This window comes from Mobula hypostoma, chromosome 10, assembly GCF_963921235.1.
Source record: "Mobula hypostoma chromosome 10, sMobHyp1.1, whole genome shotgun sequence".
In the NCBI taxonomy this organism is placed as follows: Eukaryota; Metazoa; Chordata; class Chondrichthyes; order Myliobatiformes; family Myliobatidae; genus Mobula; species Mobula hypostoma.
The window spans coordinates 51,563,387-51,688,163 of NC_086106.1; the positions used below are offsets into that span (position 1 = coordinate 51,563,387).

At 44.1% G+C, this 124,777-nt stretch overlaps 1 protein-coding gene across 1 annotated transcript; it reads right to left on the reverse strand.

The window, feature by feature from the left end:
• Positions 1-43,416: 43,416 nt before the first annotated feature.
• LOC134352535 (sodium- and chloride-dependent neutral and basic amino acid transporter B(0+)-like) lies at positions 43,417-116,868 on the reverse strand. The gene is made up of 14 exons (XM_063059797.1): positions 116,755-116,868; positions 99,170-99,320; positions 98,164-98,295; positions 92,831-92,996; positions 88,795-88,842; positions 80,623-80,755; positions 73,023-73,163; positions 72,166-72,394; positions 68,873-68,998; positions 50,726-50,844; positions 48,079-48,178; positions 47,013-47,122; positions 46,747-46,917; positions 43,417-43,888 (listed from the first exon to the last, which is right to left on the reverse strand). The coding sequence occupies exons 1-14, from the start codon at positions 116,866-116,868 to the stop codon at positions 43,742-43,744; spliced, it is 1,887 nt and encodes a 628-aa protein (XP_062915867.1). The 3' UTR covers positions 43,417-43,741.
• Between the last annotated feature and the right edge of the window lie 7,909 nt (positions 116,869-124,777).

The following is a 124,777-nucleotide window of genomic DNA, read 5'->3' on the forward strand; positions in this document are numbered from 1 at the left end:
GGGCGGTCTTGGTCTGCCAAATTTCAAACATTACTACTGGGCAGCTAACTCCAGGGCTCTTACATACTGGAAATGTGGAGGTGCTGAGACCCAAGAGAAACCTTTATGGCTATAGCTGGAAGCCTCTGTTGTTAAATATTCTTCACTTCCTGCTCTTCTGCTTTCCACTTATGCCTCAACAGACAAGCTAATCCAACAAAACTTTACCTTAGAGAATTCTTTACGAATATTAAACCAGATAAAAGTGGCTCACCAAACTCCCAGTGTTTCCATACACGCTCCCATTTGTCAAAATCATTCATTCAAGCCTGGACAATTAGACGGGGTGTTTGCAGTCTGGAAAGAGAGGGGTATCAAAACTTTCTTAGATCTGTATATCAATGGCCAATTTGCATCATTCACACAATTAAGCACTAAGTTCAACCTTCCAAATTCACATCTTTTTCACTGTCTCCAAGTCAGACACTACGTTAATGAAAAGTGCCCACACTTCGAGCCGACTTCCACCACCCATCCCTTTCTTGAAAACCTCTTGCTCCCTCCAGGCTCCAAACAGTTAATATCAAAATTTGTGAGTTGCTTTACTCCTTTGGTTTCTACAGATTTTATTAGGGAAGCCTGGGCCAGGGACTTGAACTCGGAGATATCAGCGGAACTTTGGGAGGAGGCAATGTCCCGGGTTCACTGTTGTTCTATTAATTCACGCTGCAGATTAATCCAGTACAAGGTGATGCATAGATTGCATTATTCAAAAACAAAACTGAATCGCATCTTCCCATTTGTGTCTTCTGAATGTGATAAGTGCCACTCTGCTGAGGGCTCACTAGCACATCTTTTCTGCTTTTGCCCTACATTATACAACTTTTGGACTGCAATTTTTGAGTGGCTCTCAAAAGTCTGTTCTAGAGACATTCAGCCCAATCACGACCTTGCCATCTTTGGATGCTCTGCAGAGACTCTTGAGTTGCCGCACGACATGCAGACTGCTCTGCGTCTAGGAACGGTGATGGCTATTCTTTTGACCAGGAAGTCTACTACTCCACCCACCTTTGCACACTGGCTGAAGGAGATGTTGTCTATTATACAAACGGAAAGATTGCGTCTGCACAAACCCAATACACAGAATAATACATTTGAGAGAATATGGGGACCCTTATTGGCTCAGTGTCATATTACCTCACATACATTGTGACCTTGACCTGTCTAGTCTCATGAGTGGGCGTAGTGCCTAACCAAATTTCTTTATTCATTTTACTTTACATTGCTTCCCTGATGTCACTATTGTGTTAACTCTTTATCTGAAAGTTTATTTAGGTAATCTTGTAAATTGTCTGGTAGCCTTTTTGTTTTGTGTTTATTTTTGGTCTTGATTTGTTTTGTCCGTGCTCCACTTGGAGCTGTATTTCTTTTGTATTGTTTTGAACGTCTTTAATTTATTTTGTCTTTGTAAAACTGAAAATTGTCAATAAAGTAAATTAAAAAAAACATGACAGGAAGGAACCAGTATTTTCTGTTACAACTGTGGAGAGGGTGGACACTTTAAGCAGGAGTGTGAAGGACAGGAAAACCTTTGGAAAGTAACCCAATGGTTGCTTAAGCAAAAAAGGAATTCAGGAAACTTCGAAGTGACCAGTAGGGAATGGCCTGTCATTTCAGAGAGACCTCGTTCCAATCAGTGTGTCAAGGAAAACACTAAAGTCTAAAGCCCTATTCCTGAAGGCTTGGTGGGACCAGCTCAGTTGTATCAATATGGATTGAAGGTATTTATGCTAAAGCCATACTTGACACAGGTTCTTAAGTTACCTTACTTTACAGATCCTTTTACAACCAGCATTTGTTACATTTATCATAGATGACACTCAGTGCTCTAGAAAGTTGGGGGCTTAGTACTGATGATTACTCATATGATGGTTACTTATTGTTGAAACTGTAGTTTTCAGAAGCAGATGTTTAAACGGCTGAGACTCTTGATAGATTAGTGTTGGTCTGCCTAGATCTGGTCAAAGAAGGTGAAGCTTCCAATCTTGTGGGAACAAATGTTTCCACTGTGAGAAGGCTTATGGGAGCTTGCAAGGAGAGAAAAGGAGAGAATTATTTGAAAACCTTGTCCACTCACCAGGAACTTGAGAGCTTTCTGAGAAGGTGCGAGTTTCTCCTAAGCAGGATGATGAGCATAATCAAGGAACTGTGTGGTACACCCAGTTCAAATGCACCATGTTACATCCTGGGGAGGTAACTAGACGGGAAGCCCCATGTTCCCTGGAATGCCTAATGCTAGTGGATGATTCGGAAGATCACAAGGAAGAGTCATGCTTACCTGTTGGAGTGTTAGTGAGACCTGAACTGCAGAAACCCTCAGCTGTACACATAAACAGGATGACAGTTACTGTCAGGAATACCTCGGAGAGAGACATTACCTTCAGACGTGGAATGAGGATTGCACAGCTTTTCCCTGAGATGGTCGTTTCTAGTTTTCCGGTGAGAAAACCGGGGAAGAGACAATCTCCTGGATCAAGAAGGTTAACAGCGAAGTCATTTAACTTTAGTGACTCCACGGTTCCTGAGGAATTGAAAAAGAGACTTAATGGAGAAGATGTTGAAGTTTGAAGTTGTCTTTTCTACTGACGAGTTTGATGTGGGTTGCTCCTAGAGTACTCACCACACCAACCGAGTGACAGAGGACACCCCTTTCAGAGAAAGGTCTCGACGGTTAGCACCAGTGGAGGAGGAAAATGTTGGGCAGCATCTGCTGAATCTGAAGGAAGCTGGAATTATCACTGAGTCAAGGAGCCCTTATGCATCACCCATAGTGGTGGTGAGGAAGAAGAATGGGCAGGTATGAATGTGTGTTGATTATCGGACACTGAACAGATGGAATTCATGTGCCTGCTTAGATTCTTTCAGTTTGAAAGAATACTCCAGGGCAAATCAGGAACACTGGCTAGTTTCCAACATGGCATGGAGAAGACTGTTGGGGACATGAACCTGCTTGAGATACTGGTGTACTTAAATGATTACCTAGTGTTCGGGCCTACACTGGAGGAGCATGAGATGAGGTTATTGAAGGTGCTAGACTGCCTGAAAGGTGCAGGGTTAAAACTATCAGTGGGCAGATGCAGTTCTGTAAGACATCAGTCAACTACATTGGGCACATAGTCTCCCTGGATGGAGTAGCTATGGATTTGTCCAAAATAGAGGTGGTGACCTCATGGTCAAGGCCCAGGAATGTGAGTGGCCTTCATTCATTCCTTAAATTCTGTGGGTACTACCAGAGATTTGAGAAGGACTACTCCAGAGTGAGCCACTCTTTGAATCAGCTTCTTTGTGGCTACCCTTCCTTGGGGAAGAAAAGGAGAAGAAGGTAAAATTTATCTTAGCCCTTCAGAGTTTTTCAGGGGAAGATGTGATGCAAAGTGTGAAGAGGCATTTCAGTTGCTGAAAGAGTTGCTGACTAAAGCACCTGTGCTGGCCTTTGCAACGCACTCTCCCCTCCCCCATTGCCATATGTACTCCATACTGACTGCAGCTGTGAGGGATTAGGCAGAGTTCTATATGAAGACAAAGGTAAAGGGTTGAGACCTGTTGCTTTTGTTTGTCGGAGTCCATCACCATCTGAATGAAACTACCCGACACGTAAATTGGAGTTTCTGACATTGAAGTGGGCCATGGTAGATAAATTAAGTGACTATCTATATGGTGCCAAGTTTAGATTAGATTATGAGGACACTCAGACCTCATTTATTGTCCTTTAGAAATGCATGCATTAAAAATGATACAATGACCTTCCAGTATGATATCACAGAAACACAAGATAGACCAAGACTAAAACTGACAAAAACCACATAACTATAACATATAGTTACAACAGTGCAAAACAATACCGTAATTTGATAAAGAGCAGACCATGGGCATGGTAAAAAAAAGTCTCAAAGTCCTGATAGCCCCATCATCTCACGCAGATGGTAGAAGGGAGAAACTCTCCCTACTATGAACCTCCAGCACCGCTGCAGCACCCTGGAAGCACCCGACCACAGTTCGACTTTGAGTCCGTCTGAAAACTTTGAGCCTCTGACCAGCGCCTCCGACACTGAGCACCGAGCACCATCTCTGCCGAGCACTTTGACCCCGGCCCCGGCCACCGAGCAACAAGCAAAGCCAAGGATTCAGGGCCTTCCCCTCCGGAGATTTCGGATCACACAGTAGCAGTGGCAGCGAAACAGGCATTTCAGAAGTTTCACCAGATGTCCCTCCGTGCTCTCACATCTGCCTCCATCAAATCAGAATTGTGCACGGCATCCTATTTGACAAATAACAGACATCACTACCGGAGTGACCGCTGCGCACTGCGTCGCGCCGCCATCTTCTCCTCTCCTCTCCCTCTTTGAGCTGAGGACCGACAACAATGCACTGACTTATATTCTGACCTCAGTGAAGTTGGATACCACAGGTCATCGCTAGTTGGCGGCGATACCTGCTTATGATTTCAGCCTGAAGTATTGGCCGGGGAGTCAGAACATTGACGTGTTATCATGATGTTTGCATGAGGTGCTGGAACTGGATGGAGAGTGGGAGGACGTTCATGCCTCTCCATTCAAAGGCATTGGTGTTTCCATACTAGGCTGTGATGCGGCCGGTCAAAATAGTCTTCACTACACGTCTAAGGAAATTTGTCAGCAACATCACATGCACGTAGGTACAGGCAACACACAGAATATAAACAATACAAAACTCAGACAAAACAGTGAAGAGAAAGATTGTGCAAACCAAACGTGAGTGCGAAACACAATAAGAAATAAGTCCATGGCAGTATAAGAGGTGGTTGATTGTGTTCCATTCCTGAGATAGGGTTAGGGTTGTGCAGGTAGATTCAAGAACCCAATGACTTTAGGAAAATAGCTGTCACTGAGCCTGGTAATGTGGACTTCGTACCTCTATACCTCATACCTGATGATAGAAGCGAGAAGTGTTCATAACCTAGATGGTGAGGATCCTTGATGATGGAAATCATCCTCTGAAGGGATTGTTGCATATAGATGTTGTCAGTGGTGGAGAAGATGGTGTCTGTGTTGGAACAGCTGTGTCTACTGCTCACTGTCTCTTCTTGCATTCTTGTGCATTGGAATGGCCATACTAGGCCATGGTGCAACCAATCAGGACACTTTCTACAATGCATCTACTGAAGTTTGTTGGAGCATTTGGTGACATACCAAATGTCTTTCATCTTCTAAGAAAATAAAAGTATTGTGGTAACTTCACTGTGATTCCATCTATGCACTGGACCCAAGACAGAACTTCATCGTACACAGTAATGGTCAGGAATTTGAGCTGCTAACTCTCTGCACAGCTAATGGTCCAATGCAAACTGGCATGTGGTCTCCCAGCTTCTTTCTAAAGTCAATGATTAGTTTCCTAATTCTGTTGATGTTGAGAGAAAGGTCATTGTTGCTGTTAACGTACCTGATGGATCTTCAGTGGTGCAAATATGTACAAATTCAGCATTCATCTCAATGGGGGATGATTGGCTGATAAAGGATGGGAGATATTTGTATACCAAGGGGATACATTCTGTGGATTATCCGAATGACCTCCAAGCCAAAGGCCCTTTCCCTGATTTCCAAAGAACAGAAGGTTTCCCAATCCAGCTTCCGTTCATTTACATTAAAACCTGGATAAGAAACAGGTGTTATTTCAAAATGTTACAGTGATATGCCCGTCTCATTGGGGAGCAGAGGGTGGGCAGGGGTTATGGTAAGGGCGTGGTCCCATTCTTTATCTATTTTGTTCTCAAGGCTCAGCAACACTCAACACTTCAAGCCGTGCCTGGCTCTGTGGGGACTGATGCGTTGGGTGGAGCTCTGGACGGGTCCTGAGCTGTGGAATGCTGCGAAGCGCATTAACCCCACTGTTTAATTGTCAGGAACTGTTTCCTGACCTGAAGCATCTGAAGCTGTGTCCAGACCGCACACTCTGAGTCAGCGTCAGTTTACCACGTGACACGGAATCAATGCTCAGACCAAGGAGTGGAGGAATTTCCACAGGAATAACAATGTTTTCTTTTTCAAATTCTTTCCATGACCTTGCTTTTCTGGTGAACTGAACTCAAACATCAGATCTCAATACATTTCATCTACCCAGCAGTTTGCTGCTTTGAATTGAGGCAGGTTCAGTGGCAGAGTAAAGAATTAATGACGGTCACCGACCTCTGGTACATTGCAAACTCGCCTTTGTACACACTGGGCAGCTCACTGAATGAGAATCTGCCTTTAGGTTCAAAGGTTACGATCACATGGAAACTGTGGAAGGGAATTTTTAAGCCAGGGTCTTGCACTCACCGTTTCCACTGCAGGAGTTGTGAAGATTTGGTGCTTTTTTATCCCCTCTGTATTCCTTCATCGGGTGGGGATGCTGCTGGATCATCACTATCCAAGTTTCCCTGAAGAGAGGTATTTGCTGGTCACTTGGTCATCTCCAAAGTGACCACATTTTTTCACCTGGAGTCAGTCAGGGCCCTGAACAGCATGCAGAGCAAAATGAAAAGTGAGAGAAAAAGGAAGCTGGAAATCTGAAATAAAAACAGAAAATGCTAGAAGCAGTAGTTTGGTCAGGCTGTGTCTGTGGAGAAAGAAAGAGTGTTAATATTTTAGGATGAAAACCCTTCTGCAGAATATGTAAAATGAGAACTTAAAGATACTTTCATTTGAAGAAGGTGTGGTATGAGAGGAGAGAACCAAGGGAATGCCCGAGATTGGCTTGGGCCTGAGGCTGTTGCTCAAGTGCCTACTGAGACGGGGAGCAGTGTGGAGAAGTTGCCAGTCAGATTAAAAAGATAAAGGCATCGAGGCCAAGGGTGGTGTTCAACTCACTTCTCCATGTCAGCCATGATCCCCTACTTGAGACTGTCCCGATTGCCTGGATTTGACCCATCTTCCTCTCTTCTCGCTGCTGCTATCGGGCAGGTGGTGCATGAGTCTTGGGCCCACGCCGCCATGTTCAGGAGAAGTTGCAACCCTGCAGACATCAGGATCCTGGACCAGCTTCACTCGCCTCAGCACTGAACTGGCTCCGTGGCTGTGGCCTGCAACCATTGAACTCCTGGACTGGCCTAACTCATCTCAGCACCGAACTGGCTCCGTGGCTGTGGTCTCAGTTTCGGTTAATATTCTGTATTTTACTGTTTTTTTTTTAATTGTTTACACAATTTGTTCTTTTTCTTGCACATTGGATGTTTGTTGGTCTTTGTTGTCTGGGGATTGTTGTGGATTCTATTGTGTTTCTTTGTGCTGGGCTGTCTGCAAGAAGATGAATCTCAAGGTTGTATGTAGTATGCATACCTTTTGAACACAACTTTTCTTTGAACTTTGAAACAGTTAAAAACAATTGAAACAATAAATGAGGGAAGCGTGAGAGAAAACAATGTCAGATCTGGAATGTTACTTCAAGGCTCTGGGGTCCTGCTGGGCTTTTGCTGCTGGTTTTGCAGCCACAGATAATTATACTTCTTTTTCCATGTGTGCTTTAATGCCAGAACTTATGGAGTTTGACCTTGCTTTTAGATCTTTGGAATTTGCCTTGTAATACAGCCACTGGAACCCAATGGGACCCTCAGTGTGAGGTGGTTGTTCACAATCCCTGCCCTAGACTCTAGGGAGACCTTTCAGATAACTGATAACTTTCAGATAACTAATAAGCCTTGTGACTTATTCCCAATAATACAAGCTGCAAATAATAATACTTGGTTCTTAAAACAAGTTCCATTGAATGGCCATGCAGACCAGGTGAAAGTTATCTGCCCTGCCTGCACTTCCTGGAGAAGTTGCAGAGTTTATCCACAGGACAAACTTGGCCCAGAGATGGATTACCTCCCTCTGTGTGCTTACAGGGATTGCAGTTAAAGAGGATGCTGTGTGAAACTTTGACATGAGTTGTTTCAGTGCTCTTGTTGGCATTATGCTGGCGTTGAAGACGATCCAGAGGACGTTCATGAGAATGATCCTGGGAATGAAAGGGATGATGCATGAGGAGTACTTGATGGCTCTGGGCCTGTTATTTTAGAGATGCAGTGCTGAATAGGTCATTTTAACCCTTTGAGCGACACTGCCCTGCAGCCCCCAGTTTAATCCTAGCTTAATCATGGAGGAATTTACGATGACCTGCTAACCTGTACGCCTTAATCATGGAGCAATTTTCAATGACCTGCTAACTTGTATGCCTTAATCATGGAGCAATTTACAGTGACCTGCTAACCTGTATGCCTTTGGACTGTGGGAGGAAACCCACGCATTCCACAGGGAGGACATACAAAGGACGCCAGGACTGAACTCTGAACTCCGACGCCCCGAGCTGTAATAGCGTCGTGCTAACCACTACGCTATCGTGGTACCCAAAAGTGGAGTTTAGAAGAATGAGGGGGAATCTCATTGAAACCTATCAAATATTAAAAGGCCTCAATGGAGAGGATGCTTCCAATAGTGGGACAGTCTAGGACCAGGGAGTACAGCCTCAGAATATAAGGACATTCCTATAGAACAGAGATGAGGAGGAATTTCTTTAGCCAGAGAGTAGTGAATCTGTGGAGTTTGTTGCCACAGAGGGTCATAGTAGCCAAGTCATTGGGTATATTTAAAGCAGAGTTTGATAGATTCTTGATTGAAGCTTCGAAGGTTATGGGGAGATAGCAAGACAATGTGGTTGAGTGGGATAATAAATCAGCCATGAGAAAATGGCAGAGCAGAATTGGGTGGAATGACCTGACTCTGCTCCTGCGTCTCATGGTTGCAGGAAGAGGGAGGACATAGGTTGGACATTGGGCAGTAGTTTGCAGACGTGGCTGTTTGGAACAAGTGCTGATTGCCAATTCCAAGAGGAGGAAAAACTACTAACAAATTTTAGCTCACTTTGTGGCACAGGAGGGGAAATTGGAAATCAATGAACGTTAAAAACTGGGCCTGTTATTGAACAATCCAGTCTCACACCTGGACCCTTTAAACACACCAGGCATTCATTTCTTCTCCGGTATTTATCTGATTCCCTTTTGAAGGCCAGAAGAGTGTGGGTTATCCAAGGCTCTCCAGTCTCACCACACGTCCCAAAGATGTGAGGGTTGGTAGGTTAACTGGGTGCTGTAAATTGCACCCAGTATTTGGGTGAATGGGACAATTTGGGAGGAGTTGATGAAAAAGGTGGGAGGACAAAAAACGGATTTAGTTTAGGATTTGTGTAAATTTGTAGCTGATGATCAGCATGGATATGGTGAGCCAAAGGACATTTTCCTTGCTGTGTGAATCTATGACTCTGATTATTAGTTACATGTTTAAATCCAGCAGCCAGTTTAGCAGTTATACAACTATAACTGGGGCGGGGCGGTGGGGGGGAGGCTGTTCAATTTTCTATTCAGCCATAATGGGAAATCTAGCATTTCATTTCTCCTTCAATAATTCATTGATATGTTTACAGTTCTCTACAAGGGTATTAATTTCGCAATCAGACATTATATATTAAAGGAACTTATAATATTCCTAAATCCTGGGTTGATGTCTGCAGGTCACAGAGTTCCTCAATATGGTTTCCCTGCACTGATTGGTGGGGAAATTGAATCCACATGTTCAAAGTTCAAAGTAAATTTTATTATCAAAGTACGCATATATCACCATATACAACTGTAAGGTTCATTTTATTAGATTAGATTAGATTAGATTCAACTTTATTGTCATTGTCCCGAGTACAGATACAAAGCCAATGAAATGCATTTAGCATCTGACCACAAATGCAAAGAATAGTGTTATTTACAAAATAACTGTGAATTTAAAAAGTGCTACAGCTCACAAATATAAAAGTACTGAGACATTACAATATGGATGCAATACTGCTTAGCGCTGTGATGTGAGGTTCAGCAGGGTCACAGCCTCAGGGAAGAAGCTCTTCCTGTGCCTGCTGGTGTGGGAGTGGAGGCTCCTGTAGCGCCTACTGGATGGGAGGAGAGTAAAAAGTCCATGGTTAGGGTGAGATGCATCCCTGATAATGCTTTTCGCCCTGCCCAGACAGCATTTATGGTAGATGTTCTCAATGGTGGGCAATTAGGTGCCGATAATCCGCTGGGCAGTTTTCACCACATGCTGGAGTGCTTTGCGGTCCGATACGGTACAACTGCCCTACCACACTGAGATGCAGTTGGTGAGTATGCTCTCAGTTGTACAGCGGTAAAAGTCCATCAGTATCCTGGGACAGAGGAGAGCTTTCTTGATACTCGGCAGGAAAAAAAGGGGCTGTTGCGCCTTTTTGATGTGGGCTCACTGAATAAATCTTTAGAATAATGTCCATAAAAGTTTCATGTAGGTGTGCTCTATGTTTGGGAGGGATTTTCCCATATATTGTATGTTGAAAACAATCTGATGTTCTTTAGTCTTAGATCAGTATTTTAAGAAACCTTCTTTTTCAGTCATTTTAAGTTTATTTTTGTTGACTGATTCATAAAATTAATTCCTCAAGTGGACTACCTTCCCTGAAATCTTTGAATTTCCTGGAAACAATCCTATGATGATGTAAAAATGATGCAAGTTGTTAATAAGAGATGTTTTAATTACCTTAGCAAAGAGAAGAATTAATCAGCTACTCATCATTATACATTACCATGGTTACCACATTTTAACAAATGTTCAAGCTCAGTCCTGGTGAAGTAATCCAACAACTCTCTTTGATTTATTATCCTACACAAAATGCTGGAGGAACTCCGCAAGTCCAGCAGAATCTGTGGAAGCAAATAAACTCATGATTTTTCTGGCTGAGACCCCAAAGTGTTGAGTGTTTATTGCCCTCCATAGATTCTGCCCGACTTGTGGATTTCCTCCAGCATTTTGTGTGTGTTGTTTAAGAATTCCAGCATCAGCAGAAATTCCTGTGTTTACGATGTAGCAACCTTATGGTTAGCATTAGATTAGAAACTTCATAAACCATTAAAGGAGCATGTAGCACATTAAAATAGATTATAGGGATAGCTGGGTTTAAAACCTTCATGGAGAAACAGGTAGCTAGTCTAGCAGAAAAGTTAAAATGACTGCTGGTAACAAACTGTTAAATAGTTAATGCATTACTTACACACACTGCCAGAGAACAGAATGAGCACTGTCAGGTGGAATAGGATTATGTGACCTATTGAGAGACAGTACAACCACATGCACCAGTGGACAAAAATTATTTTTGTAGACCATTGGAGAGAGGACACACCCTGTTGATCAGTGAGTGAACACAGCTTGCCAATCAAAGTTCAAAGTGAAATTTATTATCAGAGTACATACATGTCATTTGTGGGCACGTGGCCAAGTGGTTAAGGCATTGGACTAGCGACCTGAAGGTCGTGAGTTCGAGCCCCAGCCGAGGCAATGTGTTGTGTCCTTGAGCAAGGAACTTAATCACACATTGCTCTGCGACGACACTGGTGCCAAGCTGTATGGGTCCTAATGCCCTTCCCTTGGACCACATTGGTGTCATGGAGAGGGGAGACTTGCAGCATGGGCAACTGCTGGTCTTCCATACAACCTTGCCCAGGCCTGCACCCTGGAGAGTGAAGATATTCCAGGCGCAGATCTATGGTCTCGCAAGACTAACGGATGCCTTTACTTTGCTTTACATGTCATCACATACAACCCTAAGATTCTTTTCTGCAGGCATTCTTAGCAAATCTATAGAACAGTAACTGTAAACTGTAAACATCAGGAGCTGTTAACTGTAAACAAATAGCACAAATGCTGATATAAATAAATAGCAGTAAATAACAAGCATGAAATGACAATAAATGAGTGTAGTTATCCCTTTTTGTTCAAGAGCCTGACGGTTGAGGGGTAGTAACTGTTCTTGAACCTGGTGGTGTGAGTCCTGAGGCACCTGTATCTTCTACCTGATGGCAGCAGCAAGAAAAGAGCCTGGCCTGGGTGCTGAGGATCTTTGATGATGGATGATGCTTTTCTACAGCAATGTTTCATGTAGATATGCTCAATGGTTTGGAGGGTTTTACCCATGATATACTGGGCTGAATCCACTACCTTTTGTAGGATTTTCTGCTCAAAGGCATTGGTGTTCCCATACCAGGCTTAATGAAGCCAGTCAGCACACTTTCCACCACACATCTATAGAAGTTTGCTGAGGTTTTCAAGCACATGCCAAACCTCCGCAGACTCCTGAGGAAGTAGCTGTCGTGTTTTCTTCACAATTATATTTATATGGTGGGTCTAGGACAGGTTCTCTGAACTACTGACACCCAGAAATTTAAAGTTACTGACCCTCTCCACCTCTGATGATTACTGGCTCATGTACCTCTGGTTTCCCTCTCCTGAAGTTCACAATCAGTTCTTTGGTCTTCTTGACATTGAGTGAGATGTTGTTATTACACCAATCAGTGTTGTCGCTGAGGGAAACTCCTCAGTCCATGAAAACACTTTCAGAGACTAACCAATAAACCATCTCTTACTAGAATTACTTGAATTCTCCCATGCTTAACCCATGCTTGCACTAGAACTGCAGGAATCTAATGACTTGACCCTGGCTGACCAGCTGGGTGGTTGCAGTAGGTCCATTTTTATGTACATCTTGAAGCCTTCACAACAAAGTACAAAGCCCCAAAGAACTGTCCCATGAAAGAGTCTTGTTCCACAGTAGCACAGGGAGGAGAAATGAACCTTTGCTTCTTGATAAGGCCACTAATTCAAATCTCGTTTAGCCACCGGACAGGAAAAGCTCTCGGACAGACAGATGGGGAGGTATTGTGCTGGCTGGTGCAAGCTGTGAGATGGCATGTTTGGTACCAGAAGCTCCTACATTTAGATGGAAAATCACAACACCACCAAACATCATGGGAACTGCTGGCAGTTCCCTACCAGAGCCAAGGTTTGGCTTCTTGTGCTGACTGCTCTTTAGTGGTTCTCTAATAGTGAAAATACTGCAGATGCTGGAAATCTGAAATTTAAAAAGTCAGAAACATTCAACAGATCAGGCAACATCTGTGCGCAGAGAAACAAGGTTATCGTTTCAAGTAAGAGAGAAATTCAATCTGAAATATTAACTCTACTTCTCTTTCCATTGACCTGCTGACCTGCCAGATCTGTTGTCATTTTTGTTCGCACCATCCTTTGGCCCCATGAACTTGCTGTAGTTCCCCAAAGGCAACACCAAGCAATCTGCCTGTTAGAATGGGCAAGGCCAGGCCCTGTACAGTAAAGAGCAAGTTCATTCATTTCAGCAGGTGTGAGGGACCCAATTATCAATCATTCATCTTTTTGAATGAATTTGGATGGTTTAAGTTGTGATTGTGAGCAATTTTGGACCCTGTATATAAAGAAGAAAGGGAGGGGGTCCAGAGGAGAGTCAAAAGAATGATGCCAGGAATGAAATGCTTAACTATGCTGCACGCTTGATGGATTTGATCCTGAACTTGATGAAGTTGAGAAAGATGAGGGAGGATCTCAGTAAAAGCTACTGGATACCGGAAGGCCTGGATAAAGTGGATATAGAGAGGATGTTTTCATTAGTAGGAGAGTATAGGATGTAATAGCACAACTTCTACATAATGAAAACTGAGATGAGGAGAAGTTTATCCAGCCAGATGATGGTGAATCAGTGGAACATTGCCTTAGAGGGCTGTCAAGGCAGAGATTGACAGGTCATGATTGGTAAAGGAGTTAAGAGTAATGGGAAGAAGGCAGGTGTCACCCTTCAGATGAGTGAGGGGCACCAGGTAGTGGCAGGTCTTGATGCACCTGAACGTTAGTTACTTGAATTGTTCCATGACTACTTTTATTATTAAGCTGTTCCCGTGTTTTTCGATTATGCTCATTATGTGAATACAGTTTCCTTATGCTTCTTGATCTTAAGTGATTAGTTTCTGATTTCAACCCACACGGGTTTCCTGTGTTTTCTGTTCAATTGAAGGAAGGCTATTCTGGATCAGAGCTCATTGCTGAGTCCTGGATTCAAATTCTGTATGAACTACTGTTCTGTGTGGTCAGCTCCCAAATAAGTCAGCTCTTAGTTTGATCATTCCCTGTATTATTCTCCAAATAAACCTTCATCGTAATTTCTACTATTGAGTCCTGAGTTTGTTCTGCACCTGGATCTGCTTAGCTGAAGATTGCTACAGCAGGATTCAGCCAGCAGGGATCCAGCGGAGATTGAACAACTTCACACAGCGTTGGCCTGCTGAGGACAGGCAGTTAGATGGCATGAGCAGTTTCTCCAGGAGATACTTGCATCATTATAGTAGAACCCTGAGACCGGTAAGTGGAATTCATGTTCCTCAGGGTTGACTCCAGTCTCGAGCATTCGCCTGTGTGTCCTGCTACTTGTTCCCAGAACTACCATTGAGAGTCAATTAACCTGACAGTCCCAGGGTGTCACAACAGAGACCCTGAGCCTTGCTGTGGGTTCTAAACCAATGTCCCCTAGTCTTTGAATTACAACCCATAAAGTTCCCCTCGGATAGGAGTAAGGTGGTGTATATAATTTTGCTCCTCTCAGACTGGGCCCTTTCATGGGCAATGACTTTATGTGAGAAAGATGCTCCCACATGTTCTGATAGAAATTTATTTCAGAATGATGAGGAGGGTATTCTTTCATCCAGGCAGGGGCTCAGACACAGCCAGCAGACTCACCCAGCTGTGTCAAGGAGTGCGATCCGTGGCTGACTAATCCACTGATTTCCCTACCCCAGTGGCAGAGAGCAGGTGGAACAATGAGGCTTTGTTTAGACAGGGACTAAATGGCCAGCTTAAAGGCATCCTTGTGACCAGGGACCAGGTGGAACATTTGGAGGAGCTTATGGAATTGCCATAAGAATCAACAACCATATTTCTGAAAGAAGGCGGGAGAGACATGGCAAATTCACCTGGAGGGCCAGTTCTCAGAACTACCCAATGCCCACCCCGTTCCTCAATCTGATACCTACACAGGTCCCCACAGTCATCCCTAAAAGAACCCACTCAACTTGGAAAAACCCATGTCTCCCCAGCGGAGTGAGAGAGACATGTGAGACAGAGATGTTGCTATACGGTGCATGGCCAGCCACTTCCAAGTCACCTGCCTGAAGTTGTCGGGAAAACTCCCAGAACTATCTAGTGAGGGAGAGCTCTCTCCCATTTTGCCGAGTCCCGGAGTGGTTTTACCAGCCCTACTATCTCGGGGGACACATCAACATTCTGTGAGAGTCTTGGCAGACTCTGGTTCAGCATGCAAGTTGTTTTTGGACATTGGACCGTTAGAGAGAATCCAGATTTCTAAGGTACACCTTGACCAGCCTATCCCTGCTGCAGCCCTGGAGGATAGACTGTTAGAACCTGGATAAATCTTTTATCTTTCCATTGCTCCCAAGTTGACTACTGGAAAACACGAGGAGATGATTCGTTTCCTTTTTATTTGTTCTCCAGACAGCCCTCTAATCCTTGGTTATCTGTGGTTACATGTTCATAGTGCTGGGATTAACTAGCCTTCTGGCACCATTCACGGATGGTCGACCCAATGCCGAGATAAGTGCCTTCCTCAGGTTCTGAGTTGCCTTCCCGAGGTTCTGAGATGCGCTCTTCAGTTTCTGAGGTGCCTGCTGTGAACCATGTCAAGTCATCAGTCGAGTTTGGAGTGCCTTCAGAGTATTTGGAATTGTTGGAGGTGTTCAGCAAGAGGAGAGCCACAGTGCTAACCCCATGAAGAGACTACAATTGCACCATTAATTTACTCTGGTATGTGTCCTCCCCAGGAAGGCTCTATGCCTTATTAGCTCCCAAGAGATAAACTATGGAGAATTACATTAAGGAGGCTTTGACAACAGGGGTTATCCCAACATCTACTTCTTCTGCCAAAGTGTGGTTCTTTTTCAAATCCAGGAAGGACAGCAGACTGAGGCCATGTATCAATTACAGATATCTAAATAGAATTACTATTAAGGACCGCTGCCCACTTCTTCAAATGAACACGGCATTTGAGTTATTACAAGGGCCACTATCATCACTAAACTAGACCTCTAGAATGCCTACAGATCCGGATCCAGAGGGACAGGACTAGTAGGCGGCATTCAACACTCCCACTGGACATTAGTGGTACCTGGTGATACCATTTGGTTTAGTTAACACTCCAGCAGTCTTTCAGAACTTCATCAATGATGCACTGCAGGAGTTGCTTAACAACTTTGTCTTTGTTTATTTGGACAATATTCTTATTTTTTCTCGGTCACGTGTTCACCGTCTACAGATTGTTCTTCAATGCCTTCTAGAGAACCAACTTCTTGTTATATTTGAAAAGAGTGAATTGCACATCTCCAAAGTTCCTTTTCTGGGTTTTGTCATTTGCAACAGGAATTTACAGATAGACCCTGAGAAGACCCAAGCAGTATAAAATTGGCCACAACCTACATCATTCAATCAGCTCCAATGCATTTTAGAGTTCCCCATTTCTATTGGCACTTCATTCACAATTTCAGTGCAATTGCATCTCCACATACCAACCTCACGAAAAGATCAACTGGGCCTTTCTGTTGGACTCCAGAGACAGAAGCTGCTTTCAGTGATCTCAAGAACAGATTTACCATGACACCTGTACTTGTTTCCCTTGATCCAGACCTATCTTTTGTAGTGGAGGTTGACACCTCATTGCTATCTCAATGAGCCATTTTGGACCAGAAGCTACATCCATAAGCCTTCTTCTCCAGGTGTCTCACTTCCTCCGACATGTACTAAGACAGCAGCAACAGGGAATTGCTTGCTGTCAAATTGGCATTTGAAGAATGGAGGCATTGACTGGATGGAGCCAAGCACCTCTTTTCGGTTTGGACCCATCATAAGAACTTAGTTTATATCCAGGATGCCAAAAGACTGAACTCTCAGCAGGCATGCCAGTCATTGTTCTTCAATAGGTTCAATTTTATCATTACATGCATCTGGGGTTATCCGAACATCTGGTTAATCAGACACTGTTTCTAGGGAGTTTCAAACACCAGATAAGGAGGAAGTCCCAGAGACCATTCTCTCCAATTCAAGGTTGGTGGCTTTCATTAGATGAGGGATCCGTTCCATGGTGCAGTGGGCCCAGGAACAACATAAACATAAGGCTGATCCTGGCAGTGTCACCTGGTTGTATCTTTGTCCATGAGGTAGTCCACACTAAGGTATTGAATTGGGGGCATGCCTCCAACAAGGTCAGTCACCTGGGAGTTTCACCTACTCTGGTGTTTATGAAGATTTCAATGGATTTTATCACTGGCCTTCCTCTGTCATGATGAAATATTGTCATTATGGTTGTGGTGGACCAGTTCTTGAACGCTTTTCATTTTGTCCCTCTCCTAAACTACCTATGCCAGCAGAGACAGCTGAGCTGATGAAATATATCTTCTGGATTTATGGATTCTGGCAGGATATTGTCTCGGACTGTGGCCTGAAATTCACTTCCAAATTCCGGAGGGTCTTTATCTGGGGGAATTCAATATGCAAGGGGATTTGGAAAATCAGGTTAAAAGAGAGATAATTTTTTGAATGCCTAGAAGATGGCTTTTTAGAGCAGCTTGTGATTAAACCTACTAGGGGAAAGGCCATCTTAGATTGGGTGTTGTGTAATAACCCAGATCTTGTTAGGGAGCTTAATATAGAGGAACCATTAGGAGACAATGATCATAATCTGATTGAACTCATACTGCAATTTGAGAGGGAGAACCATAAGTCACATGTATCAGTATCACAATGGAATAAAGGAAATTACAGAGGCAAGAGAGAGGAGCTTGCCCAAGTGGATTGGAGGAGGATGCTGGTGGGGATGACGGCAGAACAGAGATGGCTGAAATTTCTGTGAATAGTTTACAAGGTGCAGGATAGATATGCCCCACAGAGAAGTTCTCAAATGGCAAGGGTAGTTAAGGATTGCATAAAAGCCAAGGAAAGAGCATACAAGGTAGCGAAAGCGAGTGGCAAGTTGAATGATTGGGAAGCTTTTAAAATCCAACAAAAGGCAACTAAAAAAGCTATAAGAAGGGAAAGGATGAAATATGAGGGCAAACTAGCAGGATACAAAAGTTTTCTCTGCTCTATAAAGAGTAAAGGGGAGGTGAGAGTTGATATTGGATCACTGGAAAATAATGCTCGTGAGGTAGTAATGGAGGAACAAAGAAACGGCAGATGAATTTAATGAGTACTTTGCATCCGTCTTCACTGTGGAAGACACTAGCAGTGTGCCAGAGATCTGTGAGTGTCAGGGAGCAGGAGTGAGTGCCATTGCTATTACAAAGGAAAAAGTGCTAGGCAAACTGAAAGGTCTTAAGGTGGATAAGTCACCTGGACCAGATGGACTACGTCCCAGAGTCCTGAGAGAGGTTGCTGAAGAGATAACAGATGCATTGGTCATGATCAGTTGATTCTGGCATGGGCCTGGAGAACTGGAAGATTGCAAATGTCACTCCACTCTTTAAGAAGGGAGGAAGGCAAAAGAAAGGAAATTATAGGCCAGTTAGCCTAACCTCAGTGGTTGGGGAAGTGTTGGAGTCACAAGGTTTCAGGATACTTGGAGAGGAATGATAAAATAAGTCAATGTCAGCATTGTTTCTTCTCTGACAGTTCTGTCAGAGTTCTTTGACGAAGTGACAAGCAGAATGGACAAAGGAGAGGCAGTGGATGTCTTTAATTGGATTTTCAGAAGGTGTTTGATAAGGTACCACACATGAGGCCGCTTAACAAGATAAAATCCTATGGCATTCCAGGAAGGATACTGGCATGGATAGCAAAATGGCTGACAGGCAGAAGGCAGCGAGTAGGAATAAAAGGGGCATTTTCTAGTTGGCTGCCAGTGGCTAGTGGTGTTCCTCAGGGGTCAGTATTGGAACCGCTACTTTTCACATTGTTTGTCAATGATTTGGATAATGGAATTGATGGCTTTGTGGCAAAGTTTGTGGATGATACAAAGATAGGTGGAAGGGTAGGTAGTGCTGAGAAGCAATGAGATTGCAGCAGGACTTAGACAAATTGGAAGAATGGGCAAAAAAGCGGCAGATGGAATACAGTGTTGGGAAATGTATGATAATACGTTTTGGTAAAAGGAACAATAATGTAGACTATTATCTAAATGGGGAGAAAATTCAAACATCAGAGATGCAGAGGGACTTAGGAGTCCTCGTGCAAGGCTCCCCGAAGGTTAATTTACAGGTTGATTCTGTGGTAAAGAAGGCAAATGCAATATTGGCATTTATTTCAAGGAGAATAGAATATAAAAGCAAGGAGATAATGCTGAAGCTTTATAAAACACTAGTCAGGCAGCACTTGGGGTATTGTCAACAGTTTTGGGCCCCATATCTCAGAAAGAATGTATTGTCATTGGAAAGAGTCCCAAAGAGGTTCATGAGGGTGATTCCGGGAATGGAGGGGTTAACATATGAGGAGCATTTGGCAGCTTTGGGCCTGCACTCACTGGAATTTAGAAGAAAGCAGGGGGATCTTATTGAAATCTAACAAGCGTTGAAAGGACTAGATAAGGTGGGTGTGGAGAGGATGTTTCCTCTGGTGGGGGTATCCAGAACTAGAGGGCACAGACTCAAAATTGAGGGATGAGGGATAACAGAGGAAAGGACCAATTTTTTTAGCCATAAAGTAGTGAGTCTGTGGAATGCTCTGCCACAGACTGCGGTAGAGGCTAAGTCCATGAGTATATTTAAAGCAGAAGTTGATAGTTTTCTGATTACTCAAGGCACCAAAGGTTATGGTGAAAAGGCAGGTATGTAGGGTTGGGTGGGATCTGGGATCAACCATTTTTGAATGGCAGAGCACACTCGATGGGCTGATGGCCTCATTCTGCTGCTATGTCTTATGGTCTTCTATTCAGGACAACTGTTAGTTTATCCTCAGGATCCCACCCGCGAACTATTGGCAGACAGAAAGAGTGAATCAGGATTTGGAGAGATCCCTAAGGTGTCTGGTGTCAGGAAATCCAACTACATGGGCAGGACTTGCGTACAATCACCTTTTGCCCTCCTCCGCTGGGATGTTCCCTTCCGAATATCAATTTGGCTACTGTCTACCACTATTCGCAGAGCAGCAGCCTGGGGTGGGTATCACTGCTGCTGACAAATTGGTTAAAAGATGTAGGCAGACATGGTCTAAGGCAAGGTCGACTTTAATGCTCAACTCTTAACAGCAGCAACAACAGGCCAACTGTCAAAGGTGACCAGGGCCTTTGATCTGTTGGGCCAGCAGGTTTAGCTTTCCTCCTGGGATCTTCCCATATGGGTGGAATCTCAGACATTGTCTCCTAAATATATTGGCCCTTGTAAGGTTCTCCAAAAACTCGATCCAGTGACATATCGTTTACAATTGGGGGTGAGGTGTGGCCCATCACGAACCCTTTGGAGCAGTGAGGGGCACCAGGTAGCAGCAAGGTCTTGCCACACCTGAAGGTCAGTTATTGGAGTCGTTTTATGGCTACTTTTATCATTAAGCTGTCACTGTGTTTCCTGTAACTTTCATTATGTAAATACAGTTTCCTTATGCTTCTCGTTCTTATGTGATTAGTTTCCAATTTCAACCCGCACAGATTTCTTGCGTTTTAAATTCTGTTTAAGGTATTCTGGATCAGTGCTCATTGCAGGGTCCTGGTTTCGAGTTCTGTGTGAACTACCGTTCCGTGTACTCAAGTCCCAAATGTGAGCTCTTAGTTTGATTAGTCCCTGTGTTATTCTCCAAATAAATCTTCATCGTTATTTTCTACTATCAAGTCTTGAGTTTGCTCCACACTAGGTTCCACTGTCTGAAGATCGTTACAGCAGGAGAATGGGATTGAAAGAAATCAGCCATGATTGAATGGTGGAGCAAACATTCTGGGCCAAATGGCTTAACACTGCTCTTATACATTATGGTCTAAACATTTCAAAAGTGTTTTTATATGAAATTAGCATAGAAACTACTCAGTATTTCTTTGGTATTGAGACACAATGTGGGTCACCTTAATGCAGAAGATGCAAGATGCATAAAGTGTGACTACAGAGCCGCATTGTGGGGCTTCCCCGTGTGTCACCAACAGAGATGTTGCTCTTTTCTTACTAATGCATCAAAAATGCTCACTATTGTTAACATACAGCAAGTCCCCAGGCAGCTCTGAAACAGAATTGTCACTGGGCCTAGCTACAGATGCAAGTACAGGGGAACGTTGTTACTAATATTGCCATCGAGTGAAAGGACAGGGAGAGTGTTGCTGGACAGTCTAATAAAGAGTTATTCCTGCAGGATGGATGCTCCTTCTGTAGAGTCACAGGGATTTTTGGAGGTTAATGTTGTGAGGGTTCTGGCCAAGATTGCCAGAGAGATCTTTATGAAGGTGATGAGTGCAATCTCTGAATGCTTGTGCCTTGGATAAGATTGCAAACTGGACAAATCCCTGACTGCTGTGGGCTGAGGGAGAAGTAGGTGCAGTCTCGTCTGGTACAGAGTTTGAGTGACCTGCTGTGGCTTGCAACCCACGACCGAGCAGCAAACCAAAGCACGGACAGGGATGAGCACGGTCTGGCATGTTCCTGAGGAGGGGAAGCTGAGAGTGACCAACTTCCATGGTCAGGTAGTCCAGACACCTATGATCTGGTCTTTGTGTGAGTCCCATTCCAGTGAGTACAAAAGATGAGACTTGGACGCTGGCCTTTTAATTAGCTCAGTTACAGGGAAGATAGGGTTAGTCATTTCGAGTTAGACAGTAGATCTAACATGTTTCAGATCACTGAGCTTGAAAATCTCAGCTCCAAAGAATTTTACGGTTGACCTCATACTTCGGGAGTTTCACACGGGAGAGAGAACAAAATTCCCCGATGAGGGAGAGGACCTCCCTGATGATGGCACCCAGGAATGTGGGTAACTAAATCCAGTCCATAATCACCTGCTTCCTACATCACTGTCCTGAGAAGGTATTACAAGCTTTTATTTTTACATACAGCACTGTATATAAAGTTTTAAGATGATTTAGTACTTTCATTGATTTTAAGTCATTATGAGGTTCATGAATACTGAGAGAAGGTTTGAAAGCCAGTCTGGGGCATGGACAGGACAACTCTCAAAGATTATCATTAATGGGGCTTGTTCTGTTTTCCTGTTAAATGTGGTTGTTGAGTGGCTCACCGAGCTGGCTTGTTAGCTTGCAGACGTTTCGATACCCAGCCAGGCAACATCATCAGTGCAACTTCCAATGAAATGTTGGTGATCTACATTGTCTGTCTTTTATGTGTCCTGTGATTAGTTCATTTGTGTGTGTGTGTGTGTGTGTGTGTGTGTGTGTTGGGGGGGGGGGTGGATTCTGTATATATGCCATTTCTATTGGTTACCGATTATGTAATTGGCAATTGGTCATTAAAATCCAGTTAAGCGATAATAATTGTCCAGACCGTGTTAGTTGACCGTTATGTAGGATTAACTTTATCCTCACTGATTGACGTGTGTAATCAGTTGTGAATTGACTCTTGGCTCTGGACTGATGATTTGTCGCTGAAGTGGGATGTAAACTGGGTTCATTTCAACTTGTGTGTTGATAGAATTCTGCGTGGAGAACAAAGCCTCTAGAAATTCTCGGTCTTGTTGTTGATGGGCCTGGCCTAGAATAGTGACGTTGGTCCAGTTGAATTGATATGCTTCGCTGTCACAATGTATCAATATAAGTGAAAGTTGATCGTGATGGTTTCAGCCAGTTGGTGTTCATGTACCCTTGTTGATAGCTTCCTACCAGTCTGTCCAATATAATGCCTGTCGCAGTTGGTGCATGGAATTTTGCATATAGTGTTCATTCTGTTAAACGTTTGTTTAAATGTTTCAGTTCAGAACACTGAGAAATACTTTCTGTTTGGGTTAGTCGACATGATGAGGGTGGCTGGTTCTGGTGAAAGTACCATTATAGGCTCAGCAGGTGTGTCAGCAAAGGGTTCAGATGGTTCGTAATGTGGAGCAGGTTCCAGATAGTTGTTGCAGGTTATAGCTCCAGCATTGGAGTTATTGGTGCTCGGCAGTCAGGTGACCATTGGGGTGTTCTAGCTTGGGGATTGGAGTTATTGGTGCTCGGCAGTCAGGTGACCATTGGGGTGTTCTAGCTTGGGGATTGGGGTTATTGGTGCTCGGCAGTCAGGTGACCATTGGGGTGTTCTAGCTTGGGGATTGGAGTTATTGGTGCTCGGCAGTCAGGTGACCATTGGGGTGTTCTAGCTTGGGGATTGGAGTTATTGGTGCTCGGCAGTCAGGTGACCATTGGGGTGTTCTAGCTTGGGGATTGGAGTTATTGGTGCTCGGCAGTCAGGTGACCATTGGGGTGTTCTAGCTTGGGGATTGGAGTTATTGGTGCTCGGCAGTCAGGTGACCATTGGGGTGTTCTAACTCGGGCATTGGAGTTATTGGTGCTTGGCAGTCAGGTGACCATTGGGGTGGCCTAGCTCAGGCATCGAAGTTATTGGTGCTTACTAGTCAGATGACCGTTGGGGTGTTCTAGCTTGGGCATTGGAGTTGTTGGTGCTCAGTAGTCAGGTGCCCACTGGGGTTTGGGTGATTAATGGGCAGGCTGTGGCATGGTCAGACCTGAAGGGAGGGAGCTACCTCGCAAGGGATAGGTCAGTGGGTGGAGTTAAGACCTTGGGGTGTGGTCAGCATTGAGAGGATCTAGCTTGTTTTGGATTATCCATTGTTGGGCACAGTATTGCTGAGAGAGAACCCTTTTATCTCATGACTGCAGAACATACACCTATAGGGAGGATGTGATTAAGCTGGAAAGGGTGCAGAAAAGATTCATGAGAATGGACCCGAGTTACCAGGAGAGACAAGACAGGCTGTGACTATTTTCCTTGGAGTGAAGGAGGATGAGGGGTGAACATACAGAAGTTCATAAAATCATGAGAGGTGTATGTCGATAAGATGATGTATGAGTCCTTTCACCAGGGAAGGAGAGTCTAAGATTAGACCATAGATTTAAAATGAAATGCAATAGATTTAAAGGGGACCTCAGGGACCAACATTCACCAATGAATGTGGTGGCTTTGGAATGAGCTACCAAAGGCAGCTACAATGATGGTTGCGATAAGAACATTTAAAAGACGGTTGGACAGGGACATGGACAGGAACATTTAGAGGGACATGGGCCAGATTTAACTATATTAGCTAAACAGCTTAATGTGAGGTGGATTCCATAACTCTATGACTCCAAACAGAAAACATAATTTTATTTTGGATGCTTGAAGAGAGAGGCATGTGCTAGTAATGGCTGGCATGAGAAACAGGGAATGTACCCTGTACCAGGGGCTGGCTGGTGGTGTGGTGGCATCAGCACTGGACTTCCGGGCAGAGGGTCCTGAGTTCAAACCCAGCCTGGGCGGCAGCAGCAGTATCTGTGCAGAAGAAAGGCCTGGCAATCTACTTCCAGCTGGACCCGACTTCACGACTCAACAACAACAGCAACACCCTGTAGCAGAATATAGACTATACATCTGTAGTGGCTGAAGCAAGTGTGGCTGACTGGCCTGATAGCAGACTGTATTATTTACTACAGTAGCAATCTATCTGAGAAAACTAATGTACAAGTTGTGAGAACAGAGTTGCAAAGTGACAAAGCGACATGCATCCATTCCCCTGTGGTTCTGCATTGTCCACAGATCTGTAATGTTTACTGCCAGCTGCAAATCAAAACTATTGGAAAGAAGTTCTCAGAAAGAGAACCCTGGTTGTTTCAACAATCTGAAGTGCCATGTTGAAGCAGTGTGCATGGGTAAAGAACAGGTACTGGGAGGTTTTCAAAGCTCCAAAAACTGCACTCCATTTCAGTGACTGCTAGTCCCTTTAACTTTCTATCTGAAACTCTACTGACATTAAATGTGTATCCTGTATTAATTACTGAAAGTGTGTTTGACCACCCAAAGTGTAATTCTGAACTGGCCACTTTAAATTGCCATTATTGTGTAGCTGGGTGGTAGAATCTGGGGGACGTGACAGAAACATGAGAGAATAAAATAGGGTGAGTGCAGGATTTATGTTGGTCATCATGGACTTGATGGGCCGAAGGTCCTACTTCTGTGCTGTGTAACCCTATGACTGTGAGCTGAATTTCAAGTATTGATGTATTGATGGAAAGAAGGTTTCAGTGATCAACTGAGTGCCTGTGACTGGATAGACAGTATTGTAATAGATATTAATCTAAGTGTTTACTTGTCTTTCATTTTAAGGTCTGGGAATCACTATGGTCCTTCTCATTTCTGTTGGCACCATTTCCTATTGCTGCATCATTGCCTTCAGCCTGTTCTACCTGTTTGCCTCCTTCCGATCCTCCTTGCCAGAGACAGACTGCTTTAGTTGGTGAGGTGCAGATGAAACCCTCAGCAGAACTCCCAGTGGTAGGGTGCCACAGAGGCGTCGTGGTTAGCACGACACCATTGCAGCATCGTTAGAGCTCAGAGTTCAATTGCGACAGCATCTGTAAGAAATTTGTACGTTCTTGCCGTGAGTGGTTTGCTGTCCTCTAGGTGCTCCGATTTCCTTCCACGTTCCAGTTTCAGGCTTCCGATTAAGAACCTCAGTGACCACTGACTGGTGACTAGCGAAACAAAGAAAACAACAAAATACTTTTTTAATCAATCTTTTTCTAATAAACAATCATCACAAACAATTGCCGGTAACTTCCCTTTGGGCTTGGAGGCAATCTGTGTGGTAGAACCAAGGTGAGACGAGGCCTATTGCTGAGAGTGAGGAAGCACGGGGCCGAATCAGGAAGGTCGGGTACAGGTTGAATCGAGGCTGCAGAGTATCAAAATGGCAGTTTGGACGACAGTTTAAGCACTGGGCCAAACTGGAAAGGTTGGTAGACCACAGTTTGTGCAGTTTCAGAGCTGTGTGTTAAACATGGCTATATACGGCACTGGGACCTCATAGGGGACTGTATTGGTTCCCTTCCCGACTACTCTGTATACTCCCAACTTCAGATACAACACTGAGTCATGTCATCCGCAGGAATTCTCTGATGATTCCTCAAAGAGAGTGTATAAAGGGAGGATGGATAATGAATGGATAATGGGTAATTTGTGGATAATGAAGTAGGTTTTCAAAGCTTGCAGAGAGATTTAGGCCAGTTAGAAGAGTGGGCTGAAAGATGGCAGATGGAGTTTAATGCTGATAAATGTGAGGTGCTACATTTTGCTAGGACTAATCAAAATAGGACATACATATTAAATGGTAGGGCATTGAAGAATGCAGTAGAACAGAGGGATCTAGGAATAATGGTGCATAGTTCCCTGAAGGTGGAATCTCATGTGGATAGGGTGGTGAAGAAAGCTTTTGGTATGCTGGCCTTTATAAATCAGAGCATTGAGTATGGGAGTTGGGATGTAATGTTGAAATTGTACAAGGCATTGGTGAGGCCAAATTTGGAGTATTGTGTACAATTTTGGTCACCGAACTATTGGAAAGATGTCTACAAAATAGAGAGAATACAGAGAAGATTTAGTAGAATGTTACCTGGGTTTCATCACCTAAGTTACAGAGAAAGGTTGAACAAGCTGGGTCTTTATTCTTTGGAACGTAGAAGGTTGAGGGGGGGACTTGATAGAGGTATTTATAATTATGAGGGGGATAGATAGAGTTGATGTGGATGGGCTTTTTCCATTGAGCGTAGGGGAGATTCAAACAAGAGGACATGAGTTGAGAGTTAAAGGACAAAAGTTTGGGGTAACACGGGGGGGAACTTCTTTACTCAGAGTGGTAGCTGTGTGGAACGAGCTTCCAGCAGAAGTGGTTGAGGCAGGTTTGATGTTGTTATTTAAAGTTAAATTGGATAGCTATATGGACAGGAAAGGAATGAAGGGTTATGGGCTGAGTGCAGGTCAGTGAGACTAGGTGAGAGTAAGAGTTCGACATGGACTAGAGGGGCTGAGATGGCCTGTTTCCGTGCTGTAATTGTTATATGGTTATATGGTTGTATGATGGGAAGATGAATATAGGGCCCTGGTAGAGGACTTTGTCGAATAGTGCAAGCTGAATCATCTGCAGCTCAGCATCAGTAAGACAAAGGAGACAATGACGGGACTTCAGGAAGGCTAAGCTTGCACTGCTTCCTGTTACTGTGATGGTGAGGATGTAGATGTGGTGTCGACTTACAAGTACCTAGGGGTGCACCTGAATGACAGACCTGAGTGGAGCACCAACACAGAGGTTGTGTACAAGAAGGGCCAGAGTTGCCTCTAATCCCTGAGGAGACTTGAGGTCCTTTGGAGTATGTAGGCCTCTCCTTCACATGTTCTACCGGTCTGTTGTGTCAGTACAATCTTCTATGTGGAGGTTTACTGGGGCAATGGCATCAACACAGGTGATGCAACCAGGCTCAAAAAACTGATTAGAAAGACTGGCTCTGTTATAGTAGTCAAAATGGACACACTGGAGGCTGTGGTAGAACAAAAGATGCTGTGGAAAATCCTGGCAAATCTGGACAAGGGTTCTCACACTCCGCACGTCACCTTAGCTAAACAAAGGAGCACTTTTAGTAATAGACTAAGACAACTGCACTGCTCCAAAGAGAGCTGTATGAGGTAATTCTTACCCTCGGCCATTGGGCTCTATAATGAGTCAATCTATAGCCGGGGAAGTGATGACCCCCTCTTGTTAGACTGATGTAACTTGTTTTTTATTCTTTCTACTTCTCTTCTAATATTTGTATATCTGTGCTCTTCTAATGTTACTGTGACTCTGTAATTTCCTTTGGGTCAATAAAATATAGAAACAGAGAAAACCTACAGCACAATACAGGCCTTTCAGCCCACAATGCTGTGCCGAACATGTCCTTACCTTAGAGCTACCGAGGCATACACATAGCCCTCTATTTCTTTAAGCTCCATGTATCCATCCAGGAGTCTCTTAAAAGACCCTATTGTTTCCGCCTCCACCACTGTCGTCCACTGCCCATTCCGCACACTCACCACTCTTTGCGTAAAAAAACTTACCCCTGACCTCTCCTCTGTACCTACTTCCAAGCACCTTAAAACTATACCCTCTCATGCTAGCCATTTCAGACCTGGGAAAAAGCCTCTGACTATCCACATCATCAATGCCTCTCATTATCTTGTACTCCATGAGGTCACCTCTCATCCTTCGTCGCTCCAAGGAGAAAAGGCTGAGTTCACTCAACCCATTCTCATAAGGCATGCTCCCCAATCCGGGTGACATCCTTGTAAATCTCCTCTGCATCCTTTCAATAGTTTCCACGTCCTTCCTGCAGTGAGGCAACCAGAATTGAGCACAGTACTCCAAGTGAGGTCTGACCAGGGTCCTATATAGCTGCAACATTACCTCTCAGCTCTTAAACTCAATCCCATGGTTGATGAAGGTCAATGCACCGTATGCCTTCTTTACCACAGAGTCAACCTACATGGCAGCTTTGAGTGTCCTATGGACTCGGACCCCAAGATTCCTCTGATCCTCCAGACTGCCAAGAGTCTTACCATTAATGCTATATTCTGCCATCATATTTGACCTACCAAAATGAACCACCTCACACTTACCTAGGTTGAACTCTATCTGTCACATCTCAGCCCAGTTTTGCATCCTATCAATGTCTTGCTGTAACCTCTGACAGCCCTCCACACTATCCACAACACCCTCAACCTTTGAGTCATCAGCAAATTTACTAACGCATCCCTCCACTTCCTCATCCATGTCATTTATAAAAATCACAAGGAGTAGGGGTCCCAGAACAGATCCCTGAGGCACACCATTGGTCACCAGCCTCCATGCAGAATATGACCCGTCTACAACCACTCTTTGCCTTCTGTGGGCAAGTCAGTTCTGGATCCACAAAGCAACGTCCCCTTGGATCCCATGCCTCTTTACTTTCTCGATAAGCCTTACATGGGGTACCTTATCAAATGCCTTGCTAAAATCCATATACACTACATCTATGGCTCTACCCACATCAATGTGTTTAGTTACATCCTCAAAGAATTCAATCAGGCTTGTAAGGCCCGACCTACCTTTGACAAAGCCATGCTGACTATTCTTAATCACATGATGCCTCTCCAAATGTTCATAAATCCTGCCTCTCAGGATCTTCTCCACCAACTTACCAACCACTGAAGTAAGACTCACTGGTCTATAATTTCCTGGGCTACCCCTACTCCCTTTCTTGAAGAAGAGAACAACATCTACAACCCTCCAATCCTCTGGAATCTCTCCCGTCCTCAGTGATGATGCAAAAAATTATTGCCAGGGGCTCAGCAATCTCCTCCCTCGCTTCCCACAGTAGCCTGGGGTACATCCCATCTAGTCCCGGTGAATTATCCAATTTGATCCATGTTACGAACCCACAAGTTTTGTTTACTGTGGACTGTCACTTTAAGAGCACCTATGATGTTGAGGCGGGACGATGATGTTGTTCACTGACTGACTTGCAGCTTGTTTAACTTTAAAACAAGGACACAGACAGGCACAATCGAGAGAGAGAGAGAGAGAGAAGATGACCAGCTGCTGAAACTTCAGCTGGTCACTGTGATTCTTTGAAACTCTTTTAAGCCCAAAAGATTGGGTTAAATATCAGCACATGGTGCACAACGAATATGGTTCTGTCACTTCGTATAATCTAAAGGAGTGGATTTTGTTTGGGATATCCTGTGGAGACCACTTATGTGTTAACCCTTGCCTGGTTATGTTGTGTGGTTATCCCTTGAAGACGATAACCCTGTGATAGATCACTGTTGGTGATAACTCGTATGTGGATTTGGAAGGATACGACGGACAAGATCTTTGACGACGATACTTTCGTTTACCTGTGAAATTCGATGTAACCACCTTTTCTTTACATTTCACCCTGGATTAGAAATATCTCTCTCCTTCCGTGGATAAACTGAACTTTCCTATTTTACCATCTCAAGACTCTAAGCTTTGTTTCCCCAAGCTTAACTTAGTTTGGGAGCTATATTACACACAAATACACATGTAACACTGTTAACGTTTGTTTATCTTGGTTAAATTATGATATTATAAGTAGGTACTAATAAAGATAGTGGTTTTAACATTAAAACCCGACTCAGTGTGAAATCTCTTGCTGCTGATTTATTTCTAAAACGTTACAGTTCGTAACAATCAAAAGCTCCAGCACATCCTCTTCCTTAATATCTACATGCTCAAGCTTTTCAGTCCGCTGCAAGTCATCCCTATAATTACCAAGATCCTTTTCCGTAGTGAATACTGAAGCAAAGTATTCATTAAGTACCTCTGCCATCTCCTCCGGTTCCATACACACTTTTCTACTGTCACACTTGATTGGTCCTATTCTCTCACATCTTAACCTCTTGCTCTTCACATACTTGTAGAATGCCTTGGAGTTTTCCTTAATCCTGTCTGCCAAGACCTTCTCATGGCCTCTTCTGGCTCTCCTAATTTCATTCATAAAGTCCTTCCTGCTAGCCTTATGACCTTCTAGATCTCTATCATTACCTAGTTTTTTGAAACTTTCATAAGCTCTTCTTTTCTTCTTGACTAGATTTACAACAGCCTTTGTACACCACGGTTCCTGTACCCTCCCACCTTTTCCCTGTCTCATTGGAACGTATCTATGCAAAACCCCACACAAATATCCCTTGAACATTTGCCACATTTCTTCCGAACCTTTCCCTGAGAATATGTTTCCATTTTATGCCTTCAAGTTCCTGCTTGATAGCCTTATATTTCCCCTTCCTCCAATTAAACGTTTCCTTAACTTGTCTGTTTCTATCCCTCTCCAATGCTATGGCAAAGGACATAGAATTGTGATCACTATCTCCAAAATGCTGTCCCACTGAGAGACCTGACACCTGACCAGGTTCATTTCCCAATACCAGATCAAGTACAGCCTCTCCTCTTGTAGGCATATCTACATATTGTGTCAAGAAACCTTCTTGAACACACCAAACAAACTCCACCCCATCTAAACCCCTCACTCTAGGGAGATACCAATCAATATTTGGGAAACTAAAATCTCCCACCACAACAACCCTGTTATTATCACTCCTTTCAGAATCTGTCTCTCTATCTTCTCCTCAATGTCCCTGTTACTATTGGGCGGTCTATAAAAAAACACCCAGTAGAGTTATTGACCCCTTCCTATTTCATACTTCCACCCACAGAGACTCCGTAGACAACCCCTCCATGACTTCCTCCTTTTCTGCGGCCGTGACCCTATCTCTGATCAACAGTGCCACGCCCCCACCTCTTTTGCCTCCCTCCCTGTCCTTTCTGAAACATCTAAAGCCTGGTACTTGATGTAGCCATTCCTGCCCCTGCACCATCCAAGTCTCTGTAATGGCCACAACATCATAGCTCCAAATGCTGATCCACACTCTAAGCTCATCCACTTTGTTCATAATACTCCTCGCATTAAAATAGACACATCTCAAATTATCGGTCTGAGCGTGTCCCTTCTCTATCACCTGCCTATCCTCCCTTTCGCTCTGTCTCCAAGTTTTCTCTATTTGTGAGCCAATATTTCTCTATTTCCTTCGTCACTTCAGTTCGGTTCCCACCCCCCAGCAATTCTAGTTTAAACTCTCCCCAATAGCCTTTGCAAACCTTTCTGTCAGGATATTGGTCTCCCTCAGATTCAAGTGCAACCCATCCTTTTTGTACAGGTCACACCTGCCCCAGGATAGGTCTCAGTGATCCAGAAATCTGAATTCCTGCCCCTTGCTCCAATCCCTCAGCCATGCATTTATCTTTCACCTCATTCTATTCCTTTACTCACTGTCACGGGGCACAGGCAGTAATCCCGAGATTACTACCTTTGGGGTCCTGCTTCTCAACTTCCTTCCTAACTTCCTGTAGTCTGTTTTCAGGACCTCCTCCCTTTTCCCACCTATGTTGTTGGTACCAATATGTACCACAACTTCTGGCTGTTGTCATTCCCACTTCAAGATATTGTGTACGTGATCAGAAACATCCCGACCCTGGTACCTGAGAGGCAAACTACCATCCGCAGTTCTTTCCTGCGTCCACAGAATCATCTGTCTAACCCCCTAACTACAGAGTCCCCTATCACTGATGGCATCTTCTTCGTTTACCTACCCTTCTGAGCTATCTCATCTGTCTATAGGCTATCTATTTATCTGTTTACAGGCTGAATCGAGGTCCCAGAATGTATTGAAGCTACAGAACCGGATATTTGAACGATAATTTAGGTGCCATGTCAGATTGAAAAGGTTAGGGTGTTGGGGCCCAAGGCGAGGGATGGGCTGGTAGCTCACTACTCCACTCTGTGCTCAACTAAAGATGTGGGGACAGACCCTTAGTGAACTTTAATTTAGTATGATATGTGCTTGCTTTTATTGTTTGCATGTTTGTTTTTTTTTCTCTCTGCACATTGGGTGCTTGATTCTCTTTTTTAAATGGGTTCTTTTGGGTTACTTTGTTTCGTGGCTGCCTGTTATGAGACAAATCTCAAGGTTGATTAATGTATACTTTGATAATAAATGTACTTTGAACTTTGAACTTCAAACTATGAAATTAAGAATGCAGTGGTTAGTAGGTTAGTTGGTTATTATAATTTGTCATGTGTTTAGGTTAGGGTTAAATAGGTGGCTTGCTGGGTAGTAGAGCTTGTTAGACCGAAGAATCTTTAAATAAAATAAATACAAAAATAGGTACTGAGCTGATTTTATTTTATTGGTAAACTGTGTTCGCAGGCTGTTCTTTTTACATTCAGTCCATTTCATTGGCTTTTCACTCACCTCTGGAACATTTGGACAGCAAAGATACATACACCTGGATGTTCTTTATCAACCACAGCTTGGCATTCAATACCATCATCCCCTCAAACAATAACCAATTGGATCCTTGATTTCCTCTCTTGCAGACAGACCCCAGTCAGTTTGGATTGATAACAACATCTCCTTCATAGGTTTACCACAAGACTGTGTGTTTAGCTCCCTGCTTTACTTGCTTTATACTTAAGACAATGAAGCTAAGCACAGCTCCAACGCCATACTTAAGTTCGATAACAAAACCACGGTCATTGGCCAAATCAAAGGTGGTGATGAATTAGCATATAGGAGGGAGGTTGAAAATCTGGCTGAGTGGTGTCACAACAACAACTCTCACTCAATGACAGCAAGACCAAGGAGCTGATTATTAACTTCAGGAGGAGGAAATGGGAGGACCATGAGCCAGTCCTCATTGAGTGATCAGAGGAGGTGAGGATTGGCAATTCCTCAGTGCTGTCATTTCAGAGGTTCTGTCCTGTGTCCGGCACATAAGTGCAATTATGAAAAAATGACAGCAGTGTCTCTACATCCCTCGAGGTTTGTGAAGATACAGCATGACATCTAAAACCTTGACAAACCTCTATAGGAAGGCAACATCTATTATCAAGGACCCCACCTCCCTGGTCATGCTCTCTTTTTGCTGCTGCCATCAGGAAGAAGGTACAGAGGCCTCAAGACCCACACCACCAGGTTCAGGAGCAGTTATTACCTCTCAACCAACAGGCTCTTAAACCAGGAGGAATAACTTCACTCAACTTCACTCATCCTATCACTGAGTTAGTCCCACAACCTATGGACTCTCATTCAAGGACTCTTCACCTCATATTCTCAATATTTATTGCTTATTTATTTGAGATTATTATTTCTTTTCTTCTGTCTTTTCACAGTTTGTTGTCTTTTACACATTGATGTTTATCTGTCCTGTTGGGTGTGGTCTTCCAATTATTCTATAATGTTTTTTGGATTTAATGAGTATGACCACAAGAAAATGAATTTCAGGGTTGTATATGGTGACGTATATGTACTTTGATAAAAAAAAAGTAGTTTGAACTTTGATAAAGTTGTGTAAAATTGTGCAGGTTATAGATAAGGTAAATGCAAGCAGGCTTTTTCCATTAAGGTTGGGTGAGACTAGAACTAAAGGTCAGAGGTGAAGGGTGAAAGATGAAATGTTTAAGAGAAATATGAGGGGAGTGTCTTCACCCTGAGTGTGGTGAGGGTGTGGGACTGCCAGCAGAATTGGAGGATGCACATTTGATTTCAACATTTAAATGAAATTTGGATAGGCACATGTGTGGGAAGGGTCTGAAGGCTATGATTCCGGTGCAGTTCAATGAGACTAGGCAGATTAATAGCTTGGCATGGACTAGATGGGCCAAAGGGCCTCTTTCTGTGCTGTAGTGTTCTCTGTTCTCTGTTCTCTGATCTATGATACCTGAAGGCATCTTCAGCTGTCTGGAAACTTAGTTTGCTTGGGACATGAGCAGCTCTTGTGAAATTTAGTAACATTAATATATGCAGAGTGTCCCCTACTTTAATCTTTAAATAGAAAATAGGAAGTAGGTATTTACAAATTTAAGCAATTAAGAGCCTTGGGAAAACACTAGGAAATTAAATAACTCTCTGATAGAACCTTAATATTTTATTCTAATTTGAGAAGATGAGCCAAGGATTCGGAAAGAGAAGGCTGAAGAGGTTATGGGAGCATTAGTAATGATCTTTCAAGAGTCAATGGATTCTGCCATGGTTCTGGAGGACTGGAAAATTGCAGATGTAACTGCACTCTTCAAGGAGAGAGAGAGGCAGAAGAAAGGAAATTATAGGCCAGTTAATATGACGACACTGGTTGGTAAGATGTTGGAGTTGACTGTTAAGGATATGGTTTCAGGGTACTTGGAGGCAGTTGATAAAATAGGCTGAAGTCATGGATAGAGCATTGGCTAATTGGCAAGAGCTAAAGACTGGGAATAAAGAGAGCCATTTTACGTTGGCTGCTGGTGATTTGTAGTGTCCTGCAGGGGTCTCTGCTGGAATTGCTCATTCTAATGTTATATGTCAATGATTTGGATGATGGAATTGATGGCTTTGTGGCCAAGTTTTCAGATGATATGAAGACAGGTGGAGGAGCAGGTAGTGTGGAGGAGCAGGTAGTACTGAGGATGCAGAAAGCAGAGAAAATTCAATGATCGGAGGCACAAAGAGACTTTGGAGGCCTTCTGCAGATTTCCCCAAAGGTTAATTTGCAGGTTGAGTCAGTGGTGAGGAAGGAAAATTCAACGTTAGCATTTATTTTAAGAGGACAAGAATATAAAAGCAAGGATGCAATGTTGAGGCCTTATAAGGCAGTGGTGAGGCCTCACCTGGAGTATTGTGAGCAGTTTTCGAAGTTCAAAGTACACTTATTATCAAAGTATGTTTACATTATACAACCTTGAGATCCGTCTCCTTACAGGCAGCTACAAAGTAAGAAACCCAAAAGAATCCATAAGACCATAAGATATAGGAGAAGTAGGCCATTCAGCCCATCAAGTCTGCTCTGCCATTCAATTGTGGGCTGATCCAATTCTTCCAGTCATCCCCACTACCCTGCCTTCTTCCCATACCCTTTGATACCCTGGCTAATCAAGAACCTACCTTTCTCCGCCTTAAATACACCCAAAGACTTGGCCTCCACAGCCACATATGGCAACAAATTCCACAAATTTACCACCCTCTGACTAAAGTAATTTCTCTGTATCTCAATTCTAAAAGGACATTCTTCAATCCTGAAGTCATGCCCTCTTGTCCTGGAATCCCCGCCCATGGGAAATAACTTTGCCATATCTAATCTGTTCAGGCCTTTTAACATTCAGAATGTTTCTATGAGATTCCCCTCATTCTCCTGAACCCCAGGGAATACAGCCCAAGAGATGCCAGACATTCCTCATACGGTAACCCTTTCATTCCTGGAATCATTCTCGTGAATCTTCTCTGAACCTTCTCCAATGTCAGTATATCCTTTCTAAAATAAGGAGCCCAAAACTGCACACAATACTCCAAGTGTGGTCTCACGAATGCCTTACAGAGTCTCAACATCACATTCTTGGTCTTATATTCTATACCTCTAGAAATGAATGCCAACATTGCATTCGACTTCTTCACAACCGACTCAACCTGGAGGTTAACCTTTAGGGTATCCTGCACAAGGACTCCCAAGTCCCTTTGCATTTCTGCATCTTGAATTCTCTCCCCATCTAAATAATAGTCTGCCCATTTATTTCTTCCAGTAAAGTGCATGACCATACACTTTCCAAAATAGTATTTCATTTGCCACTTCTTTGCCCATTCCCCTAAACTATCTAAATCTCTCTGCAGGTTGATTGTTTCCTCAACACTAACCGCTCCTCCACCTATTTTTGTATCATTGGCAAACTTAACCGCAAATCCATTAATGCCGTAATCCAAATCATTGACATACATCATAAAAAGCAGTGGTTCCAACACCGACCCCTGTGGGACTCCACTGGTAACTGGCAGCCAGTCAGAATAGGATTCCTTTATTCCCACTCTCTGTTTTCTGCCGAGCAACCAATGCTCCACACATGCTAGTTACTTCCCTGTAATTCCATGGGCTCTTATCTTGCTAAGCAGCCTCATGTGCAGCACCTTGTCAAAGGCTTTCTGAAAATCCAAGTACACCACGCCTACTGCATCTCCTTTGTCTACCCTGCTTGTACTTTCCTCAAAGAATTGAAGTAGGTTTGTCAGGCAGAATTTTCCTTTCATGAAACTATGTTGGCTTTGGCCTGTCTTGTCATGTGCCTCCAGGTACTCCGTAATCTCATCCTTAACAATTGATTCCAATAACTTCCCAACCACTGATGTCAGGCTCACAGGTCTATAGTTTCCTTTCTGCTGCCTCCCACCCTTCTTAAATAGCTGAGTAACGTTTGCAATTTTCCATTCATCCAGTACAATGCCAGAATCCATCGATACTTGAAAGATCATTGTTAATGCCTCCGCAATCTCTCCAGATATTTCCTTCAGACCCTGAGGGTGCATTCCATCAGGTCCAGGAGATTTATCCACCCTCAGACTATTAAGCTTCCTGGGCACCTTCTTAGTCGCAATTGATTAGTTCATTACAAAATTTCTTGGGGCCAGAAGATGAGTGAGCCAGTGAAAGGTCAGATTCAGGCATGCTGTCATAACATATGCTTTATAAAGTTCAATCTGATAACTGTCCCATGAAAAAGATGAGCATAATTATCACACCATTCAGAAGAGAAACAATGTAAGTGGATTTGAATTAGAAGCCAAACATTTACTATGAAAGCACGAATTTTTCCCTTTATACCTTATGCCTCCTTGGGGCACCATAAAAAATATAGGTGATATTAACTTCAGTTTAACGTTCAGATTAAAAATCTCAACATTGTCAACACCAGTGGAGAAAATCTGGATTGTGTCGAAATCAGTATGTTGTAACGTTGATTTCAGCAGACATGTGGCACTAACCACACAGTGCGTGGCTTTAACACACGTCTATTTAGATGACCTGTGAGAAAGATGTCACAGATTCGAGCCACCCCCATTTCTCACAAAGATGCTCATTCTTTGGAGCAGGCGGCACAAGTCAGACCAAGTGGAGCAGGAACCTAGAAGCTTGCCTACAAACTGCTGTCACAGAGAGTATCCGAGCAGTGTTATCTTACTCTGCTTTTGTATCTGTGCACCCACACAAAAGTATCAAGCAACACACATCAAAGTTGCTGGTGAACGCAGCAGGCCAGGCAGCATCTCTAGGAAGAGGTACAGTCGACGTTTCAGGCCAAGAGGGTCTCGGCCTGAAACGTCGACTGTACCTCTTCCTAGAGATGCTGCCTGGCCTGCTGCATTCACCAGCAACTTTGATGTGTGTTGCTTGAATTTCCAGCATCTGCAGAATTCCTCATGTTTGCGTTTTTAAAAAGTATCAAGCTTTTCCTTAAGTGTCTCATGAACTTTTGCTTTAACCACTTCATGTGACAGGTTTCCCCGATCACCATTCTCTATTGTCCTCTCAGCTTTTGTATAGTGTCATAGAGTTGTCCAGCATAGATACAGACCATTTGTCCCACTGCATCTATGCTTACTATCATGCAAATCTATACTAACACCACTTACCTTAAGCTCCCTGATCAAATCTGGTTCATTATACAACATGCAATACAGAATTGCCTTTTCCCTCGTGGAACCAAAAAGCTGCTCTGAAAAGCTATTTTGTAGGTATTCTATAAATCCCCCATGACCATCGTAACATTTCCCTTCTCGATCTCCCATGGTAATTTTTCTTCCATGTCTTATCGACAGGCCTCCGAACAGTAACCAATTCCCCCCAGCGTTGTATATCAGATTCCCATATATTCCTGCATATAACTCCTATAATTTATTAGGTCAATTGCCCATTGAATGAACTATCCATCCATTATTTGAATTAGCATTGTTTGGAAACAGAAGACAATTTTGTGAGGTCTGGATACTTGACATTTCCAGACAAGTGTGCAAAGAAGTTTAAGTCTAAAGACTCCTGAGAGATACTTATGACAGCCTCTCACTGACACTCATTCTGATGTTCTCATGGAGGACAAAGGTATAATGGAAGTTCCCTACAATTCACTAGCAGCTGAGTATGTTGAGTGACCCATTCGTTGCACAGAGAGGTATGGCTGAAAGTGAGCTTCAGGTTACTTATGTGCTTTTAATCAATTGAGCTAACTTAAATGTACTAATTTTTTTTTACTTATTTATTATTATTTTAAATAATTCAAAATAATTGTGTGCGTTGCTTAGCCAGCTGCCTGTAGACATTTCTGTGGGTGGAGCACCAAGTGGTGCCATTTGCAATTGTGCAGCGTGAAGTTGTACAAGGCTTCACTGATTCAAGTCAGTGCCTGCAGTCACCTGAAATCTCTCATTGTGAGCCTAGGAGCAGTAAGTTTGAGTGGTTTGTTGTTGATATTGCTTTAAGCCAACTAAAATTGTGTGGTTATTTCAATCAATAGGTATAGAATTTTGGCTGTTCTGAAAAGCCAGCAACCTTGAGAATATTTTTCAAAATTGGATAAAAAACCTATTTCAGATGTATATGTATTCTAAACACCATCATATCTAAAGTAAATGATGCAGTCTGATGATAAGAAATATAGCTGATATCCTTCGACAAATTACTATTAACATAAATCTGAGAACAGAGGCATATTCCTGAGAAACACTAATGAAATTGATAATCCTTGTGAGTTATCACCAACATTCACTTGCTTTGAGAAGTACGACTGACTTCCAATGTAGTATTCAATCCCTTTATAGCCTGTCCCGAGTTACTCCTCAGACTAGGAGTACTGTACTATCAGAAACACATATTGGAATGTTGCAGTGAAATAAATCTCCTGAGCATGGCGAGGGATTGTTATGTTGTCCTGTTTACCACTAAAATGTTTGCAGTGCTGAATCCAATTAAATAGTGAAATAAAAGGATTAGAAATTAAGCAGTAAACTTTGCGGGAATGATTACAACAAAGGATATTATTTTTACTGAGGCATAAAGTAAATATTATCTATAATGAATGTTGGATTGTCCAAGACTGTACCATTCCAGTCGGTTTAACTAGTAACATGATCAATAACATGTAAAAGCTAAATTAATCAGCTTGAGAGGGTGAATGATACTGTTGTTCTGTGCAATTGCTTCTGCCTCTGTTGGACCCTGTGCAGACAATGAACCGGACCTGAGCTGGAGTTTTGTGATGAGTCTATGATTCCCAAGATGGGCCAATGCTGACTGATTTCCTGCTGGTTCTGGCGCATCATTCTGAGGGTCAGCCTGTCCAGTTGATATTGGGAAACTGTTAGAACTAAGTTTATCTGAGCTTTAGTAGTCGAGCTGTAGCATACAGACCAGGCTGATGTATGTGTACTGGAATGCCATCATTAACTCTTACAAGAGAGACTCAACAGCCTCGAGACTAATTTCCTCTGCACCTCACTGACCTCAAATAATAAACACTGACAATGAGACCTGGAAAACAGAGACCATATCTTAATATCTTCACCAACTTCATTTGTGCCAGCACAGCTCCTGATTGGTCGAGAAAAAGAGTATTTGAAGATCCTGAACTCAGACTCATCACAAAACACCAAGTCTACCGCACAGCAGCGATTCCTGCCATCCTACAGTATATATCTAGATTTTAGATTTAATCTACATGGACACATCAGTGCATTGAAAAATACCACCTATGCTGCCTCTACAACAGCCTCCAATATCACTGGAAGATTAATTGTAACCTCTTACAGGTCACCACCTCCAGCACTGAGCGTGTTGGCCAGATTACAATGATTCGAGCTTTAAAATTTCAGATTCACACTTATTTATCTTGTGTACATCAAAACATACAGTAAAACATGTTGAGGGTATGCTGGAGGCAGTCCACAAGTGTCACCACACATTCCAGTGCCAACATGGCATGCCCACAATGCTCAGCAGGACCAAATGGAACACAACAAGCAAGAAAACAACAGCAAAACGCAGGTAGTCCTTTAACCCCCAAGCCAAGCCTCCAGCAGACTCTGACTTGCAGACGTCAGGCTCCGACTTCCCCAGCGGACTTGTTTGCACGCCCAACACCAAAGACACAAACAGGCCCTGTATTGCAAGCTCTTTCAAGGATGGAAAGAAATAATGAAGACAATGCTCAAAGCCTCTTAAAAAGTTACAACATTCCTGCCGAGTCCTGGCACTTCTTGGCTCAAGACCAATTAAGGTCAAGAAGAAGTATTCAAGAGAGTATTGAGAATCTACACATAATCTGCTCTACGTCAGGATCACACAGGTGTAAATGATGGAAGAGGTGCTCCACCCACCCATTCTGCCCCATCTATAGTTGAGTCCATGGGTCTTTCATTGGCACCTTCGTCCCCTGAGAAGCCGAACTACTAGAGTCAGAAGACAGTCGTTCTCGATCCTGAGGGTCCGCCTATTAAAGGTACATGATTTCAGGTGATGCAATACCATGTAGACAGATGGGTCTGGGAACTGGTACAGTAAATGTAACCAACTCACAGACCCCTCGATTTTGACAGGCTTCTTGATATGGGTGATCATGGTCTTTAATCTGAGAAGTTCTAATAAACTCTTGCAAACTTTTCTCTGTCTGTCCCTTGACTTAACTCATGATTGTCATGAGCGGTTGACCAGGACTTGTTCTTCCATCAATTTTCCCATGATAGGGATGTCATAAAGTGGGATCAGGGCGTTTTAAAGGGTACCTGAGGGGTACGTGTTTTACACAGAGTGACGGATATCTGGATCTCTGCCAGAGGAGGTGATGGAATCAGATAACAGTTTAAGAAATATTTAGACAGACATTTAAATAGGCAAAGTGTATAAGGATATGGACCTAATGTGTGCAAATAGGATAGAGTGATAGACAAAAAGTTGGCAAAAACAAGGTGAATTAAAAGGCTTTTCATCTCAGTGACTCTATGAAGATACGTTTATGGTTGTTATGTTAGATGAGTATATATGTAAATTCGAGATGTGATCACAAGATGGTTATATTATATCTTTTTATAACTATCTCCTACACAAATGGAGCAGATTAGAGGCCCTGTCTTCAAATTCAGTTGCTTGCTTATTTGGTCTTTCTACAACTGTAACTCGGTGACCCTTGTTGTATTGCATACATCATGTTCAAAATTATAAGATCAGCTGTTACTACTCAAGGCAAGTTAAACTCTTAAGAGCTATTAAATACAAGACAATTCAGACATTAAATGATAAAAATGGAGGCAGCAGTTCAAAGTGAGAGGGAAAGAATTAAAAGAGATCTGAGGGGCAACTTCTTCACACAGATAGTGGTGAGCTGCCAGAGGACGTGATACAGGGAAGTAGGATTACAACGTTTAAAAGGTAAATGGAAAGGTAAGGTAGAGGGATATGGACCAAATACAGACAATTTGAACTAGATAAGATAAGCACCCTGGTTAGCATGGATGAGTAGGGCTAAATGACCTGTTTCTATGCTGTATGACTCTATGACTCCAGAGTTCTGAGAATAGTGAAAGGGGCCATCGTTTGGAACAAAGGTTATGGTGGCAAAGAGGAGTTTGATGATTACAACCACAATCTTGAGGACCGGCACCTCACCCTTCATCTGGGTATGTTGTAATTTACTATGCTAAATGTTTAACTCTACCACTTGAGTGAAAATAATGCCTTTCTCAGCCTTTCAGTCATCCTTCTCTGATACTTCGGGAGAGAACATTTCGGGAGTGCAGTGTTATGTGTTTTACTGGGGCTGCACGAGGACATACTCGATCAAAACTTTTCCATGGATGGCTTCCAGACTGTTCGGGCTGACCGGAAGTGCACTGAGAGCGGTAAGCGCACAGGAGTTGGGGGCTTACTGTTCTGATTAACAATGGATGGTGCAATCCGGGTCATATTATGATCCAGGAATGTGTTTGTAGAACGGATATTGAACTTGTTGCTGTTGGACTCTGGCCATATTCCACCGAGATACAACACTGGGCATCATGGGAGGTTGTTCCTGCCTGTGGCCATCGAACTTTGCAGCTCCACCCGTGGAGGGTCAGACACCCTGAGCCAATAGGCCGGTCCTGGACTTATTTCCATCTGGCATAGTTTGCATATTGTTGTTTAATTGTTTGTGGTTTTTGTATTGCTATATTTGCGCTCTATTCTTGGTTGGTGCGGCTGTAACGAAACCTAATTTTTCTCGGGATCAATAAAGTATATCTATCTATCTATCTATCTGTATTTGCTCAGATTCTTCATTTTTCCCTTTTCTCTCTCTGTGGAGTGGAGAATATGTCCAACCTGGACATGGCTCCCTGCTCTGCATTTTGTAAGTTCTGCAATCTTTTGTCTATGTTGTCTTTCTCAGCTCACATTCACCCATTGACCAGATAACCTTGTTTACAGCTTATCCCCATTAGTCACCTCACTTTTACCCTACCAGAGACATCCTCCCTCTCCCTCTCACTCCCACTTTTTCTTTTTAAATACTTCCATTTCTGATGAAGAGTCTTCTATCTGTAACCTTAACTCTGCTCTCTTTCCGAACTACTGAGAGTACCAGCACTTCTCTTTTTATCTCACAGTTTCAGCATCTGCAGTTTTAAAATAGTTTTCACCAAACTGACCTGTTGAATGAACTGTTCTTGAATATGTTTCAAAGTTTTAACTTGAGAAAGGTCAAAGTTTCTCATAACTGGATGGGAATGAAGCTAAAGAGAGAACGTGTTCAGTAAAATGTTCTAGTTTGTTTGATGTGAAACTTTAAGATTTGGGCATCCATGTACAATTGAGTCTGATCACTGCTTATCATAGTAACCATTTAAAAAAGGAACTACATCCTATCCTTACTCATTAGTAGCTTTTCACCATATTCTTGCTCAATTAAAATAATTTATTTAAGATAATTCTATATAAATAAATTAGTAGCAATACAGAAGTCAAAAATCTTTCAATGCAAGTCAACAACTTGAAAGATTAAAGACAAATACCTATGAATGAGTCATCGTTTTGTAATTAATGACACCCCTTAGGTAGTTTTGTAGATTTTGGAGAGGAAAAAAAAAATTCACCAGTGAAATGAAAGGTTCGGGACATGGTGGGGTGGGATGAGGTGCTACAGGGTAGGGTTATGTTGAAGGAGAGGCATGGGTACTTATGGTGGAACATGTTTAGGAATTCTGCTGTGATGCTTGTGGAGGCCTGGATTTATCTCAGCAGGTTATGTGATATGGGGATAATGGCTTCAGTCAATTCCATGAGATGGTGAGATTACATCCCCTGCTCCCTTGCCTTAGACCCCCAAATATTCACCCCCTTCCACTGAAAAAAATCCAGTCCATTTGTAGCACATCCATCAAGGATTCCTGGTGAGGCTGCCAGTTGCCTGGTTTGAAAGGAATGGATCTCCTTGGACCTGAAAGTGAATTTTTTCCTTTGTAGAGGGTCAAAGCCACCCATTATCTAGGTTTGAGCAGAAGAGCATGAGAAATACGTGAATGGAGTTGTAATAAGCTAGGATCTGTTTGGTTTTCATATCGTTGCCCTCTGTGTTCTTTCAAGTATGGACCCCAGTCAGAAGTTGGTTTGAGACAGGTTAATACTCTCTGTGGAAAAAAAATAAAATGATCAAGGAGTTGTTAATTCAGAAGTGAATTTGAACATAGTGTAAGAACTATATTGTATCTGTCACACCTTTTACATGTTAGATAAACAGAGAGATAGAATTGCTATTACTGTTTGGGTACTTTTTTCTCCACTCTACAGAAGTTCTTTCCCGAGAGTGATAGTTTAAAATGTTTATTTATCTCAGGGAGTGAATAGGGGAGATACTGAAAGAAGAAGCACTTGAAATGCCAAGACACAGAAGGCTGTGGACCATGTGCTAATAATGGAATCAATGTAGATAAATAATCAGTGGTCAACATGGACATGATGGGCCAAAGGGTTTGTTTCTAAGCTATGACTCTTATATCTCAATGACTATCCACACAACTAAAATAGCCTGGGATCCATGCATGCTCCCTCTGTGAGCAGATGGGTATCTCCTGGGTGCTCCAGTTTTCTCCCGCACCCCAGGAGTGTGTGGATTGGTAGGTTAATAGGGCATTATAAATTGCCTCCAGTGTGTGAGTGAATGGAAGAATCTTGGGGCAATAAATTGGAAAGGTGGAGGAGGGAAGGTTACAGGAGAATTATTGGAGGAATGGCAATGCTCACAGAACTAGCAGAGATTCAGTGTACTGAATGGCCTCATTCTCTGTCATAAGAAAATATGAGAGTCATTCATGCCAGCTCTTGCTTGACACTTTCCCTCCAACTTTTATGTTGGTTACCTCCCCTTTTCTGTCCATATGAAGGGTCTTGACGTAAATTGGTGACTTTCCTTCCATAGATGCTGCCTAACCAACAGAGTTCCTCCAGCCCCTTTTGTGTTGCTTCAAATTCCAGCCTCTGCAATTTCGTGTCTCTCCATTTTAGTACATCTGTTCAGAAACCCCTCCAAACTTTGATCTTTTTTCTGGAAGTATGGTATCCAGAACCAAACAATACTCTGGTTATGGTCTTCCACAAGTTAATTGTGACTTTCTTGCTCGTATAATATCTGGGATAAGGAATCAGAAACATACAGTAAACAAGGGGGAAAAGGACCAGGTAAATGAAAGGCATGCGATCGCAAACTGTACAGTCATGAGCAAGATAATCTTTACTAGCTGAGATGTTAACTTGATGAACTTGCAACTGCGACTAGACACACTACTTGTTTCCTAGTGCAGAACAAAAGGTACGTATAAAATGACAATGGGACCCTTTTCATGGAATAATGTTTGGGGCAGTTCATACTCTGCCATATTCCTCCCCATCCACATTCCGTTTCACCTTTGGAGACACAAAGATCTGCAGATGCTGGAATCTGGAGAAACTATCTGCTGGAGGAACTTGAAGGTCAGGCAGCATCTGTGGGGGAGTGAGGAACTGTCAGCATTTCAGTCTGAAACGTCTATTTTTCTTTCGCTGCTTCTGAGCTCTTCCAGCAGATTGCTTGTTGCTGCATCACCTCCCTCCATCTGTCTAACTGATCAGCAGGTGCTGGTAATGGAGGAGAGTGCTACGTGTTCTGGGATGTTGATAGGGGGCTGTAGAGTAACCACATCCCTGACAGTATCCAACCTTTGCCACCACATTCCCAGGTCAAAGGAGCCTACTCTGCTTTGCATTCCTTTCTATGACTGGGCTGTTGCAGCACAATTCATTTCCACCTGCTCGGAGAACATCCCTACACCCACCATATGGTCAGGTTTGCTGCCACTTTCTCTGCTTTGACTCACTGTTGGGATTTTGCTTTTTTGCTCCACCCAGCCTTACACTTTTTCCTCCACCTCTTCCCAAAAGACTGTTTGGGATTATGAATTCAGGAGTTATCACATTATCAGTTGTTCTCAGTTACCCCAGCCTGACATTGTGGAACTGGTGAACTTTCTGAACAGCTCCACTGTTGAAGGATTGTTGGGGAAGGCATTCTGGGTTTGAACAACAGTAAGAAAGTGTGGGGGATATATTTCAGAATCAGGATGAATGGGAGGTAAACTAGGAAATGACATTCCTACTCTCCACCTTTTCCTTTCAGATGGAACAATGTGTGTGATTGGGCAAAGAACACTTTGAAATTCAGAACTCTTCAGAAAAAAATAGCTTTTGACCCAAATATCTCCCAATATCCATGCACCTCAGCATTTGATCAGAACACACCACCCCCTTTATACTGATGGATTCCAGTACTTTTCTCTCTATTAACTAAGGCACAAGAATCCACAGAGGGAAGTTGTCAGGCAAATGTTACTTGTGACAAGTTTATCCATCATCAATGCCCTTCTACATCAATCCTTATGCATTCCAATACGTGTGTACACTACAGTGTCAAATATAATTGGTTTCTACAGTGTCTCTGCTCATTATTGCTTTCTGTTACATCTGTTATCAGCTTGTTTCTCCTAGGAGTACAAAATAAAGCAAAATATAGTTGTGCAAGTGACGCACTTGTGGAAAGTGGCTCAGATCATTGAGCAGGAGAGAAAGAGCTCGTGGAGCAGCCAGCTCAGTGCGCTGGCGACCATGGTTCCTGGGCACTGACTGTGTAGAGTCTGTCCACTCTCTGTGGCTACAGTAACTTCCCCAAGCTGCTCCAGCTTTCTCCCACATCCCTAAAGTGTGGAGGCTGAGAGGTTAATTGGCCACTGTAAGTTGTCCCTAATGTGTAGACAAGTGGAAGAATTGAAGGAAGAGTTGTGATGAAAAGGGTTTAATGTAGTATTAAATTAAATGGATACTTGATAATCAGCAGGGACTCAGTGGAGTGAAGGGCCTGTTTCTATCTTTTGCTCTATGAATCTATAACTTTGTTGGTAGGAACTCGTGTATGCACAGCATCACTGGAAATAACGTGCTTTGGAAGTGGCTTGCTTACCTGGTAAATATTGCCACCTTCAGCAGCAGTGATCTCTAAGATGGCGATTATAGGAATCCACATCAGACAGAATGCGATCATCAGCCATCCAAGTATTGTTGCCCATTTCGGATAATCAATTGATGCATATTTCAGAGAAGTGAATGAGTTTATTGACCAGACCAGGACTACCTGCATAAAAAAGTTGCACAAGACAAAGTCAGGATAGAATGAGGTGGAGTATTTGCAGCTTGACTAATTAGTCACAGGATGTAAAATCTTCTTACTGTCAGGATGACTGGTGTAATCAAAGCCCAACACACTTTCCACCATATCCAGAAGAAGAAACTTTTCTTCCCATTCATCATCTCAATGTCACCGATGAATCTGTTCACACCTGCCAATCAATGAAAGCAGAGGAGCACAGTTAACTAATATGGTGTGCTCTGGGGAACCTGGTTTACTTAGGAAACTTGTACTGAAGCCATCTCATTGACCTTGGCTATCTTAGGGTTCTACATGAATAACAGATACCAATCAGAGACATGAGTGAGATTCAGTTTAAAGTGTTGCACATGTGCCTTGATATACAAGGTCATGGAATTTCTTCCTGCACTTCTCCTGTTGTGTGGTGAACAAAGTCACCAAAGAGACACTGAAGCTAGTGGATATAGAAGTGATTATTCAGCAAACAATCAGCAGATTTCATAAGTAGACACTCCTGGAAGAAGAGGCCTCCTTGACTCAATATTACATGACATTTTACATGCTAAAGATCAAAGATAACAACAGGACCATTCTATAATTACAATGTACCTACAGTGCTTCCTTTGAATTACATACAATTTTCACTTTTTTCTTCTTCACACCCACACTCTAAACACCCAAAATGGATGTTAATCCCCACTGACTCTAGGATGCATTCGTGCATATGCAGACATCTGAGGTCTAAGTGAAGTGCTTTTTTTTTGTTTGCCATTGACACAAAGCTGCAGTTCTGAGAAGCCCACTGTTCTGCGCTGCATTTTTAAAAGCAGTCTGCAATCCACATTTCAATCTGAAGAGTGGCTGCTGTTGAAATTAGCATTTGCTATATACCCCAACTCCAGAATACACCCTAACGTCTCCAATGTCAGATGATGCACTCTTAAAGAAATAGGTCAATATTTGTCTGGCATTGAGAAAGTGTGTATATCTGTGTTACAGGGTTCTCAAGCTTAAAATGCTCTGGGAAAAAAAAATTGTACCAAAGGCACGTCCATGAATAGCCATGAGATAATCACACAATATAATTAATTCCTAGTGATGCAAGTTAGTGATTCCTGCAGGCGAATTAGTTTTTGCTGCACTTACCATAGATCCAGCATATACCAATTAGTTCCAACAAAGCCATCAAAAGTAAGCCCCATCCAAAGCAGAAAGTATCTATTAAATTTAACCAGTAAATCCCAGCCTAAAATAGAATAAACAGAATTCACTTTAATAGAGCATCGTATAAATTGCTACCTTCTTTCTAACCAAGTTCAACATAGACAAACATCTTGGTGGAGCTTTCTCCACAAGAGAGCAATGACTCAGAGAGCAAAAGGAAAGGATAGACTGGAGGAAATTTTAACCAGGTGGGGAAATAACGTCTTTAGAATAGACTGCTGATTTTATGTAGATTCTGAAAATTGGGTGGGATATAGGAACGACATTCAACAGTAGATCTGAGTGAATGAAGTTAAAGTAGGTAAGTGACACTTTTCTTAACCTGTTCTGTCATTATTGTAACTCCCATATACCCCTCTCCTACTAGGTACAATGTTATCTTCTATTACTTAGCAATAGCAGGGAACTTGCAGTTTGGCTCATCTCCCTCTGCTTCCTTCCCATCATCCCATTCAAAATCCTGTTGCCACAAAATCTTCGCAACAGGATTTTTTAGGAAAGAAACATAACTGAAGTTGTCTTCATTTTTATCATCCAATAAACAGCAGATTCTAGTTGAAACTGAGCTAAACAGTTACACTGAAAGGGAGATCAAGCAGCTGTAAATCAAGGTAAATGGACTTGCTGTGTTGTCCAGAAGACATTTCATGACTCATCCAAGAGGCTTCTTCAGTTCTAATTCATGGTGCCTAGTTTTCCAGTTTATAAACTTTGTGAGTTGTTTAAAGGTATAGCAATCACATGAGGGTTGTTCAGAGTCGTAGAGGTAATGAGAGGGTCATTAGTCTTATCTTTCCATCAATGGAGGTGTGAACTGTTGTGGAGATGTCTTGATTTACTACTGCTTGATATACAATGACCAGGATGACTGAGAATCTTCAGAGACACTAAAAAGGGTGAATTTTAGAGCATTAAAGATGGGTGGACTCAATTTCAAGTCATAAACACGAGGAAATCTGCATATTTCAAGCAACACACATAAAAGTTGCCTGTGAACACAGCAGGCCAGGCAGCATCTCTAGGAAGAGGTACAGTCGACGTTTCGGGCCGAGACCCTTCATCAGGATGAACTGAAAGAAGAGTTAGTAAGAGATTTGAAAGTGGGAGGGGGAGGGGGAGGGGGAGATCTGAAATGACAGGAGAAGACAGGAGGAGGAGGGATGGAGCCAAGAGCTGGACAGGTGATTGGCAAAAGGGATATGAGGGGATCATAGGCCTAGGGAGAAAGAAAAGGAGGAGGGGGGAAGCCCAGAGGATGGGCAATGGGTACAGTGAGAGGGAAAGAGGGAGAAAAAGGAGGGAGACAAAAAGAATGTGTGTATATAAATAAACAAATAACGGATGGGGTATGAGGGGGAGGTGGGGCATTAGCAGAAGTTTGAGAAGTCAATGCTAATGCCATCAGGTTGGAGGCTACCCAGACGGAATATAAGGAGCGTAGGACCTATGCTCTGTCCGCCAGAGAAAGCAGGATCTCCCAGTGGCCACACATTTTAATTCCACATCCCATTGCCATTCTGACATGTCCATCTACGGCCTCCTCTACTGTACAGATGAAGCCACATTCAGGTTGGAGGAAGAACACCTTATATTCTGTCTGGGTAGCCTCCAACCTGATGGCATGAACATTGACTTCTCTAACATCCGCTAATGCCCCACCTCCCCTTCACACCCCATCCCTTATTTATTTATTTTATATATTTTTTATTCCCCCTTTTTTTCTCTCTCTCTCTCTCTTTTCTCCCTCTGTCCCTCTCACTATAACTCCTTGCCTGCTCTCCACCCTCTGGGCTCCCCTCCCCGCTTCTGTCTCTCCCCAGGCCTCCTGTCCCCTGATCCTTTCTCTTCTCCAGCTCTAAAATCCACCCCTCCCCTCCTGTCTTCTCCTATCATTTCGGATCTCACCCTCACCCTCCCACTTTCAAATCTCTTACTAGCTCTTCTTTCAGTTAGTGCTGACGAAGGGACTCGGCCTGAAACATCGACTGTACCTCTTCCTAGAGATGCTGCCTCAATTTCAAGTCAACCATTAGATAGATATTAATAGAATTCATGCCAACATCAGAAGGAAAAGGAAACTTGGTCACATAGAGTGGGTGGTACTATCCAATGTGATGAAATGGGATTAGTGAATAATAGAATTGTGCAACACAGAGACAGGCCTCTCACTTTGTTATATCCACACTGCCCGTTGTAGCTACCAACACGAGTTCCATTCGCTCCACATGGGCTCTGTAGAATATCCAAAGTATTGAGCAAAATGGAAAGTTTTTGTAGATTATTTCAGGGGAGATGATCATGTGGGTGCTCCAATTTAACAGTGTGCTACTGTCAAACTATACAAGCTAGAAAAAGGGTGATCACTATTACTTTCTTTAAGGAAAGCATTTCCACACTAGTCATCTATAAACAGAAGGAATGAGAGAAGTGAGTCTGGTGAATTCTGCATCCAGTTAAATAGGCAATATTAACTATGTGGACAATAACTATCAATATGATATTGTTACTTATGTACACTTTAGAACACAATGTAACAATAAATCTCAAAATCTAATAAAATACTTCTCACCTGTGTCTCGAAAAAAACACCACTAAGGTATAAGACCAAACAAACAGCGGCTGTTAGATAAAGACGTTTTTCTCGGAGCAGGAAAGGAAACTCATCTTGTAGGCATGTTATAATGACTTCTGGTGGAAACAAAATATCAGGTGATACAATTTATTAGCATTTAATGGGTGTGAAGTAATTTTATTATTCTGCATATTTTTTTCTGTGTTGCTTTAAATCATGTGCATCTGGTTTTAATGGAGTCTGAATATGTTTGAAAACTTTTAAATCACAGCCATGGATTTGACTGTTGGCAAAGATCTGTCATTTTTTGAAAAGTAGCTGAGGTTAAATTGATACTGAGGCTTCTCTGTTCCTGGCTAAACACCTCCAGGAACAGTGATGAATGACCTCCAATAACCATAATCATTTTCCTTTGGACAAGGTGTGACTCTAGTCAACAAGGACTTTTCTTCTTCCCTTTCAATAATTTCAGCTTTGCCTAGGCTGTCAAGAAAGGGTTCCCGAAGCAGAGTTTCAACATGAAACATCAACCATTTCCTTCCTCCTTCTTGACTCATTTTCTGCTCCAAATTTCAGCATCTTCAATCTCTTGTGTATCTATGATCTTATTGAATATTGTGCATGTTTTTGATTCGGAGCAAGAAGGCTGCGAGTGAACGGCTGATTTTTGGAGCCAAGGCAGTTTTTACCACTTGGGGTAAAAGAGAGGCAAGACTGCGCAGGCGCGTGATGTCAGCCAAAAGAGCGCAAAAGGTTTAAAAAGACCACCATATCCAGCAGGCAGCAGAGTGAGAGGCAGCAGAAAGGGAGTAGAAATAGCCCAGGAAATTATAGAACAGTGACTCTTACAGCGGGACATTGATAGGATGCAAAACTGGGCTGAGAAGTGGCAGATGGAGTTCAACCCAGATAAGTGTGAAGTGGTTCATTTTGGTAGGTCAAATATGATGGCAGAATATAGCATTAATGGTAAGACTCTTGGCAGTGTGGAGGATCAGAGGGGTCTTGGGGTCTGAGTCCATAGGATGCTGAAAGCAGCTGTGCAGGTTGACTCTGTGGTTAATAAGGCATATGGTGTATTGGCCTTCATCAATCATGGAATTGAATTTAAGAGCCGAGAGGTAATGTTGCAGCTAAAAAGGACCCTGGTCAGACCTCACTTGGAGTACTGTGCTCACTTCTGGTCGCCTCACTACAGCAATATGTGGAAGCCATAGAAAGGGTGCAGCGGAAATTTACAGTGATGTTGTCTGGATTGGGGAGCATGCCTTATGAGAATAGGTTGTGTGAACTCGGCCTTTTGTCCTTGGAGCAACAGAGGATGAGAGGTGACCTGATAGAGGTGTATAAGATGATGAGAGGCATTGATCATGTGGATAGTCAGAGGCTTTTTCCCGGGGTTGAAATGGTTGGCACAAGAGGACACAGGTTTAAAGTGATGGGGCGCAGGTACAGAGGAGTTGTCAAGGGTAAGTTTTTTACTCAGAGTGGTGAGTGCGTGGAATGGGCTGCCGGCAACGGTGGTGGAGGTGGATACGATAGAGTCTTTTAAGAGACCTTTGGATAGGTACATGGAGCTTAGAAAAATAGAGGGCTATACGTAAGTCTAGTAATTTCTAAGGTAGGGACATGTTCGGCACAACTTTGTGGGCCGAAGGGCCTGTATTGTGCTGTAGGTTTTCTATTTTTCTATGTATTTCTAGGAGCAGATGTACCAGCTTTCAGCTTGATTTTCAATCATGCATAATATTGCTCCCAGTCTGTGCTTACTAACCTCATGTAACATGAGTTGCTACACCCATAATAAGGGAACTTCTTTGAGATTTCTCCTGCTATTCAACATGCTTGGATGATCTTCTCAAATGAGAATAAAACGTTAAGGTTCTATCAGATAGGAAATCATTAGAAAGATGTGACAAAGGTTTGGAAGGTGTTGAATCATTGTGGGTAGAGCTAAGGAACTGCAAGGGTGAAAAAACCCTAAAGGGAGTTATATATAGACCCCCAAACAGTGGTAAGGGCATGGTCTGCAAATTACAATGGGAGGTAGAAAATGCATATCTAAAGCGCAATGTTACCATAATCATGGGGGATTTCAATATCCAAGTAGATTGGCAAGGTCAGGTTGGTGTTGGATCCCAAGAAGGGGAATTTCTAGAATTTCTGCAAGATGGCTTTTTAGAGCAGCTTGTGATTGAGCCCACTAGGGAATCAGATACTCTGGATTGGTTGTTGGCTAATGAACCAGAATTGATTAGACAGCTTAAGGTGGAAGAATCCTTGGGGAAAAGTGATCATAATATGATTGAATTCACCTTGAAACTTGAGGAGAAACTGAAGTCAGATGCATCAGAGTTACAGTGGAGTAAAGGGAATTACAGAGACAAGAGAGAAGAGATGGCCAGAATTGATTGGAAAAGGACACTGGCAGGGATGACAGCAGAGTGGCAATGGCTGTAATTTCTGGAAGCAATTCAGAAGGCACAGGACATATACATACCAAAGAGGAAGAAGTATTCTAAAGGAAAGCTGACAGACGTGTGGGAAGTTAGAGACTGGGAAGTTTTGAAAAACCGACAAAGGGCAACTGAAAAAGTCATTAAGAAGGTAAAGATGGAATACGAAAGTAAGGTAGCCAATAATTTTAAAGAGGATGCTAAAAGTGTAAAAGAGAGGTGAGAGTAGATATCAGTCCGCTGGAAAGCGATGCTGGAGAGGTAGTAATGGGGGACAAGCAAATGGTGGATGAACTGAATAAGTAATTTTCATTGCTTTTCACTGTGGAAGAGACTAGTAGCATGGTGGAAGTTCATAAGTGTCAGGGGTCAGAAATGGGTGAAGTTCCCATTATTAGGGAGAAGGTTCTTGGGAAACTGAAAGGTCTGAAGGTAGATAAGTCACCTGGACCAGATGGTGTACACTCCAGGGTTATGAAAAAGGTGGGTGAAGAGACTGTGGAGGCATTAGTAATGATCTATCAAGAACAATTAGATTCTGGAATGTTTCTGGAAGACTGGAAAATTATAAATGTCACTCTACTGAAGTCAGTTAGTCTAACTTCAATGGATGGGAAGATGTTGGAATTGATTGTTAAGGATGTGGTTTCAGGTACTTCGAAGTGCATGATAAAATAGAACATAGTCAGCATGGTTTCCTCAAGGGAAAATCTTGCCTGTGTCATAAGGTGGTGGCTGGGAACGGACCCAAGTGCAAGACACAGATACTGAAGTACTAGGGACAGGACTAGGATACAGGGCGATGGCAAGGACATGGACAGGAAAACCAGGAACCCGAAACAGGACTGACCAAGAGAGCTAGGAGCCCGGGCTTGGACTCCGAGCCAGAGACTGGACAAGGATCCAGTACCTGGGTCTTGCCTCTGGCTTGGACCCCAGAACTAGGCAAGGACGAGGGTTGGCAGGCAGGCAGGATGAGGCAGAAATCTACAAGCTTGAAGCTTGAGGCTAGAGGCTAGAGACTTGGCTTGGCTTGGCAAGAGGCTAGAGGCTAGAGGCTGGAGTCTACAGGCTCGAGGCTAGGCAAGAGACGAGGCAAGGCTTGGCAGGAGGCTGGTGACTTGAGACTAGAGGCGCGGCTGGAGGCTTGAGACTAGAGGCGAGGCTGGAGGCTGTAGATGAGGCGAGGCTAGAGGCTGGAGACGTGAGGCGAGGCTGGAGACTTGAGGCGAGGCTGGAGACTGGAGGCGAGGCGAGGCTGGAGGCGAGGCGAGGCTGGAGACGAGGTGAGGTGAGGTTGGAGACTTGAGGCGAGGTGAGGCTGGAGACTTGAAGCGAGGCGAGGCTGGAGGCGAGGCGAGGCTGGAGGCTGGAGACTTGAGGCGAGGCGAGGCTGGAGGCGAGGTGAGGCTGGAGGCTGGAGACTTGAGGCGAGGCGAGGTTGGAGACGAGGCGAGGCTGGAGACTTGAGGCGAGGCTGGAGATGAGGCGAGGCGAGGCTGGAGACTTGAGGCGAGGCTGGAGATGAGGCGAGGTGAGGCTGGAGGCTGGAGACTTGAGGCGAGGCGAGGTTGGAGACGAGGCGAGGCTGGAGACTTGAGGCGAGGCTGGAGACTTGAGGCGAGGCTGGAGGCGAGGCGAGGCTGGAGGCTGGAGACTTGAGGCGAGGCGAGGCTGGAGGCTGGAGACTTGAGGCGAGGCGAGTTTGGAGACGAGGCGAGGCTGGAGACGAGGCGAGGCGAGGTGAGGCTGGAGACTTAAGGCGAGGCGAGGCTGGAGGCTGGAGACTTGAGGCGAGGCTGAAGGCTGGAGACTTGAGGCGAGGCTGGAGACGAGGCGAGGCGAGGTGAGGCTGGAGACTTAAGGCGAGGCGAGGCTGGAGGCTGGAGACTTGAGGCGAGGCTGAAGGCTGGAGACTTGAGGCGAGGCTGGAGACGAGGCGAGGCTGAGGCTGGAGACTTGAGACTTGAGGCGAGGCTTGGCTCCTCCTGGGCAGGGCGCAGATCACCTGGGCAGGGTGCGGACCACCACCCAACAGAGGCAACAGACAGGAAGGGACAGAACCAACCCCAGGTAACGGCAAGATGGCCTGGTTTACCTGGGCAGAGTCAAGGGACAGGAAAGGAGCTAGGTACAGGGTGGCTCCAGGACCAGACAGCAAGACAAGGCAAGGCAAGACGAGAACTTCAGGTGAGGCGAGAGTTACCGGCAAGACAAGGCAGGGCTTCAGGCGAGGAAACAGAAGGCAGGGGAAGGGATACAAGGAGTAAGGACGAGAACAATCCAGCAGCCACGCTTGGGTCTCTGGAGGTATTTATGCAGCCAGCCCCAACGAGCATCAGCTGCCTCAATTAGCTCAACAAGGACAGAAACAGGGTAGATAGGAAAACCTGGACCAAGGGTCGATGGACCGGACCGTGAACCGGAATATGAACTTCTCGGACCGGACTATGACAGCCTGACAAATCTGTTGGAATTCTTTGAAGAAATAGCAAGCAGGATAGACAAAGGAGAATTAGTGGATGCTATGCACTTGGATTTTCAGAATACTTTTAGCAAGGTGCCACACATGAAACTACATAACAAGTTAAGAGTCCATGATATTACAGGAAAGAGTCTGGCATGGATAAAACAGTAGCTGATTGGCAGGAGAGGCAAAGAATGGGGATAAAGGGAGCCTTTTCTGGTTGACTGCTGCTGTCTAGTGGTGTTCCACAGGAGTCTATGTTAGGACCGCTTATTTTTATGTTATATATCAACGACTTGGATGATGGAACCGATAGCCTTGTTGTAAAGTTCGCAGAAGATACAAAGATAGGTGGAGGGGCAAGTAGTTTTGAGGAAGTAGAGAATCTACAGGAGGATTTAGACAGATTAGGAGAATAGGTAAAGAACTGACACACGGAATACAGTGTGGGAGTTGTATGGTCATGCACTTTGATAGAAGAAATAAAAGGGGAGATTATTTTCTAAATGGAGAGAAAATTCAGAAATCTGGGGCACAAAGGGACTTGGGCGTCCTCAGAGGATTCACGAAAGGTTAATTTACAGGTGGAGTTGGAGGTGAGGAAGGCAAATGCGATGTTAGCATTTACTTCAGGAGCACTTGAGGATAAAAGCAAAGATATAATGTTGAGGCTTGATAAAGAACTGGTGAGGCCTCATTTGGAGTATTCTGAGCAGTTTTGGGCCCCTTATCTAAGAAAGGATGTGCTGAACCTGGAATGGGTTCAGGATGATTGCAGAATTGAACAGCTTGTTGTATGAAGAGCATTTGATAGTTCTGGCCCGTATTCACTGGAATTCACAAGAATGAGGAGTGACCAAATTCAAACTTATTGAATGTTGAAAGGCCTTGATAGAGTGCATATGGAGAGGATGGGAGAGTCTACGGCCAGACAGACAGCCTCAGAATAGAGGGGTGTTCTTTTAAAATGGAGATGATAAGGAACTTCTTTAGCCAGAGAGTGGTGAATTTGTGTAATTCGTTGTCACGGGTGGCTGTGAAGGCTGTCATTGGGTATATTTCAGGCAGAGGTTGATAGATTCCTGATTAGTCAGGGCATGAAGGGATACAGGGAGAAGGCAGGAGACTGGGGCTGAGAGAGAAAATGGATCGGCCATGATGAAATAACAGAGCAGACTCCACAGGCCAAATGGTCTAATTCTGCTTCTATGTCTTATGGTTTTATGGTCTTCTGTAAGTTAATTTCCTGGTGTTTTCCTGAGGCCTTTAAAAGTGGAAATTTGTGGATACCTACTTCCTATTTTGTATTTAAAGATTAAAGTAGGGGATAATCTGCATAGATTAATGTCACAAAAATTCACAAGAGCTGCTCATCTCCCAAACAAACGAAGTTTCCAGACAGCTGAAGATGCCTTCAGGAATCATAGAATCAGAGAACACTACAGCACAGAAAGTGGCCCTTTGGCCCCTCTAATCCATGCCAAGCTATCAATCTGCCTAGTTTCATCAACCTGCACCGGAACCATAACCTTCCGACCATTCCCACACATGTACATATCCAAATTTCATTTAAATATTGAAATTGCACATGAATCCACCAATTCTGCTGGGAGTCCCACACCCTCACCACACTCAGAGTGAAGAAGAGCCACCTCATGCTTCCCTTAAATATTTCACCTTTTACCCTTAACCCATGACCTATAGTTCCAGACTTACCCTCCCCAACCTCAGTGGAAAAAGCCTGCTTGCATTTACCCAATCTATACCCCTCATAATTTTGCATAACTCTATAAGAGTTTAAAGTTCAAAGTAAATATTTTATTGACGTACATATATGTCACTATGTACAACCCTGAAATCCGTGCTCTTGCAGGCATACGCAGTAAATTAAAGAAACATAATAGAATCAGTGAAAGACTACACCAACAGGTTGGACAAACAACCAATATGCAAAAGACACCGAACTATACAAATACAAAAGAAAAAAATAAACAAAAATAAATAAATAAACAATAACTATTGAGAACATGAGATTCAGAGTACTTGAAATCGAGTGGTTAGGTTGTGTAACAGTTCAGTGATGGGGTGAATGAAGTTATCTCCACTCCATCAAGAGATTAATGTTTGGGGGTAATAACTGCGACTGAATGTGGTAGTGTGGGTCTTGAGGCTCCTGTATCTTTTTTCTGATGACAGCTGTGAGAAGAGAGCAGGGCCATGGTGGGTGAATCCTTGAGTATGTACATTGCTTTTCTGCGACAGTGCTTCATGCAGATGGGCATAATGGTGAGGGGGGCTTTACCCATGATGGACTGGGCCATATCCACTTGTTTTTATTGGATTTTCTGTTCACGGGCATTGATACTTCCATTCCAGGGTCTCCTCTGCAATGGAAGTTTTAGATATCATACTGAATCTTTGTAAACTCCTAAGGAAGTAGAGGGGCTGCCATGCTTTCTTTGTTACTGCACTTAATGAGCTGGGCCCAGGACAGGTCCCCTGAAATGATAACACCGAAGGCTGACCCTCTCCACCTCTAACTCCCTGATGAGGACTGGCTCATGGACCTCCAGTTTCTTCCTCTTGAAGTCAATAATCAGCTCCTTGGTCTTGCCCACACTGAGTGAGAGGTTGTCGTTTTGGCACCACTCAGCCAGATTTCCAGTCTCCCTTTTATATGTTGATTCACCCCCACCTTTGATTTCACCAATGACAGTGGTGTTGTCAGCAAACTTAAATATGCCATTGAGCTGTGCTCACAGTCATAAGTGTAAAGCGAGTAGAGCAGGGGGCTAAGCACACAGCCTTGTGGTGCACCGTGTTGATGGAGATCGTGGAGGAGATGTTGTTGCCAATCCAAACAGACTGGAGTCTGCAACTGAGGAAATGGAGGATCCAGTTGTACAAGGAGGTATCAAGGGCAAGGTTTTGAAACTTTTTGATTAGGTTTGAGGGATGATAGTATTGAATATCAAGCTGTAGTCAATAAAGGATATCCTGATGTATGTACCTTTGCTGTTCAAGTATTCCAGTGTTGAGTGACTAGCCCATGAAATGTATAATTTGCTATGGACCTGATGTGCTAGTAGGCAAATTGGACCAGATCTAAGTTACTTCTCAGGTTGGGGATTATATGTTTCATCACCAACCTCTCAAATCTTTGAGGCAGGTTACCACATTCTTCTTAGACACCGGTATAGTTCAAGCCTGCTTGAAGCAGGCAGGTATATCAGACTGTTGAAGCAAAAGGTTAAAGATATTGGTGAACCCTCCAGCCAATTGATCTGTATGGGTCTTTTGTACTTGACCAGGTACCTTATATGGGTCAGATGCTTTCTGTGGGTACACCCTCCCGAAGGATATTCTCACATCAGCCTCAGAGACAAAAATCACAGGGTCATTGGGGGATCTGGAAGTTTGTGAAAGTGCCTTCATGTTTTGATGGTCAAAGTCAGCACAGAAGGCATTGAGTTCATCTGGGAGCAAAGCCTTTGATGTCACCGATGATGCTTGGTTTCTTTTGTAAGAGGTAATAGCATTCAAGCCCTGCCACAGCTGTCGGGCATCCTTCAGTTATTCAAGTTTGGTCTGGAATTGCCAATTCGCACATCTGATGACTTTTCAGAGATTGTACCCTTAACCTCTTGTATCTAACTTGGTTGCCAGACATAAATGTCACTGATCTGACCATTTGCAGATTGCAAATCTCATGGTTTAGCAAGGGCTTCTGGTTGGGGAAGACTCTGGATGATTCTATGGGGACACACTCGTCTACAACTGTTTTCACAAAGTCCATAAGAACTGTGATGTATTCATTCAGATCCTCTGATGACTCCTCGAACATGCCCAGTCCACCGACTCAAAGGAATCCTGTATCCATTCCTCTGCATCCCGTAGCTACCTCTTTGTTGTCCTTATCTCTGAAGCCTTACTCTTTAGCCTCTGCCTGTATGTGGGTGGAAGGACAGTCAAGTGATCAGATTTTGTGAAATGCGGTCTGGGCATGAAACGGTAGGAATTCTTTATTGTTTAGTAGCAGTAGTATAATTTGTTGGGATCCCTAGTGCTGCATGTTAACTGCTGATGATGATTGGACAGAGATTTCTTCAAACAAGCCGGATTGGAGTCCCTGACTATGATCTGAAATGTGCTGGGATGGCCTGTTTCTTGTTTGGCAGCATTCAGTAACTCGAGTGCTTGATTAACATCAGCTTTTGGCAGTACGTAAGCTGCAGTCAGGATCACAGAGGAGAAATCTCTTGATAAGTAGAACAGTCGGGATTTAAACATTAGATGTTCCAGGTCTGGGGAACAAGAGTATGACAAACCGTCCCGTCTAGGCACCACAAAGAGTTTAGCATGAAATACAGACCGCCACCTCTTCCCTTCTCTGATAAGCAGTTCAGCCCATTCTATGTATCAAGAAGCCTTCAATTCTTACTGATTCATCTGCTGTGTCCGGAATGAGCCAAGTCTCCATGAAACACAGAACACAGCAATTCCCCTTTTCTCTCCGATACAGCAACCTTGTTCTTAGGTCCTATGTTTTGTTCTCCAGCAATTGCATGTTTGCCAACAAAATTCTGGGTAGAGGCAGTCCTATTCCTCTGCGTCTCACCCTGGTCTGGAGTCCTTCTGGCTTCTCTCTCTTCTGGCCATGGTGATGTACCTTCATCTGCTTAAAGGTGCTGTACCTGCATGCTCAAGAGTTAAGTCCGCTGAGTCCTTCAGAAGACTATGCAATCATTAATTCATTAAGACAATTCAGAAATAAATAGCTTAAAGAAAAAATACAGGCCATAGACAGTGGTGAGAATAATTCAAAGTAGGATGTTGAGAAGTTTTGTAAGCAGCCTATAACACATTCCTATGGTTCTCTGATACCATCTTCCACCCTACCCCCCTACCCTTTCCCTCATTCTCCCCACATTTTTCTAGGCTCTAGGACATAAATCATAAACTATTCAACCTTTCCTGATAACTCAGGTCTTCAAGTCTTGGCGACATCCTTGTAAATTTTTCTTACACTCTTTTAATCTTATTGAGATCTTTCCTATAGGTAGATGACAGAAACAGCGCACAGTACTCCAGATTCGGCTTCACAACTTCAATGTAATATCCCAACTCCTGTACTCACTACTTTGATTTATGAAGGCCAATGTGCCAAAAGCTTTTCTTTTTGACCCTAGCTACCTGTGATGCCACTTTCAAGGAATCATGAATTTATGTTCCCACTCCCCCTGTTCTACTGCACTCCTCAGTACCCTACCACTCACTGTGTAAGTCCTGCCTTGGTTTGTCCTCACAAAGTGCAACATCTGACACTTGTCTGCAATAATTTCCTTCTGCTATTTTTCAGTCTATTTTTCCAGCTGATCCAGATCCTGATGCAAGCTTTGATAGTCTTCCCCACTATCCACTACACCCCCAATCTTGGTGTTCGCCACTTTATCATTCAGGTCATTGATATAAATGACAAAAAGCAACCACCTATTGATCCCTGCAGCACACAGGCCTCCATTCCCAGAAGCAACTGTCTACTTTCACCCTCCAGCTTCTCCCACGAAGCAAATGTCTAATTTATTTTACTACCTCATCTTGAATGCCAAGTGACTGAACCTTCTTGACCAACCTCCCATGCAGAACCTTGTCAAATACCTTGCTAAAGTTCAGGTAGAAAACATCCACTGATTTGCCTTCATTAACTTTCCTGGTAACTTTCTGAAAAAAATAGCTGATCTCTTAGAATCCCTTCCAATAACTTGCCCACTACTAATGTCAGTCTCACTAGCCTATCATTTCCTGACTTATTCTTAGAGCTTTTCCTAAACAATGGAACAACCTTAGCTATCCTCCTACCCTCCTGTAGTTAAGCATGTTTTAAATATCTGTGCTAGGGCCCCTGTAATTTCTGCAATAGCCTCCTACATGGTCCGAGGGAACACAATATCAGGTCCTGGGGATTTATCGACCCTAATTTTTCTCAAGACAATGAACACCTCCTCCTCTCTGATCCGTATATGGCCCATGACCTCACTGCTGCTTTGCCTCGCTTCTATAGATGTGTCTCTCTGCCGAGTAAAGACAGATGCATAAAAACCTGTTCAAGATCTCCCCCCTTTCTTTCAGTTCCATGCACAGAAGACTACTCTGATCTTCCAGAAGACCAATTATGCCCCTTGCTACTGTTTTGTTCTTAATATTGTAAATCTGTAGAAGTCCTTGGGATGCTCCTTCACCTTGTCTGCAACAGCAACCTCATGCCTTTTTTTAGCTCTCCTGATTTCTTTCTTAAGAGTTCTCTTGCATTCCTTATAATCCTCAAGTATCTTATTTGCCACTCTCGCCTGTAGCTGCTATACACCTCCTTTTTCTTAACCAGGTCCTCAATATCTATTGAAAACCAAGGTTCCCTAAAATTGTTATCCTTGATTTTTATTTTGAAACATATAAACTCGGTTCTCCCGAAATTTCACTTTTGTAGACTTCCCACTCACCAAGTACACCTTTGCCAGAAAACAGCCTGTCCCAATTCACACTTGCCAGATCCCTTCTGGTAGCATCAAAATTGGACTTTTTCCCAATTTAGAATCTCAACCTGAGGCCAGACCAACTTTTTGCATAGTTATTTTGAAACTAATGACATTATGATCACTAGGTGCAAAGTGTACCCCTACACAGACATCTGACACTTGCCCTGTCTCATTCCCTGACAGATCTGGTATCACACTCTCTCTCAATTACACTTCTATGAATTGATTAAGGAAACTTTCCTGAACATACTTGACAAACTCTATCCCACCCAGCCCTTCTACAGTATGGGAGTCCCAATCAATATTGTTGTTCCTTTTCACGCCTTCCGGCGTATTGGGCCGCATTTTTGCTATTTCCATTGCATTTGACTGATTTTTTATGAGGCCGAGTTGCTAGTTTGACACTCAACCCAGCACAGTTGCAAAGCGTGCAAGGAGCTGGCTGGATTCAAACCCGGGCCTATTTGCCTCAAAGTCTGATGCTGATGCCACTACACCACTGGCAACTAAGTCAATATGTGGAAAGTTAAAATCCCCTCCTATCACAACCTTATGATCCTTTGTTCCTCTAGTTCCTGTGGACTGTTGGATGGTCTATAATACAATCCCATTAACGTGGTCATCGATTTCTTATTCCTCAGTTCCACCCATACCGCCTCAATAGATGAGATCTCCACTCTATCCTGCCTGAGCACAGCTGTGATATTTTCCCTAACTAGTAATGACCCCTTCCACCTTAACCCTTCCTGCTCTATCACATCTAGAGAAATACTGAGCAGCCAGTCCTGCCCCTCCTGCAAAAAGGTCTCACTAATGGCTACAATGTCATAATCCTACATGCTGACCCATGCCCTGAGCTCATCACATATCCTGCAATACTCCTTGCATTGAAATATACATAATTCTGAACATTAGTCCCACTATGCTCAATCTTTCAATTCCTGACTTTGCACGTAGGCTTAACAATAGCTTTCCCTGCATCCACTCCACTATCTGCTCTGATGTCTGGTTCTCATCCCCTGCTGCTCCAGTTTAACACCCCCACCATACAGCACAGAAAATAGCAAACCTTCCCACAAGGATATAAGTACCCCTCCTGTTCAGATGCAAGCTGTCCCAACTGTACAGGCTTCAGCGTCCCTGGTAGAGAGCCCAATGATCCAAAAATATGTGGCCTTTTCTCATGCACCATCTCCTTAGCTACAAGTTAAAATGTATAATCTTCCTCACAAGCATGTGGCACAGGTAACAATCCTGAGATCATAGCCCTGGAGGTCCTATCCTTTAAGTTATATCAGTTATCTCTTGAGAATAGATAGTCTGAGAAGCAGTTTAAATTTTGTTTTGCCATTCTTAGTAATTTCACAAACTTAGCCCAAACTAATTTTGAACAAATAATGATAGTCATTTAAAAGATTTTATTGCAGACAAGATTTTAAATGTTATTGACAGTTTTAAAAAGGACACAGCTATTGGCCTGGATTGTGAGTCTCTGCATAAGGTTCACAATATGGGCATCAAGGTATTAAATGGAATGCATTCTTCTTGGGTTCAATATGGCACTGTTATACACAATGTAAAAACAGTTGCCTGCAGGGTCTCCCAAACACTTGATTGCATGTAGGGGCTGCAGAGAAGTTGGCTGTTCACAAGCTGGGGTAAGACTTGTATTCAGTGTGGGCAGCACAGTGGCACAGCAGGTAGTAGAAACATAAAAACACAGAAAATCTACAGCACAATACAGGCTCTTCAGCCCACAAAGTTGTGCCGAACATGTCCTTACTTTAGAAATTACCTAGGGTTACCCATAGCCCTTATTTTACTAAACTCCGTGTACCTATCCAGGAGTCTCTTAAAAGACCCTATCATATCTGCCTCCTCCACTGTCGCTGGAAGCCCATTCTATGCTCTCACCACTCTTTATGTAAAAAACTTACCCCTGACATCTCCTCTGTACCTACTTCCAGGCACCTTAAAACTGTGCCCTCTTGTGCTAGACATTTCAGCCTGGGGAAAAAGCCTCTATCAATGCCTGTCATCATCTTATACACCTCTATCAGGTCACCTCTCATCCTCTGTCTCTCCAAGGAGAAAAGGCCGAGTTCACTCAAACTATTCTCATAAGGTATGCTACCCAATCCAGGCAACATCCTTGTAAATCTCCTCTGCACCCTTTCTATGATTTCTACATCTTTCCTGTAATGAGGCGACCAGAACGGAGCACAGTATTTCAAGTGGGGTCTGACCAGGGTCCTATATAGCTACAACATTACCTCTCAGCTCTTAAACTCAATCCCACGGTTGATTAAGGCCAATGCACTGTATGCCTTCTTAACCACAGAGTCAACCTGCGCAGCAGCTTTGAGTGTCCTATGGACTCGGACCCCAAGATCCCGCTGATCCTCCACACTGCCAAGAGTCTTACCATTATTACTATATTCTGCCATCATATTTGACCTACCAAAATGAACCGGCTCACACTTACCTGGGTTGAACTCTATCTGCCACTTTTCAGCCCAGTTTTGCATCCTATCGATGTCCCGCTGTAACCTCTGACAACCCTCCACACTATCAACAACCTCCATGCAGAATATGACCTGTCTACAACCACACTTTGCCTTCTGTGGGCAAGCCAGTTCTGGATCCACAAAGCGACATCCCCTTGGATCTCATGCCTCATTACGTTCTCAATAAACCTTGCATGGGGTACCTTGTCAAATGCCTTGCTGAAATCCATATACACTACATCTACTGCTCTTCCTTCATCAATGTGTTTACAGTAGTCACATCCTCAAAAATTTCAATCAGGCTCGTAAGGCATGACCTGCCTTTGACAAAGCCATGCTAACTATTCCTAATCATATTATGACTCTCCAAATATTCATAAATCCTGTCTCTCAGGATCTTCTCCATCAACTTACCAACCACTGAAGTAAGACTCACTGGTCTATAGTTTCCTGAGCTATCTCTACTCTCTTTCTTGAATAAGGGAACAACATCGGCAACCCTCCAGTACTCTGGAACCTCTCCCGTCCCCATTGATGATGCAAAGACCATCATCAGGAGCTCAGCAATCTCTTCCCTTGCCTCCCACAGTAGGCTGGGGTACATCTCGTCTGCTCCCGGTGACTTATCCAACTTGATGCTTTCCAAAAGCTCCAGCACATCCTCTTCCTTAATATCTACATGCTCAAGTTTTTCAGTCTGCTGTAAGTCATCCTTACAATTGCCAAGAACCTTTTCCGTAGTGAATACTGAAGGAAAGTATTCATTAAGTACCTCTGCCATCTCCTCAGGTTCCATACACGCTTTTCCACTGTCACACTTGATTGGTCCTATTCTCTCACGTCTTATCCTCTTGCTCTTCACATGCTTGTAGAATGCCTTGGGATTTTCCTGAATCCTGCTCACCAAGGCCTTCTCATGGCCCCTTCAGGCTCTCCTAATTTCATTCTTAACGTCCTTCCTGCTAGCCTTATAATCTTGTAGATCTCTATCATAAACCTAGTTTTTTGAACCTTTCATAAGCTTGTTTTTCCTTCTTGACTAGATTTATAACAGCCTTTGTACACCATGGTTCCTGTACCCTACCATCCTTTCCCTGTCTCATTGGAATGTACCTACACAGAACGCCACGCAAATATCCCCAGAACATTTGCCACATTTCTTCCGTATGTTTCCCTGAGAATATTTGTTTCCAATTTATGTTTCCAAGTTCCTGCCTGATAGCCTCATATTTCCCCTTACTCCAGTTAAACACTTTTCTAACTTTTCAGTTCCTATCCCCCTCCAGTGCTACGGTAAAGGAGATAGAATTGTGATCACTATCTCCAAAATGCTCTTCCACTGAGAGATCTGATACCTGATCAGGTTCATTTCACAATACCAGATCAAGTACAGCCTCTCCTCTTGTAGGCTTACCTACATATTGTGTCGAGAAACCTTCCTGAACACACCTAACAAACTCCATCTAAACCCTGCAGAGGCTCTGTAGACAACCCCTCCATGACTTCCTCCTTTTCTGCAGCCGTGACACTATCTCTGATCAACAGTGCCATGCCCTCGTCTCTTTTGCCTCCCTCCCTGTGCTTTCTGAAATATCTGAAGCCTGGGACTTGAAGTAACCATTCCTGCCCCTGAGCCATCCAAGTCTCTGTAGTGCTGCTGTCTGATAGTTCCAGGGACCTGGGTTCAAACCTGACCTCTTGTGGTGTCTGATTGGAGTTTGCATTTGTTCGTTCCCCTACTCCTCCCCACTCACATCTCAAAAGTCTGCTACTAGAAAGGATCACGGGTTGGTGTAAGTTGCCCTTTGTGCCGTTGGGTGGGAGTTAGGCGAAAGTTGATGAGTAGTGAGGGAGAGTAGGTTGCAGGGAAAATGGGACTGATAGTAATGCTGTGATGGGCTGAATGTGCTCCTTCACTGTTGAAAAGAAATCACGAGGTAAACATATGCAACCACAATGTATCTTGAAGGACTGGCAGAACTTCACTTTGCCATCATAATCAAAGTTTTGAGTATAGGAGTTGGGATGTTATGGCAAGGTTGTATAAGACATTGGTGAGGCCAAATTTGGTATATTTTGTGCCATTCTGGTCACCTAACTACAGGAAGGATATCAGTAAGATTGAAAGAGTGCAGAGAAGATTTACTAGGATGTTGCCGGGTCTTCAGGAGTTGAGTTACAGGGAAAGATTGAACAGGTTACGACTTTATTCCTTGGACCGTAGAAGAATGCTGGGAGATTTGATAGAGGTTTACCAAATAATGAGGGGTATACACAGAGTAAATGTGAGTATTGTTAATCAGTTATTTGATAATTTGATTCTTCATTGTATATATTGACATGTTGACTTGATTACCTTAATGTTTTTTTTGTTGATCTTTAATAATAATTAATAAAAAAGATTTTAAAAATGAAAATTTTAAATGCGAGTAGGCTCTTTTCACTTAGATTAGGAGAGATAAATAGGAGAGGACATGGCTTTAGGGTGAAAGGGGAAAGGTTGAGGGGGAACATTGGGGGAACTTCTTCACTCAGAGAGTGATGGGAGTGTGGAACCGGCTGCCACCTGACATGGTAAATGCGGGCTCACTCTTAAGTTTTAAGAACAAATTGAATAGATACATGGATGGGAGAGGTCTGGAGGGTTATGGACTGGGTGCAGGTCAATGGGACTAGCGGCATAAAGTTTTGGCACGGACTAGTAGGTCCAAATGGCCTGTTTTCTGTGCTGTAGTGTTCTATGGTTCTATGGTTCTAAGCCATACGATTAACCTAAGATGACAGAGGCTGGCATAGTGACACAGCTATTAAAGACGTGGCCTCATAGCTCCAGGGATTTAGTTGTATCCTGACCCCTGCTGATGTCAGTATGGAATGTGCACATTCTTCCTATGGAATTCCTCTCACATCCCAAATACATGTGGATATGCAGGCCAACCGGCCATTGATAAAGGGTAGTGATCTGGAGGAGTTTCTGGTAACGTTGACAAATAGAAAGTGGTGTTTACATAGTTTTAATGTTAATGAGTGTTTGAAGATTAGCACAAACCCAGTCGATTAAAGTGCCTGTTCTGCGCTGTGTGTACCCGATATTCTCTCAGCCTAACTGAACGGTGACAGAGGACTCCTTGTGTGATAAATGGCAAACACTGCATGCAACTGCCAAAGCTAAGCAATCCAATTACCAGTCAATTCCATCATGACTCTGTAGTCCTGCCACATCCCATTGCGAAAGGAGAGAGGTGGTGCAGGAGGGTCTTGGAGGGGAATGTGTATAATTAAAATATCTCTGTTCGTAGTGACCATAAGGTCCAGAATGTGAGTTTGAAGGATGAAGCTGAACCAAATGTTGACCAATCACAACCAATTCAGCCAGAAGTACCAAGGATGATGCCTCTTCAGATCCTCACAAACAGCAAATTCCAGCCTTGAGTCAAATGGATACAATCTGTGTAATATCAAGGAACAACTAAAACCACTGGTTATGGCAAAGGCCAAAGGCTCATGAAATGTGAGGTTATTGTGATATGCAAAAGAATTCTTTCTACTTCTAGGTAAGCTCTTTCTCTTACAAACCTGATATCTACCCAGTAATGTGTAATTTTTCTTCCAGCTACATCTTGTCCACAAAAATCTAGGACGAATCCAGTCTGGCTGAACTATACCCAGTCAGTCTGTTCTGAAAGTTTTCAACGCCAATGATGGGCTTAGACTGGATTTCCTTTGAGTATGAAGAAGCTTAGTGATAGGGGTGGCTGCCCTTGACTTCAAGGCAACAGTTGATTGGGAGTGGCATCAGGAGTCTTAATAAAAGTCAATGGAGATCAAGTGAAAGATCTTTCAAATGTTAGAGCCATATTATGCACAAAGGAATTGGGTTGAGGCTGTTAGAGGTCTGTCACCCTTGGTACAACAATGTGCTAACAGCTTATTGAACAATATAATAAACAAAGAAAGAGAGGTAATTCAGAGTTTGGTTTGAGATCCACCTGCAGCTAGGGATAGATGTAATTGGGTTGAAACATTATAATGTTTTTCCAAAATACATTCATAATTATTTCAATAGCAGTATGCAGTAAGGAAATTAATATAAATGCATTCAGAATTACTTATCTAATCAATTAGCAGCTTTGCTTTTGATAATATGGGATGGAAATGAAGTTAAAAATTGTTACACTCACCTACTAGTACAGACTGACTGGAAAACCCCAGTGCAATAATTGTGCAGAAAAATATAACAGACCAAAGAGGAGAAATTGGCAAATGACGAAGAGCTTCTGGGCAGACAACAAAAGCCAATCCAAAACCTGGAGTGTGGAAGAAAAGTAGTCTGGCTTCAATAATGAGACTAAAGTTGGTCATAACAGATTTGTGTTAAGCAACACTCAATCCAGTGATAACAATTTGGTTTTGCAGTTGAAGTAACTGAACAGCACTGACTGGCCTATTCCCAACCTGCCCCCATTTCCTTTTGCTACAAGGAACAGTTGGAATCAGCCTCACTATAGGTAGCCTGCTTCACCATTTGCCAATACCATGTGTGGCTCAGCAAGTTACCAAAATAGCAACTAAAATGAAGCACATGAACACTCCCAGTATTTTATTAGTTCAAGTTTAGTCCACTGAAAATCTGGTCCGCAGACTTCATTTGAAACCATTTGACTGGATTGTTATAGACAGTAAAGCACACCCTCAAGCAAGTCTCTAGGGGCAAGGGCATAGACCAGATCAGGAGTCTGACTCTGTAACTGACCAGATATGGCAGTTTGACAAGTTGACTGCTACCTGGTTCATTCTCCCACTTTGCAGTAAACCCTCCCAGTGTACAGTTCCACTGCCCCATCAAATAGTAACACTGTGAAATAACTCTTCTTTTGGTCCACAGTGAGCATGTCCCAGCAGAAGATCTGAACTCACCTCAAGGCACCATGCCTCAGGCAAAATAATATAAAAAGAGAAGCAGCAGAAGCCCCAGTCAACCTCTTAGCTACACAAGTCTGCCCTGCTATGGCTGATCCCTCACTACATTCATTTGGTCTACCCGTCTCCATACCCCCAATCCCTTATTGATCTTAGCATTAGTTCCCCAACGACTAGGCACCAACTTTAAGTAACTTACAGTCCCCAGCCTTTCTCCTCCTCATCTTAAGCCTACACACCTTATTCAAAGTCAATGCCTTTAGTCCCAGACTTCACAGCCAGAGGAAAGAGCTTTCTGTCCTATCAAATACTCTCAAAGGATTGCCAGTCGAATTCCCTAAATTTAAATGCCAAAATGTCAGCCTTACTCAGCCAATCCCATTATCCTTGCAATCAGTCCAAGATGACTGTGAAATGTAGATTCTAGGGACCTAAAACTGGATACAGCGTTCCAATGCTCTCTACATTTGTAAGACGTCATCAACCATGTATCATTTTTCTTGCCATATTTTCTTGTACCTGCAGAACCAATCCAAGTTTCCCCATACACCAACAATTATATTTCTCACTTTTTAAAAAGTTGTTTTGCTACTCTTCGTTCCAAAGTGAATGAAATCATATCTTCATATATTGTTCATCTTTCTGCTCACACGTTCATCCTGTCCATAGATTATTCCTTCTTCGCTATTCCCCTTAGCACTACGTCAGCGTTAAACTAGAATATGTTATATTTTGTCTTCAATACAAATGGCAGAGTGCTGAGGACCAATTTTGGCCCCGGTGACTGTCATCCTGCAGAGTGACTAAGTTACACATTCTTCTCTTTGTTTGATGACCATTCCCATTGCTACACTCATGATAATATATCACTTATATGATGGCACTGAGCCTCAATGTCCTTTCGGATTGTGGTTCAGACTTAGTTTATTAACTTTGTAGGGATGGTTTTTGGGAACAGTGCAGGTTGGGTGAGGGTGTTCAGGTTCAGGTATAGGGACAGAAATGGACAGAGTGAGGTCAGAGGTGGAGAACGTTGAGTTAGGTGAAGGAGTGTGTGTTGGTGTTCAGGACAGAATGCTCTGAACTCAGAGGCCAGTGAAACCTGAGGACAGAGGGTTAAGGTCTGCGGGCATTGAGAAAGAAAGGCTGCTATTCCACAAGGTCAGCTATTCCCAGGATTTGGAAGCTTAAGGAGGTCATTTGGCAGTTCCTGAGGCCAGAAACCTGTAATTGGCAAGTTCTGGGGTTAAAACCCATATGTCTGCGAATCTGGAGATCGAGACACAGAGGTCAGTGAGCCTGGAGGTCAACATTTTGTGATCAGCAAGCCCTGGTGTTGATATCCAGAGGTCGGTGAGTTTGGAAGTTGAAGCCTCAAGGTCAAAGACCAAAGTTGGTGAACCTGGTGGTTGAGGCTTGAAGATCAAAGACTCTGGATGTCATATTTGGAGGTCGGAGGCCTGATGGTTGCGAATCTGGGACAGGGACTGGATGTTGGAGGCCAGATGTCTGAGATTCTGCTAAAACAGGTAGAGGTCAGAGGCAGGGAGGCAACCTATCCTGGAGTTGGAGATCTGTCTGTGTGTGAATGGGTGGATGGAAGGGTGGAAAATGCACTGGTTTTGCCGTTGATGTTTTGTTTTGTTGTTGTTTGTGTTGTTCAGCAGAACATTGTGGGCTACGTTGGCGTCAGAATGTGTAGTGACACTTGTGGGCAGCTCCCAACACATTGTTAATGCAAGCAACGACTTTCACTATATATTCCAATGTACGTGTGATTTATAAATAAATCTGAATATGAACCCATAATCTTGTGAGTCTTTAATTCATATATGCATCTTTTTGTGTGTTCCCTGAATCTGAGTGTTTTTCTCCCTTTGATTCTGTTAGCTCTATCCTAAAATGGTTTTCTCAAACAAGACCTTCCCTTCACACAACTGTTTTGACTCAAACTCTATTAGTTTCTAAATTCCCTGTTACCACCGAGCCAAAGAGGGATGTAATACTCACAGAGTACTACACTTGATCTTAGATAAAACGCCGAGTACTAAGTGCCTTTTTATTCAAAACCATAAAGATTAACAGATCCTTCAACTCAATGAGTCCATATAATCCATAAAGCAAGCATTAATATTAATCCTGCCATAACCGATGTTATCAACTCCATATTCCTATCAGCTTCCTCCAAATTGAACTAGTCAAATTGTACACCATGGAGAACTTACAGCACCCAGTTAACCAGCCAACTTCTCCTCTTAATTATGAGGGAGAAAATGAAAGGAAATGCACATGGTGACAGGGGAGACGTGCTAACTCCACACAGACAGCGCTGGAGGTCAGTGATGAACCCTGTGAGGCAGCAGCTCCACAAGCTGTATCATTGGGGAAGGATGTTCTCTATATCCAACATGGCGAATGTCTAACTCTAAATTTACCAATAGTAATAGACAACTTCGCAATTAGGCTCTTAGAACTTGACAGATGCTAAAATGGTCATAAACCTTACAGATAGAACACAAACTGTAAATTGATAAGTTCTTCTGTTTACTAGTACCTGAATGAGTCACTTCAGAAACCGGCATATTCGTATCATATGACAAATGTCCAAGAATAGCAAATATGGCGAATCCAGCAAACATGCTTGTGAGGCCATCGATAATACAAATACTGATGGCATCTGTGCAACAGTCATTGTGGAACTTGTTGTAGGACGACAGAGCAATCAGCCCACCCAAGGTCACTGACAGGGAATAGAAAGTTTGTGTTGCAGCATCTTTCCAAACCTGTTGGGAGTGAAGCAGAATCAATTAGTGGTGGGTAATTTTCCTCATATTTTGCCAACGTTTACCTCACCTGCCATCTAAATGGCAGATAATATTGCAGCTGGTTTCAGAGCTTTAAGTCAAGATTATTACCTCACATCTTGGTCATGTAAGCATCATCGTTGCTTCATGTACAAAGCTGCCATGAGCATCATTGTCAAACACAGAACATTGCAAAGACCATGCACCCATTCTGTAGGTGTAATCTACCTCAGCCGTTTCCTGGATCTCATGTAGCAGACTTTGCTGTTAAATGCCCTCAAGCTCTGACTAGAAACTTGTGTGTGTGTGTGTGTGTGTGTGTGTGTGTGTGTGTGTGTGTGTGTGTATGTGTGTGTGTGTGTGTGTGTGTGTGTGTGTGTGTGTGAATTTCCAGCCTATTAAATCATGGTTTCCTTTATCATGGGAGATAATCAAATCACATATCTGGATTCCCGAAGCAAACTGAAGGACTGAACTCAGTTTTTTGACTGCTAAAGCGCAATTTGAGATTTGGTTCACAATTTTCAGATGACCTATGAGGTTTGAGTTCAGAGAAAAATGGAGAAATTAATAATCTTGTATTACTTGAGTTAGCAAGTATGTTTACCTCAGCATCAGCGAGCTTGGAGAAGTCTGACTGGTTTCCCATGTAGAATTCGATCCCTTTGTTAGCGCCAGTCAAGGTCACCCCTCGGATCAAAAGTAAAATCAGACCGAAGTAAGGGAATGTCACGGTGAAGTAAACCACCTGGCCACAGAGAAGGATTGTTGAATTGTCAATGGTTACAATATTAATCTAATTGAATAGTAAACTATTAGGACTATGTTCAAAGCAGAAATATGTAGAGGACAAAGATCTACTCTAAATAGAGAAAAGCTAATATGTATTGATAATCAAAGTAATAAGAAATTCCAGCCAGTGTAATGGGCCAAATACACTCAGTGGCCACTTATTAGGGACCTCCTATACCTAATAAAGTGGCCATGAAGTATAAGTCCACAATTTCTGCTGCTGTAGCCCTTCCACTTCAAGGTTTGACATGCTGTGCATTCAGAAGTGCCCTTCTGCATACCACTGTTGTAACAGGTGATTATTTGAGTTGCTGTCTGCTTGAAACAGTCTGGCCACTTTCTTCTGACCTCTCTCATTAACAAGGCATTTTTCACCCACAGAACTGCCACTTACTCTATGTTTTTGTTTTTGCACCATTTTCTGGAACTTTTCTGAGACTGTTGCATGTGAAAATCCCACAAGATCAACAGTTTCTGAGATACTCAAACCACCCCATTTGGCACGAACAATCATTCCATGGTCAGAGTAAGTTAGATCACATTTCTTCCCCATTATGATGTTTGGTCTGAACAACACTGAACCTCTTGAACATGTCTGCATGCTTTTATGCAACTGCTATATGACTGGCTGATTAGATGTTAGCATTAATGAGCAGGTGTACAGGCATACCTAATAAAGTGACCACTGAGTGTATAGTGCATGTAATTGAATAAAATTAATGTCTGTATTTATACAGTGTCTGTCCCAGCTGCTTCATAGGCAACACTGAGGATGCGGCAGGTGATATGTACACAGAAAGCTCCCACAAATAGCGCAATGGTAGTAACAGGGTAATCTATGTTAGAAATGACAGTGAAAGGTAAACATTGGCCAAGGCAGCAAAACAATAGAATGTCATTGTCTGACCAACAGAGTGAATGAAGCAATGATTTAACTTTTAAGACAAGAAATGGCACTTCAAACCTGCAAACATCCCACACCATTGCATAGAAGTTCAGCCTAAATGTTAATGCTGAAGAAGGTGACTGAGCCATAACTTACATATTTAAGGAAAAAATCTGTTTTTCATATGTAAAGAAACCCTCAGTCAAGTAAGAAATTGAAAATCAAGCCTATTGTTAATCAGGAGAGCAACCTTTCCTCAATATCAAGAAGGTGAATGAGCTGGTCATTAACTTAGGAAGTGGAGCAGAGTACATGGCTTTGTCTCAATCAATGATGCTGAAATGGAGATGGTTGAGAGCTTTAAATTACTTGGTATAAATGTCACCACAATTTGCCCTGGTTCAGCCACAATGGCCAACAAAACACAGTAGTGTGTCTACTTCTTCAGAAGATTAAGGATACTCGGCATTTCACCTATGACTCTTATAAATTTCTTCAGATGTATCACAGGAAGCATGCTATTCGGATGCAACCACTCTGTACAAGACAGCAAGAACTTGCAGAGAGTTGTGGACATGGATCATTCCATCACACAAACCAGCTACACCATTACCTCCACGTACATTTCCCATTGACCTGGGAATTATTAAGGACCCCTACCACGCTGGTCACTCTCCCTTCTCCTTCTGTCTTGTTGGACAGAAGATGCGAAAGCTGAGCGTGTGTATCACTAGACTCAAGGACAGCTCCCGCCCCACTGACCAGACTTCTCACACACTGAAATATGAACTCTTGATCTATCAATCTACCTCATCATGTCCTTACATGTTATTTTTCTACCTGCACTGTACTCTGTAACTGCATGACTAGATTCTGCATTTTGCTTTTCCTTTTACTACCTCAGTATTTTTATGTATGACATGATTTGTCTGAGTGGCTGAAAAACAAAATCTTTCAATGTATCTCAGTAAAAGTTGCAATAATCAACCAATAATAATCATCTGTTGTGCCAAACAAAATCTTAGGACAAGTGAAAATTCTGCATAGTCATGCTTGGAAAGTCAGAAACTGCCTTTACCCTTGGCAATGACCTACATTGAGAACAATGAGGGCAAATAGTTTCTTGAGTGGAAGCTCCTGTATAGAAGGCAATTCAGAAAAGGTTGACAGAAGTTCCGATAGGTCAATTGGACATTTGTAGCAGATGACATCAGAGTGTGGCAATTCATTGTAAGCTTGTCTCTGTAGATCTATTCATTACTTCTTTCACAGTCATTGTACTCTTTTACATATAAATTCTGAGACCAGCACTGCAGTTTCTCTGTAACTGTAATACTGAATTCTGCACTCTGTTACTGCCTTTCCTTTCGACCACCTCAATGTGATGAAATTATCTGTATGGATGCTATGCTAAGCAAAGATTTGCACTGTATCTCATTATGTCTGACAACAACGAACTAATTTACCAAACTTCCTTGTTTGTTGTCAACGGCTGTTTTTTTTCCTCTCCTTGCTATTATCAACATCTAAGAATGTCAATAGAAATAAGCACAGTGGGAAGGAAGTTACTACCTCACTGTCCACACTAAGTATGAAATCAAATAATGCATCTATGTGGAACTATGATCCTACAATTTGTTTTTAATGGAACTGATTTGCAGAAATGATATGCACTAGTAGTGTGCAATTTATAATGGTGAATATTGGCACTCAAAGAAACAACTTTGGCACTCAAAGACACGTCTTGGGTGTGTCCCAGCAGCTGGTTCTGTTGCATTAAGACCTCAGCTACATGGATTCAATCCTGACCTCCAATCCTGTGGAGTTGTCACATTCTCCATGTGGGTTTCCCTGGGTGCTTCAGATTGCCCCCAACATCCCAGGTTTAATTAGACATTTTAAATTACCCCTTTGTGTAGGCTGGTTATGATAGAGATCAAATAGGAATTGATAGATATATTAGAGAGAATAAGTTACACAGGGCAGGGAAATAAGGAGAAGGGGAATAGGACTTATGGGATTGTTCCCCTGGGAGCTAGAATGGATCCAATGGGCCAAATATCCTCCCTCTATGCTCCTAAATGATAAAGTGTGGCAAACGTTTGAAAAGGCAAAGAGTATGCTGGTCTCAGTTAGCAAGAGGATTTGAGTAAAAGTTTTTTTGTTACAGTTATACAATATAAAGTCATGGTTAGACCACCTGGAATACTGTGCACAATTTTGGTCTCACTACCAAAGAGAAAATGAATTTATTGTAGATGGAGTGCAGCCAATGTTTATCAGACAGATCCCCTGGATATCGATCTGTCATATGAGAAGTCTGGGTCTTTGTTTTATGAGAACAAGAAGTGAGAACAGCAAAGGTTCTGTGAGCACCCGACAGCGTTAATGCAGGGACTGGTAAATTAGACATGAAACGGCGAAAGGACTTTTTCCAATCCACATCAGAGATTCTGTAGAGGCACAGTCATCCATATCAATCAAATCTGAGAGCAATAGATTGCTGACTAGCACAGAAATCAAGGAATGTGGGCTAGGAATCATAAACACAAGATATTCTGCAACTGCTGCAAATCCAGAGTAACATACACAAAATGCTGGAGGAAATCAGCATATAGAGAAAGGGATAAACATTGGACATTTCAGCTGAGACCTTTCACCAGGACTGTGGTCGTGCTTTAGCTGACATATTGTGGGCAGAGCTTCCAAGCCTGAAGGGAAATCAGAAAACTTCAGATGCTGCAACTCTGAAGTGAAAACAGTAAATGTTGAGAACATTCAGTAGATCAGGCTGCACCTGGGATAGAGAAACAGAACTAAAGTTTCAACCTATCTCACTCCCTGTCTCTGCTGAAAGAACTTTTAATTTGTCAACATGATGAAGGAGTGATGGAGTTATTTGAGATGGGCTGAGGCCAGGATTGTCATAGGAACTAGTTTTAGAGATAATTCAGTCAATGGGTTAAAGGGTATTCCCTTTCTGAGTTCCACCAGCAACATTATTTTACATGTCAATGACTTGGATGATGGAATTGATGGTTTTGTTGCAAGGTTTGAAGATGATACGAAGCTACATAGGGGTGCAGGTAGTTTTGAGGAAGTAGAGTGGCTACAGAAGGACTTAAATAGAATAGGAGAATGGGCAAAGAACTGGCAGATGGAAAATGTGTGGTCACACACTTTGGTAGAAAAAATAAAAAGGTAGACTATTTTCTAAATGGAGAGAAAATTCAAAAATCTGAGTTGTAAAGGGGACTTGGGAGTCCTTGTGCAGGATTCCCTAAAGGTTAATTTCCAGGTTGAGTCTATGGTGAGGAAGGCAAATGCAATTATAGTTTTTGTTTCAAGAGGAATAGAACATAAAGGCAAGGATGTAATGTTGAGACTTTATAAAGCACTGGTGAAGCCTCACTTGGAGTACTGTGAGTAGTTTTGGGCTTCTTATCTTCGAAAGGATGTGCTAACACTCGAGAGGGTTCAAAGGAGGTTCATGAAAATGATTCCAGGATTGAACAGCTTGCCTCATGAAGAGTGTGTGTTGGCTCTGAGCCTGTATTCACTAAAATTCAGAAGAATGGGGGGTGACCTAATGGAAAGTTATTGAACAGTGAAAGGCCTCGATAAAGTAGATGTGGAGAGGATCTTTCCTATAGTGGGAAAGTCTAGGACCAGAGGACACAGGCTCAAAATAGAGGGGTGTCCCTTTGGAACAGAGATGAGGAGGAATTTCTTTCGCCAGAGATTGGTGGATCTGTGGAATTCGTTGCCACAGACTGCTGTGGAGGCCAACTCTTTATGTATATTTAAGGCAGAGGTTGATAGATTCTCGATTGATCCATGTATGAAAGGATATGGGGAGATGGCAGGAGAATGGAACTGAGAGGAATAATGCATCACACATGATGAAATGGCAGAGCAGACTCAATGGGCCCAATGGCCTAATTCTGCTCCTATATTTTATGGTCTTATTATTTGTTTCTCTCCCCTGCTTCTTAATCTCCTGGGAATTTTGAGCATTTCTGCTTTTATACAACATTTGAATGTTTGATTAATCTTCATTTTGAGTATTTTTCTCATCAGTTTTCAGACAGCAGTACATTGAAGAAATGATGGAATGTCAGGAGCTACCTGGCTCGGGATGCCATTTACAGCATCTGGGCTCCCAATGCAGATGTGAACATGTGTGGACTCCTGTAGGCACCATGTGGCACATTATTGGGGTGATCAGCGGTGGCGATGATCAACTGTGGCCAGAATTGGCTGAAACTTCACCGCCAACATCACTTTCCACAAGCCAATGCTCATTTATCAATATCTCATAAAATCATGGCATCTATAGCACAGCAAGAGGCCATGAAGGGCAGAAGTAAGAACTTTAGTTTAATGGTACTTTCCAACTCGACAATTGTCATGTGTATGATTCTTCACTTATGGAACTGCTCAATGTGATGAGGGTCTCTGCCACCATCTCCCTTTCAGACTGATATTTCCAAGCCCCACCTTTCACTGAGTCAAATCCCTCTACCATTACTTGCCCCAAGTTATTTCTGTCCTTAGGAATGAAGCTTGATTTTTCTTGTTTATCATGTGAAGCATCTTATAATTTTATACAGCTCACGTTAACAAGCACTTGAGTTGTTTGATTTCCAAGGAAGCAAATGCATTCTCGAGCAGGGGTTTCCAACCTGTGGTCCATGGACTCATTTGTTAATGGTAGGGCTCCATGGTATAAAAAAGGGTTGGAAATTCCCATTCCAGACAGTCTCTCTCATAAGCCTCATCCCCAGAATATCACACATTATCACATCCTCCCTACCTGTTGCTTCCTGAACTTTACACAAGATCCTAAATCTGTGACCTAGCTCATGTTCTATACAGGTCTAGCATGTCTTTCCTGATCCCTGTGTTCTATGGTATGACAATTAAGGGTACGTAATGACCTGAAGTTAAAACAGAAAGTCTTGGAAAGAGTCAACAGGAGAAGGACATCTGTAGAGGGAGAAACACATTTCAGATCAATGAATATTTCATTCAAATCTTTCTTTAGATCCACCTCTTGTAATGTGCCCCACTTTATCTTCTCATACTCCTTGCCCACAGACCAACTCAATGCAGAAAGACTTCTTAAAAATCTCCAAACTCACTGAAATGTTTTTTTAAAGACTTGGTTCTCTTGATTTCTTTCTCATATAGTTGTGATGAAAGAGCATTATTATGAAATGTTAACTCTGTTCTCTCTCCATAGCTGCTGCCTGACCCGAGTATTTCCAGCACTTTCTATTTTAATTCAGGATTCAAGATTCAAGATTGTTTAATGTGAATTCCTGTACATAAGTGTAAGCAGAATGTTATTCTGGATCTGATAAAGAACACAATGATGATGATGATGATAATGATAATAATAATAATAATAATAATAAATATAAATACATAAGATAGTTTATAATAAATACTGTAGATTGATTATATGCACATAAAGTGATATTATGGGAGATAATAAATTAATGGTGGAGTTAGGTGGTGGAGGTTTTGATCAGCATTACTGCTTGGGGAAGGTAACAGTTTTTGAGCCTGATGGTATCGTAAGGATGCTACGTAGCCTCCTCTCTGATGAGAGTTGTATAAAAATTCAATGAGCAGGCTGTGTGGAATCCTTCATGATGTTACTTGCCCTTTCCCGGCAATTTGCTGTATACATGTCCTGGATGGCAGGTAAACTGGTGCCAATGATGCGTCAGGCATTTTGACTGCCTGCGTGTCCACTACAGTGCAGGATTCATACCAAGCAGTGATTGCTAGGATGCTCTCTACTCTGCATCGGTAGAAGGACGTCAGTAAATTCCAGCTCCCCTCAGCCTCCCCAAGAAGTAGAGGCATTGGTGAGCTTCCTTGACTGTGTAGGATGTGTTCTGGAGCCATGAGATGTTGTGTATGATATGTACTCCCACAGTTTGAAACTGCTTGGAGTTTTATTCCAGATTTTCTGAGTTTGTTTTGCTTTCTAATCATATTAACTTGGATTTGAAGTCCAAACCTATCTGTCCTTGTAACCTTTCAGTATCCTATTATAAATTGTTTTGTATATTGTCTTGCCTTATTTGTCCTTGCAAAACACATTACCTCACTTAATTTCGTTTCCCTATTTTCTACCAACAAAGATACATACTTATTTGTAAAAATAAATTAGTGTCAGATGCACTCTACACCTCAATCCTGCTTCACCATGCAACAAAACCAGAGCTGCTCTGACCGTAACTCATATTACAGGTCCCTGTCAACCCCTGGTAACCTCTCACCTCTTTGCTAATGAGGGATTATCTACCTTGGACCAGGTACCTCCATCCCTGACCTTTGACTGCAGATGAGTTGATTGACTGCAGCCTTCTACTTCCTGACCACAAGCCACTACAAAATATGGTGGGCTGTCTATCGGTCTCATCACAACGGTTCACTTTGTCTTCTAGTACACCTTTCCTTCAGCTCAGTTCAAGAAAAAAATTCCATGTAAGGACCTTCAGACTAAAGTTACCTTTCCTGAAGATTTGATTCCTTTAGAAACTGCGACAAAAACGATCAGCCAGGCTAGGAGGAGGCAAAGGGCCAAATCCCAGTTTAAGTTTCCAGTATGATTGATTGAAGGTGAGCGTCGTAAAACTTTCTCACTAAATGAAGACAAAAAACTTTAGGATGAGGGAGAATTGGATGCATTCACTTACTCAAGAGTTAATTTGCAAGAGGAAACTAGAAATGGAATAATATGTCAGCAAGGAACTAAACATAAAGGCAAATGTAATTCATTCTTGTTCGTTCTTTGTGAGCCAATCAAATGTGCATTGGAACTGGAGTAGAGCAGATAATATGCGTTTGTCAGAGAGGGGTAGGCAGATGACTAAGACAGGATAATCTCACCTAGCCAGTGAAAGCAGGGAAGACCCTGGGTCTAAGGACTGGCCAACATTGGAACACCCTTTGGCATTGCCTTCCAGGATATTTCTCTGGAGGAAGGCTACTGATACACAATTCCCACTCGAGCCAGTTGAAACTGAGGGGTGGGAAGGAGGTTTGTGGAGAAGGCTGGATGGTCTTGCGAACAGCTTACACTTCACAAGCTACACATGCCTCCCCTTCTTCTGTGTATTTTAAAAGTTGGATTTAACCTAACCTATTCTTCCAACCTGGACTCTGAACCTAACTCCTCCTCAATCCCATGTGACCTAACCTTTCGCATCAGACTACCATGTAGGACTTTGTCAAAGTCTTTACTGAAGCACATGTAAACAATGGCCACTGCCCTACCTTCATCTATTCCTTTAGGTACCTGTTTGAAAAACTCCAAAATACTTGTCCATATACAAAACAATGGCCTTAACTACCCAAGTGTTGGTAGACCTTGTTGCTCAGAATTCTGCTCCCGCCTCCACGGTAATATCCATACAACTGAGTTCAGATTCACCAGCCTATAGTGTCTGACTGGTCCTTGTCATTCTTCTTGAACAATGGAACATTAGTCACCCTTCAGTTTTTTGGAACTTTCTAGTTGCTCATGATGAAACAAATATCTCTGAAAAAGCCTCCAGGGTTCTTCTCTGGACTTCCATAAGATTTAGGGATACACATGGCCATATCCTGGAGGTCTGTCCACTGTAATACACTTCAAGGCTGCAAATATCACTTTCCTCATAATATGCAAATTATCCAAGACTTAATTACTTGTTACAGCACGACAAGTCTAGCTACAGTATTGTCCTTAATAAACACCATGGGGGAAAAAAGGCATTAAAAGTCTTAGATATTTCCTGAGTCTGCACAAATAGGTGGACCTGATGGTCTTCAACAGGATGTAGTCTCTCCTTATTCATCCTGTTACTAGTAATATAATAGGGATCACCTTGCACCCTACTTGCCAAAACCATCTCATACCCTCTTTTTACCCTCCTAATTTCCTTCTTAAGTCTTGTCATAAACATTTTTATATTTGAGGGATTGATTTGAACACAGATGCAATATATAAGACCATAAGACATAGAAGCAGAATTAGGCCATTTGGCCCATCAAGTCTGCTCTGCCATTTGATCATGACTAATCTATTTTTGCCCTCCACAGCCCCCACTCCACGACATTCTCCTTGTAACCTATGAAGCCGTGTCCAGTCAAGAACCTATCAAGGTCTGCTTTAAATACACACAATGACCTAGCCTCCACAGCTGCCTGTGGCAATAAATTCCATAAATTCACCACCTTCTGGCTAAACAAATTTCTCTGCATCTCTGTTTTAAATAGGTGCCCGTCTATCCTGAACCTGTGCTCTCTTGTCCTAGACTCCCCCACCATGGGAAACATCCTTTCCACATCTACTCTGTCTAGGCCTTTCAACATTCAAAAGGTTTCAATGAGATCCCCCCCCGCCCATCCTTCTAAATTGCAATGAATACAGACCCAAAACATTCTTTGTGTGATAATCCTTTCATTCCCAGAATCATCTTTGTGAACCTCCTCTGGACCCTCTCCAATGCCAGCACATCTTTTTGAAGATGAAGAGCCCAAAACTGTTCATAATACTCAAGGTGAGGGCTCACCAGTGCCTCATAAGGCCTCAGCATCACATCCTTGCTCTTGTATTCTAGACCTCTTGAAATGAATGCTAACATTGCATTTGACTTCCTCACCACTGACTCTGCCTGCAAGTTAACCTTTAGAGTGTTCTGCACATGGACATCCAAGCCCCTTTGCATCTCAGATTTTTGGATCTTCTTCCCATTTTTTTAAATAGTCTACACATTTATTTCTTCTATCAAAGAGCACAACCATGCATTTTCCAACATTGTATTTCATTTGCTACTTTCTTGCCCATTCTCCTAATCTGTCTGAGTCCTTCTGCAGCCTACCTGTTTCCTCAACACTACCTGCCCCTCCATGAATCTTCGTATCATCCGCAAACTTGGCAACAAAGCCATCTATTCCATCATCTAAATCATTTATATACAACATAAAAAGAAGTGATCCCAACACCGACCCCTGCAGAACACCACTAGTCCTTGGCAGCCAACCAAAAAAGAATCCTTTTATTCCCACTTGCTGCCTCCTACCAATCAGCCAATACTCTAACCATGCCAGTAATTTTCCTGTAATACCATGGGCTCTTAACTTGGTAAGCAGCCTTATATGTAGTTCCTTGTCAAAGGCCCTCTGAAAGTCCAGATATACAATATCCACTGCATCCTCTTTATCTATCCTACTTGTAATCTCCTCAAATTCCAACCGGTTCACCAGGCAGGATTTTCCCTTAAGGAAACCATGCTGATTTTGTAACATACATCAAAGTTGCTGGTGAACGCAGCAGGCCAGGCAGCATCTATAGGAAGAGGCGCAGTCGACGTTTCAGGCCGAGACCCTTCGTCAGGACTAACTGAAGGAAGAGTGAGTAAGGGATTTGAAAGTTGGAGGGGGAGGGGGAGATGCAAAATGATAGGAGAAGACAGGAGGGGGAGGGATGGAGCCGAGAGCTGGACAGGTGATAGGCAGAAGGGGATACGAGAGGATCATGGGACAGGAGGTCCGGGAAGAAAGACGGGGGGGGGGAGTGACCCAGAGGATGGGCAAGAGGTATATTCAGAGGGACAGAGGGAGAAAAAGGAGAGTGAGAGAAAGAATGTGTGCATAAAAAAGAGTAACAGATGGGGTACGAGGGGGAGGTGGGGCCTAGCGGAAGTTAGAGAAGTCAATGTTCATGCCATCAGGTTGGAGGCTACCCATACGGAATATAAGGTGTTGTTCCTCCAACCTGAGTGTGGCTTCATCTTTACAGTAGAGGAGGCCGTGGATAGACATGTCAGAATGGGAATGGGATGTGGAATTAAAATGTGTGGCCACTGGGAGATCCTGCTTTCTCTGGCGGACAGAGCGTAGATGTTCAGCAAAGCGGTCTCCCAGTCTGCGTCGGGTCTCACCAATATATAAAAGGCCACATCGGGAGCACCGGACGCAGTATATCACCCCAGTCGACTCACAGGTGAAGTGATGCCTCACCTGGAAGGACTGTTTGGGGCCCTGAATGGTGGTAAGGGAGGAAGTGTAAGGGCATGTGTAGCACTTGTTCCGCTTACACGGATAAGTGCCAGGAGGGAGATCAGTGGGGAGGGATGGGGGGGACGAATGGACAAGGGAGTTGTGTAGGGAGCGATCCCTGCGGAATGCAGAGAGAGGGGGGGAGGGAAAGATATGCTTAGTGGTGGGATCCCGTTGGAGGTGGCGGAAGTTACGAAGAATAATATGTTGGACCCGGAGGCTGGTGGGGTGGTAGGTGAGGACCAGGGGAACCCTATTCCTAATGGGGTGGTGGGAGGATGGAGTGAGAGCAGATGTACGTGAAATGGGGGAGATGCGTTTAAGAGCAGAGTTGATAGTGGAGGAAGGGAAGCCCCTTTCTTTAAAAAATGAAGACATCTCCCTTGTCCTAGAATGAAAAGCCTCATCCTGAGAGCAGATGCGGTGGAGACGGAGGAATTGCGAGAAGGGGATGGCGTTTTTGCAAGAGACAGGGTGAGAAGAGGAATAGTCCAGATAGCTGTGAGAGTCAGTAGGCTTATAGTAGACATCAGTGGATAAACTGTCTCCAGAGACAGAGACAGAAAGATCTAGAAAGGGGAGGGAGGTGTCGGAAATGGACCAGGTAAACTTGAGGGCAGGGTGAAAGTTGGAGGCAAAGTTAATAAAGTCAACGAGTTCTGCATGCGTGCAGGAAGCAGCGCCAATGCAGTCGTCGATGTAGCGAAGGAAAAGTGGGGGACAGATACCAGAATAGGCACGGAACATAGATTGTTCCACAAACCCAACAAAAAGGCAGGCATAGCTAGGACCCATACGGGTGCCCATAGCTACACCTTTAGTTTGGAGGAAATGGGAGGAGCAAAAGGAGAAATTATTAAGAGTAAGGACTAATTCTGCTAGACGGAGCAGAGTGGTGGTAGAGGGGAACTGATTAGGTCTGGAATCCAAAAAGAAGTGTAGAGCTTTGAGACCTTCCTGATGGGGGATGGAAGTATATAGGGACTGGACATCCATGGTGAAAATAAAGCGGTGGGGGCCAGGGAACTTAAAATCATCGAAAAGTTTAAGAGCGTGAGAAGTGTCACGAACATAGGTCGGAAGGGATTGAACAAGGGGTGATAAAACAGTGTCGAGGTATGCAGAAACGAGTTCGGTGGGGCAGGAGCAAGCTGAGACAATAGGTCGGCCAGGACAGGCAGGTTTGTGGATCTTGGGTAGGAGGTAGAAACGGGAAGTGCGGGGTGTGGGAACTATAAGGTTGGTAGCAGTGGAAGGGAGATCCCCTGAGCGGATAAAGTCGTTGATAGTGTGGGAGACAATGGCCTGGTGCTCCTTAGTGGGGTCACGATCGAGGGGTAAATAAGAGGAGGTATCCGCGAGTTGTCGCTGTGCCTCGGCAAGGTAGAGGTCAGTACGCCAGACTACAACAGCACCCCCTTTATCAGCTGGTTTAATAATAATGTTAGGATTAGTGCGGAGGGAGTGGAGAGCAGAGCGTTCCGAAGGAGTGAGGTTGGAATGGGGACAAGGTGCGGTAAAGTCGAGACGGTTGATGTCCCGTCGGCAGTTGGCAATAAAGAGATCCAGAGCAGGCAGAAGACCAGAGCGGGGTGTCCATGAAGAAGAGGAGGGTTGAAGACGGGAGAAGGGGTCATCGGTGGGGGTGGAAGAGTCCTTGCCGAAGAAGTAGGCTCGGAGACGGAGACGGCGGAAGAAAAGTTCCGCATCATGGCGAACACGGAACTCGCTGAGGTGTGGGCGAAGGGGGACAAACGTGAGGCCCTTACTGAGGACAGAGCGTTCTGCCTCCGACAGTTGAAGGTCGGAGGGGATGGTAAAGACCCGGCACGGATGAGAGCTGGGATCAGAGGGGGGAGGGGGGAGGCTGGTGGTGTCAATGGAGAGGGGAGGGTTGGGGTGATTTTGTCCTATCTTGTCCTGTGTCACCAAATACTCCATCACCTCGTCCGTAACAATTGACTCCAACATATTCCGAACCACTGAGGTCAGGCTAACTGGTCTATAATTTCCTTTCTGCTGTTTTCATCCTTTCTTAAAGAGTGGAGTGACATTTGTTATTTGCCTGTGCTCTGGCTCCATGCCAGAGTCCAATGATTTTTGAAAGATATTTATTAATACCTCCACCATCTCTACCACTACCTTTTTCAGAACCCTAGGGTGTAGTTCCTCTGCTCCAGGAGACTTGTATACCCCTAGGTCCTTTAGCTTTATGAACATCTTCTCCCTCGTAATAGTAATTGCACTCACTTCTCTTCCCTCACACCCTTCAACACCTGGCACACTGCCAGTGTCTTCTACAGTGAAGACTGATATAAAATACTCATTTAGTTCATCTGCCATCTCCTTGTCTCCCGTTATTATTTCTCTGGTCTCATTTTCTGGCGGTCCTATATCCACTCTCTCCTCTCTTTTATTTTTTATATATTTGAACATGCTTCGATACTGTTTGCTAACTTGCTTTCATATTTCATCTTTTCTCTCCTAATGATTCTTTTAGTTATTCTCTCTAGGTTTTTAAAAGCTTCCCAATCCTCTGTTTTCCTACGAATTTGCTCTCTTTTGCTTTTATATTAGGTTTGACTTCCTTTGTCATGCATGGATGTACTATTTTGCTATTTGAGTATTTCTTCAGCTTTGGAATACATCTATCATGTTCCTTCCTAATTTTTCCCAGAAACTCACATTGCTGCTCTGCTGTCATCCCTGCCAACACTTCTTTCCAATTTCATTTGGCCAAATCCTCTCTCTTACCACTATAATTTTCTTTAGTCCATTGACATACTGCGACAACAGACTTTCTCCCTATCAAATTTCAAGTTGAAGTCAATCATATTATGATCACTGTCTCCTAAGGGTTCTTTTACCTTAAGCTCCCTAATCTTCTCCAGTTCATTACATAACACCCAATCCAGAATAGCTATCCAACATATGTTTCATTTTTTTTCATTACCAGAGCCTCAATATCTCTCATCAGCTAAAGTTCTCTGATCTTAGTATGCCTATCCTTTACTTTAAAAAAACAGGCTGCCCTAGACTCTTGATTTGACCCTTTTAAAAACCATCCTCTTGCTTTTAATTAGAGTCACCAAGTTGACCTTCCCAAATGCCCTCAAAGCTGGCCCTACTCCACTCCAACTTGTAGACTTGCTCTTGTTTTTGTTACCATAACTATTTAAAATCTAATAAATGTTGTGGCCATTGGACCCAGAGTTCATCCCAGCTGTCACTTCCGTTACTTGGCACACACGTTCCCGAGGAGGAGGTCTACTATTGCTTCTTCCTGAAAAACTCCTTCTATAGAATGCAAGAGGAAACTGTCTTTTACCTCATGTTGTATGGACAGGGACAGGGAGTGAGAGGTGTCAGAGGTACCAAAGGTTAATTTGCAGGTTGAGTCAGTGGTGAGGAAGGCAAATGCCATGTTTGCATTCATTTTGAGAGGACTAGAATACAGAAGCAAAGATGTAATGTTGAGGGTTGTAATGGAATGTTGGCGTTTATAGTTAGAGAGTTTACATTTAAATGCAGGAAGGTTATGCTGCAACTGTACAGGGTGCTGATAAGGGTGTACCTGGAGTACGACATGCAGTTATGGTCTGCTTACTTGAAAAAACATATATGGGTGTTGGAGGGAGCGCCGAGGAGATTCACCAGGTTTATTCCGGACATGAAGTGGTTAGCCTATCAGAAGAGATGATATGCCTTAGACTATACTCACCAGAATACATAAGAATGAGAGGGATAAAATAGGGGCAGGAAGTTGTTTCCACTTGTATGTAGGTAAGACTAGAACTAGGGAAAATAGCCTGAAGATTTGGGGTATTATATTTAGAATAGAGATGAGGAGGAACTGTTTTCCCAGAGAGTACTGAATCTGTTGAATTCTCTGTCCAGGGGAGTAATATAGCTATGTTATTGAATAAAATTAGGGCACAATCTGATGGATTTTTGCATGGTGGTGAAATCTAGGGTTATGGGGAAAGGGCAAAATAGGCTTAATGGACCAGATGGTTGACTCCCACTCCAATTTATTTTGTTTATAATGTTCTTATGTGAGGTCAGGAGAGGTTCCATTCACATCCAACATCAGGAAAAGAGGAATGGAGGATAAAGTTCCAGCACATGAAATGCTCCTGCTTACTGCCTGAGGCTCTGGCCCATTGCGACTCATCAGTATGCGTCCCTGCTCACTGGGGTCCCAGTCTCCAGTTGGGTATGTTATGCTTCTGGATTTAAGATGGGGGGTTAAGATTTAAACAATATCTGAGGGACAACAAGTTAGCACAGAGGCTCGTAGCAAGTGAACAAACTGACAGTGGAAGTACAATCACAGCGTTTAAGAGATATTTAGACAGGTACATGGATTGGAAAGCTTTAAAAGGATATGATTCAAACACAGGGAAAAGGGACGGTCTCAGGCAGGTTGATCGGTATTGACAAGTTGGGCTAAAGGCTGTGCTGTGTGACTCTATGGATGCTGGCTCACCAGTTCTTGAGGAAGCCCATGACAATCCTCCCAAACCCCACCAGAATCTCAGCGCAGATCTATATGGATATTGCTCCATTCGTTCATCAGATGGCACATTCAAATCCACCAATGAGCAATCTCTGTGGCTGCATTATTTATACTCACTCCCAGTAGATTTCACTTGCTGACTTTGTAGTGATTCTATTGGCGCACGTTTTGTTTTGAATTATTTTGTAGCCTCCAGTTGGCAAAGAAACATTGCAAATGAATTCTGAAACAAAAGAGCATAAGAGAATCAGCTTAACTGCCCCACAGTAAGAAGCCATTCAGTACATTGTGTTCCTACCCAGAACACACTTTCTTAGTCATATTCTGACTAACACCACTAGCAAGGCTAGCAGTTACTGCCCATGGTGGTGGCGAGCTGCCTTTCTGAACCACCGGTACACCTGTCGTTGCCAAAGAGTCCCAGGATGTTTCTCCCGCATTATATTTCCAGTATAATTAATTTCTAAACACACTGATCAAATTGCTATCAGCAGCATTTGCAGGAAGCTACTTGTCATTCTAGTCAAACATTTAAAGCAAATTCTAACTGCACCTGTTATCTTCAGCTGAGAAGAGCTCTGTTCACTGTGAATGACGTGTAAGGAACAAAATCACAATCCTACACTTAGCGAATCTTTAGCTTGTCCAATATTGATACTATATTTCAGACATCAAAGATTTTCAGATATTTATTGAAACAGAGGATATGAGCTAGTGTAGGTAGGCAAGCAACCATAATCTCACTAAATTATTTATAGGAAAGCTACTGGAAGGTATTCTAAGAGTCCAGATAAATTAGTATTTGCATAGACAGGGACTGATTAGGAATAGGCAACATGGTATTATGCGTGATAGATCATATCTAATCAATCTTGCAGAGTCTTTCAAGGAAAGTTACTAGGAATGTTGATGAGGCAAGGCAGTAGAATGTCTACATAGAATTTAGCAAGGCCTTTCACAAAGTGACAAATGGTAGGTTCGTCAAGAAGGTTCACTCACTTGTCTTTCAAAATAAAGCAATAAATTGGATTAGGTATTCACTGGGGAAGCCAGAGAGTGGTAGTAGGTGGTTGCCTTAGTGACTGGTGGCCTGTGACTAGTAGCGTGCTGCAGGGATCTGTTGTGGTTTGTTATCTGTATCAGTGATCTGAATGATAATGTGGTTAACTCGATCAGCAAATTTGTGATGACACCAAGACCGGGGTTGTAGTGGACAGCAAGGAAGACTATGAAAGCTTGCAAAGAGCTGGAAGAATGGCAGATGAAATTTAATTCAGACAAGTGTGAGGTGTTGCAATTTGGCAGGACAAACCAGAGTAGGACCTAGACAGAGAACAATAAAGCACAGAGTGGTTTGGTAGAACAGAGGGATCTGGAAATAAAGATCTGTAATTCATTGAAAATGATGTCACGGGTAGATATGGTTATAAAGAAACCTTTGGCACATGGGTCTTCATCAATCAAAGTATTGAGTACAGGAGTTGAGATGTTATATCGAAGTTGTATAAGACATTGTTGAGACCTAATTTGGAGTGTTGTGTGCAGATTTGGTCACCTGCCTATAGGAAAGACATTAATAATATTGAAAGAGTGCAGAGAAAATTTACAAAGATGTTTCCAGTTATAAGGCAAAGTTGAACAGGTTAGGACTTTATGCCTATAGCATCAAAGATTGAGGGAGATTTGACAGAAGTGTATAAAATTATGAAGGGTATAGATAGAGTAAACGCAAGCAGGCTGTTTCCACTGAGGTTGGGTGAGACTAGAACTAGTGGTCATGGATTAAGGGCGAAAGGTGAAATATTTAAGGGGAACATGAGGGGGAGCTTCTTCACTCAGAGGGTGGTGAGAGTGTGAAATGAGGCTGGCGAAATGGTGGATGCGGGTCTGATTTCAATACTTCAGTGAAATTTGCATTGGTACAAGGATGGGAGGGGTATGGAGAGCTATAGTCTGGGTTCAGGTTGGATGGGATGTGAGAGGTTAATAGTTTGGCACAGACTAAATAGGCTGAAGGGTCTGTTTCTGTGCTGTGGGGCTCTGTGAGTCCGTAAGTGACAGAGCAGACACAGCGAGATGAATAGCCCATTGTTTCAATTTCTTACACTGATTTGTTTTATCCCCTCATCAAAGATATAAATACTCATAAAAATGTTGCATATTTTTCACCCTTTTGAAATTTCTCATTGTTTTCAACATCTGTTAATGAGTGTTATCTATAACAGAACATAGAACATAGAATAGTACAGCACAGTACAGGCCCTTCGGCCCACATTGTTGTGCCGACACTCAAACCCTGCCTCCCATATAACCCCCCACCATAACGCTCACTAACAATGTTGATCCCACCAAAAGGTGACATCAAAGGTCACCTAATGAAACCAATTCCCTCTCCTCAGCCTTTACAGGTCTGATGTCATCCCATAAAGCTGAAATGAAGTTATGTAAAGAAACTGAATCCAAGGGCTATTGAATTCAAAATTATACCATCTTAGGCCTTGAATCCTCCAACTCTACACTAACCATGTAGAATTACAATTTTTTGATGTGTTTCATCATAACTACATGCTCCTTCCTCTGGGTTCATCCTGTTAAAGCAACACACTATTCCATTTTCACATCAGTGAGATCCTCCCGGAAATGCCAATCGTGAATGGTTTGCACTTTCTGTTTAACTATGAAGTTGAACTGAGTTAGATATCAAGAAGGCCAAACATGTAACTGTACCTAATCATCGTTATGTGTTGGAACTGTCAAAAAGATTCATCAGACTATCCTAGAGTTATACCTCCTGTACCTAATACAGTAGCCACTGAGTGTATGTCATGGTCTTCTGCTGCAGTAGACCGTCCACTTAAAGGGCATTCTGCACACTAATCTTATAAAGCATGATCATTACTGGTGCCTTCCAGTCAGTTTGAATCAGTCTGGCCATTCTCCTCTGCCCTCTCTCGTCACCAAGGCAATTTTGCCCACAGAGCCGCCACTCTCTGGATGTGTTTTTTTTTGCACCATTCTTTGTAAATGCTCATGACTGTTGTGTGTGAAACCAGGACATCAGCAGTTCCTGAGATATTCAGGTCACATCATCTGGCACCAACAATCATTCCACCGTCAAAGTCACTTAGATCACATTTCTTCCCCATTCAGATGTTTGGTGCAAACACCAAATGAACCCATTGAACCTCTGAAAGCTTTTATGCATTGAACTGCTGCCACATGATTGGCTGATTAGATATTTACATTAACGAGCAGGTGTACATGTGTGCCTGATAAAGTGGCCACGGAGGGTAGTTTTACTTCATCAGAGAACTCCAACATGGATCAACAGCACTGAAAATAGCCCTTCAGCTCAGTGACCCATGCTGACCATCAAAACACCCATGATCAACACTTCTAATCAATCCCACTTTGGTTCTCTCTATGTCCGAGCAGATACAGTGAGACAACTTCCTTATGTCAGTCTCATCCATTCATCTATACACAAGGGGCAATTTACGCCAGCCGATTACTGGCTAGCACATTGCTGGAATGTGGGAGGAAATTGAAGCACTTGATAGAATCCTACATGGTCACGGGGAGAACATGCAAACACCACACAGACAGCACTGGAGCTCAGGATTGAACACAGATCTCTGTCTCATCTGGGTCTGGCATAGGATTGTAGAAACATGGAGAACTGTAGCACAGAGCAGCCCTTCAGACCAATTATTCAGATTGAAGAGTTTACCTAAAGGCAGAGTTTGGACAAACTTGGATTGTTTTTTTAAATTACTTTTGAGCATCAGAGACTGAAGGGAGACCCGATAAAAGTGTATAAATTTTAAGAGGCACAAGAAAGGTTGTCAGTCTCTATTCCAGGTGGAAATGTCAAATAGTAGAAGATACCAGTTTAGCTTAGATGGAGAAAGTTGAAAGGAGATATGCAAGAATTTTTACACAGAGAGATGTCAGTGCCTAGGGGAGATGGTGGAAGGAAGTATGTTGGCAGCATTTAACAAACATTTAAACAGATACATGAACAGACAGAAAACGGAAGGAGTGCACCAGATGAGATTGGCATCATGGTTGGTGCAGACAAGGTCCTGTCTTGTGCTTACTATTCCATGCTCTATGTTCTATATCAAGCAGACGTGTCTAACAGTTAATATATACATTACCTCTGGCACAGGATACATTTTTATCCAACCAGCTGGAACAGTTGTCCCATGGCAGGGGGTATTGGAAGGAGGAGAACAGGTAGAACAGGCTGTAGCTGATGATGATGCTGTAGTAGATGCTTTGAAGTACTGATAAAATAAATGCCAGGATCCCCAAACCTTCAACCACACACAGAGAGAAGTATGTTAGAACTAAGTATTCACCAACTTATGAATGAGATTGGCGCCAATGTGGTCTGTAAGTTTTCAGACACTTGCACCTAAGTAGCTCTTTTTATGTTAGTATGACATCAAAAAGCTTCTTGCAACAATTGAAGTGTAGTTCATTTGCAATATATACTGCTACAGGTTCTCAACTAAATAAAACCTATAAAAGAGCACATACATTACAGCAACATACATCAAAGTTGCTGGTGAACGCAGCAGGCCAGGCAGCATCTATAGGAAGAGGCGCAGTCGACGTTTCACGGCCTGAAACGTCGACTGCGCCTCTTCCTATAGATGCTGCCTGGCCTGCTGCGTTCGCCAGCAACTTTGATGTATGTTGCTTGAATTTCCAGCATCTGCAGATTCCTGTTGTTTACATACATTACAGATAATCTTTCTCACTGATGGTGTTTGAAAGAAGGGTATAGAGCAGGAAGTTGCCCAGCCACCTGTACCATCATGACACAGACTGGGGCAGGCTCAGAGTGCAATTGTTCATCTGAGGTACACCACCCTAGAGAGCACGGCACTCCCTCAGTACTACCGCTAAACACATCTTCTCTGAGGCTCTGGTATGGAAATTAAATCTGCAATCACAAGAGTACAGCTGACTGCCTGTGTCAGTGCAATGGTCCCACACTATCAGAGAATAGTTGCTGTAGATCTAGCCCTGCAGCTCATGAGAGGGAGGCCTCTCTGCTGGAATAGGTCAATGGTAAATACTGTCCCCCTGAGCCTGGTCCTGATGGGAACAGAAACTATCCTGTGAATGAAGGCAATAAACATCAATCAGACATAAGGACCAGCCCTACGCTCAGGCTGATGGTATGTGCCAGGGACATGCTGGAGTATTTGCCTCTCAGGAAAAGTGTAAGGAGAAGCTGATCGTTAAAATCAACTAAAAGACAAAAAGGAGCATGAATCTAGGTGACAGTAGACTGAAATAAGGAAAGTTTCTGTTTTCTTGAGTCCTCTGAAGAGTCGACTGAATGGCCAACAGTGACGTCTGCTGGGAATGACAGAACTATTATGCATATTGTGGTGAGAATTTGACCACAGACGAGAAGAGCTCATTTATCTCAACTGGGCTTGTTGTTTTTATTGCAACAAGCACAATAACAGACAGAGTGCAATAGCTCGGTGAGAACCAACTCAGTCACATACAGACAGGGAGGTGATTATTAAACACCTTGATTACACTCAGGGTGGCACACAAACACACAAGCGAACAACTGTAACCACTCGGTATTTACCAATGGCTGCGCTAGGCTGTGACATGCTGCTGGTGCAGGGTGATGCTAGAACGCCTTGCGGGGGGGGGGAGCTAAAATTGTTTCGTCCCCCTCAATCTCTGTGACCGTGTCGGCCAGCAATGATGGTGATGTCAGGCGAACGTGCTGCCGATGGCGCTCTGGTACCAGCGTCTTTACAAAGGTGTGGAGAGCAAGCTTTTCGTGGACTGTGGGAGGGAACTGGGGGTAGCCACGTTGAGCAGTGGCAAAGATCCCTAGGATTTCTTGCTGGCTGCTGCCCAGTTGTTGCCTCATTGCTTCCTCTGATGGCCTCTGCTCGAAACGCCACTCTGGCACTGCTACGAGGGCATTTGTAGTCATGCTGCTCAGCGGCGTTAGGTCGAGGAGGGCCCGCAGGGCATCGCCCTCCAGTGCCAGGACAAGGTGTACCACCATCTTGGTGGGACTCCACCTGCTGAGCCACGTAGAAAGCTTGGCTTGCACCAGGTAGGGCTCCAGGCAGCCGGTACTGTTGTACCTGGGGAGCTTCAGGGTGGACCTTGTGGCGTCAATTGCCGAGTCCCGTTGGTTTTCCTCTTGCTCAGGTAGCGTTGGTGAATCCTGCTGCTTGCCTGAACTCCTGTGGCAGTGGTATCTTGAGCTCCCTGGTGTGGGCTGCGATGGAGGCAGGTGATGCGCTCTCCCCGGGTTGGGGAGCTTGGTAGACTCGTCCCATTGGGATCCAGTGGGAAGCCACAATGCTCGGTGTCCAGATTCTCCCTCCAGGTTGGCATCCTGTCATCGGGAGCCCGGCCCAGGGGTGTGGAGGAGGCATACTACTCCATTCTTGACTTATTCCTCGGGTCTGAAGGTGCTCCATCCAACGTCATAAGACCATAAGGCATAGGAGCAGAATTAGGCCATTCAGCCCATCGAGTCTGTTCCGCCATTCCATCATGGCTGATCCCGGATCCCTCAACCCCGTATACCTGCATTCTCACCACATCCCCTGATGCCCTGACCGATCAGGAAACGATTAACTTCCGCCTTAAATATACCCACGGACTTGGCCTCCACCACAAGCTGTAACAGGGCATTCCACTGATTCACTACTCTCTGGCTTAAAAAATTCTTCCTTACCTCTGTACTAACAGGTCGCCCCTCCATTCCGAGGCTGTGCCCTCTAGTTCTGGATACCACTACCACAGGAAACATCCTCACCACATCCATCCTATCTAGTCCTTTCAACATTCAGTCGGTTTCAATGGAATTCCTCTAAATTCCAGTGAGTACAGACCCAAAGCTGCCAAATACTCCTCATATGTTAACCCCTTCATTCCCAGAATATTTTATTTTGCTGTCAATTTCTAATCCCGTTCCTGGCATCAATGTGGTGAGCATTTGGGCCATGATGACAGATGAGAAGAGATAATTTATCTCACCTGCTGTTTTTATTTTGTGACAAGCACAATAAAAGACAGAGTGCAATAGCTCGGAGAGAACTAACTCAGTCACATACAGACAGGGGAGGTAGTTATTAAGCATCCCGGTTACAGTCAGGATGGCACACAAACACACAAATGAATAACCGTGTAGCCTGAACAAAAATAGATGAACTTGAACATCTCACCATAACTCTGCTCAACACGCACACAGCGAACGCATTTCAAAACAGAAACGATATGTAATGCTGGCCACTAGGAATGCTGGGGCGAACTGTCGACCAAGCCCCCGGAGCACCACAATATCATTCCTTTGTAAAAGACTATTTTCATAGAATTGCCAACTGCTAGAGTTGAAGCTTTTTAATAATAAGCAGCAAAACAAAATAAACTGCTCAAGAAACTCAACTGATCAGGCAGCATCTATGGAAAGAAATGGACAGTTAATGCTTTGAGCAGAGGCATTTCATCATAAAGGTGGGCACTGTGGCTTATAAACCCCTAACACTGAAAGTAGCCAACACAGTCATGTTGGCAAGAATATTGGAAGAAATAGCCTAGGATGGGATACAGGATGAACGTCTCTCAATCTAGTTATTTCTCCTGTTTGATTCTGTTCCACAATGGTTGGAGAAAGTCTGGTTAATCTTCATCTGGTCAGGAAGATAACAAAGAGATAACTTGGTTATTTGGCTACAAAAGCAAACTACTGCAGATGCTAGAAACCTGAAATGAAAGAAAAGATTAATAGCTGAAAATACACAGCAGATCAAGCTGCGCCTGCTGAGGCAGAAATAGATAACATTTCTGGTGGATGACAGCTCATAGCAGTGAATGAAAAATCTGGTTCTCTCTTTTCAGAAGTTGTGAGATAAACTACTATGTCTAGCTATCCGTCCCGAAGAAGGGTCTCAGCCCGAAATGTTGACTGCTTATTCATTTCCATAAATAGGTTCAATAGGTACTTTTAATGTCAGAGAAATGTATACAATATACACCCTGAAATTCTTTGTCTTTGCAAACATCCATGAAAACAGAGGAGTACCCCAAAGAATGAATACTGCCTGACCTGTTGATTTCCTCCAACACTGGGTGTGTGTTACTCTGGATTTCCAACATTTACAGAATCTCTTATGTTTATATCTAACTATTTCTGTTGTTTATATAACCATTGTGGTTAGATATCTAATGTTAGCCTCTTTTTAACTTTGCTGATGTGCTATCTCCCTGGCTAGGCATCACTAGATCTCACTGTTTCCATTCTCACCTGGCTAATGGCTGCCATGTTGTAGGCAAATGTGATGAGGACTGAAACTCATTTGACTTCTGAATGAGTGAGTTTCGTGCCTGCCTGACACAGGCGATGTGGTCCTGGTGCACTGGGCATCTCATTATAGAACCCTTTTGCAAAACTGGTCACTACCAATGGCTGTAAATGTACCTTGACAGTTCTGATGGGCACCATGGGACTGTGCCTGATTTGGATAGTTACAGAGGGTAGGCCAGCACAAGATTGGAGGGGGGGATGTTCCATAATATGTGGGAAAAGAAACAGTTAACTGGGTCAGGAGTCTTAAATATTAACTCTGTTTCTCCTTCTATAGATGCTGCCAGACTTGTTGAGTGTTTCCAGGATTTTCTGCTTTCAGGTAAGTTTTCCAGCATCTGTGGTGTTTTAGTTTGATTCTTATAATGTGTCACTGTTTCCATGGAGATCTATAGGTGTAGTTATTACATGCAGGATTCTCAGAGTTGTTTGATGATCGGAAAGATCCCATACCCAGCTGTGCTTCTGAACTTACATAATGTCCTAAACTTTCCAAAGGTGCATATTAGTCCTCCACAGACCTGCTTTGCCCATGGAGACTGAATTGGCTGAAGTGGCAGAGCCCTATTTACCTGCAGGACCTTGTTCATCAATAAGCCCCTCTTCATCTGGAGGACTTTGTGCCTCCTGACCTCCTGTCAAATGAGTGGGGAAAACAAGCCCCAACAACAAGCCGGCTGTGACAGGCAGAAAAACATTGCCCTCTGCCAGAGACAACAAGTTCTTTAGATGCTTCACAATGTCCCAGTATTCAAAACAATTAAAAATAAACATGTAAAATGTAATGAAGTTTTTAACAAAAATGTAAATCATCTAATTACATTTAAAACATATTTAAATGTTTAAAACATTAGGGAAATATAACAATTAAAAATCTAGGTGCTCTCCTTTACAGCCCTGAGATTTCAATGCAAATGAAGATGCTCCTGAACGCTGTGCCAACATTACAATTCTCGAGCAACCTCCCCTGTGCAAAGGCTGCATAATTCACTCTACTGAAAGACTCATCATAGCAGAGCACCGCAAGGGATCAGCAGTTGGAAAGTCCGTGGGTCAGAGACTGGACCTGCTGGTACATGCTGATTAAAAGAGCTCAGTTGTATTGTCTACACATTAACCTTGTAGAATGGGTACAACTTTCCACACTTCCAGAGGTCCCAGGCTGGCAAATTGTCCCAAAGCAGTTTCCAGGAAGACCAGTGGCACTCCGGCAATTGCCATCATGATTGTGTAGGGAATGAGGAAAGCCCCTGGAAAACAGAGAACAGCAGGGTAAGACAGCAGCATTGACATCAGGGTGATCAGTATGAAAGTGGTATTTATTAAATTCAACCAAATATCACCACATTTAATACCTGGTTTCTGTCCTCAAGTCCTCGTCATTTGTGAAACATGCAACGCTGTTTCATTTCCAATTGCACTGGACAGCCTCCAAACTACGCACATGTGAGTACACTTCAAAGGGGTGTCAGAGGGAAGCTGTGTATGTGATCCCAGCCTGGAACCGCTCAATGTGTACACGTATCAGTTTCAAATTACCATGGACATAGTGAACTCCAGTAGCCAGGAGGCTGGCAGGGGATCTATAGAAGCACTCTGGGATGGGTTATTGGGCACTGCAATATGAATTACAACATTCTCAACACTGAGGCATACACCCAGCCTACCCCACAGCTTCAACCGAAGCTTTGTCCAGAGATCTGTGGAGTGAGTCTCGTGCCTACACATTCCAGGTGCGATCAGTCTGTGCGGATGAGGCAGAAGTGGAGGCAGGAAGCAGGTGTTCTCCCAAATGCACTGCTTCCTGCAGATAACGAGATGGATGGGACATCTGTGTATTCGATTCACATGATTTTTGAGGCTGGTTTATCGGGGGGGGGTGTCCTCCAGGGAATAAACAGCTTGCTTGTAAAACTAGATTAATGAAGCTGTACAATCATCAGTGGCCCAAGGTGAAGACACCTTCCATCACTTCAACAGCTCAACATAGGGTTTATAATCACCCGCATTTTTAGTCATCCCTTTGAGGTTTGCCACCTTGTGATGAGTGTTCAGTTCAGAAAGGGAGATACCTTTGTGTTCCCTTTGAACACACACTCGGCTTGTCTGGACCCCATGTTTTACCTCCTCCATTCTTGTACACCAGGTAAGGGAAACGCCAGAGGTTGCCCAGTCCCACAGTGAAGCCGACCACTGACAGCACATAGTCAATCTTCAAGGACCAGTTTCCTCGCACCAGGTTCTCATCTGTTGATTCCAAATACTCGTCCTCCTGCTGACGAAGAAAGAAGAAGGTGGAGAGTGGACCTTGGCAAGTACAACCGAGGAAACTAACAGAGGCTGGCTGATACCATCAGAATAATACTGCAAAGGCTAACCGACCCAGTCAAGTCGAATCAGCTGTACTGTCATGTGCACAGCTAAGGGAGAATGAAAGACTTGCTTACAGTGTCATCGCAAGCACACAACAGACAGAATATAACTCAAACACGCAGTGAAGAAAGGGAGAAGGAAAAGAGGGGGCTTTGGAGTTACAAAAGAGGACGCTGCTGATCCCAAGGGAGCAGCGCGTGGGAGAAGTTGCTGTCTACTAAGAACGAAGCGCAGAGAGAGGAGAGTGCACACTGCGTGCTGGCAGTGGTCGATAAACGACAGCAGAGGGAAGGCGTAAACTGCTTGAGGAACTCAGTGGTCGGAGGGAAAGGGAGGGTTGATGGTTTGAATCATGACTCCGAGTGTATAGTTGGCATAAAGAGGTGAAGGGAAGAGGGAGGGGTGAAACAGGAGTGGTGGAGGGGATATTGTGGGGAGGGATGGATGAGAGAGGTGAACTAAGGGACAGAGACCCTGGATGGACCGGGATAGTGGGAAAGGCTCACATACGGTGGGTTACATAAAAATAGAAAAATAAATATTCATACATTGGGTTGGGTGTGACCTTAGGTGTTGTTCCACTAATTAAAGATGTTCTTGGGGGATGGGATAAGACCACATCATAAATACCTCAAAGGAAACGCAGCCGAAACAAGTGGTACCAAGTCTTGACGTAAAGCATCTGCCAATGGTCCTTTAATTGGACAGAGAATCTGGCAAAGAATAAGCAGAGACTCATGACTGGGGTGTCAACCAGAGGGATGATACTAATTTGAATTTGGAAGATATTGCAAAGGCAAAATTAATGACATCCTTCCAGTTGTTGAGGACCTTGCTGAGAAGATGCAGGCCTCAGAAGCACAGAAGGGAGCAGAGATCACCACCGCTTGGGAGACCATGAGATTTGTGTCAGGTCTGAGGCCATAACTGTCAGTGGGAGGTGTTGATAAATCTTCAGGAAGCAGTCCTTGGTCTTCAGGGACACATTGTTAGAGTTATAGAGACATACAGCTTGTAAATAGGTGTTTTGGCCCAACTCGACCATGACAACTGTGCTGCTCAGCGAGCTAGACCTATCTGCCTGTGTTTGACTCATTAGCCCTGAAAACCTCTCCTATCCTGTATTTAGATAAGTATAACAATGTGTCCACCTCAATGGCAATGGCAATTTCTGGCAGATCATTCCAAATACACACCACCTTTTGCATGAAGAAGCTGTCCCTGTTGATCTTTTTAAATCTTTCACCTCCTATAACAAACATATGTCCTCTTGTTTTTTTTTATTACTCCCTCCTTAGGGAAATGACCATGTGCTTCCATCCTGTCTATACCACCCCACACTCCATGGTCTTATATAGCTTTTGCAGGTCACGTCTCAGCCTCCTACATCCCATGGAATAATGTCCTAGTCTACACAACCACTGCTTGTAACTCGGGCCCCCAGTCCAGGCAACATCTTGGTAAACCACTTTCTTTCCATTTTGGCAATATCTCATATGTGGACAGTGTTGTATTTGCAGAAGGCCAGGCCTTTCCTTTGCAGGTTTTGAATGTCTTATGTACTGGTGAATGAGGCAACAATGACTTGGAGGTCAGCATCAGAGATGCACAATATCCGAATGCTGTGGTAGTCACTGAGCACAATATCCCAGTGCTCTGATAGTCACTGAGCACAATATCCCAGTGCTGTGGTAGTCACTGAGCACAATATCCCAGTGCTGTGGTAGTCACTGAGCACAATATCCCAGTGCTCTGGTAGTCACTGAGCACAATATCCCAGTGCTCTGGTAGTCACTGAGCACAATATCCCAGTGCTCTGGTAGTCACTGAGCACAATATCCCAGTGCTCTGGTAGTCACTGAGCACAATATCCCAGTGCTCTGGTAGTCACTGAGCACAATATCCCAGTGCTGTGGTAGTCACTGAGCACAATATCCCAGTGCTCTGGTAGTCACTGAGCACAATATCCCAGTGCTCTGGTAGTCACTGAGCACAATATCCCAGTGCTCTGGTAGTCACTGAGCACAATATCCCAGTGCTCTGGTAGTCACTGAGCACAATATCCCAGTGCTCTGGTAGTCACTGAGCACAATATCCCAGTGCTGTGGTAGTCACTGAGCACAATATCCCAGTGCTGTGGTAGTCACTGAGCACAATATCCCAGTGCTGTGGTAGTCACCGAGCACAATATCCCAGTGCTGTGGTAGTCACTGAGCACAATATCACAGTGCTGTGGTAGTCACTGAGCACAATATCCCAGTGCTCTGGTAGTCACCGAGCACAATATCCCAGTGCTGTGGTAGTCACCGAGCACAATATCACAGTGCTCTGGTAGTCACCGAGCACAATATCCCAGTGCTGTGGTAGTCACTGAGCACAATATCCCAGTGCTCTGGTAGTCACTGAGCAAAATATCCCAGTGCTCTGGTAGTCACTGAGCACAATATCCCAGTGCTGTGGTAGTCACTGAGCACAATATCCCAGTGCTGTGGTAGTCACTGAGCACAATATCCGAATGCTGTGGTAGTCACTGAGCACAATATCCCAGTGCTGTGGTAGTCACTGAGCACAATATCCCAGTGCTCTGGTAGTCACTGAGCACAATATCCCAGTGCTGTGGTAGTCACTGAGCACAATATCCCAGTGCTGTGGTAGTCACTGAGCACAATATCCCAGTGCTCTGGTAGTCACTGAGCACAATATCCCAGTGCTGTGGTAGTCACTGAGCACAATATCCCAGTGCTCTGGTAGTCACTGAGCACAATATCCCAGTGCTGTGGTAGTCACTGAGCACAATATCCCAGTGCTGTGGTAGTCACTGAGCACAATATCCCAGTGCTGTGGTAGTCACTGAGCACAATATCCCAGTGCTGTGGTAGTCACTGAGCACAATATCCCAGTGCTGTGGTAGTCACTGAGCCCAATATCCCAGTGCTGTGGTAGTCACTGAGCCCAATATCCCAGTGCTGTGGTAGTCACTGAGCACAATATCCCAGTGCTCTGGTAGTCACTGAGCCCAATATCCCAGTGCTCTGGTAGTCACTGAGCCCAATATCCCAGTGCTGTGGTAGTCACTGAGCACAATATCCCAGTGCTCTGGTAGTCACTGAGCCCAATATCCCAGTGCTGTGGTAGTCACTGAGCACAATATCCCAGTGCTGTGGTAGTCACTGAGCACAATATCCCAGTGCTCTGGTAGTCACTGAGCACAATATCCCAGTGCTGTGGTAGTCACTGAGCACAATATCCCAGTGCTCTGGTAGTCACTGAGCACAATATCCCAGTGCTGTGGTAGTCACTGAGCACAATATCCCAGTGCTCTGGTAGTCACTGAGCACAATATCCCAGTGCTCTGGTAGTCACTGAGCACAATATCCCAGTGCTGTGGTAGTCACTGAGCACAATATCCCAGTGCTCTGGTAGTCACTGAGCACAATATCCCAGTGCTCTGGTAGTCACTGAGCACAATATCCCAGTGCTGTGGTAGTCACTGAGCACAATATCCCAGTGCTGTGGTAGTCACTGAGCACAATATCCCAGTGCTGTGGTAGTCACTGAGCACAATATCCGAATGCTGTGGTAGTCACTGAGCACAATATCCCAGTGCTGTGGTAGTCACTGAGCCCAATATCCCAGTGCTGTGGTAGTCACTGAGCACAATATCCCAGTGCTCTGGTAGTCACTGAGCACAATATCCCAGTGCTCTGGTAGTCACTGAGCACAATATCCCAGTGCTGTGGTAGTCACTGAGCACAATATCCCAGTGCTGTGGTAGTCACTGAGCACAATATCCCAGTGCTGTGGTAGTCACTGAGCACAATATCCCAGTGCTGTGGTAGTCACTGAGCACAATATCCCAGTGCTGTGGTAGTCACTGAGCACAATATCCCAGTGCTGTGGTAGTCACTGAGCACAATATCCCAGTGCTGTGGTAGTCACTGAGCCCAATATCCCAGTGCTGTGGTAGTCACTGAGCCCAATATCCCAGTGCTGTGGTAGTCACTGAGCACAATATCCCAGTGCTGTGGTAGTCACTGAGCCCAATATCCCAGTGCTGTGGTAGTCACTGAGCACAATATCCCAGTGCTGTGGTAGTCACTGAGCACAATATCCCAGTGCTGTGGTAGTCACTGAGCACAATATCCCAGTGCTGTGGTAGTCACTGAGCACAATATCCCAGTGCTCCGGTAGTCACTGAGCACAATATCCCAATGCTCCGGTAGTCACTGAGCACAATATCCCAGTGCTCTGGTAGTCACTGAGCACAATATCCCAGTGCTCTGGTAGTCACTGAGCACAATATCCCAGTGCTGTGGTAGTCACTGAGCACAATATCCCAGTGCTGTGGTAGTCACTGAGCACAATATCCCAGTGCTGTGGTAGTCACTGAGCACAATATCCCAGTGCTCTGGTAGTCACTGAGCACAATATCCCAGTGCTCTGGTAGTCACTGAGCACAATATCCCAGTGCTCTGGTAGTCACTGAGCACAATATCCCAGTGCTGTGGTAGTCACTGAGCACAATATCCCAGTGCTCTGGTAGTCACTGAGCACAATATCCCAGTGCTGTGGTAGTCACTGAGCACAATATCCCAGTGCTGTGGTAGTCACTGAGCACAATATCCCAGTGCTCTGGTAGTCACTGAGCACAATATCCCAGTGCGGTGGTAGTCACTGAGCACAATATCCCAGTGCTCTGGTAGTCACTGAGCACAATATCCCAGTGCTCTGGTAGTCACTGAGCACAATATCCCAGTGCTCTGGTAGTCACTGAGCACAATATCCCAGTGCTGTGGTAGTCGCTGAGCACAATATCCCAGTGCTGTGGTAGTCACTGAGCACAATATCCCAGTGCTCTGGTAGTCGCTGAGCACAATATCCCAGTGCTGTGGTAGTCACTGAGCACAATATCCCAGTGCTCTGGTAGTCGCTGAGCACAATATCCCAGTGCTGTGGTAGTCGCTGAGCACAATATCCCAGTGCTGTGGTAGTCACTGAGCACAATATCCCGGTGCTCTGGTAGTCACTGAGCACAATATCCCGGTGCTCTGGTAGTCACTGAGCACAATATCCCGGTGCTCTGGTAGTCACTGAGCACAATATCCCAGTGCTCTGGTAGTCACTGAGCACAATATCCCAGTGCTCTGGTAGTCGCTGAGCCCAATATCCCAGTGCTCTGGTAGTCACTGAGCCCAATATCCCAGTGCTGTGGTAGTCACTGAGCCCAACATCCCAGTGCTGTGGTAGTCACTGAGCCCAATATCCCGGTGCTCTGGTAGTCACTGAGCCCAATATCCCGGTGCTGTGGTAGTCACTGAGCCCAATATCCCAGTGCTGTGGTAGTCACTGAGCCCAATATCCCAGTGCTCTGGTAGTCACAGAGCCCAATATCCCAGTGCTCTGGTAGTCACTGAGCACAATATCCCAGCGCTCTGGTAGTCACTGAACACAATATCCCAGTGCTGTGGTAGTCACTGAGCACAATATCCCAGTGCTGTGGTAGTCACTGAGCACAATATCCCAGTGCTGTGGTAGTCACTGAGCACAATATCCCAGTGCTGTGGTAGTCACTGAGCACAATATCCCAGTGCTCTGGTAGTCACTGAGCACAATATCCCAGTGCTGTGGTAGTCACTGAGCACAATATCCCAGTGCTGTGGTAGTCACTGAACACAATATTCCAGCGCTGTGGTAGTCACTGAGCACAATATCCCAGCGCTCTGGTAGTCACTGAGCACAATATCCCAGTGCTGTGGTAGTCACTGAGCACAATATCCCAGTGCTGTGGTAGTCACTGAGCACAATATCCCAGTGCTCTGGTAGTCACTGAGCACAATATCCCAGTGCTCTGGTAGTCACTGAGCACAATATCCCAGTGCTGTGGTAGTCACTGAGCACAATATCCCAGTGCTCTGGTAGTCACTGAGCACAATATCCCAGTGCTCTGGTAGTCACTGAGCACAATATCCCAGTGCTCTGGTAGTCACTGAGCACAATATCCCAGTGCTCTGGTAGTCACTGAGCACAATATCCCGGTGCTGTGGTAGTCACTGAGCACAATATCCCAGTGCTGTGGTAGTCACTGAGCACAATATCCCAGTGCTGTGGTAGTCACTGAGCACAATATCCCAGTGCTCTGGTAGTCACTGAGCACAATATCCCAGTGCTCTGGTAGTCACTGAGCACAATATCCCAGTGCTGTGGTAGTCACTGAGCACAATATCCCAGTGCTGTGGTAGTCACTGAGCACAATATCCCAGTGCTCTGGTAGTCACTGAGCACAATATCCCAGTGCTCTGGTAGTCACTGAGCACAATATCCCAGTGCTCTGGTAGTCACTGAGCACAATATCCCAGTGCTCTGGTAGTCACTGAGCACAATATCCCAGTGCTGTGGTAGTCATTGAGCACAATATCCCAGTGCTGTGGTAGTCACTGAGCACAATATCCCAGTGCTGTGGTAGTCACTGAGCACAATATCCCAGTGCTGTGGTAGTCACTGAGCACAATATCCCAGTGCTGTGGTAGTCACTGAGCCCAATATCCCAGTGCTGTGGTAGTCACTGAGCAGCTTCTCACCAGTTCCATTCATTAGCTGCCGTTGAGCAGAGAGATTGAGATTGGCTTTGGCAGAGATTTAGTGGCAAAAGCACAGCAAGTCCATCAGCAAACACACACAAAATGCTGGAGAAACTCAGCAGGTCTGGCAGCATCTATGGAAATGAATAAACTGTCAACGTTTCAGACCGGGTCCCTTCTTAAGGACTGAAAGGAAGGGGGACGACACCAGAGTAAAGAAGTGCTGGTGGGGGAAGGAGGACCAGCTAAAAGGAGATAGGTGAAGACAGGTAGGTAGGAAAGGTAAAGGGCTGGAAAAGAAGGAATCTGATAGGAGAGGACTGTGGATCATGGGAGAAAGGGACAAAGGAGGGGATCCAGGGGATGTGATAAGTAGGTGAGGAGAAGAGGTAAGAGGCCAGAGTATGGAATAAAAGAAGAGAGAAGGGGAGGGAATTTTCTTACTGGAAGGATAAAGTGATGTTCATGCCATCGGATTGGAGGCTACCTTGACGGAATATGAGGAGCTGCTTCCCCACCTTCATCAGTTAGATGGTTATATATGGCAGAAGAAGAGGCCATGGATCAGCAAGTTGGAATGGAAATGGAGATATGAATTAAAATGTTAGGCCACCAGGAAATTCTGCTGTTGGTGGATGAAGGGGAAGTGCTCATCAAAGCGATCCCCTAATTGACGTTGATCTCACCAGTGTAGAGCAGGCCACGTCAGGAGCACCAAATGCAATAGAAGACCCCAATAGATTTGCAGGAGAAGTGTTGCCTCACCTGGAAGGACTATTTAGGGCCTTGAATGGAGGTGAGGAAGGAGGTAAATGGGCAAATGTAGCACATTAGTTGCTTGCAGGGATATGTTCCCGGAAAGAGATTAGTAAGGATGGACAAATGGACAAGGGAATCACAGAGGGAGCGATCCCTGTGGAAAATGAGGTGTTTGGGGTGAGGAGGTAAAGATGTGTTTGCTGGTAGGATCCTGTTAAAGGTGGCGGAAGATGTGCAGAATATGTGTGAGATGTGGGGTAGTAGGTGAGGACGAGAGGAACTCTATCCCTGTTAAGGTGGTGGGAAGATGGAGAGAGTGTGGATGTTGGGAAATGGAGGAGATGCGGGTGAGGACACCATCAATGATGAAGAATGAAAAACTCTTGTTCTTAAATGAAGGAAGACATCTCTGTTGTCCTAGAAGGAAAAGCCTCATCCTGGGAATAGTTGCAGTCCAGACAAAGGAACTGTGAAAAAGGAATAGCATTTACACAGGCCACAGTGTGGGAAGGGGTATAATCAAGATGCCTGTGGCAATCGGTAGGTTTATGAAAGATGTCAGTAGACAATTTGTCTCCAGAGACAGAAACAGAGAGATTGAGAAAGGGCAGGAAGGTGCCTGAAACGGACCGAGTGAATGTAAAGGCAGGGTGGAAGGGGGAGGCAAAGTTGATGAAATCGAAGAGCTCAGCATGGGTGCATGAAGCAGCACCAATGCAGTTATCAGTGTAGCACAGGAAGATCTCCGAGCATTTCCAGGGAGGGCTTGGAACATGGGCTGCTCTACGTAGGCGACAGAAAAGCCGTGCAGGAGCCTCAAGAAAATGGTAGGAGCCAAAGGAGAAATTGTTGTGGTGAGGATGTGTTCTGTCAGACAGAAGGAGGGGAACTGATGGGTCTTTTGTTGAGAAAGAAGCAGAGAGCTTTAAGGCCTTATTAATGGTGGATAGAAAAATAAAAATACTGGACGTCCAAGGTGAAAATGAGGGGCCAGGGGCATGGAATTGAAAGTTGGCGAGGAGTGTCATGGATGTAGGAGGGAAGGGAGCAAACCAAGGGAGATAGAATGGAGTTGAGGTATGAGGACTCAAGTTCAGTGGGCAGGAGAAGGCAGAGACAATGGGCCTACCCAGGCAGTCAGGTTTGTGGATCTTGGGTAGGAGGTAGAAAATGCAGTGCAGAGTAAGGGAGCTATGAGTTTGGTGGCAGTAGATGGGAGATCTCCGGAGTTGATGAGGTAAGTGATGGTGTTGGAAACAATTTTCTGATGGTCCAGAATGGGGTCCTTTTCAAGGTATAGGTAAGAGGAGATGTCTGAGAGTTGTTGGCTGGCCTCAGCTAGGTAGAGGTCAGTCTGCCACACTGCACCAACACCCCCTTTGTCTGAAGGTTTGAAAGTAAGGTTAGGATTAGTGTGCAGAGAGTGTAGGGCAGTGCATTCAGAGGGGACAGTGTCTGAGGAGAAGCGAGGAGTGCTGAAGTCGAAATGGTTGAAGTTTCGTCAGCAATGAGAGACAAAAAGACTCAGAGCAGGCAGTGAACAAGAATGGGGTGTCCAAGGAGAGGAGGAGGGTTGGAGATGGGAGAAGGGGTCTTCAGTTCCAGAAGGGGAAACGTTGCCAAAGAAATGGGCTCACAGATGGAGGTGATGGAAGAAGAGTTCTGTATTGTGAGGAGTGTGGAACTCGCTGAGGTGTGGGCAAAGGGGAACAAAGGTGAGGACCTTGCTGAAGACAGAACTTTTGCTTCATAGAGGGGAAGGTCAGAAGGAATGGTGAATGTACGACAGGGATTAGAGCTGGGATCAGTTCGGGGAGGAGAGTTGTTGGCATCAGAGGGAGGGAGAGAGTTAAGGTGTTCAGGGAAGATAGGATGGGAGGAAGATTGAGGATCTGAGGGCCTAAGAGATGATTGGAGAGCCTAATAGACACAGGGTTAGAGAGTGGTGATGGGGGAAAACCCTACAGATATTTAGATCCTTCCACACTAACCCTGACCCTTCCACACAGCCAAGACTATACACATCCCCATGGAGTCACCCTGCTGAAAGCCAGAAATGTATATGAACTCATTAAGGGCAGAGAGCTGAAAAGGACACTTTGAAGAATTCCTTAGCCAAGCTTGTGTCCTGAAAGCAAATGCCCTTGTGTTAGTTCCACAACGAACTACCAAGGCCAGCCTCACTATCGCCTCTGAGCAGCAAGAAGCTGAAAAGAAAACATGTCAACTACAGATGAACTGGACCTCAGGAACAGACAGAATCTCTGCTAAATTTCTAAACATTGTTAGAGAGGAATTTTAGCCACAAATTCACAACCTTGTCTTCCCCAATCCCCATGAGGGAAAAGGAGATAATAAAATGGAAGCATTACCATAAGAGGAATGTCAGGCAGCTCTTGGGCTGTATTCCCTGTATCAGGGGGGATCTCATAGAAACATTCAGAATGTTAAAAGGACTGAGTAGATTAGATATGGCAAAGTTATTTCCCATGGTAGGGGACCCTGGAACAAGAAGGCACAGCTTCAGGACTGAAGGACATCCTTTTCGAACTGAGATGCGGAGAAGTTACTTCAGTCAGAGGGTGGTAAATCTGTGGAATTTGTTGCCACAAGTGGTTGTGGAGGCCAAGTCATTGGGTGTATTTAAGACAGAGATAGATAGGTTCTTGATTAGCCAGGGCATCAAAGGGTATGGGGTGAAAGCAGGGGAGTGGGGATGATTGGAAGAATTGGATCAGCCCATGATTGAATGGCAGAGCAGACTTGATGGGCTGAATGGCCTATTTATGCTCCTATTTGTTATGGTCTTATGGTCTTATAATCTAGGGATCCAATCAGATACTACAGTATCTCTTTCAATGAAAGAGACAGGTCTGACTATGATAACAGAGTGGACTCTCTGTTGTTCAATGCAGGGAAGATCATTGCCGGAGTCTCAGCACCCACCTCCTTCCAGTGCACTGAAACACCATGTGGGATTTGTCCATCCAGAGGTCTAGTGGACAAGATCTTCTCACTGCCTGTCATCTTAAATTGCACGCTTAATCCAATGCTGTACTGTCTCAACACTCAGGACTGTAAGGCTAAGCACAGCTCAATTTATCAATCTGCAGATGACACCACTGTGTTGGTAAGATCTCATATGGTGACAAGGAGGCATACAGAAGTGAGATAGAGCAGATGGTTGAGTGGTTGAATGGTATTGCAGCAACAACCTTGCACTCTGCACTGGCAAGATTGAGGAATTGATAATGGACTTCAGGAAGGGGAGGACAGGTGAATATGCACAGTCAGCATTGAGAAGTCAGTGGTGGAGAGGGTGGATAGATTTAAGTTCCCCAGTGACAACATCCATATAAATCAGTCCTGGGCCCAACACATTGATGGAGTCCCAACAAAGACATGCCAGTGTGGTTCTACCTCATTAGGAGTCTGAGCAGGTTCGGTACGTCACCGAACACTGCTGTAAATTTCTATAGGTATACATGCGTACCATCCTGACTGGTTGCGTCACAGCTGGTATGAAGGCTCCAATGCACAGGATCACAAGAGGCTACGGAGGGTGGTAGAATCAGCCCCTCCCCATATCTTCAAGGAGATAGCATTCATCATTGAGGACCTTCACCATCCCAGGCATACCCTCTTCTTGTCAGGGAAGAGGTACAGGAAAGTGAAGATCTACACTTAGTGATACTGAAACAGCAACTTACACTCCATTGTCAGATTTCTGAACGATCCATGAACCCATGCACTCTACCGCATTATTCAGTTTTTCATTTATTTATTGATATTGTAATTTATATTAATTTTATCTCTTTGCACTGTGCTTCTGTTGCAAAACAACAAATTTTGTATCATACAAGACAGTGATATTAAACCTGATTCTGATAAAGAGAAATGCAGTGAGCAGCTTCAATTATAGCACCTGGCCTTTCTGGCCTTTTTAAAGATTTTACTCCATCATTTGAGGAGACTGGGGAGCATTACTCTTGTGTTTGACTGCCCATGACAACTTATCTCAGACTTAATCATGCTTCATGATACCATGCAAGCTGGGATGTTAACAATAAAACCACAACTGAGTCAGTCACAGTGCAGCCTCATATCACCAAGCCAAAGTATCAAACTACATATATGTCACCATATACAACCCTGAGATTCATTTTCTTGTGAGCATACACATAAAACCAAAATAGAATCATAATTATCCATAATAAAAACCATAATAGAATCAATAAAAGACTGTAACCAACAGAACAAACGAACAACTAAACAGCAAATACAAAAGAAAATACAAGAAATAATAATAATAAATAAACAAGCAATGAGAACATGAGGTGAAGCGTCCTTGAAAGTGAGTCCATAGGTTGTGGAAACAGTGCAGTGATGGGTGAGTGAAATTATCCCCACTGGTTCAAGAGTCTGATGGTTTAGGGGAAATAACTGTTCCTGAAACTGGTGGTGTGAGTTCTGAGGCTCCTGTACCTTCTTTCTGAGGGTAGCAGAGAAGGGAGCATAGCCCAGGTGGCCAGGATCCTTGATGATAGATGCTGCTTTTCTGTGACAGTGCTCTGTGAAGATGTGCTCAATGGTGGGGAGGGCTTTACCTGTGATGGAGTGGGCCATATCCACTAACTTTCATAGAATATTTTTTGTCTAGGGCATAAGTGTGTCCATCCCAGGCTGTGATGCAACCAGTCAATATACTCCCCACCCCACATCTATAGAAGTTTGTCAAAATTTTAGATGTCATGCCAATCTTCACAAATTTCTAAGGAAATAGAGATGCTACCATTCTTCCTTTGTAATTGCACTTACATGTTGGGCCCAGAACAGATTATTTGAAAGGATAACACCCTGGAATTTAAAGTTGCTGATCTTCTCTGATGCCCCCCAGTGAGGACCAGCTGACGGACCTATAGTTTCCTCCTCCTGAAGTCAATAATCAGCTCCTTAGTCTTGCTGTCATTGAGTGAGAGATTGTTGGTGTGGCACCATTCAGCCAGATTGTCAATCTCTTCCTATGTGCTAAGTCATCACCATTTTTGATTAGGTCTATGCCAATGGTGTCGTCAGCAAACTTAAATATGGCATTGAAGATGTGGTTAGCCTCACATTCATAAAAGGTTGCAGACCTGAAGTGTTACCTGTTTCTCTTTCTACAGATGCTACCTGACCTGTTGAGTTTTTCCAGCATTTTGTGTATTAATTGTCATCGATCTTCAGTTTAAGACCATGACATGGTGAGACATGCTCCAATCTGTCAGTCACTGATGCAGGAGTTTGATCTTCCAGCTTGGGTAATAGTTTTTCAGCAGCTATCCCAGCAAGACCTCAAAGAACATTCTACCTTTTCCCTGATACTTCTAAATGACAGGTGAGATATGGACACTTTCTGTTCAAGTCATGTCCTTCCAGAACTCTTTCCAGTAATGGTACTGAGACATATCATTTCATTTTACATCAGGATAATGACTTGTCCCACAGTAACTTCTGATTCATTAGAGCAAGCCTCCTCCAAAATGCCCCATCACTTCGTTTTAGACACAGCAGACATGTATTATGTTGGAAAACTATAAGTGGATTCAAAATGTGTTCTCCTATTTATAATCTGACTTAAGCAGAGAAAGTTCAAACTTTGTTACGATATAAGAGGAAGCTATTCAGACTACCAAGGCCAAAGTGACTTCAGAGTAATCCCAGTGTATTTCTCTGTAAATTATTCTGTGTCAGATGGCCATCAACTCTCTCCCACCAGAATTTCCATTTTCCCTTCTGATATACGAGGCTATTTGGTCCATTGATTCTAGCTTACAGGGGAATCACATCCTCCCACTTTAAACTCACCTACACAAGTGGCAATTTACAGTGGCCAATTACCCTATCAAGTCACATATCTTAGGAGCACCAGGAGAAAACCCAGGTAGTCACCGGGAGAGCAGGGAAACTCCACACAGACAGTGTCAGATATCAGGATCGAACCTAGGTGTTGCGAGCTCTGAGGCAGCATCTCCACCTGTTACCTTCAGTTCACTAAATGTTTTAGATTATAACTGTATTGAATGAAGTTACTTACCAATTTTTCGACTGGAGTTACTTGGTTAAAAAAATTTATGCTGGGAAAACGAAGGAACATATTTATGGGAATAGGAAAACAGTCACAGGGCCAGAAACAAAGGAAGGTTTACTGCCTTAGAATTGAAGTTTTAGGGTTACTTCACCAAATACTTAGGTCCACATTAGGTCTTCCTTCAGCAGTCCGTTGCAAAATCTAAGCTTGTACAGACCCATCAAAACTGGCTAATAGACCAAGTGCTGTCTTAGGACTGGCTCTTCCAAACCAAAGGCATTTGGATGTGATGCACTTTGCACAGAGAAGTTTGTTTTCTGTTGGAGATTGGAACACTGGTTTTGAAATGGCAGTGTTCTAGAACCTGGGGAGAACTGAAAAAATTGAGTTCAGGCCTCTCAGATGTTCAGGGAAGTGAATGCATTTTCCTCTGCATTAGATGATGGCATACAGTAACAACTTGGAACACACTGTTCAACACACCATTTGCTGGAAGACCTCAGTCTGTTGAACAGCATCTGAGGGCGGGGGGAGGAATTATCGATGTTTTGGGTTGAAACTCTGCAGCAGAACCACTGGATGTTGTCTCCCAAATTCATGCTTACCCCTACCCCCCACACACACTCAAAACTTCTTGTCTCAAGTCCACAACAGCTGTCTACCTCAGCTACAGACATGGGTAACCTGTTCATGTCATTGCCTTATATATGTCCTCGTACAGAAGGGGCCTATTGTGTCCATACTAGTTCACAAGAGAGAAGTCCAATTGGTCTCATTGCACCCTCCTCATTCCCCTGTAACACTAAACTTGTTCTCCCTCACACTTGCCCATCAGCTCCCCTTTTGGTTGGTTTCACTATTAATCTACATTAATGACCAAATCAATAATTAGCACGGGGCAGGGACCACTGAACTCATCAGCACATGCTATGTGATGTGGAAAGAAGTCCACACAGTGACTGTGAACTCCACATTGTCAGCATCCAAGGTCAAGATTGAACCAGAGTGCCTGGAGGTCTGAGGCACAAGCTTCTATGTCACTGTTAACAGACTGTGAACTGGTTATTCAAGATAATGCAATGTGTGACCTTGGGAGGAAGAGTCCACACTTGAAGCCACTCAGACGTGTGATCTGTTGCACTTCGGAAAGTTAAATCAGGGCAAGACTTACACAGTGAATGGTGGAGCCCTAGGGAGAGTTGTAGAATAGAGAGGCATAGGGGTACAGGTATATAGTCAAGAAAAGCTGGTGAAGAGGCAATTTGGCATGCTTGCCTTCTTTGGTCAAATTACTGAGTACAGGAGTTGAGACGCCATGACATAATTCTATAAGACCATACATGGAATTCTGGTTGCTCACCTATAGGAAGGATGTCAGGGGTTCAAAGTTCAAAGTAAATTTATTATCATAGTTCATATTTGTCACTATATGCTACCCTGAGATTCATTTTCTTGTGGGCATTCACAGTAGAGCAAACAAATACAGTGCAGTAAAGATGGAGAATGTATCGAGGCCTGGATAGTGTGAGTCATAGGGAGAGACTGGAAAGGATATATTATTTTTCCCTGGGGTGTACGAGGCTGACAAGTGACCTCATAGAGATTTATAAAATCAAGAATGGGGTGGATACAGTAAGATAGATGTTCCCAGGTTAAAGGGAGTCTAAAATTACAGGACATGGATTTAAGGTGAATGGGAAAAATTTAAAAAGAGGGCCAGGGGGGCAAGTTTTTCACACAATGGTGGGTACATGGAACAAGCTGCTAGAGGAAGATATGGAAGTGGGTAAAAGACAGTGATTCTGCGATTAGTGTAGGTTCATGCCTGCCCTCTCCACTTCTACTGCTCTCAGTTTCATAGTTGCTTTGTTCTGCCTCCTCTTTAAGTTATCACACTTAATAACTTCCCTTTTGGCTCTTCCCACTTTCTTCAGACTAAGGGTGTAGCTATGGGAACTCGCATGGGCCCCAGCTTTGCCTGCCTCTTCACTGGTTATGTGGAACAGTCTATGCTCCAAACCTATACTGATACTGCTCCCCAACTTTTCTTTCGGTACATTGACAATTACATTGGTGCTGCTTCCTGCACCCATGCTGAGCTCACCAATTTCATCGACTTTACTTCAAACTTCCACCCAGCCCTCAAATTCACTTGGTCCATCTCGGACACTTCTCTCCCCTTTCTCGATCTCTCGGTCTCCATCTCTGGGGACAGACTGTCCACTGACATCTTCTACAAGCCCAGTGACTCTCATAACTACCTCAACTATACCTCTTCCCACCCTGCAACATGCAAAAGTGCCATTCCCTATTCCCAGTTCCTCCGTCTCCGCCGCATCTGCTCCAAGGATGAAGCTTTCTGTTCCAGGACATCTCAAATGTCCTCTTTCTTTAAAGATCGTGGTTTCCCTTCTGCCGTCATCAATGATTCAATGATGCCCTCACCCGCATCTCCTTCATTTCCTGCACTTCGGCCCTCACCCCATCCTCCTGCAACCACAACAGGGACAGAGTTCCCCTTGTCCTCACCTACCACCCCATCAGCCTCCGGATCCAGCATGTTATCCTCCGCAACTTCCGCCACCTTCAACAGGATCCCACCACTAAGCACATCTTTCCCTCTCCGCTTACTGCAGAGATCGTTCCCTCCGCGACTCCCTGGTCCACATGTCCCTCCCCACGGATTGCCTACCCGGAACTTATCCCTGTAAGCGTCAGTGCTACACCTGTCCCTACACCTCCTCTCTTGCCACCATTCAGGGCCCCAAGCAGTCCTTCCAGGTGAGGCAACACTTCATTGTGAGTCTGTTGGGGTCATCTATTGCATCCGGTGCTCCCGGTGTGGCCTCCTCTACATCAGTGAAACCCGACGCAGATTGGGGGACGGCTTCATTGAGCACCTCCACTCAGTCCGCCACAACAGACAGGATCTCCTGGTTGCCACCCACTTCAACTCTGCTTCACATTCCCATTCAGTTATGTCTATTCATGGCCTCCTCTACTGCCATGATGAGGCTAAACTCAGTTGGAAGAGCAATACCTCATATACCGTCTGGGTAGTCTCCAGCCCCTTGGTATGAACGTTGAATTCTCCAACTTCCAGTAATTCCCTCCCCCTCCCTTCCCCCATCCCAGTTTCACTCTGCCCCCTCCCCCAGCTGCCTATCTCCTCCCTCATGGTTCCACCTCCTTCTACTACCCACCGTGTTTTCCTCTATTCCTTCTTCACCTTTCCTGCCTATCACCTCCCTGCTTCCCCACCCCACCCCTTTATCTTTCCCCTTACTGGTTTTTCACCTGGAACCTACCAGCCTCCTCCTTCCCACCCTCCCCCACCTCCTTTATAGGGCCTCTGCCCCTTCCCTCTTCAGTCCTGACAAAGGGTTCCGGCCTGAAACGTTGACTGATCGTTTCCACGGATGCTGCCCGACCTGCTGAGCTCCTCCAGCGTGTTGTGAGTGGGGTTTTCAAGTGGGCACCCTCCTTCCTCAATGTTTCATGGATTAGCCCACTACATCTCCGCAGGGCTCGATGATGACATCTGCCATCCCAGAGTTATTCCCCCATCATGTCCTTCCACTCTCCTGATGCTATCTTGGAGCCCAGGAGAGGTCTTTTCACTTAATCCAAAGCCAATAACAGTAGGAACAAGGCCATCAGCAAGTGGAAAGGTTTCTGTGATGCTTCACCACCTCTAACCCTTCTAACATGGAAAAAGTATTGGCTCTGGGCAGAACCATCCCATAGTCTACACTTCTCCTCTATCAAGTGTACGCCACCCTTTGAAATTCTTCATGGCTACCAAGCCCCATGGCTCCCCACAGAGGAGCCTACGGTGGAGGCCTCATCCAGCACAGCCCTGATTTGCCACTGTCAGGATGCTTGGAAGAGAGTATAGAGTGGCCATCCTAGCTGCCAACTGCACCCACTGCTGCCAGGATAGACATGGTCAGTGCCCAGCCAGATGACTCCAGCCTGTGGACCAAGTCTGGCTCCTGCTCCGATTCTTGCAAGCTCTCACTCCAGTTCGTTGGTTCATTCATGCTTACCCATCGCATCAATCCAACTGTCTCCAACTGCACCATCCACTAGGGTCACACCAACCTTCCTCACTGTCCTGCCTCAAGCCTGTTGTCCAGGGACTACTCAATCCACCTGAGCCTGCAACTCCAGATCCTAGGATGGTGGGAGATGGTCCGATGTCCATGGTTCACCAGCTGATGAATTCACCTCATTGAGGACATGCTCTGTCGTACCTGGTTGACTGGGCAGGGTATGGCCTAGAGGAGAGATCTTTGGTGATGTTTAGTTACATTTTGGGTCCATCGCTCATTGAGGAGTTCCACCAGACCCATTCGCACCATTCTGGGCTGATTATAAGGAGGGGGTGGTGCTCCTGCCAAGTCTGCACATGCTGGGTCCCCCAGTCTCCAGGCAACTAAAAGGAATCACCAGCCACTCATTGCCAACTCATCATCTGCAGCCCAGCTCTCAATAACAACCTCACATAAATCAGCCATTCTCAACCATTTACTCCTAACCTACAGTTATCTTGTGGCCTTGTCATATAAAATATTTGTTCTCTCTTGTTTTGTGGCTTGTTATTTTACATTTTATTAGTTAAGTGTCATTTACTGCTAAACCATCTCTGCAGCTCTGCTTTTGGATCAAGCTTCCTCTATATTTCCTGAGATCAAGTTCAACCAATCTAAGGTTGATCAGAAGATCATAAGGCATAGGAGCAGAATTAGGCCATTCAGCCCATTGAGTCTGCTCCGCCATTCCATCATGGCTGATCCCGGATCCCACTCAACCCCATACACCTGCCTTCTCATCATATCCTTTGATGCCCTGACCAATCAGGAAACAATTAACTTCCGCCTTAAATATACCCACGGACTTGGCCTCCACCGCAAGTTGTGACAGGGCATTCCACTGATTCACTACTCTCTGGCTTAAAAAATTCCTCCTTACCTCTGTACTAACAGGTCGCCCCTCCATTCTGAGGCTGTGCCCTCTAGTTCTGGATACCACTACCACAGGAAACACCCTCACCACATCCATCCTATCTAGTCCTTTCAACATTCAGTTGGTTTCAATGAGATCCCCTGAATTCCTCTAAACCAGTGAGATAGGTCCATAGGGGTTAATTTTACAAGGCGACTGAACTTATGGCTAAAGTAGACCGAGTAACATGGTGGACAGGAAGCCATGTTGCCAGGACAAATAAAATGGGCTCAAACTAGTAAAAAATTTGGAATAAAAATAGTACCTGCTGGAAACACTCAGCAGGTCAGTTGAGTCTGTGCGAAGAGTCAATTTTCAGGTTGTTCTGCCTGTTATTCGTTTCCTGGTTGACTCTCTGCTCAATGGCTTGCAGCTAGTGGGCATAGATCTGCCCTACCTCCTTTCATGGTGCTTCCTGAGCTACTAACCACGTTCATTTAACAAGCCATATTGAGGAATTTTGTGTTCAGTTTCCATGGCAACGTAAGCTGGGCACCAGGACTCCTGTACTCGTATCTTCAACAGACGTAAAGTACCGTCCAACATTCTGAAGATAATGCCAGTGTCGATCAAGCTAAAGTCTCATCCATGACCAGACAATGTACAGCCTCAGATGGAGATGTCCAGGCCAGGTTTCTTGCAAGCACCCAAACCTGCTCATTTTACATTGCTCCAACACCCTTGACCTGCTTATACCTGAAATTAGACATGGGGGCTACCTGGGCAATCCTTTCAAACCAGGCTGAGAAACCACATCACAGAAAACCAGAGGTGGTGCAATGCGAAGCATAGCAAAACAGGTATATGTCACCAAAGAGACTGGTAAGTTTCTGCCCTACATTGGACGTTGCCTGCTATGGAGGCTCCAATGCACAGGGCTGAAAGAAGCTGCAGTGGATAGTAGACTCAGCCACCTTCATTATGGGCATAAGCATCCCCGACATAGAGGGCATCTTTCATATGGGCATTAGCATCCCTGACTTAGAGGGCATCTTTCAAAGGCAGTGCCTCAGGAAGGCATCATCCAGCATGAAGGAGCCTCTCCATCCAGACATGCCCTCTTCTCATTACTATCATCAGAAATACAAGAGTCTGAAGACACACTCAACATCAAGGAACAGCTTCTTCCCCTCTGCTATCAGAGTTATGAACGGCCCATGAGCACTACCTCATTATTCCTCTTTTACACATTTATTTACCATATATATGGTTTACAGGTGCAGCAGGCTGTCAAGAAGGCAAATGCGATGTTGGCCTTCATTGCTAGAGGGATTGAATTTAAGAGCAGGGAGGTTATGCTGCAACTGTACAGGGTAATAGTGAGGCTTCATCTGGAGTACTGTGTGCACTTCTGGTCTCCTTACTTGAAGAAGGATATACTGGCTTTGGAGGTGGTACAGCGGAGGTTCACCAGGTTGATTTCAGAGATGAGGGGGTTAGACTATGAGCAGAGAATAGGTCGCTCGGGACTGTACTCACTGAAAATCAGAAGAAGGAGATCTTACAGAAACATATGAAATTTAGGATGGAGATGAGGAGAAATTGCTTTTCCCAGAGAGTGGTGAATCTGGTGGAATTCTCTGCCCAATGAAGCAGTGGAGGCTTTCTCAGTAAATATACCTAAGACAAGGTTGGATAGGTTTTTGCATAGTAGGGGAATTAAGGGATATGGGGAAAAGGCAGGTAGGTGGAGTAGCTAGATCAGTATGATCTTATTGAAATGTCGGAGCAGGCTCGATGGGCCAGATGGCCGACTCCTGCTCCTATTTCTGATGTTCTTATTTATTTTATGTTATTGGAACTTATATTAATTTTGTTGTCTCTTGCACCATAGTGCTGCCACAAAAGCAAGAAATTTCACAACATATTGTCAGTGTAAGAAATCTGATACGTGTCACACCAAGCGCAAGGGCTTTTTGTCAAACTTAGTAACAGACAAAGCTGAAAGTACTCTGCAAGTCAGGCAGTGTGTGTGGAAGAAGAAGAAGAAGAAACAGAGTTAGCGTTTGAGGGCAAAGACTCCGTTACAACTGGGAAGGAAGGAAAACTGGTTTGATTTAAGTTGCCGAGAGGGTGGAGGATGAGGTGATGCAAGGGCTGTGGCCACTCACCTCACAGTTACTGGCCCTCCGCCCTAAGTGAGGCTCTCTCCTCTGTCGCGATGGAGGCCAGCCCACACATTCGGAGTGCAGTGCAGACCGGAGAGTTGTCTCCAGTGTATCTGTGGAGCGAGTGCTTGCACTCACGGGCTCGACCGCCAGATTCCCCGGTGACCCCAGTCAAATCAGAGATCAGGGTGCAATCAGCTCTCGTCACACTTCCACTCCCCTTCTCTTTAGCCTCAGAGAACAAATTCAGATGTGGTACCCTTCCCAACGGTGACCACACACACACACACACACACACACACACACACACCCATTCACACAACACACACACCCACACACATATACACTCACACACACACACCCACACACCCTCATTACAGGTGCACGAAGACAGGTGATGGAGCACGTCCTGACAGAGGAGTCATTGTGGCTGGAAGAGGGGAAGGCACCTATAGGTGCTGATGAACAACCTCCCCATCCTGTTAGACTACCAGTGGCTCAGCTGGAGAGTTGCTGCCTCACAGCACAATAGTTTAATAGTTCCATTTAACGTCAGAGAATTGTACGCAATATACAGCCACGAAAACAGAAGAGTGCCCCAAAGAATGAGTGACAGTAAAAACGTTGGAACCACAAAGCCCCACACACAAGCAGCAGCAAAGCAACGACACTCCCCCATACCCACTTATTTCCGGAAAAAAAGCAACAGCCCCTCCACCCACCAGCAAGCAACAGCAAAGCCCTCAAGAGAGACCATGATCTGCAGGACAACAAAAACTAATCATACATCTGACAATTTGACATTCCACAGTCTCTCTCTCCCCCTAATAAAAGGAAAAAGAAATGCCCCCCCTTTACATGGAGAGGCAAGACATAACAAAACAACTTACTGATTAAAAGGCTGTCACACTGCTTTTTTCCCAGATTCTCTGACCGGAGAATCAGCAACAAACTCTCCTGAGGGGGAAGGAGAGGGGACAGGGAGGGGGAGAGGGGGAGAGGGAGGGGGAGGGGGAAGAGGTAGGGGGAGATGGAGGGGGGAGGGGGAGGGGACAGCGAGAGGGAGAGGGAGGAGGAGAGGGAGAAGGAGGAGAGGAAGAAGGAGAGAGATAGATATTTGCTGAGTACAGAGCTCCGATAGCTGGTCCACTGCTCCTGATGTTCTGTTCTCCCCTGCAACGCTTCAGTCAGCAACACCAGCTTAGAATCAGCCTGTCCATGGGATCACGAAACCTCCAAACCCCGAAGGCGTGCTCGTCTTCTAGGATGTGTCCTTGGGATACCAAAATCGTCTTGTTGTGAGGCCCTGGGAGGGGTTCCACCAGCACAAAGAACCGAAGGCTGAGTGTAACTCCAGGTCAGGGTCTTCAACAGAACCCCATCCACCTGGAAAAGGAAAAGAAGAGACATTAAGCTGTCTCCGCGGATGAACATGAAGGAGTCGCCCCTGAGTGCCATTGTAATTCCACCTCGCCTATGTCACTGCAGAGTCCTGGGTTTGAACCTGACCTTGGGTGCTCTCCCTTTGGAGTTAGCAAGCTTTGCATGGATTTCCCCGGGTGCTCCTTCCACATCCCAAAGATGTGAGGACTGACAGGTTAAATGGCTGCTGTAAAATGAAAGGTACTGGGGGCAACTGGTGAAAATATGGGGAGATTATTTTAAAAATTGCATTAGTGTAAATAGATGGATGATAGCTTAACCTCATTGGGCCAAAGCCCCTCCCTGCTGGAAATATAGAGCAAGCGTGTCAAAGACCCCTCTTCAGAACTGAGACTGACAGAGAATAAAATTGAGGTTGCAGATGAGGAGGAGGAAGGGGGAGGATAAGCCTGTGATAGGCTGGTGGTGGGGAAAAATATTTTCAATCATCAGTCTAGTAAATTAATAAATTGGTTGATTAGATATCGAGGTACAGTGAAAAAAATGGTTTTGCAAACCATTCATACAGATCCATTCAATTCAACAATGCAATGAGGCAGTACAAGGAGAAACAAAATCAAGGTGCAGAATAACATGCTACAGTTACAAGAATGTGCAGTGCAGGTAGACAATAAGGACAGAGGTCAAAATGAGGTAAATTTCCCTGTCAAGAGCCAATTCTTATGCACCAGTGAACCACTTGATAGCCTTTTTACAGTGGGACAGAAACTGTTCTTCAGACCTGTGCTATATTCCTTCAGACTTTTGTATCTTCTGCCAGTTGGAAGGAGGGAAAGGAGACAATGTCCGGGGCGGGTGGGCTTTGGTTAAGTTGGCTGCTTGATCAATGCAGTGAAAAGTGTAGACAGAGTCCATGGAAGGGAGGCTGGTTTGACTGATGAGCTGAGTGTGTCCACAACTCTCTGCAGTTTATTGAGGTCATGGGCAGAGCAATTCTCATGCCAAGCCGTGATGCAATTGAATAGGATCCTTTCAATGGTGCCTTGATAAAAACTGGTGAAGAGACTGCCAAATTTCTGTAGCCTCCTAGGGAAGTAGAGATGCTGGTGAGCTTTCTAGGCCATGGTGGCTATGTGGTCCGACCCGGACAGGCTATTGGTGATGCCCACTGCTATGAACTTGAAGCTCTTCATCCTTCCAGCCTCAGCACCATTGATGTAAACAGGAGCATATGCAGCAGCACAACCCCACTACCTTCCCTTCCTGAAGTCAATGACCAACCCTTCAGTTTTGTTCACATTGGAGGAAAGATTATTGTCATAACACCATGTCACTAGGCTCTCTATCTCCTTCCTCTCATCACTATTTTGAGATTCAGCCATCCACTGTGGCATCATCTACAATCTTGTAGGTGGAGTTAGGGCTGAATCTAGCCACACAGTTGTAAGTGTGCAGGGAGCTGAGAACACAGCCTTGTAGGGCACCAGTGGTGAAAATAATCGCAGCAGAGTGGTTACTGCCTATTGTGACGGATTGCAGTCTGTTGGTCAGGAAATCAAATATCCTGTTGCAAAGAGAGGAGCTGGTTCCCAGGACTAGGAATCTGGGGATGAGTTTGCTGAAGTATCACAATACTCTGGGAAATAGACTGTGACTATTCACCCTCCCTATACCCCTCATGATTTTATAAACCTCTACATGGTCACTCCTCAGCTTCCTTCACTCCAGGAAAACAGCCTACCCAGAATCTACATAACAACCTAAAAGTGCCCAGCCCTCCAGTTAAGGCAACGCCCTTGTGAACTTTATCCACACCTTTTCAAGTGTAATGACAACACCGCTGTTGCTAGGTGATAAATGTGATCTCAGCAGTAACATAACATGACGTGACAATTCCTATCTCCTTCCCCAGTGACACGGATTCACACTGACCCAATATCCCCGGAGAGGACCACTCCCTGTATGAATGTTCTCCAGCACGGATCCTGCACAGACATCACCCACCTGAAGAAATTCCTTCTCTGTCCTTGAGGACATTCAGTAAGCAACGTTTAAAAATCTATCAATAATCCAAAGCAGTGGTTTCAGACTGCAGACTCAGCTTGCAAGTGCAATTTCCCTCGAATGAAAAGCAAGTTTGGGCACCGCGCTGGGTTAAAAGTAACTGAAAAGGCAGGAGCCTGAGGCCCCTACTCCAAAGAAGGAGCAACTCGAGGATGTGTGCTCAGCCTGCCATTCTAACCCATGGCACTTCAACCACCAGCTATAAATTCATCGATGACACAACAGTCATTGGCAGAATGTCAGGTGGTTGGGCGGTGTCACAACGATCACTCATCGTCATTTAGATAAACTATCTGATAGTGAACTTCAGGAAGGGTGAGGCCGGAGAGCACACACGAGTCCTCATTGATTGGTCAGCAGTGGACAGGTGAACTGGTCGAAGTTTCTGGGTCTCAGAAGAGCTATTGTGGGATGCAGTTAGATGACAGTAGCTATATTTCATTAAGAATTTGGCGAGATTTGGTATGTCACCAAAGGCTCTACATATGTACCGTCAAGAGCATTCTGAATGGTTGTATCACCGTCTGCTATGGAACGGACACCACGCAGGATTTATAAGAAGCTGCAGAGGGTTGCCGACTCTGCCAGCTCCTTCGTGGGCACTAGCCTCCCACATGCCTCATAAAGGTGGCATCCATTCATTAAGGACCCCCACAACCCAGGTATACTTGTCTGTGGAATGGAGATTACGGAGTGAGTTGGAGACTGTTCCTTGTGGACTTTATACACCAGTCTTCCTACGTGAATAGGACTTGTCTATGGAGCAGGAGATTGCTTAGGTAATAGCAACTTAACAAGGGCCAATAAAAATAAGTTAGGTTTAAGCAGAGTGGACACATGGGAGCGGCCTTTGTTAGAGTGGACCAGGGTTACAGTGGGACGCTTTAGCTCAACAGGCTTCGGCAAGAGCAGGCAGAAGGTAAGGGGGCTGAGTCTTTAGAAAACATTTTATTTAATTGTAGAGCTAAAGATTTATAAGTTAGAGCCAAACGTATAACAAGTGTAGGCAGAATGGTAGCTAAGGCAGTGGAAAGCTCCTCCTGTAAGATGTGGAATTGCAAGGTACCTAACAGTGATGGCTCATCTCCCTGATGACTTCATCTGTGAGAAGTGCACCAACTTCAACTTCAAACTCACAAGGTCAAGGACTTGGAGCTGGAGCTGGATGCACTCAGGACCACCTGAGAAATGGAAAACTTCATAGATGAAACTTTTACTGAGGTGGTCACACCCAGAGTGCAGGCTTTAGATAGTAATTGGGTGAAGTAAGGGGAATAAGCAGTCAGTGGAGGGTTCCCCTGTGTCCATTCCCCTCGGCAACTGGTATCCCCCTCAAAGTCCTGCTGGGAGAGCAAGTGACCTATCAGGGCACAGTGCAGCTGTCAAGCCA

What these genes read in the sequence shown, in the direction of transcription:
- LOC134352535 (XM_063059797.1), bottom strand. Translation starts at nt 116,868, where the DNA reads ATGAATGAACCAACGAACTGGAGTGAGAGCTTGCAAGAATCGGAGCAG. An exon ending in TCCTGTGCCAGAGGTAATGT is followed by an intron (nt 88,843 to 92,830) that starts ATATATTAACTG and finishes TCAAAACAAAAC; the next exon opens with GTGCGCCAATAGAATCACTA. An exon ending in TTACACCAGTCATCCTGACA is followed by an intron (nt 46,918 to 47,012) that starts GTAAGAAGATTT and finishes TTTTTTATGCAG; the next exon opens with GTAGTCCTGGTCTGGTCAAT.